This window comes from Ziziphus jujuba, chromosome 7 (assembly GCF_031755915.1).
Source record: "Ziziphus jujuba cultivar Dongzao chromosome 7, ASM3175591v1".
NCBI lineage: Eukaryota > Viridiplantae > Streptophyta > Magnoliopsida > Rosales > Rhamnaceae > Ziziphus > Ziziphus jujuba.
Genome location: NC_083385.1, coordinates 18,457,739 through 18,601,917, shown reverse-complemented (window position 1 = coordinate 18,601,917; position 144,179 = coordinate 18,457,739). Strand labels below are relative to the sequence as shown.

The window sequence follows — 144,179 nt, the reverse complement described above, 5'->3', positions numbered from 1 at the left end:
AGGCTGAAAGGTTGAAAGCATCGAAAGAGGGCAGGACAAAAGTGACCCAGGTGTTTTGGTGGGTCAGCTTTGTCCCCTTCGTTTCGGATAATTTGATTAACGGGATAAGTGTGTCCCGTCCTCCATTTTCCTTCCCAAACACCAGATTGGGACTATAACCCATCCGGTCCTGGCCAGTCCTATGTAACAAACACCCCCTGAGTGACTTACAAATTAAATCAAATTCACTTAGCAACCCTAATTAGTTATAGCAAGAAACCATTAGGATTTTAATTAACTATGAAGTTTTTTTATGTTTTTTACAAGAGGATTGTAAAAATTTGGATTTGTTAGAGTGAAATTTATAACAAATTTAACACAAGTGAATATAATCAATGTAATCCTAATTAAAAGGATCACAAGGAATAAAAGTATCCAGCTAAAAAAAGGACCTAGCAGTAAAAAGGAAGTAAAACCTTCATGATTAAAAAATAATAATAAAAAAAAAAGAAGGAAAAAAAAAAGAAAAGAAAAAACAAAAAGGATTTTTAAGGACCAAAAAGTAGCTAGTTAATAGATGAGAATTATTGCATGTGAAATTAATTTTTTACCAGCGTTTAATATTTATATTTACTGACTAAGTTTTTCATTAGTGAGGAAGACTAGCAATGATATCACATTTCTAAACCTTTATACTTCCAATAAATTAATTGACTTGTGGTCGAAGTCGCAATTGAGCTAGGAAATGTTATGTTTCCTTATCTTTTTTTATTTAGGTTTGAACATTTGATAAGATTATCAATATATATATATATTAATTGACTTGTCAAATTTGAAGAAGTACCAATTTACGATACAATCAGACAAAACTGCCAATAACTTTTTCTAGATTCTCATTTTCCACCTATAATTCTCCTAAGCATTACCTTAATTTTAATTTAGTGTAACCTAACATAGTGTATCAAACATATTAAAGCACATTTTTTTCTCGGGTTTCTTTTTTCAGTCGGTTGGTAATTTTTTTTTTTTTTTTTTTTGGACACCACAATTAGCTCTAGCTCAAACTCTAGTTGGGTGAGCAAATGGAATTAATTACATGTTATCAACTCAACTGTGATCCGGCGATCATCTCAAATTTAGAAAGCTTAAATTCGATCAATTAATATTTTTTAATATCAAACATGAAAATTTTAAATTGAAATTATTATCTGAAAAAATAATAACTTTGTCATTTACTGTCTCATATGAATAAATTAAATTGTGCCAATTAATTATCATCACTTTGTCTTATTTTTCCAAAAGGTGTTATCACATATTTCACAAAATACACTGTTCCATACATAAAATCTTAAAATGATCGCATAAAAAAATAAAATAAAATAAAACCTTTTATAACTATTCAGTTTATTAATTTATTATTATTATTATTAAAATTTTGGAGAAAAGAAGATTTTCAGGGATTTAAACCACATTTTCAATAATTTTTTTTATCAAACCTACGAATAGTCCTCGGTATGTTTGGATTCTCATACATTTCATGACCAATCATTCACATTAATGCTTAATCACATCCATCATCTCTTCTCCAAACTCTCATTCTCATTCCTTTCTTCAACTTCAACTTCAACGATAGGCCTCAACCCTTCCAAGAAAGCAATAACACCCAGCCTGTTCAACCTCCAAGATTTCGCACCCCTCCACGCCTTAGGCACCTCTGCCCGCGGTAAGTCCTTCAACCGATCACCGAATCCGGCGGCCACCGCCCACGCAATCTCAACAGCTTCTACAAGACCAGTAAACACAGTGATTGAAGAATAAGCTGGCTGGAGATCAATCATCAAACCCCTCTTTTTCCTTTCGGATTTATTAATCGGTCTCACTGATGACCGGCCTTTTTCTTTCTGGATGTGTATGAAATTGGAGTCCAAGGTTTGGAAAATAATAGCATTGCTGATCATTTTGGTGGTGGCGGACAACCGAATCGCCTTTAACAAGTCTGAAGATTTTGTTGCCATGGAGGCTGGTGAACTCCCGGAGTTGTGGCCCAATTTGGAGAGTGTAGAATGAGCTACTAGTTCGATTCTTACCCTTAGTTTCTGCCATAGGTGTGCTTCATTGTCTGGATATGGATAGCCTGCTAATATTATCAATACATTTTTATATATGGTAGGTTAATAATAGCCTTAGCTTATTAGCACCAGGTTGGTTTCCTTTCTATGTGTCAAAATCCATCCCAAATTACACACATATAAACAAATTAATCTTCAAAAATAAATAAATAAATATCACATAAAATATATAAATCTAAAAAAATTGCACCTTTTCTCTACCAAAAATCAATATATCTGAAAAGGGTTACAGTTTTTATTTTCCTTCTTTAAACTAGTGGGAGTAAGTAATTAAATATATAAATAAATTAACAAAGAATATTATGGAGTCCTATTCATTGACCTAAATATTCCCATGAATCATTAAAACATGCCAGAACAACCTCAGTTGGTAATTGACCTATGAAATAATTCTAAATTTATAAAACATTATCTAAAATATATATATACATAGATTAAAACAAAAATCATGAGGAAAAGCATTATAAAAATTTCACATGAAGAGTTAAAAAAAGATGAGAGAAGGGTACGAATGGGTTTTTTAAATTGATTACCAGTTAATCCATTCTCATTAATATCTTTGTAGTAACCAAACTTCCTGAAAACAGCGAGAAGAGAGTGAATCAAGTCAGAATCACACGCAGGAGGAAACTGGACACCATACAAGAGTCCTGGCATGGCGAAGGCGAAAGTCCGATGGCCGACGCGGATGACGGCGGAGTCTTTTGCTAAAGGCCATTGGAGATCACCCACCATGCAAACACATATCAGGATGTTAGGTGTCATTTCCATACTTTGTATCATCATCTTCACCGTGAATTGACCTAGTCTAAGAAATCTCGTTTCTTCTTCTTTGTTGTAATCCATTAGTATAATCGCCGCGCATTCGAACTTGAAGAGTTCGGTTACCGATCCCGGCAAAGGACTTGAGATTGCCATCTTGTTGAAAAACCTCACACATCCTGGTTTGGTTTTCACACCACAAAGCAAGGAAGAAAGTTGGGTTTAGTCATTAAAAAAAAATGTAGAAATTTTGCAAGCAAAAACTAGAAGATCTAATTTGATTTTCGCTTGAGTAATTCACGATGATATGTATATAACAAAGCCAAAAAAAAAAAAAAAAAAAACATGTGCACAATTGACTTGAATTGGGAAAGAATTGACGGAAATTAAAAAGTGCATTTAAGTTGAAACGAGACTAAGGTTTAATTGTTTGGATTGAAAGAAAATCAATGGGGGAAATCGAACTTTGATATGTACCAGAAAGATGATCAGAGAGATGATGAATTTGATGGGCGGGCAAAAGAAGCAAAGGTATACATAGGGTGAGAAGGGTAGGATTGGTAATTGCGGTTTGAAGTGTAACGCATGCTTGAAGGACCATACTTTTGACATATATTTTGCCACGTCACTTAGACAAGAGAGAATCTGTGTCAGAGAGTTTCAAAATGATCTCATTAAATGTAATTACCTTTCTACCCCTACTATATGGTGATATTTACGCAAATGCGTTGTATGTTAGAAATTTGGACAAATTCCGAATAGAGTACACTCTACGGGGAAACATAAATAAATTAAAGTGATATGAATATATAAATTTCTTGAATTTGATTAAACAAACATTGAAATGTTAAATTTTCTAATAAGAGGTACCAATATTTTTCTTTAGATTGAAAATAATTTCAAGTGTTACTACTCTTACTCTTAAAAAAAAAAGAAATTGAAATTTGATTAAATAGAATTCATACATATATAAATATATATATATATATATATATACTTGAATTGAAATTTAAATTCAAGATAGTTTAATATTGTTATATAATTTAAGAATTAGCATTATTTTAAAAAAAGTTTATAAAAACCAAAAAAATTAATTCATTTAGCATATTAGCAATGGGTGATCAAACAATATTACATACTTGATAAATTAGTTTAAGGATATTTTATAGATGTGAAAAATTTTAACAATATTTGACATTTCGTTTTTGAAAAATGTTAACTATTTTTTCATTCGTGCTGTCATACTTCGATACTTCATTTAATATGGTGAGCATTGTTGGTCGTTTTGAACCGTAATATTCATGTGGATGACTTTTATTCGATGTTATCTTTCGGAGGGCGGTTCTCGAGACGGAGGAGCGCCCTTTCCATCTAAATCATAAACTTCCATTAATCAAAATAAACATAATTATTTCTAATATGCCAAAAGTACGAACAAGTTTGTACCAATGTCCATAACACACTTTTTTATCCATTTAGTATCCATCAGAAGTTCTTAATTATTAATCATTAGTCTCTTGATCTTCTTATATTAATTTTTCTTTTGGCATAAAATGATGTATGGTCGTTTATAATGCTTCCTCTTTTGAAAAGATGTATGGTGGCTTATAATGTTAAATAAATTAATAATTGCGGACTTAGCATAATCAATTACTCACTCACAGAACCTATTTATACCATTAATGGGACTGACTTATTTTATTATTTTGTAGTACTGCTCTTAGTCATACACTCTCTATAAGACTCCAATTGGCTTTATTGGATTGGAGGACCAACTCTCTTTATAAGCTCATTGATTTACCCATATTTTTCTTAGTATTATTATACTATGAAATTATTAGTATTTTGTGTGTGTTAAAATTAATGGGTAAGTGTAACTTGCAGAGACTATAAAAGGTTTAGAGTAAACAAACAAATATATGCCATATAATATTTTGATATTAGGGTTTTTTTAGAGATCTGAGAGTGATTTGAGAATAGTGTATCCATAGGCACTACTTTACATTGTTTTCTATTTTGCAGGATTAAAGATTTAATTTATCAATGGCTACGTTTGGAGGTTAGTAATTTATGATTTATGGAATTTATTATGTATATTTAGATCCATAAAATTCTAACAATTGATATCACAGCATGGTTAATATGCATAATAAATTTTCCTTTCGATTTGTTTTTGTTGTGTTTTGATTATACTCGGATTGCGACTATATGTTTTATTCAGCCATTCATCTTTGATTGTGTAAATTGATTACATGACGATTATTTTTAATTATTTTCCTCCTTATGGATCTGTGGTTCCAGAACTCAAATACATGATTTACGTTACTTTACATTAATTTTTCTTTTCTTTTCTTTTCTTGATTTGTATACATGTGTAAATTACAAGATTCAAGATTATGTAGTCCGTATATACATGCCCGATTGCCATTTAAAAAAAAAATTGTAAATATCGGGCGTGTATTTGTTTTGCAAAATTTTGGGAAAAAATTGTTTTGGATGAATTCATGACCTGGGTTAACTTTGAAATTGTTTTTCGGTTTGAATGGAGTGAATTAGGCTAATTAATTTGGTGCAAAACCTTGTAAAATCGATTATTTATGAACCTTCCATGGCCGAATGTTTTCTTGCTTGGGTGTTTGCTTTGAGTCAAATTTGAACCAAATTGATTTGTGGAAACTGTTGCCTATGGAAAGACGAACTGAACGCCGTCGGTATCGTCGGAAACGATGGCTGGAACGGCGAGATATAGCCGGGTAAGACTTCGGGTCAAGTGACCTGTTTAGATTGGAACCGAGTCGCCCATGACCCCGTTGGCCGGAGGAGACGAAAGAAACAGCATGCAGTTTTTTATCTGCTAATGTCATCGTGCTGACGTCAGCAGCCGAAATTATAAATAAAAATAAAAATAATAATAATAAAAATAATAATTTTTTTTTTGGATTTATTTATTTGTTTATTTGTTTATTTATTTATCTATTGTTTGATATTAAAAAAAAAAATATATATATATATAGATATATTATTGTTATTTGTTTATTTATTCTATACCAAATTTCTTGAATTAAATTTAAATATCTATGCATGAAAATTTTGATTGTGTTAGCTTTTCCTAAAGAGAGTTTGTGCCTAGTTGGTACAGTAGTGTGGAATTTTAGATACCCATCTGTCGTGAGACTTATTTTATCTGCATTATGTGTACCAATGTAATGTATTTTGGCATAGTAGATGAGATGTTTTATATTTGCCTATTTCATGAAATTGCCAATATGTTATTTTTTCTCCCACTTATTAACCAGGGTCTATACGGGTAACTAGGCTACCTTGTCGGTAGTTTTAGCTACTTTGTATGACGTCTGGAATGGTAGTGGAAGTTGATTAAATGCCATGAATCGTAGGTTCTAAGTTACCCTTTCGGTGATTTAGTTAAATGCATTTGATTGTGGTTATTTGGTTGACTGTCTCTGGCCCGCGAAAAGGTATCTTTAGTACTACAAAGACCCTAGCGATATTGATTTTATGTTTTATGTTGAGGGGCTGTAAAATAGTTATTGTTTTATATATATTAAAATGCTTTGTTGTGTTTACTATTTTCACAGTTAGCAGCACACCGAATGTTCTGCGTATGACTACCATGATGAAATTGGATGGGACAAACTATCAAAAGTGGAAGAAGACTTTAGTTATGAATTTGACATTTATGAAATTGGATTTGGCTTTAGAGATAGATCCACCAGAGATACCAACTGATGAGAGTAGTGCAGCAGATATAAAACTTTATGAGGATTGGAGGCATTCTAATAAGTGCTGCATGATGATTATGGAGAATTATATGGACGAATCAATTGATGCAAGTATTCAAAAGGTCGAAATTGCAAAGGAGCTTCTTGAAGAGATAGGAAAGAAATTTATCAAGTTTGATATGAATGAGAAGCATCATTATTTGGACCTTTTGAATAATACTAAACATGATGGAATTAAAGGAGTAAGGGACTATATTATGTTATTTTCTTCTTATTATAATAAGTTAAAGGACCTTAAGATGGCCATTGGAGAGGAGTTCTTGACCTATTCGATAATGAAGAGTCTTCCATCTCAGTTTAATAATACAAGGTCTAGTTTGAATACTAAGAAAGAAGGATGTAGTTTGGAGGAATTAACTGTTATTCTTGTAAAAGAGGAAGATGATATTAAGCTAAGTAGGTCAAGATCTGTTGCTATAGTTTCACATCAGGTAGATAAGTCCAAGAGGGTTTTCCAAAAGAAAGGACAAGGATTTAAGCCTGGACAATGATTTAAGCCTGGATAAGGATTTACATCTGGACAAGGATTTAACCCAACAAGAAGAAGTTTTCTGGTATGAAGCCAAAAGTGCCTAGGGATGGAGCTCATCACATAGAGGAAAGGAAAGCCTACTTCAATGGAAAGTGTGGCTACTGCAATAAAGTTGCACACAAGAAGATAGATTGTTGGCATTTGAAGGGAAAGCAAGAAAAGAAAGGTAATATTTTAATGATTGAGACCAAGATTATTGATGTGCCTATGAATACTTGGTGGTTTGATACTGGAGCAACAATTCATGTTACTAATTCATGTTACTTATTCATTGCAGGGGATGATAAGGCAAAGGGGGCCAACCAATCTTAAGCAGCATGTTTATATGGGAGATAACTCAAGAGTGAAGGTGGATATCATGGGAACAATCAAGTTGAAGCTTGCCACTGAATATGTTTTAGAATTACAAGAAGTTTCATATGTACCCTCAATTAGGAGGAATTTGTTATCTATTTCACTATTGGATAGTCAAGGTTTTAGTTTTTTGTTTGGGAATAATAAAGTTGAGATGTATAAGAATGATAAAGTTGTTAGTTTTGGTACTTTATGTGGCAATTTATATAGACTTGATTTATTTAGTAATGGTCTCAATTCTTCTATTAATTCTGTTGTTGCCCCTATTATTGCTTCTAAACATCCAAGAGTTAATGATAATTTCTCAATGTTGTGGCATAAGCGTTTGGGACATATTTCTAAGCACAGGATGGAAATGTTAGTAAAGGATGGAATACATACTGATGTATATGGACCTTTCACTCCAACTGCTTTGGGTGGTTATAGGTATTTTATTACCTTTATTGATGATTTTTCTCGTTATGGACATGTTGAGCTTATCCGTGAGAAGTCAGATTCTTTAGTTGCTTTTAAGGTAAAGATAGAGCTTCAAAAGAATAAGAAGATAAAGGCTATGAGGTCTGATAGAGGTGGTAAATTTTATGGCAGATATGATGAGACTGGAAGGAAGTCAGGGCCATTCGCAATTTATTTACGTTAGTGTGGCATTGATGCGCAATATACAATGCCTGGTACACCTCAGCAGAATGGCATAGTTGGGAGGAGAAATCGCATTTTGTTGGACATGGTGCGATCTATGTTGGCAAATTCTAACTTGCCAGATTACTTGTGGGGAGAGGCTTTAAGGACGGCTGCTTATATTTTGAATCAAGTTCCAAGTAAATTCGTTCCTAAGACTCCTTTTGAGTTATGGTCAGGGAGAAAGCCTAATTTACATCATTTTCGAGTATGGGGTTGCAAAACTAAAGTAAGGATTTATAATCCCCAAATTAAGAAGTTGGATCCTAAAACTATGAGTGGGTATTTTGTTGGCTATTGTATAGGATTTAGAGGTTCAAGATTCTTTTGGCCATCTCACACCACGAGAATTGTTGAATCAGACAAGGCTGTTTATTTTGAAGACGATTTTGGGTTTGATGATAGTAATGGTCCAAGGGAGCCTCAATTTAGAGAAGAAAATGTATTCATTCCCAGTGTTGTAGTTTCTGATAGAGATATTATTAATCCAGTAGTTGATGAACCAGTAGTTGATCAGGATGAACCCATCATTGAGGAGCAGAATATCCCAGCTATTGTAGATGCTTATGTGCCTTTGAGAAGGTCACAAAGGACTAGGAGGTCAGGTATTCCTGATGACTATGAGGTTTACTTGCAGGAGCATGATTTTGACATAAGTGATGATTCAAATCCAATCACTTATGAGGAAGCCATAAGCAGTTTACACTCAAATTTTTGGTTGGATGCAATGGAAGATGAAATGAAATCTATGGTATCAAATGGTGTTTGGGATTTGGTTGAGTTACCATTGGGTAGCAAGCTTATAGGGTGCAAATGGGTCTTTAAGACTAAAAGAGACTCTAATGGTCAAGTAGAAAGGTATAAGGCTAGATTTGTAGCTAAAGGGTTTAGCTAGAAGGAAGAAATTGATTACACAAAGACATTCTCTCCTGTATCCACAAAGGATTCTTTTAGAATCATTATGGCAATTGTGGCACATTATGACCTAGAGTTGCATCAGATGGATGTCAGAACTACTTTTCTGAATGGTGATTTATTTGAAGATGTGTATATGGTTCAACCAGTTGGCTTCTAGCAAACAAGGAATGGTAATTTGGTTTGTAAGCTTAAGAAGTCAATTTATGGTCTTAAGCAGGTTTCGAGGCAATGGTATCTTAAGTTTGATGAGGTTGTCATCCAAAATGGGTTGAAGGAGAATATTGTTGATAGATGCATATATATAAAAGTCAGTGGGAACAGTTTTATATTTTTAGTGTTGTATGTTTATGACATACTTCTGACTACTAATGACACTGACCTGTTGGTTGAGACAAAGCAGATATTGTGCCACCATTTTGATATGAAAGATCTTGGAGAGGATTCTTTTGTTTTGACCATCAAGATTGTTCGAGATAGGACTAATCATATGTTGCAATTGTCTCAAAGAGCCTATATTGATAGAATCCTTAAGAGATTTGATATGTATAATTATTCTCCTGGAAGTATACTGGTCACAAAGGGTGAAAGATTTTCTAAGCATCAATGTCCCAAGAATGATAAAGAGAGGATGGCGATGAGGAATGTTCGCTATTCTTCAGCAGTGGATAGTTTGATGTATGCTTAAGTATGTATACAGCCTGATAGAGCTTTTGCTATGGGTGTGCTTGGTAGATTTATGAGCAATCCTGGTTCTATTCATTACCAACAGTTAAGAAGGTCTTTAGGTATCTTCAGAGTACTAAAGATCATATGTTGACATATCGATATACCAACTCCCTAGATGTTGTTGGTTATAGTGATGCAGATTATAAATGCTGTGTGGATGATAAGAAATCTACCACTGGATATATATTTATTATGGCAGGAGGTGCTATATCTTGGCACAGTGCCAAACAGTCAGTGACAGCATCCTCAACTACGGAGGTAGAGTATGTGCAGTGTTATGAGGCTACTCGTCATGCAGTTTGGATTTGGAATTTTATTCGTGACTTGGGAGTGTTGACTCCATTGAGAGGCCTATTATGATATATTTTGACAATACTGCAGCAGTATCTTTCTCCAATAATTTAAAAGGTACCCCTGGTGCGAGGTACATTGATGTTAAGTATTTTGTGGTTAAAGAGAAAGTTGAGGAAGGTCTCATTACTGTAGTTCACACGCCTACTTACAGTATGGTGGCAGATCCACTGACCAAGGCCTTACTTGTAGGCATATTTGAGGAGCATGTGTCCCGTATGGGATTGTTAGGCAGCTGAGACTGCTGTAGGTCAGTGGGAGTTTGTTATATTTTCTGCAATAATATCCATGTTAAGTATTATTTATTATTTTGATACATTGATGTATGTGGATCATTATATATTTATGAGATATTTTATTACACATATTATTGCTCCTTATATTTACAGGCCTGTTGAGACTATTAGTCTATGTATATGTGTATGTTGATCCACAGGTGCCATAGTGAGTCCCTACTACCTAGTTTGGGTATATTGATGTATACTGTCGATACACAATGTGCTCAGATGAAATGATATTTGTGTGTTGGGGGATTGCACATGGTGAGGTAAATCTCTACTACCTAGATGAGTTTATGGCATGCAAAGTGCTCAGTTGAAATGGTATCATATTTTGGGACTGGCTTATTTTATTATTTTGTAGTATGACTCTTGGTCACACCCTCTCTATAAGACTCCAGTTAGCCCATTGGACTAGAGGACCAACTCTCTTTATAAGCCCATTGACTTATCCATATTTTTTCTAGTATTATTATATTATTAAATTATTAATATTTTGTGGTGTTAAAATTACTGGGTAAGTGTGACTTGCAGAGACTATAAAAGGTCTAGGACAAGCAACCAAATATATGCCTGCGGTATTTTGATATTAGGATTTTTTCAGAAATCTGAGAGTGATTTGAGAGTAGTATGTCCATAAGCACTGCTTTACATTGTTTTCTATTTTGCAGGATTAAATATTTAATTTATCAATGGCTGCGTTTGGAGGTTAATAATTTATGATTTATGAAATTTATTATATATATTTAGATCCGTAAAATTCTAACATATAATGCCTGCTCTTTTACTATAAAAGGCAAAATACTTATATAAATATTTTATTCATTTTAAACCTTTGAAGTATATTAAAAGTATATATATATATATATATTTTTGTAATATACAGATTATTATTCTTATATGAAAATAAGTTCCTTAAAACATGATTTAGAAAATTTACAATTTATTACAATATATAAGTTATGCTTATTTATAACTTATCAAAGTTGATACCATTATTTTTTTTATAACTACAGGGAGGTAATTCGTATATAAAATATTACTATAGAGATTAACATCTTACTGTATCATACAATTTCATATACTTATATATATATATATATATATATATATATCTGTCAGGACCCGTCCAGAATTCCTTTCCCGAAATCCTAGACAAGCCCTGATCCCAGGGAAACCCTACCGAACCCTCCAACGGAAAATCCGGCAGAGCCTCCCCTAAGGGATTTACTTACCACAAATTACCTGCACTGAAAACACACTTCTATAAACATCCCCTTATTCCTCCCACGTTACTACAATTTGATTCCACAAATTGCAGCACTTCAAAATAAAACAACAGCAGCAACCCAGTGCATAAATAAAAATTACACGTCCAATACAGTATACAGAGCATTATACAGATAAATGTGGAATTTATAAAATGACAGATAAGGAAACAATACAAGACAGAGAGGAAAAAGGGAAGAAAAACTGCTTGAACCTTCGGCAACGAACTGAGACGTTGGGCTCGCCCCGGACAATCAACGTCTCCAACCTGGACCTAGGGGAATGGAATTTAAGAGGTGAGATGCTAATCATCTCAGTGAGTGACCCTATCTACTATACAATATAATACCACGGTAATACAGTAGATAGATAATAATTAATTGGAAAATAATAATTTCGCTCAAAACCCTTACAATTCTCTCAGTTGGAAATGTTCCCCTTTTAAAACCTTTTCACAAAACCCGATATTCGTACTTCCCGAAAACCAATGAACCAAATAATTTAATAAACAACAAATAAATAAATAAATACCCCAAATATAAATAACTGTAATAAATTATAATAAATAATTTTAGAACACCTTTGGGGTTTAAAACATTATTTGCAATTTACACCGACGCACCACACCATATACCGGTGATGCCCTCCGATACCCAGCGTCCTGAGCACCGACTGGTGGGGGGTTAAAGAGAGAAACCTGCAACGGTCACTTCGGCGTCCCGACAGTACCGCTGCTAAAACCATCAACCCGGCCAAGGAGGGGGGCGGCTGTGCACAACAATAACCTTGCCTGCCCACAGTCCAATAGCAACTCACGGGTGAAGTAATAACCGCACGCTAAACCACATAATAACCGCGTGCTACCACGTGTCCATACACCATACACCAGAACACCAATACTGTATGAGTGCGTCTAAAAATAAACATTAACAACCAACCGTACCGTTTTCCAAAATTACCGTGGGAAGTATACCAAATTTTCACAAAACACCATCCCACATATTTTTATTCAACAACCCGGTACAAAAACATCGATAACAGATAAAACCATACCTTTTCTCGTAATACGAGATTCAACAATTGAAATACCACAGGCATAATTTATAAAATTAAACCACCAACTTAAACAAATATTTTCATAAAATATTTAACCCAATTATGCCCAAAATTTATATAAAATCTAAACACAACGAATTACTGAAAATACTTACTCATGTGTAATAAATATCATTTAATCATAATAAAATAATAATCGAGAATTTTCTCATGACCCCAACATTTCATTTAGCACCAATGGGTAAATATATATATAAAATAATATTTTCCCGATTGTATTTAAAATACACCACATGAGTACAAATTACAGATATCAAATTAACACCACATAAATACAATTAATTACCCCAAAAATATTTTTAAAGGTGGGTCACTCACCTGGAGCACACAATTAACCCATGATCCACCACGGGATCAATTTTACGACTCACCGGTGCTCCTAGAACAAAATTCACAGACAGTCAAATAAATTAATATTTTAATCGGGTAAATAATACCCCGTACCCGGGGCTTAAATGCAAACGTTAACCAAAATAGGCGAATGATATACTGAATCGAAGCTCGTGGGACGAGGATCACAAATCCGGTCTCCATCGACCCCAATTCCGCCGGAGGTGGCCGGAATTTGGTCGGGAAGTTTCGGCCGGTTTTGATCTTGAGGGATCTTTCAAACGGTGGGGATTTTGGGCAAACCAACCCCGGAAATGGACTCAGAGGGGTCGAAAATGGTGGGATAGAGGTATGGGACGGGCTGGGTTGGTCGGAAACGGCGAGAATCGCCGGAAAAATTTTACCTCGCCGCCGCGACTTCGCCGGCCCGATCTAGGCGCGTCCGGCGGCTGCTAGCCGGGAAACTTGGTGGCCGAGGTCGCAAGGTGGCGGGCTTGGACGGTGGCCGGCGCGTGTAGCATTCTGGGGATTGAAATCCGGCGAAACGCCGGTCAAACTGGGAGAGGGAGAGAGTCAAAGGAGAGAGAAAGGGAGAAAAAAATTTCTGCATATTTTGTCTTTCGGGCTCGGGGAAGAAGAAGGAAAAAAGAAAAAAAAAGAAAAAGAAAATAAAAGGGAGGTGTTTTCCCACGTGGGGAAAAGAAAAGAAAAAGAAAAAGAAAAGAAAAGAAAAAGGAAAAGAAAAAGAAAAAGGAAAAAGGAAAAAAAACTAAAAATAATTAAATAAAAAATATTATTATTTAAAATAATAATAAAAATAATTTGATTTTTAAACATGGTTGACATGTAGCATTTCACCATGGTGACACATGGCCATCTTCATTAAGTCACACGTGGCACATCGTTACGCGTGTAAATAATATTAAAATAATATAGTACTTAAAAAACTTTACAGGTCCATAACTTTCAAACCACATGTCCAAATCGGACGTGCCACTAGTCTACGAACTCGTATCGACGAGCACTTCACAACCATGCATGAGTCAAAGCTCAACCTTGCATGAATAAAAAGTCAACTCTGGCACCCCTTGGACAGTTTGAACCTCAACTTGTTTTGCTCATAACTTTCAAACCGTAGCTCCGTTTTCAACGTGCTACTAGTCTACGAACTCATGCCAACGTGTACTCCGTAACGATACCTCAGTCAACCTAGAATTACAACCGGGTCAAAAAGTCAACTTTTGACCCCTTCGGTCAACGGTCAACGGTCAATCTCGGTCAACGTGCAAAAATTTCCGACATGGTTCGTGACGGGGTGTTACATATCTATATATATATATTCATATACTTTTATATATCTATCTATCTATATATATATATATATATTTGATTTTTAAAAAATCCCTTTCCAAATTAAATTTCATTACAATTATATCTTAAATTGGAGAAGAGGAGTCTTTAGCCAAAAACCTAGTTGAACTTAAAAGGTAAGATAACAAAAGACGCTTACAGCCATGTTGTCGAAGGATAACACCTTTTTTTATTATTATTTTGTATTTTAACAATTTACCTAACTACTTTTTTGTTTTGTTTTTTTCCTTTGAAATAACAATTTACCTAACTACTAAAACATACTACATAAATAAAAAATTATTATAACTAAACTATTAAATTTCTGAACAAACTTTTATGTATAAAAGCTACAGATGAGAATATGTTAGAAATTCATGGGAAAAATATTTTGGAAATTTTTCGAATTTTTTATATTGAATTTTGGAAAAAGAAGGTGGAAGTTTTAACAATGTGAAACTCCCAACACCTCACTACAATTTTTTTTTTATACAAAGTTAATGAGAGAGCTGTTATTTATAGGAAATTATATACACATGCATGTTGACAAGTAGCTAGTTTAGGTGCCAACAATTAAGATTACAATTTCAAGCATGTTGACATATGTTATCTGCATATGTAAACTAATTAAGCTACAAGCACATGCGTGAAGATACCTATTACATTAGGTGTAAATGGTTTAGCCATATATTGGCTTGCACATTAGCTTAAAAGGATGACTAATCTACTTGCTGGATGTCATGAAATTTGTATCAACACATCGACACTCCTCCTTAATTCACATTTCTAATAACCCAATCAGTTACCAAGTAATTTAAATTGTGCCTTGGGCAGTGCTTCGGTGAAGATATATGCTAGCTATTCTTCAATTTTGCAATACACCAACTCAATTGCTTTGTCTTCTACTATATCACGTAGAAAATGAAATTTGATCTTGATGTGTATTACTTTCTTATGAAATATAGGATTCTTTGCCATAGCAATTACTAATTTGTTATAAAGGTCTCTGTAACTTGATTCTAAGGTTCTTCCATGTCTTAAGAATTTCGTTTCAGCCAAATTATTTGACTTGTAGTTATTGGTGCTACAATGTATTTGGCTTTAGCTGATGATTGTGCTATACTTTCTTATTTTTGGGATGCCCATAAGAAAATTTCAGAGTCTAATTTGGATGTATACGCACGCATACCTAGAACTACTCTTTGAGTCATCTACTGATCCAACCCAATAGCTATTAGTATAGCCAAACAATTTAGAATTTGCCATGATTTCTACCAAATTCCATAATTTTTCATTCATTGCAGATATCTAAGTATATGCTTTACTACGCCGAAATGTATTTGACTTGGATTATGCTTAAACTTTAAAAGTAGACTTGTAGCATATTTGAGGTATGCTCGAGTAATAGTGAGATATAGTAAACTTCCAATTAAACTTCTGCAAGCCTGCCGCTTGCCTTCTCAAATCCATCTTCTTTACTTAATTTTACATTTGCCACAAATAGTATAGTTATTGACTTGCAATTGTTCATTCTGAACTTTTCCAAATTCCAACATTGTTTTGGTGTACTTTTTTTTTAAGATATGAAAATCTTGTCATTTTGTTAGCTTATTTCAATGTCAAAAAAGTAATGCATCAAATTTAGATCTGTTATTTTAAAGTCTTCATAATATCTTCTTTGAATTCTTGCATCTTCTTCTCATTCTTTCCTGTATTAGATAAGATCATCTACATACAAGGAGATAATGAAGAGTATCTTTACCTTGGGTCATGATGTACAGTGTCAGTTCACTTTACTCCTCCGTACTCCTTATTTGTGAAGTATATGTCTATTTTTCTACACCAAGTTTGCAAAGCTTGTTTTAATCCATACAAAGCTTTCTTCAGTTTGAGAGCTTTGTTTTCTTCTCCACGAATTTCAGACCTCAATGGTTGTTCAACATAGATTTCTTCTTCAAGATAGCCATTCAGAAATGTAGACTTTGCATTAAGTTGATAAATGTACCATTTCTTTTGAGCAGCAAATGCAATGAGCCCATTCGCTACTCTGATTGTGTCTGATCGAGCTATTAGAGCAAATTTTTCATTGTAATCCATATCAAATTGTTATGCATAGCCTTTCACTACAAGTCTTCATTTGTATTTCTAAATTGAACCATCTAGTTTAAGTTTTGGGTTATAAACCCACTTAACTCTACGGACTTCTTTGTCTACAGGTGGTTTCACTAATTCCCGTGTTTGATTTTTTTTTTTTTTAATCATTCTTATATATTTCTTCTTGCATTGCATTCACCCAAACATCTTATTTTGATGCAACCTTAAAACTTTCAAGCTCTAAAATGGTAAAGTTGCAAGCTTCATATTTTACTACACGCCACATTTTTCTTGGTGCCGAATTAGGAGTAAACTCATCATATTGAAGAGTTTGTATGTGAGTGGAAGTCTTTGGCTCTTCTTTTTCTTTCATTTTTTATTGCCTTGAATTGAAAGTTGAGTTTAGATAATAATTGTTTCTTCTCAACTTTTTTTTCATCACAATTCCATACTGCTTTATTTTCAAATTCTACATCCATACTGATATTGACATTTTTATTTTCAAGTTATAAACTCTATAACCTTTTGACTTAAAGCTATAACCAAGAAAAATACCATTTTTTTCTAGTTTTTCATCCAGTTTATTTTTTATTTTTTTTGCAACGTGAACATAGTAAATACAACTAAATACTTTGAAATGTTTTGCTAAAGATTTTCGCCCACTCCATGCCTCAATTGGTGTCTAGTTTTAAACTTCCTTTGTTGGAAATCTATTTAACAGATAGACTATTGTGTGAAGAGTTTAGCCAATAACTTATTTGGAAGGCCTTTGTCTTTCAGCATAGTTCTTGCCATCTCCATCATTGTTTTACTTTTTTTATTTTTTTTATACACTATTTTGTTTAGAAGCATAGTAACTGTCATTTAATGTTCAATACCTTCATCTTCACAAAATTTAGTAAATTGTCTAGATTTATATTCAATATCACAATTGCTCCTTAACATTTTTAATTTATGACCACTTATGCTTTCAGCATAATTTTTGAATTTTTTAAAATCTGCAAACTTGTAATCTTTCTATTATAAAGTATACCAAAGTCTTTCTATTATAACGTATATCAAACTTGTACTGGTTATGTGTTAGAGTTCTCACATGCCACATATAGATGTATGCACCAACTTTAACAAACCTTTAGCTCTCAATGATTTGCCAAAGCTAAATGATTGACAATGTTGTTTTCCAAAAAGACAACTTTTACAAGCATCATCATTTTCTTTTATTGATTGCAAATCTTTAATCATATCTTTTTGAAGCAAAAGACTTAATCCATGAAGGTTTAAGTGACCAAAATGATGGTGCAATAGCCACAAATTATCTTGTTGCACTTTCATAGCTACATCTTTAGTCTACCTCTATTGAATAAGAAAATTCTTCTGCTCCATTTTGACATTGGCTATAATCACATTGTTGTAATAGATTTTGCACGAGTCTCCTTTAAAATATAGAGAATAGCCATTTTGTATCATCTGGCCTCTACTTAGTATATTTTGCTGCAAGTTGGGAACTAAGATAACATTGTGCACAAGTATTTTTCCTTTTTTCTAGACATAGAATATCTTTTTCCAATTATTTCCTCTCGTGCTCTATTTCCCAATCTAGCTTGTGACTTACATGATGTATCAATATTGCAAAAAATACTTACATCAACAGTTATGTGATTACTATAGTCACTATCAATATACGCTTTTTCATTTTTTACTCCTACTGCAGCTTGACAAGCATAAAAAAGAATTCCAACATCTTTTTTATCGTCAGATAAAATTAGCTTTGTAGTTCCCTCTAAAGCAACAATCTTTTTCAATATGACCACATTTCTTGCAATTATTTTATTGTGGTTTATTATGAAACCAACAGTTCTTCTTCAAATGGTTTGGCATTTTACAGATACCACAAGGAGAATAATTTGTATTCTTTTTTTGTACATCAATTTTATAGTTGTCTCCTTTAAAAATTTTTTTAATTTTTTTCCTTCATTTTTTGATTTTTGAGAGGATGCAGTAGATTTAAACTGAAATGTATTCTTAACCAAAGTTTAAAATATTTGATATTTCCTTAAAATTTTCTCAATATTTTTATTTTTTAAAAGGATCGAAATAAAATTTAGGTTCGAAATGGAAATTGATAGAATTTCCATAATATCCATTGAAATTTTCGAAATTTCACCAAAATTTTTATAAAATATCCACATCAAATTCTTAACGATTTAGTTAAAAAGTCTATAATTTCCATGGAAATTTCTAAAATTTTCATGAAATTTCCAATTAAAATTTGAAAATATGCAGGGAGTTTTTAAATTTTTTAAAAAAATTCGTAAATATTATTAATATTTAGTAAAAATTTTTATCAAATTAACTTCATTGATACTTTTTTTACCCTTTAATTGCTTTTTAGACATTTAGTGATATAAGCAAAATAGATAGAATTGAAGTGAATAACATTAATAAGTTCTATTTATTAAATATCGATAAAGAAAAATACAAAGAATGTAGATTAATTTTTTAACCTAGCAAATTTTATTGTCTGGAATATCTGTTTTACAAATATGGGTAAATAGATGATGAAATATATACATGTGAAATAATAATGTTTGGTTGAAAAATAAATAAAAAAATTCCTAACAATTCACAAGTTTTTTTTTTTTAGTTTTTTTTTTATTTTTTATTATTTTTTTAATTTTTGAAGAAATTAGAAGAAATAGTGGCCAAAAGGAATCACCAAATCGAGAAGTTAGATTAAGTCCATTTACTGGTGAACAATATTATACACATGCAATACAAGATGAAGATCATGAGAATAGAGATGCAGATCAATGATTCGGTACTGTTGAAAAAGACTATATACGTAGAGAGAAATATATAATGGAGATGTCATAATAAGAAGAAGATTCAATTTCTATGAATTTTGGATCTACAAGGGTTGGAGGTTATTTTCATAACTCTTATTCAATGGATATTTATGGAATGTTATCAAGTAGCAACTCATGGGTATCATCTCAAGCTTAGCCATCAAAGAGTAGTAGTTATGCACATAGTTAACCAATGCAAGATCTATATGGTTGTCATATTAATAATTATATGCAAAATTATCAAAGAGATAAATCTTTTCATAATTACTTCTCATATTTCAAATCTAAAAATCAAAATGAGGAAGAAATCGATGATTTTCAACCATCCAGAAGTTTTATGTGGTATTAAGATGACATTTATGAACTACAATGTAATTGTAATAATTGTTTTATATATTTTAGTTAATACATAATTTTATCATATATGTATTTTTGACATATTTTTATTAATAATAATTCATCTACTTATTATAAATCAATTCACTAAAAAGAATATAACATCCATTCAATAATTTAGCAAGTTTTATAATCAATTTGATAATTGATGGATTAAATAAGCTAATTCTAAAGTTTCAATAAAAACATTTCCTTTAAAAATAATTTTCCATTATTTTTTTATAATTTGTTATCGATATTCGATATTTTCCGATATTTTCATAGAAATTTTCGTATTTTAAACTCTCGATATTTTCGTCGACATCGATTTTTTGAACCTGTTCTTAACAAAATTTTTATTACTGGCATTTAATCTTTTTCCAAAAGATTGTAAAGAGCCCATCAACTCTATTATTTAAAGTTGAGAAATATCTTTTGATTTTTAATAGCAGTCAATATTGCATCATAGCTTTAGTTCTCCGATCAATTAAATAGAGCAAAATCAGGGAATAAGAACTTTGCTTATTGAAATTTTGGAAAAGTGCAAGTTGTAGTTCTCCGATCAATTAAACAGAGCAAAAACAGTCCAACAACAATTAGATCACATGATTCATAATGATAGATAATCCTTATAATGGTTTGATACTTATTTTACGCTACATTTGGAAACAAAAATAAAATCTTTTTACGCTCTTATTCAGCTTCATTAGTTGAGTAACACAAGCTATGGCTATATACACAATTGGTTATCATAAAAGTTTTCACGCACTATTTTGGCCTCGATTACAGCCGTTTGAATAATATAACGATTCCCTCATTATGATTATTGCAATGCGTTTGACATAGAATCTATAAATATGGAGTGCTCCCTCAGTGTTTAATACCAAGCCCAATAGAGTATTACCAAAAAAAAAAAAGAGAGAAGAGAAAGCCTTAGAGAACCAATATGGAACAAAACCAAATGAGATCGTCCTCAGCTGTAAAAGTACTGACGCCTACCGATATCCACGACAGATTAAGTTTTCCCTCCAAGTTTTTAAAAGACAATTAGAATGAGCTTGTTAAGATTTTGGAAAAGTGCCAACTATAGTTCTCAGATCAATTAAACAGAGCAAAATCAGGGAACCAGAACTTCGCTTATTACAATTTTGGAAAAGTACAAGCTGTAGTTCTCCGATCAATTAAACAGAGCAAAATCAGTCCAACAACAATTAAATCACATGATTCACAACAGAAGATAATCCTTATAATGGTTTGATACTAATTTTACGCTAAATTTAGAAACAAAAATAAAATCTTTTTACCCTCTTATTCAGCTTCATTAGTTGAGTAACACAAGCTACGGCTATATACACAATTTGTTATCATAAAATTTTGCACGCACTCTTTTGGCCTCAATTACAGCCGTTTGAATAATATTACAATTCCCTCATTATGATTATTGCTACGCGTTTGACATTGGATCTATAAATATGGAGTGCTCCCTTAGTGCTTAATGCCAAGTCCTATAGAGTATTACTAAACAAAAAAGAAAAAAGAAAAAGCCTTAGTGAACCAGTATGGAGCAAAACCAAATGACAGCGTCCTCAGCTATAAAAGTACTGACGCCTACCGATATCAACGATAGATTAAGTTTTCCATCCATGTTTTTAAGAGACAATTAGAATGAGCTTAATGCTATTTCGGACAAGTGCCAGCTATAGTTCTCAGATCAATTGAACAGAGTAAAATCAGGGAATCAGAACTTCGCTTATTGCAATTTTGGAAAAGTGCTAGCTGTAGTTCTCCGATCAATTAAACAGAGCAAAATAAGGGAATCAGAACTTCGCTTATTACAATTTTGGAAAAGTGCAAGCTGTAGTTCTCCGATCAATTAAACAAAGCAAAAACAGTCCAACAACAATTAGATCACATGATTCATAACAAATGATAATCCTTATAATGGTTTGATACCTATTTTACGCTAAATTTAGAAACGAAAATAAAATCTTTTTACGTTCTTATTAAAATTCATTAGTTGAGTAACACAAGCTATGGCTATATACACAATTTGTTATCATAAAACTTTTCAAGCACTCTTTAGGCCTCGATTACAGTCGTTTGAATAATATTACGATTCCCTCATTATGATTATTGCTATGCATTTGACATTGAATCTATAAATATGGAGTGCTCCCTCAGTGTTTAATACCAAGCCTTATAGAGTATTCCCAAAAAAAAAAAAGAAAAAAGAGAAAGCCTTAGAGAACCAATATGGAGCAAAACAAAATGACAGCGTCCTCAGCTGTAAAAGTACTGACGCCTGCCGACATCAACGATAGATTAAGTTTTCCATACATGTTTTTAAGAGACAATTAGAATGGGCTTATTGCTATTTTGGACAAGCGCCAGCTATAGTTCTCAGATCAATTAAACAGAGCAAAATCAGGGAATCAGAACTTCGCTTATTGCAATTTTGGAAAAGTGCAAGCTGTACTTCTCCGATCAATTAAACAGAGCAAAATCAGTCCAACAACAATTAGATCACATGATTCACAACAGAAGATAATCCTTATAATGGTTTGATACTTATTTTACGCTAAATTTAGAAACAAAAATAAAATCTTTTTACGTTCTTATTCCGCTTCAATAGATGATTAATACTAGCGATGGCTATATATGCAATTGGTTGTAATAAATTTTTCCACGCACTCTTTTGGCCACGATTACAGCCCTTTGAATAATATTACGATTCCCTCATTATGATTATTGCTATGCATTTGACATTGAATCTATAAATATGGAGCAATCCCTCAGTGTTTAATACCAATCCTTATAGAGTTTTACCAAAAATAAAAGAAAAAAGAGAAAGCCTTAGAGAACCAATATGGAGCAAAACCAAATGACAGCGTCCTCAGCTGTAAAAGTACTGACGCCTACCGACATCAACAATAGATTAAGTTTTCCATCCATGTTTTAAGAGACAATTAGAATGGGCTTATTGCTATTTTGGACAAGCGCCAGCTATAGTTCTCAGATCAATTAAACAGAGCAAAATCAGGGAATCAGAACTTCGCTTATTGCAATTTTGGAAAAGTGCAAGCTGTACTTCTCTCATCAATTAAACAAAGCAAAATCAGTCCAACAACAATTAGATCACACGATTCACAACAGAAGATAATCCTTAAAATGGTTTGATACTTATTTTACGCTAAATTTGGAAACAAAACTAAAATCTTTTTACGTTCTTATTCAGCTTCATTAGTTGAGTAACACAAGCCACAATTGGTTATCATAAAATTTTTAACACACTCTTTTGGCCTCGATTACAGTTGTTTGAATAATACAACGATTCCCTCATTATGATTATTGCCATGCGCTTGACATTGAATCTATAAATATGGAGTGCTCCCTCAGTGTTTAATACCAAGCCCTATAGAGTATTACCAAAAAAAAAAAGAGAAAAGAAAAAGCCTTAGAGAACCAATATGGAACAAAACCAAATGATAGCGTCCTCAGATGTAAAAGTACTGACGCCTACCGATGTCAACGACAGATTAAGTTTTCCATCCAAGTTTTTAAGTGACAATTAGAATGAGCTTATTTCTATTTTGGACAAGTGCAAGCAATAGTTCTCAGATCAATTAAATAGGGCAAAATCAGGGAATCAGAACTTCGCTTATTGTAATTTTGGAAAAGTACAAGCTGTAGTTCTCCGATCAATTAAATAGAGCAAAATCAGTCCAACAACAACTAGATCACATGATTCACAACAAAAGATAATCCTTATAATGGTTTGATACTTATTTTACACTAAATTTAGAAACAAAAATAAAATCTTTTTACGTTCTTATTCAGCTTCATTAGATGATTAATACTAGCGATGGCTATATACGCAATTGGTTATCATAAATTTTTCCACGCACTCTTTTGGCCACGACTACGGCCCTTTGAATAATATTATGATTCCCTCATTACGATTATTACTATGCATTTGACATTGAATCTATAAATATGGAGCAATCCCTCAATTTTTAATACCAATCCCTATAGAGTATTACCAAAAAAAAAAAAAAAAAAGAGAGAAAGCCTTACAGAACCAATATGGAGCAAAACAAAATGATAGCGTCCTAAACTATCAAAGTACTGATGCCTACTGATATCAACGATAGATTAAGTTTTCCATCCAAGCTTTTAAGAAACAATGACAATGAGCTAACTGCTATTTTGGAAAAGTTCAAGCTTTAGTTCTCTGATCAATTAAACAGAGCAAAATCAGGGAATCAGAACTTCGCTTATTACAATTTTGGAAAAGTGCAAGCTGTAGTTCTCCGATCAATTAAACGGAGCAAAATCAGTCCAACAACCATTAGATCACATGATTCATAACAAAAGATAATCCTTATACTGGTTTGATACTTATTTTATGCTAAATTTGGAAACAAAAATAAAATCTTTTTACGTTCTTATTCTGCTTCATTAGTTGAGTAACACAAGCTATGGTTATTGGTCATCATTAAATTTTTCACGCACTCTTTTGGCCTCAATTATAGCCGTTTGAATAATATTAAGATTCCCTCATTATGATTATTGCTATGCGTTTGACATTGAATCTATAAATATGGAGTGCTCCCTCAGTGTTTAATACCAATCCCTATAGAGTATTACCAAAAAAAAAAAAAGAAGAAAGAAAAAGCCTTAGGGGACCAATATGGAGCAAAACCAAATGAGAGCGTCCTCAGATGTAAAAGTACTGACGCGTACTGATATCAACGACAGATTAAGTTTTCCATCCAAGTTTTTAAGAGACAATTAGAATGAGCTTGTTGCTATTTTGGACAAGTGCCAGCTATAGTTCTCAGATCAATTAAACGAAGCAAAATTAGGGAATCAGAACTTCGCTTATTGCAACCTTGGAAAAGTGCAAGCTGTAGTTCTCCGATCAATTAAACAGAGCAAAATCGGTTCAACAACAATTAGATCACATGATTCATAGCAAAAGATAATCCTTATAATGGTTTGACACTTATTTTACGCTAAATTTGGAAACAAAAATAAAATCTTTTTACGCTCTTATTCAGCTTCATTAGTTGAGTAACACAAGCTATGGCTATTTGTTATCATAAAATTTTTCACGCACTATTTTGGCCTCGATTATAGCCGTTTGAATAATATTACGATTCCCTCATTATGATTATTGCTATGCGTTTGATATTGAATCTATAAATATGGAGTTCTCCCTCAGCGTTTAATACCAAGCCCTGTAGAGTGTTACCAAAAAAAAAAAAAGAAAAAAGAAAAAGCCTTAGAGAACCAATATAGAGCAAAACCAAATGATAGCTTCCTCAGCTATAAAAGTACTGACGCCTACCGATATCAACGATAGATTAAGTTTTCCATCCAAGTTTTTAACAAACAATGACAATGAGCTAATTGCTATTTTGGAAAAGTGCAAGCTTTAGTTCTCCGATCAAGTAAACAGAGCAAAATCAGAGAATCAAAACTTCGCTTATTACAATTTTGGAAAAGTGCAAGTTGTAGTTCTCCGATCAATTAAACAGAGCAAAATCAGTCCAACAACAATTAGATCACATGATTCATAACAAAAGATAATCCTTATACTGGTTTGATACTTATTTTACGCTAAATTTGGAAACAAAAATAAAATCTTTTTACGTTCTTATTCTGCTTCATTAGTTGAGTAACACAAGCTATGGCTATTGGTCATCATAAAATTTTTCACGCACTCTTTTGGCCTCAATTATAACCGTTTGAATAATATTAAGATTCCCTCATTATGATTATTGCTATGCGTTTGACATTGAATCTATAAATATGGAGTGCTCCCTCAGTGTTTAATACCAAGCCCTATAGAGTATTACCCAAAAAAAGAAAAAGAAGAAAGAAAAAGCCTTAGAGGACCAATATGGAGCAAAACCAAATGAGAGCATCCTCAGCTGTAAAAGTACTGACGCCTACCGATATCAACGACAGATTAAGTTTTCCATCCAAGTTTTTAAGAGACAATTAGAATGAGCTTGTTGCTATTTTGGACAAGTGCCAACTATAGTTCTCAGATCAATTAAGCGAAGCAAAATTAGGGAATCAGAACTTTGCTTATTGTAACCTTGGAAAAGTGCAAGCTGTAGTTCTCCGATCAATTAAACAGAGCAAAATCGGTTCAACAACAATTAGATCACATGATTCATAGCAAAAGATAATCCTTATAATGGTTTGACACTTATTTTACGCTAAATTTGGAAACAAAAATAAAATCTTTTTATGCTCTTATTCAGCTTCATTAGTTGAGTAACACAAGCTATGGCTATTTGTTATCATAAAATTTTTCACACACTATTTTGGCCTCGATTATAGCCGTTTGAATAATATTACGATTCCCTCATTATGATTATTGCTATGCGTTTGACATTGAATCTATAAATATGGAGTTCTCCCTCACTGTTTAATACCAAGCCCTATAGAGTGTTACCAAAAAAAAAAAAAAAGAAAAAAGAAAAAGCCTTAGAGAACCAATATGGAGCAAAACCAAATGATAGCTTCCTCAGCTGTAAAAGTACTGACGCCTACCGATATCAACGATAGATTAAGTTTTCCATCCAAGTTTTTAACAAACAATGACATTGAGCTAATTGCTATTTTGGAAAAGTGCAAGCTTTAGTTCTCCGATCAAGTAAACAGAGCAAAATCAGAGAATCAAAACTTCGCTTATTGCAATTTTGGAAAAGTGCAAGTTGTAGTTCTCCAATCAATTAAACAGGGCAAAATCAGTCCAACAACAATTAGATCACATGATTCATAACAAGAGATAATCCTTATACTGGTTTGATACTTATTTTACGCTAAATTTGGAAACAAAAATAAAATCTTTTTACGTTCTTATTCAGCTTCATTAGTTGAATAACACAAGCTATGGCTATATACACAATTGGTTATCATAAAATTTTTCACGCACTCTTTTGGCCTCGATTACAGCCCTTTGAATAATATTGGAATTCCCTCATTATGATTATTGCTATGCATTTGCCATTGAATCTATAAATATGGAGTGCTCCTTCAGTGTTTAATACCAAGCCCTATAGAGTATTGCCAAAAAAAAAAAAAAAAGAAAGAAGAAAAAAGATAATGCCTTGGAGAACCAATATGGAGCAAAACCAGATGATAGCGTCCTCAGCTGTAAAAGTATCGACGCCTACCGATATCAACGATAGATTAAGTTTTCCATCCAAGTTTTTAAGAGACAATGAGAATGAGCTTCGTGTATATTTAGTACTAGACCTTAGGGGAGTTGAAATCTCTCGAAGCCTGTCTTTAACCGCAGGGAATGGGGCGAATTCGTCAGGGACCAAGGTCTCCAAGCTGGGAACAAGATAGTTTTTTGGAAACACGCAAGGAATGGAAAATTCTACATTCAGGTTGTTGATCTCATTCCAGTTTATATATAGCAGCCTAATTCAGGCTAGAGGGAGTTATAATATATATTTCTAATTTCATTGTTGCATGCACCACATGCATGCACAATAAAACTTTCTAATAAAGTTGTAGTATTTTAACATTTTATATATTTCTAATGATATTTATTATATATTTATATACATTTTCTAATTGGTAATATTGTTATGATAAGGAACATATATAAATGTTGCAACAATCGTGCGGCACAAACTGTCATGATCAAGCTTGATTATTCCAGCACACATACTTGGAACTCTTTTTTCCCTTTTCTTGAAAAAAAATAATAATAATAAAGTCTCTAGATTTGAAAGCTTTTTGCGGATCTTTTAAATTAATAAACCAAATTTCAAACTTATTTTGTATATCCCATCCCCTTTGAATAACATCCTAATCAAATTTCTAATAAGAACAATATTCGAAACTGTAATTATCAAGCCTAGCTGATAAAAAAACTTTAATTAGTTGAATCATTCCAAAAATTAAAAAAAGATAAAAAAATAAAAACAAAAAAGTCAAATTGGACTGTTAGAAACCACCCTTTCATTTTTTTACCACAATCATTACCTCAAGCATCATCTTACGTACAAATGGCTTTGAACCGTATATACACATACATACGCATATATTTCCAGTTTGAACTCATACGGTCGAAACTACAAATTTTATAATTATTTAGTTCACAAATTACATGGTCATGATCTTGTAATATTTGATACAAAAGTGAAAGAAAATGAATTATTCTCTAATTTCTTTGTTTGCGAAATCTTGATTATAGTGACCTGTAACTTCTCTCTAATTACATATATATAATTACATATATATATATATATAGAGAGAGAGAGAGAGAGAAAGAAAGGGTGCCGTAATTGTAGAGCTTTTGCTGATACAGTTTTAACTAAATCTAATAGCTGTACGACATAACACAACTGGAGATAACAATATGCAGCTGGCATTTCTAAGCTGATGTGGTAGTTATATAACTCCAATCGTGTTTTAATTCAAATTTCAAATAGAATTTAAAAAAAAAAAAAAAAAAAAAAAAAAAAAAAAAAGGCTTTTGCTATCATTATATTTGATAGCTGTACAACCCAGAATTCAAGATTTTCTCATAAATAATTTTTTTTTTTTTTTTTAAATGTAACAGACAAAAGCTTATCTTTGAATTCAATCTATTAAACAGCCTGTAAAAAAATAATAATTATAAAAATAATAACAAAAATAAAAGTTTGAATCAAGAAAGATAACAAAAGTTAAAAGTTTGATACATTTTATAAGCTTTCTATTAATGTTTAAATTAGGTTTCTTAATTAGTTCATAAAACTTACAATTGAAACTCTTAATGACCTACACATTTATTGATCAATTTAAGTCAATAAGAATACTCATATGTTATCATTTGACTATCTTGTTTTTGTTTTTATGTTTTCAGTTTTTTTTTTTTTTTTTTTTTCCACTTGACCTCTTTCTTTTTCTGTGGATGTGGATCTTTTTGATTGTACTTGTTGCAATACATTTTGTATGGTGGTGGGTTCACGAAACAGCCAAACCCTCCCTTGCTGGATTTTACTCAGCCGAATTTAACATTAATACTTATATTTTTATTAGAACATTCACATCATCAACATTATCGATAATATCTAATTTGTTTGTCTGCCAAAATAACTGGTTGATTGTCTGATGAATAAGATGTTTAGATGTGTTAAGTTGCCGTTGTCCAAAAAGTCTTATAGGAAACAAATCCAACGACGTATATAAAATATATTTTCAAACACATCCTCTAAAAGGGTCCATTAAAACGAGGAGAAATTCCCAATTACGTGTCTAACAATGTAAACAACATTTCAATCAACCCAACAATAATTCAACATAGATACAAATATAAATAAAATTTCAAGATATCTTGTCTATTACAAAAGTTTAAGCTGATAAAAAACAAATCCAACAATCCAACAATGTATATCAAACTTATTTTTTAGTAATATGATTGTACGTTTACTTGCATTTGCAAAACTTCTGTTTAAAAAAAAAAAAAAAAAAAAAACCACATTGGTTAAAGTGGGTGGAATCTGACAATCCCTATTTGATTTGCAGTTTCTGTGAGTAAGATTGAGTCCTTGTATGAGCTGTTAAGAAACTAAGCGGTTCTGTTGTCAAAGATACGCATCATCGATATTCTCCAAATTAGTAGACTGTAGTTTACTACCGACGAAACCATTATAAGGATTATCTTTTGTTCTGAATCATGTGATTCAATTGTTGTTGGACTAATTTTGCTCTGTTCAATTGATCAGAGAACTACAGCTTGCACTTTTCCAAAATAGCAATAAGCGAAGTCTCAACTTGAATTTATCCCTTGAGAATTACAACATTGAATGCCAAGTTTAAAATTGAATACCAAAGGATAGACTCCATAACTTGGAAAACTTCAATTAGAGTTCTCCAAAAAAAAAAAAGAAAAGAAAAGAAAAATCAAAAAAAAAAAAAATACCTCCATATTCCTTGTTCTGCGGGTCAATGTACGAATCCGGCAGTACGAAAACTACCCCAGGTAACTCTGTTTAGATCAAAAAGTAAAACAATTGTGCATCATTACCGCATATTATTCTTATTCGTAGTAAAAACATTAAAAATGCCACCAAAGTTTTACCATGAAACTTTTCTGACTCTTCTTCTATCATCACTGCTTGAAATCCTACATAAGTTGTTGTGCTACAAGCATATATTTTCTTTTTTGCCTCTTCAACACGGTAGACATGGAAACGACAATAACAATCTATAATCAGGGCAAAAATCACAAAGGCAAACCACTAACCTTTCAAACCCAAAACCACTCAAAAATACACCAACCTAAAAATCCCCATGAACATACAAGTATTGGCATTGAGAAATTAATAAAATAACAGACTGTAAACAAAATACAATAGAAATGACAATTAAAAGGCATTAAAAATGAAGTTCCTTATTATTACCTGATGTTCAAGCCCTTAGCACAAGTCTCTTTGTACATGGGAACCATCTCTTTAGGAGGAATCTTTTGATCCTTAGGGAAATCCATGACGATTAGACAATGGTTATAATCGCAACCTTCGAAAAGTATCGTATCGGGTCCAATCTCGCCGCTCTGGTTGTTACTGCTATTGTACGCCTATCGGGAGGACAATAGCAATATCGCAGACGACCTAAACATACGAGATTGAAGGAGCTGGACATGAGACTGAATCGGCGAAGCAAGGGGTGATTGTACGAAATCGTGGAGATGAAGAAGAGGCGAAGCCGAGACTGATGAAGAAGCCACCGCGAGAGAGCAATGGAAAGTAAATAAGGTGGTTAGGGTTCGGCGGAGACGAAGTGAGCTAATCGCCATAGCTGGTGGGTTGTGGAGCTGAAACTCAGTTAGAGTTTTACAGAGTAACTCGGACCGAGGAGAGCGTGGTGCTGGTTCAGGGTTTAGGTGTGCGTTTCATTCCTTTTCAGCTTTAAATGAATAGCATGTGATAAGGGCCCACAATACAAGCCCAAATATTTTGATTACTTTGGGCCCCTCTTTAATGTTTGGGCCTACATAACATGGTAGAAAATTTTATATCAAATAAAAAAACAAAATGTGTTTAATATAAGGTGTCACTATTACCTTTCCACGTCTAACTACTTAATTGCAAAATTAAAAAACAAAAATAAATAAAATAAAATATAATAACAAAAAATTAAAACTCTACTAAGATAAAGGAACCAAACGTGGGTTTTATTATCAAAAAGTCCATGGGTTGGGCTTCTCTCCCAGAGTATCAGGCCGCATTTCAGGGAGGAAGAGAGAGAGAAACAGAGAGAAGCTTGGAGAAGAGCTCCGAAAGAGAGCGTTCAAGTAACCAATTATATATACGGGATAAGAAGAATATATTGGTTATTGAACAATATAAGTCTTTATATTAACCAAAATGCCATTTGAGAAGTAAAACTTGGCAAGGAGCCAAGGAATATGCTACTGGTATTTTTCCAATTTTTTGTATTTTTTTTAAATTTATTTTTGTTTTTATGTTATTTGAGGATTAGCATATGCTATGGTAGCTTTGACATACCATGGGGACCAATCTTATGTCCCTTCCGTTTAGGATGCCTCGTGGATGATAGTTGATGTAAGCCCATTTCAGTTTTTGTACTTCAATTTCGTTTTTGCTTAATTTGCAGTTTGACATTTGATTGGTGGAAAGTAAGCCCGTATGTCAATTTAATTGCACCTACCAATACCAGAAATGAGACATCTCTATTTTATTTTTTTAATAAAAATAAAAAATAAAAATAAAATAATTTGAAATGCTTTTGGGAAAAAAATAATTAAGGAAAAAAGTTTCAGGACGATGCTTAAACTTTTCAAAATTATTTGAATTGTAACTTATAGGCATTGTTTGATTATAACTTACAGGCATAATTTAACTTAATTATGTTTAATCTTCTATGAGAAGCAATGATGGCATCATTATTTTTTTCTTCTCTGATAATAATCATTATTTTTTTCATATAAAATAATGATTTTTTCATTATTTCTTCATATAAAAGATTATTAGGTCAAATAAATATTTAATATTGTAAATTTCGTATTAAAAGTAAAATATGTGGAAAATTGTAATTAATCACATTGGTAATTTGATCTCATAAGTTTACCACTGTTTTTCTTCCTTGAAACATAAGTTTGCTACTAATCAATAATCAATGTTAAAATGAGTTTTATGTAGTTTGAAGTGAATAATTTATATTTTTTTTCGATGTGAATATAAGTTGTAAATATCATGATTTTTAATTTAATTATATTAAGTTCAGGTTTCATGAAAATAGTAATTAAGGAAAATATTTTATTAAAGCCTATTCTAAAATCGATGCAAGCGCCTTCATTACCTACTGTTTATTCAATCAATCATTTATTATTCAAATTTTTTCATAAAAAATTATTTTTTTCTAAGAATAAAAAACTAATAAAGATATAATTAATTAATTGTCAATAAAAATCATTAATAGGATTTTTTTTTTTAATAAGTACATTGGAAAACAATTTTTTATTTGATTATGCTTTTGTACAATCTAAATATCAATATTGTTAATTTTTCTCTTACATATATAATAATCTAAATTGATCATTGGAAGTGGTTAGAATTAAACCAAATCCTTTTACTCAAAAAAAAAAAAAAACAATTCTAATAACTTTTAGTGAGATTAATTTTTTTTATTTTTTAAAAAGTTATTATTAAAAAAATGCATAATATTATTGAACACTTTTCCAAATCTAAATAGTTGTGACTATTATGAAATTTAAGTTAATTTTTTTTAAAAAAAAAAGTAATGCAAATAAATTAAACATTATAGAAAAAATAAATAAAAAGAAATTTATATAATATTATTGCTAGCTATTAAAGTTGAAACAATATGAACTATAGCAATCAAAAATTGATGATTTATCAACTAAATAATAAGAGAACTCCATAATTGTTTGTTAATTATTATTATTCTTTTTGATGATGATATTATTATTCTTTTTTCAAAATCATCATCAAAATATTTTGATTTCTAATTTTTTTTTCTATATTTCAAATTTATCCATATATATAAAAATAATAATTTTGTATTTTATATTTGTTTTATATCAATCCATAGCACTAAAAGAAAAAAATATATAAATATAGAAAATCTTAATATAAGTCTTATTTCCTAAAGTGTTTAACTTATCAAATTATGATCATGATTTATTTTAGACAAGTAAAGAAAATGTAATGGTTTAAATTTGTTCAAAAGTCTCCTCCATTTCCATACAAATTGTGAGGATATTTTTCCCAACTAGTAAATTAATTTTCGCATAAAATTTTGAAACAAAAACAAAATTTCAAATTTTTTTTTTTTTTGAGAAAAAAATTTCAAAGTTTAAAAAATAAAAACTGGAAAAAGAATATGAGAAAAAAATATAGACGTTTTATTTTTTGGACGTTAAAAATATAGACGTTTAAAAATTCCAAAATCAACCAACCGACCTATTCTCATTTCCCGGTTCATTCGCCAGCCTCTTTTTCTCTGATTCACCACACTCTTCCTTCCCTCCACCTCTCTCTCTCTCTCTCTCTCTCTCTCTCTCTCTCTCTCTCTCTCCCCTCCTGAATCGCGTAGAGTCAACTCACTTACCATAACTACAAACACCGAGTCGACTCGCCGATTGGAACCGGGGCTCCGCGTAGATGGAGAACCTGATAACGCTGGTGAACAAACTACAGAGGGCGTGCACAGCCCTAGGTGATCATGGCGAGGAGAGCGCATTGCCTACTCTCTGGGACGCCTTGCCTTCAATTGCTGTCGTAGGAGGCCAGGTCCCACCCTCGATCGTCATTTCTCTCTCTTTATCTCAATCTTTTAATCTCTTTCATTTATATCGTATCTTATTTCTCTTTTCTTCCACCACATCTTTCTCTGATCCATGTTTTTGCCATTTTTTGGATTGTCTTTCTTTGAGTTTGATCGTATCTTTTTTGTTTCATATACCTGATTCACTGTCTCCCTGTGTTTTTTCCTCTCTTTATTTTATTTATTTATTTTCATTTCCATTTGTTTTTTCTTTTGGACTGCTTTCCATTTGTTTGGAGTCTGCTTTCCATTTCACACAGGTTCACAGCCTGGTTGTGAACAAAACCTACAAACACAAGTGGCTTTCCATGCTTGACAAACGCAAATTTCTATTCTCTAATCAATTCAGTAACTTGGAGTTTGTCATGCTGCATAACAATTGAAAAAGTCATAGCCTTATTCACCAAAGAAAGAAAGAAAAAGTCAGAGCCTTATAAGCCAACCCTTTCTTCTTCCCCATCTTTGTCCTCTTGAGTAGGCAATTAATCCCTTTCAAATCGGGAAACTTGAACAAAAAAGGCAGAGAGACAAACATTCTACTTAGAACCAATCATAGACTAGGTTCCATAATGGAGAATGTTGAAGATACCCACTTATACACATCGCTTGCCTGCTTGCTTGATATATGGATGCTGATTGCTGAGAAATCTGAGGTTGTCACAGTGAAAACTGGGCTGTTTTCGATCTTGTCAGCTTCAACAAAAGTATGCATTATACACTGGTATACTATGTGGCCTATCATCTGCGTGTAGGATCCATCTTCTCTGGCACTGTTCATCACACATTAAACTAGGAAATTTTGCAAGACATGGCAAAAGGTGGAAATTTTTATCAAATACAAGGAAAGAATGATTAGTGTCACGCGACAATGCAAGGAAGGCTAGGGAAAGTAGACTTGGGACATATATTAGCTAGGAAGAGTCATTTTTTTCAGTAAAGAAAGATTCTTTGCTAGGTATTGTTCCCACTCTTCAGAGTCAATCCTGCCATCTCCTTTTGTATCTGCTTCCGTGAATGTCTGTATAACATACAAGGAAGCACCAACATGTGAAAACCAGAACACTGAAAATGTTTTGGAGCCAAGAGTATAGAGCCATTTCTGTACCCACCATGTCTAGAATCATTCCTACAACATCATCAGATCATATTCTAGCAAAAGAGCCAGCACCATCTTCTTCAACTGCTTACAGTTGCAGAAAGGAAAATTTTATTGTGATTACCAGGATAGTTATGATTTTCATGGGTAATTCTAATAAACTAAAACAGGATAGTTCTTTTAATCGTTGCTTTACCAATACCAGCAAGCTATAAACCAATTACTGAGACGGTGATCAACTGGTAGAGCAGATATATACCATAAACTGAAAGATATTTAAGTCATTGAAGAACCAATTGATAAAAGAACAGTCACAGGGGAAATTTACCTCCTCGCCCTCAATGTAATCAGTCTGCCTTAGAGCATATAATTTTACATGCATCTGCCTCAGATCATATATACCGTTTTTAGTGACTCGATGTATCTGAAAACTTGCCTTAAAAAAATACACTGGAAATCAAAATACTCCCACATGGAAAAGAGAACAAAAGAAGTGGTCAATGTAGATATTAGTACTACAACCAAGACACAAATTTCTTAGATGTAAATTTAATTGCTTAAGGAGTTTTTGAGTAACAACACTCAAGTATTGAACAAATTATCCAAACTAAATGTGCCCATCGATATCAAACATCTGCAAAATTTAGTAGAACAAAAGGTTGTGAAAGTGTATAGATTAATAAGTAGCATAAAGAACAGCAGATCACAGAAGTTCCTTCTTTAAATCCCAAAAGTGAATATCATGGAATCATGACTCTCTAAAAAATCAGTGCAGCATATCCTTTCTCAAATGAGACTTCGCTTATTGCTATTTTAGAAAAGTGCAAGCTGTAGTTTTCCTATCAATTAAACAGAGAAAAATTAGCCCAACAACTATTAGATCACATGATTCAGAACAAAAGATAATCCTTATAATGGTTTCGTCAGCAGTAAACTACAGTGTACTAATTTGGAGAATATCTATGATGCCTATCTTTGACAACAGAACTGCTTAGTTTCTTAATAGCTCATACAAGGACTCAATCTTAACTGCAAATCATATAGGGATTGTCAGATTCCACCCACTTTAACCGATGTGATTTTTATTTTTTATTTTTTTTAAACAGCAGTTTTGAAAATGCAAGTAAACGTACAATCAAATTACTAAAAAAATAAGTTTGATATACATTGTTGGATTTGTTTTTTATCAGCTTAAACTTTTGTAGTATATGACAATTTAAAAAGATATCTTGATATCCTATTTATATTTGTATTTGTGTTGAGTTATTATTGGGTTGATTGAAATGTTGTTTACATTGTTTGGTACGTAATTGGGAATTTCATCTCTTTTTAATGGACCCCTTTAGAGGATGTGGTTGAAAATATATTTTATATACGTCGTTGTAATGTCAAATTCGGCTGAGGAAAATCCAGCAAGGGAGGGTTTGGCTGTTTCGTGAACCCACCACCATACAAAATGTATTGCAACAAGTACAATCAGAAAGACACACATCCACAGAAAAAGAGAGAGGTCAAGTGAGAAACAAAGAAAAAAAATTGTAATAGGAAAAAGATGGTTTCTAAAGCTCACATGATCATGGGAGTTTTAGAAGCAAGAACAACATGATCCTCCAACGAGCCAGATTTTACTACTTGGGTTCTTTCTTTGAGGTACGGCAACCCATTTCATAAGAATTTTGAATTAATCCGTCAAACTAATGGGATGTTGAATTAATCCATCAAACTATGTATCAGTCACCAGACTTCACTTCCCCAGGATTTGTTTGCGTCTTGAATCTTCTTCCTATGCAACTTTCACAAAGTTTGATGTTAAGTTTTTGCTCAGTGTTTAGCTAATAAGCTCTGAGTGGCCCGAACCAAGAAGGAAAATAGAGTTTACCTACTGTTGGAAGTTGGAGGTCACCACTTTCAAATGAAAACAACTTCGACAACAGTCCAACCTAACAGTAAATAAGCGTCCTTTGACCAGAAACAATTTTTTTTTTGTTTAAAGGATAAGGCACCACCTATCTCTTACTTTCTTGTTTCATAATATGTTCTTTTACTATTAATTAGAAAATAGAAGTTTTATTTTTAATTAAAAACAATAATAAATAGAAATCTTGATAAGGTCTTCTTTATTTCAGGTCTTCTTTATTTCAAGTGGTAACAAAATTTGTTATAATTTGAATAAGTAAACCCGCACAACTGGTTTTTAATAAAAATTTAAAATTAATTTTGAAAGCAAAAATTTATAAAACATTTTTTTAGGTCCTAAATTATGAATCATTTTAGTTTCTTTTTTTTTTTTTTTTTTAAATGTTTGTTGAAATAAAATTTGATTAGACGTCGGTTAAGATTTTATGTTGAGAAACATTCTATTTTTCGACTATTGGACTTGGACTTGGATACTGAAACGGCAGCCCACTCGTAACGGCATTTCTATTGTGAGAAACGGACGACCTGTTGGCCAAGCATAATTCCTCGTTGGCTCTGAGTCTCACTTGATTATCCATTTCTTAGCCAAAACATGAGGAGGAAAAAAAAAAAAAAAAGGGAAGGGCATTGAAGTTGTTCCGATCGAGTGTATTAAAATAAGAATCCGACAAAGAGAAAAATAATATGATGGAATTACAATGTTCAAAAGGATACAACCCCACCCTACTGTTCTCTTCCCATGAACCCCCCAAAAAAACCAAAAAAAAAAAAAAAAATTTGCAGACATCATCTTCTGCCCCACTTGAAAGAGCATGACAGGAATTTACAACCACCTAATAACATCAATACTAGCTTTCAACAACAATTTATTGTTCCTTGAATATAAAAATGGCAGCAAATTAGAGGGTGACAAAGACAAGAACTAGCGGTATCTCGCCCCTGCAGACTACAGTTGAGAATGAGTGCAAATTGGTGCCTCATAGGGGCTCTGAATCAGTTTTGAGGTGCTGAGAAGAAAACGGGAAAAAGAAGTTTCCCCAAAATAAATTAGCATTTGAATTCTCAATCTCAATATTCCAATTTCTCTGTGTCATATTGATGACCAATAAAACATAATAACTCCACAGGGCCTTGTAATTTACAGGAACTGTGCATCGGTAAAATCTGACCAAAAATTGCCCGCAAAAAGCAGTTTTATATTGCAATGAATCCACCTTGACAGCAGAAACAAGCAACCACAATGCCAAGAGCAGCTCCAGCAAGGACCTGTGATGGAGGGTGGCCAAGGAGTTCTTTCAGCTTTCTTTGGCTGATAGGATGCCCTTGAAACAAGTCCTCAACTATCTTATTAAGAACCTGTTGCAAGGCAGTAACAAGATGATGAAACCAAATGAAAATCATTATAAAGTCATATACAATTTAGAGAGATAACGAATCCAATTATCTCTGGTTCACAACATATAATGTCCAAACTCAAAACTGATTCCCCGCCCCGATTTCAGTTTGACAATAGCATTACATTATTCAATGCAGTTAAGTATAGGAATTCAGAATTTCAAAATAACCTGAACCTCCAATAAACTGTTTAACTTTAACTGATTGCATAAAAGCTATAACATTTGTTTCTTCGACAACTGAAACATTTATTTTCTGCATATCTCAGATCTTACATGCCAATAAAAGATAATAGAGAAAAGCTTAAACTAAGGTGCCTCTAAATTGACAAAATAGTTAGAACTTAACAAAATGAACAAGCTGGTGCATGCATTGTGGCCTGACAATTGCATCACATTCCTTAGCAGAGGGCTTTATTCAGAGGACACCACACCATTGGATGAGCATATAGTAAGGGTATTTAACTCTTAAGTCGTATTTTAGGCCATAATGGTAGCAAAACACGACCATAGTAACAACAGGTATAAATAATAAATTGTAGGTTGACATCATCCTGAACCACATGCTATGGTTCGTTTAGCTCGCCTATCAAAGGCTTTGATCTCATATTATAACCTTAGCCAGTGAACACTTCAAACACCAAGCAACATATATCACCGTCTAGGATTTAGCTCTAGCAACATATTGTGGTAAAATTCCAATAATTTAATTGCATTAACTGCTGTTTGTGAGGATAATCTTACCAAAGCTTCATTAAGCCTCAATTTTCATGATCTAGTCTCCACCTTAGCAATTTCATGATTTAGAGTTGTTAATTATATGGACTCAAAGCCATATCCCATCCATCCAACATCTGTCTCCTACCTAAGTACGTAGGACTTTGGTCTCAAAAGTTGCACGACTCCTATGGCATTAAAAGATCCATCAACCATTTTACCTTCCTACATATATTCAGTGTTTAACCTTACTCTATCTAGTCAAGAAAAGCAAAGCATAGCCAACTAAAACATAGCCTCCACCATACATCGAGATTGTACAAAGTCATAGAACTTCTTCCAAACCACAGCCCTACCTTAAGGAAGTATATACTTTAAGTAACTTCTTTCAAACCACAACCCTACCTTAAGGAAGTATATGGTACTTTAAGTACCGGAGCATTCAAATGTCCCTTACGCAATCCATAATGGTAAAATCTATTTTCAAGGATTAAACAATGAGTAATCTAGGAAATTTAAACTTGGACATAAAAAATCCTCATAGATAAGAAAAAAGTGTAACAATGAACTTAAATTGTTCCCCCAGGACCTATTAGAGGCATAAAAATTCTTTACTTTAATCCAAAAAGACAAATTCTTTTCAACCAAACAAGCAAACTGGATACCAATAAAAAAAAATTTAAAAAAAATAAAAAATAAAAAAAGGAGCATAATCAATTCATACCACAGCTTGCATCCCAGCATGTCGACGAACACCGATAGCATCATACATAACAATGGGACTGAACCCCAAACATACCCAAAAAAGGGAATCCGCTACACCATGACAGAGCGCCACCGAGGTCGACAGAGCCGTGCACAATGCCGAATGCGACAAGGGCATTCCTCCCGATGAAAATAAAATTCTCAAATCCCATTTTCACTCCACGAAAAAATTCAAAACCACCTTGATCGACTGCGCTAAAGCCCAAGCAAACAACCCGGAAACAAACGTCAGGTTCGCTGCCAATTGAGCCGCAAAAGGACTAATCTTCAACTTGGCATTTGAAGTCACGCTTAATAAAGCTATTCCAAGCCCGCTGTTCTGCAAGTATTTACCACTACCATCGTCTACTTCCCATTCTCTATGAGCTTGTAAAACCGAAACCCATTTCCCGCTTTGGGAAAATACTAGACCCTTGACGCTTTGAAGTACCGGGACCAAAACCAACAGAGGGTTCAAGGGAAGACCCAAAGTATCACGTTTTGGTTTTGGGTCTTCTGAATTTGATGGAGTTCTATGAGAGTAGAATGAGATGGATGAAGTCCTGAGCTTTGTGAAGTTTGTGAACCTGAAGAAGGAAATGTGCGAACAACATAGAGGTTTGATCTGAGGATTTGAGAAGCTGAAATTAAAGGAAAACGTGGGTTTTATTGTTAAAGAGTCCATAGGTTGAGCTTCTCTCCCAGAGTATCAGTCCGCATTTCAGAGAGGGAGAGAGAGAGAAACAGAGAGAAGCTTGGAGAAGAGCTCCGAAACAGAGCGTTCGAGTAACCAATTATATATATGGTATAAGAAGAATATATTGGTTATTGAACAATATAAGTCTTTATATTAACCAAAATGCCATTTTGAGAAGTAAAAGTTGGCAAGGAGTCGAGGAATATGCTACTGGTATTTTTTTTTAATTTATTTTTGTTTTTATGTTATTTGAGGATTAGCATATGCTATGGTAGAAAATATACCATCTCAAACAAGAACATTAAATGGTTGTTTCTTTTCACCAAACATAAAAGTTATTTGTCAAAGTCAAGATTTATTAAGGAGCTCACAAAGTTGCTCAAGAATCCTATTGAGTGATGTCACATATGGTATGATTATTTATTTAATTAGTTAATTTACATTCTAAAAGTTTCAAAAGGTAAATATTTATTAATACAAAAAATATCAATTTTATGGCAGTTTTGCATAGAGAAGGAAGAGATTGCACATGGGACTAGAAAAGTACTCAATGTCTTGGAGACTTTTCAATTCATCAAGAGAATTGTGGAAGGAGACTAGATTGGTCATTACAAGGCAATCATTTTCTCAAAGAAAAAGTTATTTCAGGAAGTAATGCTAGGTTTAAAGTTCTTATTTTAAGAATGACTTTAACTCCGTCAAACCCAAAATTACCTTTTAAGTTTCAAAGAAGACAGTATCCTTTGGTTGTATTATATGACTATTAATAAGAGCCAAAGTCAATCTCTTTCGTATGTCAGACTTTATCTTAAAAAATTAATTTTCAATCATGGACAATTATATGTTATAGTATTCGGAGTTACAAATAGTAGTTTGTGATAAAGATGGAGAACCTATCAATTCAACCACTAATGTGGTCTTTAAAGAAGTTTTTTAAAATTTGAATTAATTATGTTGAATTGAAAGTTTTTGTTTAATATTGTTTTTATGGTTCTTTAAATATGATTTGATTACAATTCTTTTTTACAATTTATTATCAAAATAATGTATGCCAATTATATATGCTGTGCATCGCATGGATATATATCTAGTAATATATAAAAGAATAAGCGTATGCTTCTTTCAAATTCTCTCCAAAAGCACCTTATTTATTTATTTTTATTTATTATTTATTATTTTACCTTTTATGTTTATATCCAAATATATATAAAATCAATATTTGATATAACAATCAAACAATTGATAAAGTGATATATGGTAATAATTTTGAAATAAATTTAAAATAAACAAAATATTTGATTTTATTTTATTTAACAAATAAATCAAATACATAAAATGTATTTGCATATATATAATTTTCTTAATTAAATATATTTTAATTATTTTTACATATACAAATATGGTTATATAGAAATTAATAATGATATTTTTTATTAGAATATAAAAATATAATATCATAAATATATTATAATATATAAAAGAAGAAGCGTATATGCCACGTGTAAGCATATATATAATTTTCTTAATTAAATATATTTTAAATATTTTTACATATACAAATATGGTTATATAGAAATTAATAAAAATATTTTTTATTAGGATATAAAAATATAATATCATAAATATATTATAATATATAAAAGAAAAAATGTATACACCATGTGTCAGCATATGCTTCTTTTAGATTCCTTCCAAAAGCATCTTCTTTATTTTTATTTTATTTATTTATTTATTATTTTACTTTTTATGTTTATACCCAAATATATATAAGATCAATATTTGATATAGCAATTAAACAATGGATAAAGAGATATATGGTAATAATTTTGAAATAAATTTAAAATAAACAAAATACTTAATTTTATTTTATTTACCAAATAAGTTTAATTTTATTTCCTTAATTAAATATATTTTAAATATTTTTACATATATAAATATGATTATATAGAAATTAATAAAGATATTTTTTATTAGGGTATAAAAATATAATATCATAAAGAATTACTGTTAAACATAACAAAATAAGATTTATTTTCAAAATAAATTATTTGGTCTTATTTTCTATATAATATATAAAAAAAAAAATGCATGCGCCACATGTCAACATACGCTTCTTTCAAATTACCCCCAAAAATATCTTCTTTATTTTTTATTTTTTTATTATTTATTATTTATTTATTTATTATTTTACCTTTTACGTTTATACTCAAATATATATAAAATTAATCTTTGATAAACAATCAAACAATTGATAAAGTGATATATGATAATAAGTTTGAAATAAATTTAAAATAAACAAAACACTTTATTTTATTTTATTTACCAAATAAGTCAAATATGTAAAATGTATTTGCATATATATAGTTTTCTTAATCAAATATATTTTAAATATTTTTACATATACAAATATGATTACATAGAAATTAATACAGATATCTTTTTATTATGATATAAAAATATAATTTCATAAATAATTATTGTTAAATATAGCAAACTAAGATTTATTTTTAAATGTATCTCCTTAATTCTAGAATCAAAACATTTCTAAAAAGATAGTTATAATAAAAAAAAGTTTTAAAAAATAATAATCTATATATTAATATTTTTATTGTTTTGTTATATTTATTTTATCGGTAGATAATAAGATTTTATGTACGCTAATTAATAATGAAATAGATCTTCTTATTTGTATAATTTATATATTAATATCTTTATTTATTTATAATATTTATTTAATTGTAAAATAATATATAACTTTACAAGGTAAAATATATGTAACCATTAGTAAATTACCTTACAAAGTAAAAAGTAATAATAATAATAATAATATAAATAAAGATGAGTAAATTATGTTATAATGATTTAATATAAAGAAATTAATTATTTGCAACTAATAAAAAAAATAGGTAGAATAAAAATATATTAAAAAATACATTTATAATCTCTTTATTAATATCTTTATTAGTTTATTATATTCATTTTATTGTAAAATAAAAAGATTTTGTATATGGTAATTAATAATTAGATTCCATATGTGCAATAAATGAAATTTCAATATTATAATATATAGATTTCAATAATGAAATTGATCTCCTTATTTGATTTTAATAAAATATATCTAAGCATAAATAAATTACCTTATAAAGGTATATGGTAAATAATAATGATAATAATAATAACAATAATAAATATAATTATATTATATTATGAGGATTTAATATAGGTAAATTAATTAATTGCAATATCATATATAAATTTCAATATCATAATATAATTAATTATTTAAAATTAATTATGGTGATTTAATATTATAATATATAGATTTCAATAATGAAATTGATCTTCTTATTTAATCTTCTTAAAAGAGGGATGGTGATCATATTTGGTCAATTTTCAAGTTAATTCAAATAATGAAGAAAAAAAAAAGCTTTAATTTAGAATGATGGCTTCATTTTAGGAATTGAGAAAAATTTACATTCATTATTCATAACAATATTTGTATCCTTATCAGGTATGAAGGTCTTCACCTATAAATAGATAATGAAGCAAGTGATCTTTTATTCCCAATCAACCAGACATATAACTATTAAACAATATTTCCTTTTTAATTTCAAGTTTTGTTATATAAAAATTATTTAATTATTTAATTTGATTCAATTTAAATATAATTAATTTTTAAAATCATTTATTGCAGTTATATATACCATGTAACCGTGCATCGCACGATATCAATACTACTAATAATAATAAAATGATTGTGATTCTATTTTGTTTTGGTAATAAAATGAGTGTGATTTAGAGTTCACCTTCTAATTAATGACCTTTACAAATTAGTATCTTTAAATATATATATATATATATATATAATCATTTAAAGATATACTTAATACTTATTAGTCTTTTCAAAGAAAATAATAATAATAAACTATACTAAAACAAAAATTCCAAAATATATCATCAAAATTCACAAAAATGTCATTCCGTGTCTTTTTTTTTTTAAATATTTATATATATATATATCTTATTTTTCTCCATAATATTCCACTTCAACGATGAAACTAAATTAAAATTATGTATATATATAACAATTTCCTTGTTACTTTCATTCACTGCCCAATTCACACAATGACCTCATTGTTTTCATTTCGTTCACACCCAAACAACACATACACAGCGACTCCGTATTTTCCCACTCGTAATCAACCAACGAAGACTCACTTCAGCTTCCTAAAAACAAAAAAAACAAAAAAAACAAAAAAAAAATGAAAAAATGAAAAAAAAAAAAGAAAAAAAAGAAAAAGAAGAGGCAGTTTTTAAGTTTTTAACAATGGAGTCGTACAGATGACAAGTGGTTCTAGTGCCTCACCTTAATGATTTAGAAACCGAAGAAATTTTAAATTAACTCTTACATTTATTTAAGGATTAATGATAAAGACTTTGATATTTTCCCGTAAGAATGTCTCATAAAGAGATAATTGTATATGGTCCTACTTTTTATAATTTTTAAAAAGTCATAAACAATTTTTAAGATTAAAAAGTTATTTATGAAAGTGTTCGTATAATTTTTACTTTAAAAAACATTTCTAATCAAAATTAATAATAAATAATTTTTCAAAAAGCACTTTTAAAAAAATAAAAAATGAAGCAAAAGTAAAAGCATGAGCTATGCCAAATAAAGCTTGTAAATATTTTATCATGGACAACAATAGAGGTTTTGATTTTCTATAATGTCGTCATTGAAGATAAAAGTAAAAAAGTTTTTTTTTTTTTTTTTTACCATTAATAAAAGTAAACAAAGTTAATATATATATTCATGGGAAATGTGAAGTTTTTATAAATTAATTAAACTCCCATGCAATTAAGACAAATTAATTATATGATGTTAACTGCCATAGTTATATGATTAGATTGGAATCCATTTCAATTGAGTTGGATTAGATCTATTTCAATTAGAATGGTTGGACTATACTTTAAAAATTTTACAAATGGTTGGACTTAAAAATTGTTTCGGTCCTTCATATCACATATCACACCAAGCAGTTGAAGTTTTAATCTATATGCCAAAAAAGGTTTAGTTCCATATTTTCAAAATAAATAAATAAATAAATAAAATTCAAGATAAATGAGTTATTATCTTATTATACTGTTTTACATTAAAATTTAGATAAATTTAAAGTGATTAAATTTTTTTATCAAAATTTTGATATTTATAATTTATCAATTTTTAAATAGTTTATCTATCTATGTGTATAAGACAATATTAATTAAACATTATTAAAAAACTGCTACATAATTGGTTACCAAAATTTTGATAAAAAAATTTAATACCTGTAGTAATGCTCTTAAAATTTTTCTTACATAAACTATTAAGCTAATAAAATAAAGTAATAAAACTCAAACCCGTAGATTGCCTATTAACCTATTTTAATTCTTAGCAAATATATATATATATATATATGAATTAAATTGCCTATTCGTTAAAATTTATTTGTCCTGTTATAAAATAATAAAAGTAATTGGTTAACTTTATTTCATATTTGTTTGGGAGCTCCTAAGGAGGGATGGATTAAAATCAATTCTGATGGTAGTATTAAAAAGAGATATCTAGAAATGCTGGCTGTGGTGGTGTGATAAGAGAAGTGGTGGTAACTGGTGAAACTGGTTAACTGGTTTTTGTGCTAAATTGGGGAGTGCAAAGTGTGGCTTTAGCTGAACTTTTTTAGGGTCTTTTTCATGGACTTCAATTGGCTCGGCAGAAAGGTTTCAAGAAAATCATTTGAACTTGATTCAACCGTTGTTGTGGGATGGGTTAAGGGTGATATTATTTCGTTGCATCAATACAGAAGGCTGAGACCATTCATTTTGTCTATTTGGGAGAACCAAAGGAAGAAAAAGTTGAAAGGAATATGTTCATTAAAATTCAAAAAATCAATAACCACATTTGAAAGTTAGCAATTTGATATCTTATTTTATTAAAATACAGCATGACTATGTGTAGCACTAACAATGAAATTACTAAACCTTTCCTATTGTATTGATTAAAGGAGTTCCATTAGTATCAATAAATAAATAAATAAAAATAATAAAAATAATAAAAATAAAAGAGTCCATTTGCTATCCGTTATTCATTAATGCTTAGACAATGATACTTTGATTACTTACAACAATTTTTCAAAATTTCCCCAATTGTCTTGAACTTCCCAATATATTGAGAGAGAAAATTATGAATTTCTTTATTTTTATTCATTTATTTATTTATTTGCTGAAATAGAAAATTATGAATTTGAGCAAGTTGCACTTACAATTGATTAATATGTGATTTATACCTCTTCAACAATAATTCCGTATTATGGACAAAAAAGGAGGAAAAAAATCATCCCCCATTCAAATTTCCCAACTTCAATATCAAAATAATAATAATAATAATAATAAAATGATTATGAATTTTTTTTTTTTTTGTAATAGTATGAGTGTGATTCATTAGTTATAGAGGTTACCGTTTGATATGAGTATCTTTAAAGATATATATATATATATATATATGGAAATTCTATATTAAAGATAGATTTTTATAATATTAACGAAAATTTTTTAAAAATTATCACAAATATTATGAAAAATCATCATTATTATTATAATTACCATAAACAAACTATATATATATATATATATATATAATCATTTACAGATACACCTAATACTTATTAGTCTTTTCAAAAAAATACAAAACTAAAACAAATATTCCAAAATAAATCACCAAAATTCACAAAAATGAAACAGGGGTGTATTCTTCTACTTTTCCATTCCCCTTCAAAAATGAAATTGAATTCTTGAAAAAAATAATAGTAAAATATAAAAATTTCCTTGTTACTTTCATCCAACTTCCCAATTCACACAACCACTTCATAGGTGGTTTCATTTTGTTCACACCCAAACAGATACATTCATAGCTACTCGGAATTTTCCCATTCGTAATCAACCAACGAAGACTCACTTCAACTTCTTCAACTTCCTCTCAGTCTCTCTTTTATAAATTTATTATTCATTTACACCACCACCACCAAAAACCCAAGAATTCACCCCAAAAAATTTATAAAAAAAAAAAAAAAAGAGAGACGGAGGGAGAAAAGCTGTAGCAGTTTAACAATGGAATCGTACGGACGACAAGTGGTCCTGATAACGGGTTGCTCGGAGGGTGGGATAGGGCACTCGCTGGCACGAGCTTTCGCGGCGGAAGACTGTATGGTGGTGGCGACGAGCAGATCTCTGACATCCATGGCGGATCTTCAGGGCGATCCCAGCTTCCTCCTTCAAGAACTCGATGTGACCTCGGAGGAGAGCGTTCATCACGTGCTCTCTCACGTGCTTGAGATGTACGGCCGGGTCGATGTGCTGGTCAACAATGCTGGGGTCCAGGGCATTGGTCCTCTCGCCGAAGTCCCTCTCCTTGCTATGCACCACGCTTTCGATACCAATGTTTTCGGTATTATTCTATTCTTTTAAGGGTTTTGTTTTTGTTTTTTTTCTTTTTATTATTATTATTTTTGTTTTTCGAAAAAAGTCCAATCTTTTGTTTGCCTGCTAAAAACCCATTATTGATTTTTCCTTCATTTTGAGGTAAAATTACCCTATTTTTTTGTTTTTAGAAATTTACTGTGGGATTACCTTTTTATAAATTACCCTTTATAGCAATTTTTTAAAATTGTTTATTTAATTTGTAATTTAAATTTCTCTCTGGTTATATCTCCAATTGTAAAATAATATACAATTTTATAATTCCTGGAAGCTCTATCATAGAATCTATGGCTCAAGGAATGGAGATAAAAAAAAAAAAAAAGTAAAGAAATTGGTTGTTCAGTCTTTTTCTTTGAATAATTGTGACTACTAATCCAATACATCACACTGATGATTTTACATTCATGTCACCTCATTGAATTAGTGGCCCAACCACTGGCTTTCTGGATTTTTGAGGAGACTTAAATTTTATTTTATTTTTTATTTTTTTTGGGCCACTCCTTTCAAAATCTGTCATGTTTTCCCAATTGGCAACTTCACTCGTACCGTAAGTATTTCATCTGTTTTTGCTGTGTAGAGAGAGAGAGAGAGAGGGAGAGAGAGAGTGGGCTTAATCTTATATGTTGGGTCGAAATCGGTGTTTGTATTCACTTCCTAAACTTTCAAATATGGAATTTTCCTATGCATTTTCCCAACCTACTAGAAGTGGGCATGCCCTTGAGAAAATTGAGCAAAAAGCTGAACGAACCAAAATGTCAACTCAATTTGACACATCTCGCTAACTCTTAAACCAAACTCTTTTAGGGAAGCACGTCAAAACTGGTACTGAATATGAATTGATATTGTTAAGTCATTTTCAATTTGACAGAGTCCTTAAAATGTGGAACCTAAACGTTTCTCTCTGGAATACAATGGGCTGCTTAACAACACTTATTCTGGTCGCTTATCTTCCTGTCTTATTTAACTTTTTTTACCTTAACTTTTTGATCCTATTTTGGGCTGGCACTCATGCATCTGCAATATGCTTTGCAATTGTCTTTCACAGCTTTTCTCTGATTCTTTTCTTGTATTTATCATGTCATAAAATTGTTAGGTACCATGAGATTGATTCAAGCTGTTGTTCCTCACATGGTATCGCGGGGAAGGGGAAAGATTGTAAATGTTGGAAGTGTTACTGTTTTGTCACCTGGACCTTGGTGTGGTGCTTACACGGCATCAAAAGCTGCTATCCACTCACTAACTGATACTTTAAGGTTTGTCATCCCTCTCTCACTCTCTGCTTAATGCTTGGTATTTCAACTTTCATTATATAATTCTTATTCATATCTCCGCTAAATCTATAATAGTGAGGAAGGATATGTCAATCATCTACTAGCCTTACCTGTCTGCTTAGAGTTTAAACTATTTGTGTGCTTGGCTGCATCTTTATAAAATTACTGTTCTTTTTTTGGTAATAAGAGGAATAGACAGTATGAACAAACTGCTCATTAAAAATAATAATAATAAATAAATAGAAGAGAAATGGCAACAGTAATCCATAATCCACAGCCTTTTACTTCAATAGGATACCATAAAAAAAAGTCCATTAAGAACTAGTTTCCATAAATGATTAGTTTCTCAAATGTTATTATAAAACCCTTTGTAATATTAATCTGTTTTTAGCAACTCTCAGACTGGTGCACAATTTCTGATTGATGGAACTCCTAGGCTATAGCCGAGAATGCCACCACTAGCCACCAGATTTAGGATCAATAGACTAATTTAACTCAGGAAATAGATGCAGGATGCCTATTATCTCACATCTGAAAGAAATCAAAATTCTCCAATATAATTAACTGTAGCTATGTTCTTTCAAAATTTGTCCCGTTAAACAGATCTGGCCTCTTATTTTTGCTGGATTTTCATCCGCAAATGGCTTTTCCTCAGTATCTTGCTTCTAACTGTCCTTTATTGATGTCTATAGATTGGAACTCAGACCTTTTGGGATCGATGTCATCAATGTTGTACCTGGAGCTGTTAGGTCAAACATAGGAAACTCTGCCCTAAGAGGTTTCAATCAGATGCCTCCATTGAAACTATACAAGGATTTTGAGCCAGCTATTCGTGAGAGAGCCAATTTTTCTCAACAAGGTAAGTCAACCCCTTCAGAAGAGTTTGCAAAAAAGACGGTAGCTGCAGTTCTGAAGAAGAATCCACCGGCATGGTTCTCTTCTGCCTACTTCTCCACCATTATGGCAATCATGTATCATCTGCCAATCTCCATTAGAGATTTTGTCATGAGGAGAGCAATGAAATGTTAAGTTCCCTATATGTATCACGTTTGTATAATTTTGTAGAATGTTGTTATTTTGGCAGGATCATCTTTTCATGCAAGCATGAAGATGCCTGAAGTTTTTGAACCAAAAATATAAATAATGAAGATGCCTAAGTTAAAAGAGTGTAGAGCTTTTTTCCTTTTCCATTTTTTCTCCTGCCCATTGTATTCGTGTTAGTAAAGAGTCTTTTTAAATAAATGTAACATCTAACTCTTCTTCTACAACTACAAAATTACTAGTTACAAAATCATAATGTAAATGCCCATTTATTTATGGATTTGATTTGTGTTGAACAGCAGCTTGGATTTATTTCAGTGTGATTCTATAGACCACAAAACTAACTTATGCATTTGCTAAATACAAAATTAGATGTGGTAATAGCCAACAGGTAATGTTGAAACACTATACTTGCATGGAGGTAGGTTTTTCATTTTTTATTTTTTTTCTCTTGTTTTTTGGGGTTTAATATTGAGGGCATGGAAACCTAAAAAACTAACACAGCGCAAACCCAATGAAGCCTTTTAGAAATCAAGTGACATACATGACCTAGTGATTTATTGAAGAAATGTTCGGTTATCTGTAGATGTGATTAGCTTTGCATATTAAACTATTTCTAATGATCTCCTTATCCATTAAAAGGAAAGTTGATGACATAGTACTTAAAGAAGAAAAGTTTTACTGGGCATTTTAATTTTCATTGTTATACAATTTATGAAAAAGAAAAAGATGGCATAAATATGATAAAAATAAGAGAAATATATTGTCTAAATTCTAAAAGTTTTTATGTTTAGCATAGCAATCTATATTCTAAGCATATATGATACAACTCACCTGGATAAAGGGGGAAAAAGAGGTTTTTTATTTACTTTTTTATTTTTTAATGCCATTTGGTTAAAAGAAATTAGAGGGAAAATGTATATAACACCACAACAACAATAATACTTTTGTCATTGAGAGGATAAGACCAATACATTCAAATTCTAAAGACTACAAAGTTTTCTTGAAAATAAGCAATTATCCCTTCTCCTGTTTATTTTTATTTTTCCTTTTTCTTCAGAAATAGATTCCACGTTTTATTTTTAGTGAATGATATAGGTTCCATGTTCCAAGCAAAAGGGTAATGTAAGGATCTCAATTTTTTCTTAGATTTCCATTTACTTGGGTTCTTTTTGGAACTTAATAAATGATAATTAGAAAAGGAAAAAAATAAATAAATAATTGTTATTTTTTAATTGACAAAAGAAAGTATATACCCAAAATACAGTAGAAGTGATAATGAAATGTTTGAAGAATTTTTAACTTTATATAGAAACAATCAAAGTTTTATTTACTTTAATCTTTTGTTTTTTCTCAGTAAACTCTAAATTTAAAATACTAATGAATTATAAACTTCTACGATGGAAAATCTTCTTTTAATGCTCATTTGATTAGCAGAATACGATTACATGGGATTGAAATTAGGATGGGAATTGAAATTAGATGAAATAAGAATCAATTTAGTCTTGTGTTTGGTGTTAGTTAAACTGAACTTTTTTCTTTACAGGTGTTAGTTAAACTGAACTTTTTTCTTTACAATAATTAATCATAAATACAATGTACCATATAATATATTGAGTTTTTGAATGAAGCAAAATGACATAAATATTATAAGCACTTTATTCAATCATTTTTCTAAAGCTTTATCTAAATAACTTGTCATATTATTAATCTTAACCATCATAATTATATATATTAATCTATACATCCCAAAAAATTTTGCACATAGCCATATAATAAAATATAAAATAAAATAACCCCAACATTTATGCCAGGGTATAAAGAAACAAAGATAAACAAAAAACAACTCGCACAATTCTTTTTCTTCTCCACAAAGAAAGAAAAAATATTTTATTTCAAAAAAAAAAAAAAAAAAAACGAAGAAGAAAAAGAAAGTAAAAGTTAAGGCGAAAATTAAACAAAACAACCAAAAAAAAAAAAAAAAAAAAACTCTAAAGTAAATATAGAAAGCATGAAAAGTGGAAGAAAAAAGAAAGATGGAAAAACAAATAGAAAAAGGCTCTTTTTCAAATGGAAAGGCCTCCTGGATAATTTTAACCTACCATTCGTTGGAGATAACTTTATCCGGTTAATATGGGATAAGTGTGTGAGCCAAGAGTTTTTAATCTTGTCAGCTGCCATGCACGATACATGGTATTAGGATAAAAATCCTAAACCTGCCAACCTTAAGGAAAAACCAAGCCACCCGTGAAACATTTTCAATATCCTTATTTTCATGCGGTTCAATACCCCTTACCATGAGATCTCACCTTGAGGAAAAAAAGGTTTTGCTAGCTTGAACACGGAAAATGAAATGTGTCATAGGAAAATTTTCATCATAGGAGGGCAATACAAATGGTGTCCAACCTCTGAAACAGATATCTCAACAGAACAATTTGGACAACAAAAATGCTGATTTAGCAAGAAGCTGTTTTCTAAAGACAAGGTCACACTCATTCTACAGTCAACCTAAATAATTTAGTTTTATTGAGAAGCATGAATGTTACCATAATAAGCCATTCCTGGGGGCTGAAGTGGCCGAAAGCTAGGAGCTGCTGGGGGCTGCTGTGATTGCTGTGTAATTGATGGCGGTGGCTGAGCTAATGACATTGGCTGTTGCTGACTGAGCTGCAAGGGCTGCTGGCCCAAAGGTACCATCGGACTCACCATATGAGGTGGGGGTTGGGGTGGTCCTGGAGGCAAGTTTGGCATGCTACTACCGTAACCGTATGGAGCCATGACCCCCCCAGATGGCTGTAAATACTGTTGGGAGGTCGGGTTAGAGAGTAAGTGATATTGAGCCTGTGAAGTTGGAGCTTGGTTCTGCACTGTTGGCTGGGGAACCAAAACTGACTGATAGGAATGATTTGGTGGCGCTGGTGCAGTAAGCAGCTGTGCTGACATAAAAACATTAGGATCCGAAACTGGTATAGACTTTTCTGATTTAGACATTGAATCCATGCCCAAACTCATGGCCACAGAAGTGAATGAACTTGACGATGTGGAGGCCTTTATTAGACCCGCATTCTTTGCCTCTTCAGCAGCAAAAGAAGAAAGAACAGAAGACATTATTAACTGTGAAGAGGTAGAAGCTGCAAGCTTGTCTGCAACCTCAGCTGCAATGGCTGCAGCTGACTTCCTATGCATTTGTCCTGCTTTAGCATTTGCATCAGTGGATGAGATGGTTGCAGCTGATGGTTTTATCACATACTCCTCATCATCAAGCCTTTTCCGCATGTTGCTGGCTTCCTCTGCCTGTGCCTGTGCTACCTATAAATATATATACATCAACATAGCAATCAGATCCTTGTTTAGTTTATTTGTAAAAGAACTGCAATTGTACAACAAGCTTATTCCAGATATCAATTATTTGTTTTTTTTACATTTTCTAGCTTCTGCATGTTTCTGGATTGAATGTATAAAACATGAGTATTTTAATCTCAGAAATATCAGACAAAGGAAAACAAGATTATAGGAATAATCTCTTCAGCACATTCAAGCAATATGGAAATTATTTACTTTCACACAGCATGAAGTCTTTTGAGGAAAAGCCAGGCTAAGGGCAAAGGCATAGCCCTGGAAATTAAAGCTTAAACTTCATTGAGCTTGAATTGAAATTTCAACTGCATATGTAAGGCTTTGCAACAATATAAGCTACCAGTGGAAAATGAGAATAATTAACAAAAAGCAAGAATTAACAAAAAGCAGGATTTTATCCCTATAAATTCATTCAATCAATTTCTCAGTAACATCGGGACTCTAACAGGTTAGTCTCTAACGGTTATAACCCATAGAATAGACAGATTTAACAATAGAATTCTTTCGAAAGCAAGTAAAACTGCTCATCATCATAGAGAAAAAAAGAACTCCTGAATGCAAACTCTCCTGTCAGGATTCTTTATTGCTGACTTAAGCAAAGTACTTCCATCATATTTACCGTCAAAGATTAGACTGCTGGTGACTGGTTCTCATCTACTCAAGTGCAACAATGCAGGTGCCATAAAAACCAAGCAATTGGTTGAGGCAATTATTCTCCAGAAAACTCACTGGCAACAAAAGGTATTGAACTTTGACAATCCAATATACTTGTAAAGCAAAAATGTGGTTGCAGATCCAACCAAAACTGTTTTCATTTCTTGAGAATGTATCGTTTGACTTTATCATTAACTTAAGACATATTTTTAAAAGCTTCCAAGACTTATTGACTTCCAACATGAAAAAAAGTATGCATAATGTATGTTTCAAAGACATTTCAACAATTTCTTTCTCCATATTGTTAATAAGGAAGACTGTTTCCTCTAGTCTTTAATGGTGAAGCGGACACTATATAACTACAAAAGAGGCATACAGCATTTCAGCAAGAGAAAAACTAAAAATAAAACAGAAGAAGAAGAAGCATATAGCATCCTAAGTTATGAAACAGATAAATAATTGCCTAACAAAAACAGTTTAACAAAACAGAATTTGCAGCTTCATCAGTCAACAGGAAATAAATGGGGCCAAATAGGATATAATTCTACCTGCATCTGCGTTCGAACACTCTCCAGTTCAGATTCCTAAGTAAACAAATCAAGGAAGTGAGAATATCATCTGTCTCTGCAACAGTAATATCTATGGAAACTAACTGAACATTAAAAAGAAAATAAAGATGAAACTGAGTACCTGTTCATTCAGAGCTTCTCTTAACTGTGACAGAAGAGCTACTCTATTTGCTTCAACCAATTTAAGTTTCTCAATACACTGCTTCAGAACATTTTCTTCCTCCTCCAGTTCCTTGGCTAAAATTTTCCGCTTTGGATCCTTAACTGAAAAAAAATGAAAATAAGCTTTAGAGAACACCATAGTTTAGGAACTTTCATGGACTTGATAGACACTAGTAAAAATATTGGTTAATGAAACAGCTTAAATTAATTTCCATTTCTGCATGTAAAATTCATACCATCAGCACAGGCAACATCAACATCTTTCTCCAACTTCCTTATATGGTGAACTGCAGACTTGCATTTGCTTGTTTCTGCATCTTCGTTGGGTTCACCGAGTAATGTCTGAAATGCTGAAACAATCTTTTCAGCTGTACCTCCAATAGAAGGTTTCTGATTTCCAAAGGAACAATAGATCAATAAGAAGAATATACAATTAAGTTGAATAAAATAATCATTTCTACAGAAACAGAAGTCAGCCAACAAACATAATGAAGTTGAAAGAGAATAAATAGAAAGAAAGCCTTTGTGCTAACCGTTTTTGTAGAACGTGAATCCTTTTTTACAACTTTAACAGAACGTGAGCGTTTTTTACTGCTGAGCTCCAAGGGTGGAGGCACTTCTTCCCCAAGCATTACTTCTTTGAGGCTCTTTGCACGAGACCCAAATACTTTTCTCTCTTCCCATATGTCCACCTAACAATTTTGTAAGCCCCACATAAATTAACGATCCTTTTTTAATTTACAAATTAAAAAGTAAATAAAATAGCATATCAGTTCAGAAATCACCATTAACTTCCATAGTTAAAAAGTGCAATAGAGACTTACCAATCTGGAAACCACATTCTTTCCATGATCATCACCTTTCTCGCGTACATCTTTAAGCGCTGAAGGAAGAACTTTCCAAAACTCAGTAACAAATTCATTTCCTTTGCGCCTGCTGTTCTGAAGGATGTCATTTGCGAGATAAAGGAGGGGAACTTTCTGAACCATCTGTGACTTATGGAACTGTTTCTCCCATGTTGTAACAACCAGTTCAGCTTTGCTTCGGTGAAAGATACACCAATGTGACAAAGCTATATAAAAAGGTTAAGAAACAGCATCGGAAAAAAAGCACAAAGAAAATACCAATTTCAAATAATTTATGTAGCTCAAACTACATGAAAAAAGAATTTAAATTCAACTTTAATTAGGATTAATACACACACTCTAATTGATAGCCCAAGTTTTCGAAAAATGGCAGAAAGCCTAACAATCGATTAAGTTGTAGTTTCAGAGATTCAAACTTACATCAAAAGATTCTTTGATTGAGGAGGCATCATGATGTTTATGAATTCATAAAATGCGCAAAATCAACCACCTTGAAAGACAAGAAATTGTATCTCAAAGAACCATACAAGAACCAAAGGATCCATAGACAACAATACCATTGCAACGTCAACTACACCGATAATCTTCAAAATACCAAGTACTGCAACAAAAGCTGTAACAGTATATTTAAACGAAGGAAGTAATTAGATATAATTAGCTCCAAATGGAGGATTGGAATTTCATTCCAAAACCCCAAATGGCATCAGTGTATCTCATTGAGGATAACTGACAGTAACAATTTATGCAAACTAATAGCAACCAGGGTAGCAAATAAAACAAATAGATCACGTGGAAATCCCCTGGCAACAATAAATTGTATGACTTCATTTTTAGATGTTAAGCTAAGCAATCAATAAAGTATCCAGATGGTCTTTTTCCTTATTGTTAACCCAAACACAATAAACAGCACTCTAGGCTCCAGATTACAAGAATAATACACAAATCCACATAAATACAGACATTGCCAACTGGAAGTACAAAAGATAATGAGCATTGCTTAATAGTTAAACTATCCTCAAATACCAAATCAAATGATAAAATCAAACGATTTTTTTCTTTTATTTTGACAACATAGAATACGAAAGCAAGATGCACGTGAAACTATATAAGCTATCAACTCCATTAAAGAAGAAAATACTCTCCCATTGCCCATAAATAAGTAAAACTTAAGAAAAATTGCAACAACAGAGGATACAAAATAATAGATCATCAGCCGTAAACAGAGACCCAGCTCTCTTTTATTAATCCAAATAGCAGAAAAGAGAAAATTGGTAAAATGAAACTGAGATATTATAAAAAGGAAGAATTTAATAATTATCGACGAATAGCAATATGAAAGCGATCTCAAAGAAAAGCACACAAATTCTTTTGCAAAGAATTGGAAAACTAGTTATGCTAAAGCAAACAAAACAATACTAAAAAATAAATAAATGCAAAAAATTAAAAAATTAAAAAATTAAAATTGAAAGGATACTTTCGATACACTGCTGAGTGCTGTTAAGCTTAGAAAGCTTGTCGGCAAGTATCTGCTCACTGAATGCACTATCCATCCCACACCTCAATAACAAGCCAAAACCATCACCCCCCACAGAAAAAGCATATATATTTAAGAAAAAACCCTAACCCACAAACCCAAATTTGATCAAAGATAAGACCTACTCAAATCCCAAACACTAAAACCCCTTCACAGGAATTCAAAACCCCATTTTAACACAGAAATTTAAAAAAATAAAAATAAAAATAAAAAATAGAATTACAGTAGCAAAAGATACGAACTCAAATTGCCGGCGTCGAATAAGTTTGGGAAAAATGCTCAGGTAAGATTGGATGAGAATTGCACAGTGATTCGCAAACAAAAGGAACCCTTTCTTTTTCCTCGCTCGGAAAACGAACTATAAAGGCGACAGCCACGGCGACGTTTTGCCGCAAATTACAGAATGCAAAAGCTACTCTGAGAGAGAGAGAGAGAGAGAGAGAGAGAGAGAGAGAGAGAGATCACCGAAGGTGGAAAACCGAAGATGGAGTAGAAATCCGGTTATGGAGCTGGGTTGAGAGTGATTGAATTCGCCAAAAACCCTAGGAACGGCGTCGTTTTGTTTGGGGCAGAGAGTGGCCAAAGAGAAACGCTTCGCAACTGTGTTAGAAAAAAAGAGGGAACACAGAGAGAGAGAGAGAGAGAGAGAAGGGGTGGTTTGTGGAGTTAGTTTTTGGGAGTTAATTTGGGGGGCATTTTTGAGGGACAACGAGAGAAAACACTCAGAATTCTGTCTGAAACGGCTTTTCGGGTAGTCAGTACTACTAGTCCCCTCCCAATCCCATTGATGTTTTTTTATTTTCAAAACCAAATTTGACTCTTTTTTTCCTCTTTATTTATTTGTTTAATAAACATAATTTACTTTGTTTTGTATTTTTTTATTATGCATATGGATCTAAATTTTTTCCTTTCCTTTTTTTCTTTTTTTTAAGGTCAAAGCATATAAATGTAAATCTGTATGGATATTAATTATATATATATATATATTAGATAAAGTAAACTTCTTGATAATTGTTTTGTATTGGATGAATTATTTATATTTGTCAAAATTATAAAATTACAAAATTACTTAGTCGTAACAAATCAAATATGTTTGTTGCCCTAATCATATTACATAAAAATCATTTTGAGTATTTTTTCAATAATTTAAATGTTATCCGTATGACAACTCTTGAATCTGTTGACATGACATAAAATACCAACTCTCTTTTGTTTTGTGTCAAAGTTGGAGGGAATGAAATTAGCTTGGCATGCAAAAAATGTTTCAAATCATTGACACATAACTAATTTCACAATTTTTTGGAGGAGAGTATGAGATTCTTTTGGAAAATGAATATGTTTGGGTAAATTTTTAGCAATAAAGATTGTGAGTCCATGAGGGAACTGATTCTCAAAATCTGGGAAAGTTGTGAGGAAACTTGTGGATTCATTGAAAAATTAGTTTTGATTAAGCTCTTAATGGCAGGTTTGTCCTCATTTCTAATGACATTATTCTCTTAATTACACTTAAATCTTGCATTTTCTTTTTGGTAAACAAACACTAAAAACATAAAAATATTTTTTTGGAAACTACTGCACAAACCAAACAGGGTCTAAGGTCCAATTGTGATTTTATGAAAAATATATAAATATATATATATATATATATATATTGTTACTAAAACTAATAATAAAAACATTGTTAGTAACATGAAAAATCAAACTGTTATCTTGTGTTAGCTTTTCAATTATTATTCTTTTGTCAATTTAGTTGAATTATATAATTTTCTCTAATAAATTGGACAAAATTAATCATATTAATTGTTGTCCAAAAGTAAAATAAAATAGTTTCTAAATAAGAGTTATATAAATTATGTCAACCAATTTTATGTATATTTCCCTTCAAGCTAAAACACTTTTATTTATTTTCCCAAATAATAGCTTAGAAGATAATGTTGAGACTTTGAGGTTTTGTATTTAGATGCTAAGTGTAAAAATCGATATATCTCAAGGGGTAAAACGTAATTATACCTAAAATAAAATAATGTTTGTAACTTAGTTTTTCTGTTAAAAAATATATATATTTATATATATATATATATATATATATATTTGATTATTTTCAATTACTTTCTTTTTTCTTTATAATAACTAAACGACATTAGTATATGTGGAGCATCTAAAAGTGAGAATGGTTTCTCAATATCTAATATCAGGTTTGGTAAGGCGTGTTTGGGCTTGTTTCAATATAAGCATTTATTTTCCTGACATTCATTTCTTGTGGTATTTTTATTAATAACTACTTCGTAAAATAAGTAATAGAATGTTTAGTTATTCATAATAGAGAAAACTTTTATATTTATTTTTGGCATTTTTGTATTTTAATTAATGCATTTATTTTTTTGTGAATGTATTTTAATTAATTCATTGAATGCCCTTTTTTTTTTAAAGTTTGAAGCGCTTATTTGAAGAAGTTCATTTTTTATTAAAAAAAAATACTTCCCAATATTTTACTAAACATTTATTTAAGTTTTTTTTTTTTTTTTCCCTATCTTTGCAGTATCTACTTTAGCTCAAAAAGCACTAGCAAAGACACATATCGACCAACTTAAAAAATAAAATTATAAATTGTAATAATAATAATAATAATAATCTATATAATATATAAAAGAAAAATCATATGCGCCACATGTCAACATAAGCTTCTTCCAAATTCTCTCAAAAAGTACTTTTTTATTTTTATTTTATTTATAATTTATTTATTTATTTATTATTTTACCTTTTATATTTATATCCAAATATATATAAAATCAATTTTTAATATAACAATCAAACAATTGATAAAATGATATATGGTAATAATTTTGAAATAAATTTAAAATAAACAAAATATTTGATTTTGTTTTATTTACCAAATAAGTCAAATACATAAAATGTATTTGCATATATATAATTTTCTTAATTAAATATATTTTAAATATTTTTATATGTACAAATATAGTTATATGGAAATTAATAAAGATATCTTTTATTTGGGAATAAAAATATAATATCATAAATAATAATTGTTAAACTAGCAAAATAAGATTTATTTTCAAAATAAATTATTTGATCTTATTTTATTACCAATTAATGTATATTTTTATTATTATATTAGATAAACGACCGAAAAAGACCAAATTTTGATCAATTATATTAGGACCAATGGAGAATATCTTAAAGATCATTAACTAAGAATGCAAGTACTACCCTTTTTAAATTATATATATTTTTATTCTTATTATTATAACATTATATAATATAATATTTTAATATATTATCTATATAATATATAAAATAAGAAGAGTCACTACCACGTGTTATCGTAATATTTTTTTAAATTTGCTCCAAAATTATCAATAAAATAAAATATTATTTTTTTTATTATTATTTATGATCCTATTAAAATATTAATCAACATCAAATTGAATAATTATTTAAAGCATGGTATTTTTTTACCTTCTATAATTGTATCCAATATATAAAATTTATTGTTATAATCATTAAATATATATCTATATATATATATATATATGACCTAGAATATTTCTATATATATAATAGATTTGGATGTGAATTAAAAAAATTGTTTGAAAGAATATGATATTTTTACCTTCTATTGGTTGTACCAAAAAATATATATTTTATTATTATAATATAATATATGTCATAAAGTGCATTTGCATATATATGGTTCCCATAATCAAATATATTTTAAATATTTTTATATATACAAATGTGATTATATGGAAATTAATAAATATATTTTCTTATTTTGGACACAAAAAATTTCATAAATAGTATAATTTTATTTTATCAATGAAAAAATTTGAGATATCTTTTTTAGAATAAAATTGTTAAACATGGAAAATTGATATTTATATTCAAAACAAATTATTTGATTTTATTTTATTTACCAAATAAATTAAATACATTTGGTTATAAATTAGTAAATGTAACCTTCCGGTTATTTAAAATTTCGATATTCAATGTTTTAATAGTTTTTATTCTTTTATATTTCTATTTTAGTTATTAAAGTTATTAAAGTTTTTTTGTTTTATTTGATTTTTGAAAACCAAGAGCTATATGAGAAAACCAAGAGCTGAATGAGAAAAAATGTTTTTGGGGGCTTCAATTGAACCCGGCTGGCTAATGGAAAAAATTGATTAGTTTTACGATTTTTGTTTTTGGTTTTTTTTTTTTTTGTTCATTATTATTTTTTTTTTCTTTTTCTCAGGGAATTACTGAAAGGAATGTTAGTGTGCGTCTCCTCCTCATGTCTCGATTGAAGCCTGAAAGGTAGGAGAGTGATCATGTGTTTAAAATGAGGGTAATTTGGAGAAATAATCTAAGTATTTTATTATTATTTTTTAAAATAATTTTTAAATGTTTAATTGGAAACTTATTTCCCAAAAAAAAAAAAGTTTAATTAAAGACTTGGAGTTGTTAGAAAAATTAAATATCTAATTAGATAAAATAAAATAAAACACTAAAATTATTTTTTTTAAATTGATAAGATGATTTTTATAATCTTATAAAGTAATAATGGTATATATCTTTTTCTTTTTCCCCTCTTTTACTTCCTTTTCGTTTTAGTTTTGGTAGAAAAAGATGGATGCACTCTACATGCTCACGTACCTAATGACATAAATCAAACCAATTGTAGTTGTCATTGAAAAATAAAAAAGAAAAAGAAATAAGAAGTATTTTTAGTTGTTAGTAAGTTTTCTTAAAATTAGTTTTAAATATTTTTTTCTTAAATTTAAATTAGATTTATAAATTAGAATCTATATAATATATAAAAGTAGAATAATCAGTATTACGTATTATTATAATATTTATACAAATGATGACATCATCAAGTGGTCTGGACAATAGGCACAACACTGGACAGTAGGAGGCACTAAGTAGTATAGTAGTAAATAGTAACATCTATGAACCATACTCGACACACTTTATATGCTACCTGAATCATTAATAATTTTGACATTTTCACCTAATTCTTAAATTACTTTTTCACTTCGATTTTAAACCTTTCATATTTCTGTAAAAATTTATGTTTTTAGTTCTTTCAAATTTATCAGTTATATGGTGATAATGGATGGTTTTCTCAAATAAATCTCCTTAATTTTATAATCAAAACACATCTAAAAAGATAGTTATAATAAAAAATATTTTAAAAAATAATAATGTATATTTTAATATTTTTATTGTTTTGTTATATTTATTTTATGTGTAGATAATAAGACTTTATGTACAGTGATTAATGATAAAATAGATCTTCTAATTTATATAATTTATAAATTAGTATATTTATTTATTTGTTGTATTTATTTAATTGTAAAATAATAAATTATTTTACAAGATAAAATATATGTAACAATTGATAAATTACCTTACAAAGTAAAAAGTAAATAATAATAATAATAATAATAATAATAAAGGTAATTAAATTATATTATAAGAATTTAATATAAAAAAATTAATTATTTACAAAGAATAAAAAATATTAAAGATAGATTTATTATCTCTTTATTAATATCTATGTTAGTTTATTATATTTAATTTATTTTAAAATAAAAAGATTTTGTATATGGTAATTTATAATTACATTCCATACATTAATACATACACATAGATAGATGTGCAATAAATGGAATTTCAATATCATAATATATAGATTTCAATAATGAAATTGATCTTAATAAAATATATCTAACCATAAATAAATTATCTTATAAGGTTATAGGATAAATAATAATGATAATAATAATAACAATAATAAATATAATTATATTATATTATGAGATTGAATCTAGGTAAAGTAATAAATTGCAATATTATAATATATAGATTTCAATATCATAATATAATTAATTATTTGAAATTAATAATGATGATTCAATATTGTAATATATAGATTTCAATAATTAAATTGATCTTCTTATTTAATCTTCTTAAAAGAAGAATGGTAACCATACATGGTCAATTTTCAAATTAATTCAAATAATGAAAAAAAAAAAAGCTTTTTAATTTGAAATGATGGCTTAATTTTAGGAATTGAAAAAAATTTACATTCATTGAAAAAAAATATTTGTATCCTTATAAAATTTAAAGGTCTTCACATGTAAATAACTAATGAAGCAAGTGATATTTAACTCCCAATCAATCAAACATATAACTATTGACTAATATTTCCTCTTTAATTTCAATTTTTGTTATAATAAGAATTATATAGTTAATTAATTGGATTCAATTTGAATATAATTAATTTTCAAAATCATCTATTATAGTTAGATATACCGTGCATCGCATGGGATCAATACTAGTAACAATATAATAATAATATTCTAGAATAGCCTTAGATGATTTTTAAATGAAAATTTCTATTTGCAATACCAAAACAATTCGACATAATTACTTTTAAATTTTCAAAATTATCCTTTTTTATATCGTTTAATTTTAAATTATTTAAAAATATATCTGTATGATTTCTCTCTTTCCTTTACTTACCTTGTAACTAAATGGCCAACAGTTGCATGGTGGAACTTCTCTTTCGGACAACCATGAAGGCTATGTTTTTCCCCACAGCTCGAATTTTTTGCACTCATTCAGTTATCAATATATATTTGACCCTCAACAACATCATAAAGCGTTCTAATCTCTGTCCATTTTCTAATTTCATCCTCACTAGTTGATTCAAACTCCAAGAGTGATGTATCACCATAGTTGTCGAAAAGCAGATCCTCCACCGTTGCTAAGCGAGCTTTTTGCTGGTGGCTCTTTTTCCTTTTTTCTTTTTTTCAGCTTTCTTGTTGATATGTTTGGATACCTCATTCGGTGGAAGCGTTTGGCCAGGCTCAGACACCAATGAAAGAAGCTTGAGATTTCTATGACATTGTCCTAAGAATATCTAAGTTGCAAAAAGTGTGTGTTGTTAATGAACGATAGAGTCGTACTGGAAATTAAGAAATCATAACCTTTGAACACCTTGGCCTCCAGTTTTGGCAATTCAAGAAAGTGAAAGAGACATAGAATTTGACCTTCAAACTGAAAAGAATGTAATTTGTTTTAAAAAAGAAAAAAAATGAGTGAAAATAAAAAAGAAGAAGAGGAGGATAATTTAGTAAAATTAATTTTGTTGAGACTTTCTAGAGTTATTTTGAAATCGGAAAAATAATTTTCATTTTTAAAAACATTTTCAGTTTTTTCTTTTTTTTTAAATTACAAAACAAGCTTTTAAATTTTCCTTTCTTTTATATTTTTTTCAAAATTAAAAACCAAAAATGCTAGAACCAAGAAGAAAAGAAATTTCCAAAACAAAATTAACCTTTGACATAGTCAAGTCACCAAAAAAAAAAAAAAAAAAAAAGGTCTATGCAAGAAGGAAAAAAAAAATTAAAAATCCATTCACTGTGCTAGATACATGCCCCATACTTGAAAATAGAATGAAATTATTAATTTAAGAGTTAAATAGACTTTACCTTTTGGATTTTAATGTGTTTGTTACTTTACTATTTTAACTTAAGGTTTTGACACATTACCATTTAAATTACTGTTTTAGTGTCATTTTAATACAATTTGAAACTTTGTTTGAAGAGGCTGATGGAATGCCTTACTGGGGGTGTTCAAAAATACAACTCATTTGATGAAACCGACTAATCAAATTTAATCTAATCCAATTTTATTAGATCAATTGAATGAAATTATATTAGATTGGATTGAAAATTATGAAATCCAATTAGATTGGATCAATTATTGATTTTAGTGTTTAAAAATAATCAATCCAAACAGAATACACCTCACTAGATTATTTCTCTTATAGCAAAGTAATATATTAACATTTTAATATTTATGTTTATTACTGATGTTTAATTTTGTATACTGATACATTTTTAACTAATAAAATTGATTATAATATTTGTTTATCTTGACAAGAAAGCAATAATGGATGTGGAGCTTCGATAAGACATTGAGAAGCTTTGATTTATGACTTTTTGAAGCTTCAAAGCTTGTAAAATGATTTAGATTTTGCTATTTAATGTTTTATGAATAATGAAATTTAGTTTAGAAGATGGATTATGTTATTATAATGTTTTAGAAATTTTTGTGGAAGTTAAATTGTTGGTTGTATTGTAATGTTGCGGAAGTGTTTTTTTCTTTTTTCTTTTTTTGAAACTTGAACTTGGATTATAATTTTTTTTTTGTATTATTGATTATGTTATTATAATATTGAACATTGGATTGAATTGGATAAAAATTAAATCCATTCCAAAATCAATAGAAATAATCAATTTAAATTGATCAAAATTTGATTGAATTGGATTTGATTTTTTCTTATTATTATATTAGATTAGATTGAAAAATCAAAACACATATCTATATTGAATCAAATAAATAACCAATTTAAATTGATCAAAATTTGAATATTCGTTTGATTGAATATTGGTTAAATCCATTGGACGAACACCCCTAGCCCTTACCTTCATTACTCTTGGACAAAGTCAAGGGCATTGGATGAATAATAATAATAATAATAATAATATTGACTTTGGGTTCACAGCATACTCCCTCTTCACCTTCCAGCTCGTATCCTTTAAACTTCCAACACAAACTCCAAACCATAAGAAAGATTAGGAGGAGCTTACAAGATTCCAAGCTTCAACAATGGTTTCATTACCCCTTCCATTTGAGTTTTGTGGGATAACTGATAAGTTGTAGTTGCATACAGTGATACTACGGTAGCTTGAAGAAGTACCAACGTTAATAAAAAAGAAATTAGGGCAGCTTGAAGAAATATTAGCAAGGCAAGTATAATGAAAATGAGACAGATCCTCAATCTTGATGTTTTTCCTCATCTACATCTACATCTTTGTCTCCATTTTTTTCCTTATCTATTTCTTTTCCTCATTCGTTTCACAATAATCATTTATAAGCAAGGAGGTCAATTGTGAAAGAGGAAGCATATTATGAACCCCAAGCCAATTTTTATTTTTTTGATTTTTCTCAAATGCTCCTAATTTTGGTTTCAAACAATGCATATAAGGACTTTGCGTCAACCTCTCTAAACAGTCATTAATTGTACTGAAATAACATTAAAAGAGTAGTTCAAGTGGTAATGCATCAAATTTTTTAGTTCATGTTGTAAAATAATAAGCACGGTAAAGTTCAGGAGATAAAAGTATATTTAACCCTTAATTTAATTTTTTTGCTAGAAAAATAAAATGGCAAAGGAGGTGACCAAACACATTCCCTACTTTTGATCAGCAAAAGTTAAGCACTTTTAAATCATGAAAAAAAAAAAAAAAATCTAACCTTATCAAGTTTGGTCATTAGGCCAGTTAAATCATTTGGAAATGTTATAATCATACATAAATTCAAACTTTTAACTATCCATGGAATTTCTGTATCTGGTTTAAAAATCTCAAATTCTAATCCTAAACCCACAAAACACTTATTTTGAAGCTACAGAGAAACAAAATTGAACATCAAGAAATCCTATATCTTTCAAGGAAATTCAAAAATGATAAAAGGACAAATACACAGGTAACAATTCTACTGCTGAAAACAGATTTCACGAGCACGAAACAAACTCAAAATCTATGCAATGGGTCGCCCTGCAGTATCTTAATGATATCAGAATCACCTACAGCGCGAAGGAAAAAATAATAAATAAATAAATAAAATAAGAAAAAAAAAAATTTCTGCAAGTCATTTAGCTGAAAATTACAGTTAAATTCATAAAAAAATCACAAAACTACGAGGATCAGTAATGCTAAGGCACGAAACACGAAAATACTTGCCACATGCTGTTCTCAAATCAACATTGTCTGTAAAGTCACAAAACACAAATAATAGTTCATACATACTCAAATGTTGATGAAGGATAAACGGAAACTCATTTGCACCATAACAATTTTGTCCCTTCTACCAATCAATCTTACAATACACACATTTCCATGTAAGTTTATATCATCAAAAAGTCAGGCTTGATGTTTTTCATGTATAGAATTATGTGTGAAAATGGCCAAAGAGCTCAAAGCAACAGCAAATGTGAAGCATAAACTACAAAAAATTTTCACAAGGAAGGAATCAGAAGAAGTTGCCTCAAAATCTTTTGCAGATAACTGATAATCTAGAAATTATAGGAAATGATTAATTGATTATTTAATCTCATATTGTTGGAATAAATCATAACTGTACATTCTAATAAGAAATGATTTTTCTCCTCGTCTAAAGCAAAAAACAAGTTCGCATATTTTTCATCAAAAAATATATATATATATATATATATGATAATAATAATAATAAGTATCCACATAAAAGATGTTTTATCTATAATATTCATCATTAATGACAACTAAACTTTTCAATTAAATTGGGTCTTACCTTTAAATACAAATATAAAGGTCATAAAAGTGGATCTTTCGACAACAAAAATAAATAAATAAATAATAAAAATTACTCTTCTTCCCTTTTTTTTTTTTTTTTTTTTTTGGTTGGGAAAAAATTACTCTTCAAATCCACAGAGTGATTATTGCATTTACCATATCATATACTTATTTTTGAACTATTATAACGTCAACTTGATTACAACCACGGTATATTTGATTTTAGCAGGACTTTTTTTTATTTCCAAAAAAAAAAAAAAAAAAAAAAAAAGGCGCCCAATCAAAGTAGCAGGCTCTACCAAGTTGGCGATGGCAAAATATGAAAGGTGGAAATACAAGATTTTTGCAACGGCAAAGTACTCTAGTACCAGCGGCTACAACTCTAAGCAACTCTTAATAGAATTTTGGAGCCAGTGAAGGACCCCATGTGCAATAATACTTGATTGATAAGAATAGACCCAAAGATGCACTGATGAGTCTAAAGCATGTGGCTATAGATCCTACATTTCAAGACTAATATATATCATAAAATCTTCAAATACAAATTAACTTCTAACACTAACAAAATAAAAGTTGCAACTCTGGTTCAATATGAAATCCAACATACAAACCAGAGGTGTGTCGATCCAATCCACCCAATACAACTTAGCCTAAGCCAAAAGCAGTTTTCCTAGAAATCCAAATCCATCAACAAAATCAGGGCCTTTTGGCATGGCTGGTACATTCCCTTCCAACAAGGAAAAAATTGCAGACTTGCAGAATTTGCAAGCATACAATATTTCCTTACCATTATCTAACATACTGACCTACCCATAACAATTTCCATAGAGCAGCAGCCATAGATACTAACATTTTACCTACTGCCTTTTGTTTTTCCCTTGCATTGCAAGTTTTGCTTCCACTTGTTCTTCTGCCAATGGTAAGTAGTAGATCCGTGGAATTGCTTTGGTTTTTCTGAACAGGTCATCCAGAGTGACAATTGGAGGATCAAGCTTCTCTGCCAGTGGAGGTGCAGGTGGAAGAGGAAGCTGCTCTCTTGCTGGGGCAGGGTTAGACAGTTGTGGTGGTGGTGGTGGTGGAAGAGAATGTGGAGGAGGAAGCTGCTGCTGCTGCTTATGTAGACGAGGGGATGGCTGCTGTAAGTTTGGTGGGATTGAAGAAACAGGAGGACCAAGATTGGCAGATGCAACTGGAGTCTGTGGAGTCTGTGGAGTCTGCAGAGTCTGCGGAGTCTCAACCCTGGTCTTTACTTCCTGAGCATCAACAAACTCAGCTACAAGAAGGCGCCCACCGTTTGGCGGCCATTGCAAGTTGTACACAGCATTCCGCGTCTTTATGGCTTCTTCTACCGATGAATACTGCATCTCCACAGAAATTTCACAATCATTAAATCAGTTTCGTTCAACTGGTTCTTTGTTCAACAAAACTAAATACAGGAAGCAGTAATTTTCTAATCTAGGAATAAAAATTAATTTCTTAGAGCACGCATGTAAGCACTGACACAAGGGAGGGAGAAGGATTCTTACAGTTACATAGCAATGAGTTTTGATGTGATCCATCCAGAAATTGGTAACTTTCCCAGTTTTGCCTAAAAGTTCTTGCACAGCTTTCAAGGTAAAGGGGCGTAGAAAACGATCAATCCTGAGGGAATTAGTTGGCGTTTTAGGTGACGGTGGAACTGCAGAATGATGAAGATATATAAAAAGTCAAATCAAACGTTGCTGAATATCTGAAATCCAACAGAATTCACAATAATAACTCACCAACACGTTCCTTTGTTGCATCCTCACTAACTGTTGAGTCAGATCTAGAGAAATTGCGCTTAGGAGCACCTGACTGAAAATTGTCTTTGGGTGTGATAGGTGTAATATTAGAACTTTGTGGTTCAGGAACTTTAAGGCTTTCAGAGTTCCACCTACGCTGCCTCTTTTGAGGCTCACTGTTTCCCCCCAATGCTTGATCTGTGAAAGTACTCTCATAAGCGAAAACAATCACAGGACAACCAAATGTAGTTTACCAAAAAGTTCACTTCCTAACAAGTAGAAAACCAAGTATTTGATCTCATTTCACACTACAGATGGAGTAATTAGGATACAGGTCGAGATAAAGGCATAAAAAGCTTAAATAGCCATATACAATAAACAAGATAGATACTTCTCAAGGTTAGAATGAAGATGGAAAAGGAAGGACAGTGTCTCAAACTTCGTATTTGTCTTTTACCAGTAAAGATTTCTTAACGAAAGCAGCATATGCCTTCATCTATCAAATATGCATCTTGCTAATTCATCAAAAAAAACAAAAAATATGCATGTTGCTATACAACAGACACTCTTTGCAAGTATCACAGACGTGATAAAAAATAGGTTATTCAACAAGGAAGAACGAAAAACATACATACAGATCCATTCCCCTAATACCAAAAGCCACAATAAAAGGGTAAAGATTCTAAAAAGTGCTCCTGTTTGCTGGACTAAAAATGGCTGGGCAGCATGAGAAGTCCAAAATTATGTGTCCCACACTACCAATACCAAAACAGTAAACTCCACACAGCAGCTGTCAACTGTTTTGCAATTCAACAACCATAGTGTTTCTCTTATAATTTATTCCCCATATTATAAATCGGCATTGCCTCCATCCTATTAATTTATATTCAAAATTACCTAATCAGTGAAAATGATTACGACTTCCTAAACCAAAGACTACAGGTAAAACAAGCTTACTGCTGGTTGTTTTTTCACCTTCTGTTCAGATTTCCATAATAAAATAACTCAAATAATCGAAATGCAAAAATTGATAGATAGAACAAACCAAGTAAATGCAATACGCGGAATGCATAGACGGAGAGAGAAAGAAATGAAATACATTAAAATATCTATAATGGCATGCCAAGTATTCTGAATGGTATGCGGAAAAAATACAAATGAACAGAATTAAACCAGTAATGGGAATTTATAATATCCAATGCCCAAAAAGCGAGTGGCATAAAAGAAGCTGGATAATACCAAACAAAGACATTTACTTTGCATTTCGTTACAGCAATTGAGATAAAACAATACAAGTTGCAGGCAATTCTATACTTAAAATAATTTAGGGGCACCGATCTTAGAGAGAAAAAAGCATTTTCAGTTTTAAGGCCTGAGAGTCACACTGACATAACACAATCACATATGCCAGAAGCAGAAGCAGAGGCTATCTGCTGCAGAACTACACATGAACATTGGAGCAAAACTTCAAAACTTGCAAATAAAATCATGTTTAAAATTAAAAGTAGAAACTAATTAAGAAAGAAAAATAAATTTATGGCTGCAAAGCTCACCATTAAACTTCCTTTTCTCAGCAATTGCAGTTGGACGATCCTTATTCTCAACATGATCATCCTTTTTGTCTGCAGGAAAATCATCTCCCACAACATCAACATGACTTTCCTCCTCCTTCGCAGCAGAAACATCAATTTTCTCAATCCTATCTCCCACATCATCAGAATTATACCTAGAATCAATTTGTTTAATTTCTAGCACATCTTCTTCCATCGAATCATCTCCAGAACTTCTGTCTAAATTTAACTTTTCAGAGTATCCCACATCTACACTATCATTTTTCTTGCTCAAATCTGCATTATTATCACTGTCGTCATCCTTCTCCCCAACAGATGCCTTGCTCTCATGTGGCTCTTCAACATCCATTGGATGCGAGTCACCACCAACAGGTACAACAGTACTGGATGATGGTTCCACCATCTCCGGCTTAATAACATCTAATTCTAATTTGACATGATCAGCAATTATATTATCCTTTAGTTCAATCTTTTCATTAATTGACACAGAATCAGTAGAAATAGAATCATATTTTACTTGAGACCCTAAAATAGGGCTGACCTCTGATACCTGGTTGTTCGGAGCAGATACCTGGTTGTTCGGAGCAGACAGGTTGAGCATAACATCCCCGGATGTAGAATTGGAGCACACATTCTCCAGCTGGGGCTTTGAATTTTCACTCTCCAGCTGGGGCTTTGAATCATCACTTTCCAGCAGGGGCTTTGAAGTGTCACTCTCTAGCTGGGGCTTTGAATCCTCATTTGCCACCTGAGGCTTCGAATCCTCATTTTCCACCTGAGGCTTCGAATCCTCATTTGCCAGCTGGGTCTTCAAATCCTCATTCGCCAGCTGGGGCTTTGGATCCCCATTCTCCTCCTGAGTTTCAATTTTCTGCAAATCTTGCTCAGTTTCTGTTACACTGGGTACCACAAACTCAGCAACTGACATACTAGTTTCCACAGTAGTTGAATGAACAACCAGCTTCTCTTCCACTGCTGCAGAATTTTTATCAACCAGAACATACCCCTCCTGGATATTCCCTTGAACCAAGGCTGCTGCACTATCATTAATGTCAACCTGAACAGGAGCAACATCCACTTTTCCAGTCTTCTCACGGCCATCATCCACATTGCCTTCAATAGGAATTGAATTTGTGTCTACAGTTTTCACTGGAGCTACATCCCGAGGATCACCATTAAGACCATTATCCACATCCTTTTGAGCATTCGCTCTTTCAATACGGACTGCTTCATCCAAAAGTTTTACCAAATCCTCCTTCAAACCCTTGGTTGTTAATTTCCTCCTTCTTAGCTCTTCTTTTAACTCTGTAACCTTCCAGTGATCAAGAGGTCGATTGTCCAGAATCTGATATGGTGAAGACATCTTTGCCAATCAAAGTTCACGTACCCTGATTAGAAACAAAATAAATTTTCAGCCACAAAAGTTAAAACATTAAAAAATATATATAAAAAAGAAAAAGGATATCTTCAAAAAGCATTAAAAAAAACATACATCTAGCATAAATACAACATTATATCATTACAAATGATTGAAAAACCAAAAACCATGACAGAACTGCAAATAGAATATATAACAATTAAGAAAAACGTGGCATTAAAAATAAATAGTAGATAACTTTTCAAACCATTTCAACATCAAAGGTCCACTACCAGAGTTTGGAATAAAATGCTACATATTTGTCTTGTTGAAGCCATCATCATGAAATATATAAAGGTAGGCACAAGATTCCAATAACTAAACACACGTTAGCAACAAAATATCCATCTAAGAAAACGGTTAAAACTAAAAAATAATCTTTCTTCCAGCTGAAGAAAAAGAAATGCTAATTTTCTTAATTCTTATATTCTACGTCCACATTATACCAACAGAAAAGAGCCCTGAAATTGATTATTCATCAAAACCCCAGATTACAAAATGCAGAAAGAAAAATTAAACAGGAATTATTTCTATGAAATTCAAAACATCCACTAACAACTCTTGAAATCAACCCCACAAAAAAAAAATGCCAATGGAACAGAAGCAGAAGCCACAACCAAAATCTAACATATGGATTAAATATGAGCAAATTACTCACACTGATGCAGTCGCTTCCCAGCAAATGAAAAACAGCGAAAAGGCCAAGACTTCCTTTGAGGGAGAAAAAAAAGAAACAAGTTGGGAAAAAAAAGCGAAACCCTAATTTTCACAACACAAAACCCACCATTAGAGAAGAAAGCACAGAAAACATCATCATCAACGTCAAGAACAAAACCCAAATACGACAACGCTATAATATCAGAGCTCCTCCAAGAAACCAAAAGTACTCCCCAAAATTCTGCCTCAAAACCTGTTAAATTATGTTCCCTGAAAACAACCAAGATAGGGGAGGGGAAACCAAAAAAAAAAAAAAAAAAAAAAAAGAAGAAAACCAAAAAAAAAAGTCTAATACACAGAAGCAAAATGTGAACCAAATGACAGAGAGAAAAATATGAAAGCGGTAAAATGGAAACCCAGAACGTTAATTTTCTTTTGTTTGGATTTTAGGGTGTGGATTTGGGGGATTTTCTTGGGAAAATTTTTGCAAGTAAGAAAAACAGGGTAATCTAGGGTTTCTCTTATAATGCTTTCATAGTTTTTCGCGTTCGTTATCGAAGAGGAATGAGAGAAGCGAATATGGGGCCACAGAGGCTTTCCTCTAAAATACCCATAGATTTCTTTCTGAAATTCCGAAAATACCCTTTCTTTGGATTCTCTTGGGTTGGGCTTTATGGTCGGAGCCCCACATTTTTATTGGGTTGTCGATTTTTGGTTTTGAGGCTCTAACCCCATCCTCAGTTCGTTGACCCAAAAATATAAATATTATATGAATACATATTACATAATTATATTTTTTGAAGATACCCACAAAAAAAAAAAAAAACAAGTAGCTCCGGATGATAGAGCATCTGTATTTGTGCCTATGAAAGCACGAATTCGAATTATAAAAAAAAAAATTTAAATAGTTTATAAATTAAATAAATTATTAAAAAAAAAAAAAAAAAGAATAACATATCTTTATTTTGAGAAAGTATATTATTCAAATTTAATAATGGTAAGTTTATAATACAGATAACATAAATGCATAACATACATCATATTTCAACTATTAAAACTAAAGAGAAATTTTTTTCATTAGATCAATGATTTAATAAATATAACTTATTGTCATCCATAGATAAGATATTTTCTTTTGCCATTGTTCGTTGTATCTTTCATTTTGTACTGCAAAATATTTATTTAATCTAGATAAAATAACATATCTTTTTGAATTTGCATTGACTATTTCAAGAGGTCTATATTACAAAATTAGGTGAGACGTGTAAATATCCATACATACTTGGAACGACAAATTACAATTTACATTTAAAATATTTATGTATTATGATAACATAATGAGATCTCATTAAAAAACAAACTAGCATAGTATTGAAAATTTCTGAAATAAGATTTATTTTAAATTACTAAAATAAATTACTATCTTACCATTTGTGTTATAGAATAGAATTACCCAAGTTAGGTAATTTTAGTAAAAATTTACGTATCTCATAACATATGAAATAGCAATTTAAGTAATACTACTAATATATTCCCAATTTATAAAGAATAATCAGATTGCAAACAAAAAAAAAAAAAAACTGAATATTATATAATTTTAGTTTATCAAGAACTTTTTGGTATATTTTTAATATCTATAACATATCTCATAATATATGAAATAGCAATTTAAGTAATACTACAATATATTTCCTATTTATAAATAATGATCAGATTAAAAAAAATAATAATAAATATAATATACTTATAATTTATCAAGAATTGTTTGATATATTTTTAATATATATAACTTTTTCATTTATTGTTGATGCCCATAATATGGTAGTTTTACCATGTATCATATATATAAATATATATATATATATATATTTGGTATACTTTATATACTCCCAGAATATATATGTCAATACTCACAACTTTTTCATGTATATTTAATGTATCTGATTTTTATTTTTTTTAATTAGACAAAAACATTTCAATGTTTCAAGAAGGCTCCCATTATAAGTTCACCCATATATTCACGATCACATTGATCTATTTTCAAAAGGAGAAAATAATAATAATAATTAAAATAAATAAATAAGTAAAAAAAAAAAAAAACCAACAACAACAGAGATCGGTTTATCCCATAAAGTTTAGAATAACTTGGAAATCATGAATTAATCATCTGGACCTTGAATTCGATCCTAATTCAAACTCAAAATAATCAACTCACTTAATACATATTAACTTTTTTTTTTTATTAAACTTATTGATTAATTATATAGCAAATTAGAAATGACTTTTTAACCTAAAAGAATAACCAAATTTATTTATGATCCCAAATAAACAAATCATTTTATTTTGGACATAAAAATAATAATGAAAAACAAAAAGGAACAAAGCTTTGCAATTCAAAATTGAACTAGACTCCTATTTTTTACCCTACTAACCTTGATAAACAAACACAACAGAGTAACAATCGACTTGCTTGCAATTGCAAATCAATTTTCATCCTAATAAAACAATCAACAAAAAAAGAGTAGGAAGGGGGGCAAAAAAATAGAGTAAAAAAGAAAGAGAAGAAGAAGAAGAAGAAGAAGAAGAAAGAAAACACAGGCTCCATAAAATAAAACAGGAAAGAAATATATATATATATATATATATATTATTGGAAAGATGGGGAGGGGGTCCTGCTAATGACTCAAATCATTTTCTAAGCGAAAATACATGAAAAGGCCCATATCAAAACTTGACAAAGCTAACCATCTGTTGCTGTTGCGAAGAAGGCTTGCCATTGCTGTTGCTTCTCACCCTGTTCATACGAAATAATATAATGGTGTCTACTCACTTTCTTCACTCTCTTCATCAGTCTCCTGCAACTTCAAATGATTCATGTTCTTTTCGAGCGGTGGAAGCCCATCTTCTGAATCAGAAGAGCCCTCATCTTCATTGTGAGATGAAATCTCTTTTCCTGTAGCAGCTAAAAAGCAATCATATGTTCAGATAGACCTCCAAACACTCTTACGCAAGTAAATATAAAATTATTTCTTCAATGAGAACGGATATCAACTATATTAACAATTTGAGTAAATTAATACCTACATCCCCAGAGTGTTGGAGAAAATAGAGAGACCTCTTGTTCAGAAAATTACACCAACTTTCAATCATATAAATTATTTTCATTAAAATGATAACAGGTGAAATTTATAACAAAAGAAACCACAGGGTTAACTAGGTTGTAATCCTGTCTTTAGTCATTAAAAAACAAGGAAGATAATAATGAAACAAGCAACCATGTTGCAAAGACCAGATCAGGAATTATTACAGGTGAAGTGCAAGATTATCCTTCTCCAATATATCAAACTCAGGTAAAACTTCCAAATGAGATAAAATATCATGTTTTGAGTTTCAATCATAATGATAGTCAATGTAGGGATGTTTAGATGGTGGGGACAAAAAAAAATAAAAAATAAAAAAAATAATAATAATAAATTAAAATTGCAAAATAAATTAGAAAAGTTAAAGCCCACACATTGAAAATAGGATAAGGCTTTTACTTTTGTTTCTGGTTATAAATTTATAGATTTTCCTACAGAAAATGCTTATCCATTTTATGGGAACCATGTTCGAACATACAAATTATAAGGAAATTTTAACAATAGTAATGACCACAAAGAATCAACAACCATTACACACTTCAGCACTCAAACTTCTAGACCAACTAATTATTGGATTTCAAATATTGACTTATAATGTAAAAAAAGAGAGTTTCTTGAAACCAATCAGCCAATACCTTGTACTTCTGTGGGACCCTTTGGCACCTGATTTTGTTGTGAAAGCCAATCATTTTGGACTGAAATAACATCAGCACTATTTTGACATCCAGAGTATGCCTTAAGAAGTTCTCTGCATAGGTCAAAAATGCGAAAGTCAAAACAGTGTAAGAGAAAATGAAACATGTGCTATATTCAGAGGAATATCAACTAAATACAAAACAAAATCCGAATAAATTTTGAGATAAATCTATTTTGTTTTCCAAATGCTTCATTATGCATAAAATTCAGGACAGTCTACTGCTAATAAAATCCTTCCATTATTTTTCAAATATGTAGTGAAACTAATATAGAACAAAAATCAGAGGGACAAACCTTATACAAAAGTGTGTGCAAAACTAAAAAAGAGAAAAAGGAAACAAGACATAATAAAAAAATATTAAAAGATATATTACTGAATGGGATAAAGCCCAAATGCAACAATAACATTCTATGCTAAAAATTTGAGGTCAATATAGTGTAATTCCTTTTTTCATGTTGACCACAATAGTTATGTCATACTCATTAAATTAAAATCAGCGTCATTGAAGTGTTAAAGATTTTGGGTTCTTTTGTCACATCCACTGGCAGAGGGCCAATTGTCTTGTCTCTCATATTATAGCGTAGAGTTCCAGTTAACTATTGGCTTTGTCTACTTTTAATGTAGAAAAGAATGTGTTAAGCTAGCATTACTACAAGACTTCAGTAACTAAACACTCACAGTGCTCTCCAAGGATGGTATTTTCCTTCCATATACAAAAAATTTCCTGTCTCTTTCTTGCAGATAAGAATGGAGTTTCCTTCTCCAATTTAGAATCCAAACATGAAAATATACATCGTTATATGTGCTCATGAGAATTGGATAACTAATCATTTATTTAGGCAGAAAATTTGTGAATAGAACTAGCAGACATCTCCCAAATCAAGCGAATGTAATTCCATCCATTAAAAAGGGTTGTATTTAGAAGGTTAAAAATCTGTCATCTTGTCTTACTGGAACATCAACAGATAACTCCACTGAATTTCAGGATCTTTTTCATGAATAATATTATGATTTATGTCATAAATCAGATACCAGCACGAAAATCAATTCATCTACATGGCTACACCTGTAGAGCCACAGACAAAGTGAACAGATCATATGAAATGGCAAATTAGGTCAAGCTCAAAATCTATACTAAAAGAGGACATTGTTCTTTCATCACCAGACTAGACATTTGATAAATAATGGTCCTTACACATTTGATACATGGATTCAAGTATACTTGATGACTGAACCAAGTTCAAGAAAAATTAAGGCTATTAGTTTATTCAAATGCTACTATCACTGGAAGAAACTGTAAAACAGCTCCAGCAAAGAAAGTTTAAGTGCCCAGTTTGTAATCAGACTTGGAATAACTCATGGCCATACTGAAATCCATCATATAGCTGATTGTGGGTGTAATCAGAGTCCATAAGCTCTCAAAGGTATTCATCTACAAGGTACTTGTACCATTTGCTCCTATGATCAAATTGGTAAGGAAATAAAGTATTTATTCAATACTTGAAAGCAAACCACAATAATTTCTTGGGGCCGTAACCTACAATAATTGTTTACTGATGAACATTAATTTCGCAGTCAAAGGTACCACTCGGTAGTTTGCATTTTCATGATATTACTATTCTTCATAATAATATTATTTAGTAGGATTTACATTTTTTATTATCCTCCATGGGTTTCAACTGGAATAGCTTTAGTATCTTTTATGTAAAAAAGAAATTCATAACCGATGTACATTTACATGTAACAAACAGGTAAATGAAACAAATGAATGAATCAAAATATACCTGTTGAGAGACAGGAAAGCGTGACCCCATTTAAATTTCCCAAGCAGAAGATGTGCAGTTTCCTCTTCCCCACTATAAAATAATAGAAAAGAAACAGATAACTCAACTCCTCTCTTGTAATCCATCTGACATACACAAATCTTGGCCCAAATGGAAAACTAACTAAACAATGTAGCCCTTGGTAAAATAAGCATTCATGGTCCATCTCCATTGTGGTTTATTTGCAGAGTAAAACTAAAAATGACCCTGACTAAACGGAAAGAAATTGAAGGAACAAAAATGGATTTGGTAACTTGACTAAATATATCTACATATATATATATATATATATATGGAAAAAACTAAAAGCTCATGGTAATACATAGGCTAACACAATCATTTGAAAGCTTGCCCACCCCTGGAAAATAGTTTGCAATGGCATCCAGTATATGTTAAAGAGATCGAATTCCACTGTAGACCAGAAACAATTTCTTATTTCTCCGACATTTTATTATTAAAATAGTTAACAACTAAAATGAGAACGGGCACCATGTAAGTAAGATAGAGAAAGTTCAATAAATATTATACACTTCGGCATGGCATTACTGAAAGAAAAGTTTCTTGCCTAGCAAAATAAGTGGAGGATATTTTAATACCATATGAGTAAAGCCGCAGATAAGGCCTCCACACAAGAGAGCTGACATGGCCGACCATAATTCACTGGATTTGCTGCTACCAGCCATGGCACTGCAATATTAGGTGATTTTTCATTCACAGAGTTTCTTTAGTATAAGAAAAGGGAAAATAAAAACATAGCATCCATGCTCAAGCATGGGTACAAATACCATTACCAGTCAAAAACAAGTACAGAGATAGAAACATCAGCTTGGATAAGAAAATCATTCAAGAGTGAAATAGAAGACAATGTATAAATAACATAGTTCTTGGAAATAATTAATAATCAGCTGGAAAAGCAGATGTATTTAAGTTGGATAATTAACAGGGCTTTTATTCATGTATTAAATCAGATAACAAACATGAACTTTAACTTGTTATCAATTTTCAAAGCAAGAGAAACTCAAGGTGATATCTATTATGGTCACCCTTCATTAACAAACACAATTTATTTTTGCTTTTTATATTATTTATTTTTGTTTATTTTATTTAAAACCGGTTGCAAATAGAGTGCATCAGATATAGCTATCATGGAACAGTAACGAACAGAAAAATAACTTCAACATCGGGCAATATAACCAATATGAAAAGTAAAGAAAAATTTTAATTAAGAAAAAATCTTTATATACCTAGCTAGGCTTATGTAAAAACAAACTGGTAACACTCATGACATGAACGTATAAAATATAAAATATTGAATGATAAATCTGAAAATTTGTCTTACTTCTGAAGGTATATGTGCAAAAACACAAGCACATATACTCACAATCATATGCATGTACATTCAAAGTAGATGCAGATGTACTCATACATGCATTAAATAATCATATGAGCAAGCTTTATTGTTGAATAAAATCTTGAGAAAAATATCCAAAAGAACCAAAGGTCATACAGAGTCGAGGAGCAGTACAACGCAGCTTCACAAATGGTACATCATCTAAGCGTGCCCATGAGCAATCCACAACAGCTAATCCTTTTTGCTTCACTAAGTTAGAATCTTCTCTTGAAACACATTGCATCCCAACTGGACTGGGAAAACAGATATAGAATTATTCAAAAAACAATTAATAAAATAATTCATAGTTTCGTATAAACTTGTTTGAGACAAAAGGGATACTGCAAAATAGAACTTCTGCTCCAACAAAGGAATAAATGGTAGTTGCAGCCTAGTAAAAATTTCTAGCAAACTAAGTACAACACTTTTTTACTTGAGTTTGTCTCACAACATAAAATAACTTTACAGCTTAATCAGCTTGGCCACCAGCCCAAGCTCAAAATCAAGGTAAACAAGTGTTCTAGACACTCATCGACTGCATTTGCTAAAGATAAAATTTATGGGTAGAATGGAATATTTTTATTTTCCACTCTTTTTAGTGGAACAGTGTCAAATCCAGGGAATAGCACATGCCATAATGACTGGATAATGGCCCATTATACTGAAAGAGATCACCATGTTACCCAAATTTCACACTCAAGGTCATAGTACCCGAGCCAAAACAAAAGATGCAATATGGACATGTGATACATTAGGATTCAGTTTATTGAGCCTCAAACACGTTTACTGCTGCTGCTTGATATATATTTAAAGCAGAAGTCATAAGTGGCAAGACAAAGGAAGGATCTTTATTATACAAAAACTTGGATAGTAAAAAGGCTGACTAAAATCATTAAGATTCGGCTCTCAAACTAACTTTAACTGACTAAAATCATTAAAATTCGGCTCTCAAACTAACTTTAAATTTCAAAGATAGGTTAATCATTTTACCTTCTAACAAATTATCAAGCTTTCTGACTCAGAGAAAAAATAGCTTTTGACTTTTTATGGTAAAAAATTAAACATTTATAACAAGAAGATTAGTTACAATTTAATTGCTTCATTTGGTTTTAGCAAGTTGAATAGTGTAGAACAAACTTTATATATTATATAATTGTTAAAGTACTCATAATTACAAATTTGGCCTCTTTTTTAGCTGAATTCCATGTCTGAATTTTTAGAAACAGATGCATCTAATCCTACATGCATCAGCACCTGATACTCATATCTAGGTCCATGTATAAATCACCAACAATAAAAGAAATAATTTCCTTACATTCAAATTGAAGTTTAAGGACCTTATAGAATTCCATATTATGCAAAGATGGTAAGTCATTAATATTCAAGAAAAATAAGTTAACATTACAAATTAGTTATTTGAAGCATGAAAATTTGCTTTAATTACCTTAAAACAATGCCTCCAAAACCATTATTCACACGCAACTCCTGCATGATATTGCTCCAATGTCAAGATTGTAAATTGATAACAAAGTGGATAAAAATACGAGCTACAGAAACATTTTAATAATATCCCAAAGAGCATGAACCAGATCATCCATGTTAATTTTGAATCAAACATTGGTAAGATCATTAAACCATCTTGTGCAAAGATATAACTATTTAGTATATTTATGATCAAATGCAGTTGATGGTGACTAAAACATCTAGAAGGTCATGATAGATATCTCCATCTCCATGCATCTCTTTTGGAAGAAGCTCATGGTAATAGTGCTACTAGTGCAACATGGGCAGTACCTTCAAAACATGCAACCATTCAGGAAATTTCTACAGGTCGTCAAATGGCTTGCATGGTAAGATGGAACTAAAATATGAATATGTTTTCTAGGGACCTTAAGTTTCTTGTTAAATAATATTCTTCATATGTTTTTAGGGTCATCAACTAACTTGTATTGAGTGGAGGCCTCCAAAATGTTCTAACTTTAAAACAGAGGTGATCCTTTTTGTATGGAAAAGAGCTACAACTTCCACTGGATTACAACCTTCAAGATCTAAACTTCTAAAAGCCAGTCTCTTAAGCATCAAAACACTTGATCCCCAGAGCAATAAAGTAATTCAACCTGCACCTCCACCACTTCTTGTAACTCACTTTATTATTCATATATAATTATAAAGTTATACAAATATACATGTGCAATATCTTGATGACGTGATACACATAACGGTTTGCATGCAAATTGCAAAATATAACTAGAGGAAATAAGTGAACTACTCCTAACAAAATAAAAGAAAGTGAGGGGAAAAAGTGAACCGGATACTTTCTTTTAACAAGCCAAATCTTGAAAGCTTGCGGCCTGTGCACCTTTTCGCATCACATTGCCCGAAATCCTGAATTGACATAATACCAACAGTTACAAAGCTGAGAATAATCTTTGAACAGAGAAGATTGAGAGATTATATGCCATAGTTTTCAAAAAAAATCCTTGTACATTATAAGTAAACCCAATTTTTAGTGTTACTGCACATTCTAGCCTCTTGGGGTTAAAGAAGAAGGGAAAATGTGCTACATAGCCAGGAAACAGCATCCAAGTGGCAAACAAACTATAAAAGAAGCTAAAAAATTTCTAAAACATAAGTAAACAAAAAATCATAGCCCTGAATAACAGTCAACAATGTTATAGCTGGTCAATCAATTTGTGTCATTTCAAGAAACCATAATAGCAAATCCAAGAGAGTGCTCAATATTCTATGGCAATCATCCATGAATGAGCACCATTGCCAATTCAACTCCATGTTTTCTGAACTAACCCAACAAAACATATTCAGGATAAAAGAAACAACTAAAATACAGGAAAACATGGAAACATACCCACATTGCGAGCTGGATTTTGGGACCTGCTATCTCGTCTTCTGGTGCTGCAAGCAACAAATGCATAAGCCAACAAATTTTTAAAAGTACAATCGGCGATACTATCCAATGAAGTTTGCACGCTTTTACACTTTGGTTCACAAAATAAATTTGTGACATTTAACCCCCTGAACTTGAGTAAACATTGAAATTACAGCATAATTCATTCCAATCAAGAGTTTTAATAATAATTATAAAAACATAAAATGAAACTGCTTATTGGCACTCCTATCCCATGAATATTTTTTCAATTTGATACTTCAAACAATAAATTCAAAATTGTAACAATTAAACCTTAATTATAAGCAAGTAGTGCAATTGGAATAAATTGCACAGACCATTTAGATACAAGAAGTATGTGAGCATAGGTGAATGATTTTGATCAAGTTTAGATTTCCTACTATCAAAATACTATTATTTGCAGTTTATGTGAATTTCAAGTGCATTTTCCATCATCCTTCCAACAGCCACATGTATTTGTCGTTTAACCACAAGACTTATATAATCAAGGACTAAAGAATTTCAAACCCCGCTTACAATTCTCACAGTTGAGGGCTTTAGGCAACAGAGACATCAACCAATTTAGAATCAAAATTCCCACAGCGGCAATATATCAAACATCTTATAAGCCCGATACACAAGCAAACAAACTAAAAATAATAATAATAATTAATTAACTAACCTTGCTCACATGGTAGGGACTCATCGTCACTGAAATAATAAAGAAACAAATCAGACAACATGACAATCACAGAAACCAGGAAATGGGTCTGAAACAAAAACAGGATTACTTTACTTACGGTGGCAGTTGACGATGGCTGCTCCGACTGGATTGCCCACGATGGGATTGATGGTTCTTGAACCGCCTGGGTTTATTGTGACCCATTTCTTTATTCTTCCTTTTTACTGAGACTAAGTAGCAATCCAAGTATGTAATAGAACTCTGCGAATGGCAAATTTGGTTGCGGTTTTAGGCCTTTAGCTCTCCAGGGTTTAGCAGAAGAAAACAGGTCATTCAGAGAGTCATAGCCCACGGCGTGTCGGCCACGAGAGACCACTTAATTGCTTGTTTTTTTTCTTTTGGGAGAAATATTAGTGGAAAATTAATATATATTTTTTCTAATTAATGTTATTAAGATAATAAAAATAGTTGTTTTTTTTCTTTTTAATATCATGGTTGAAAGAAATATTCTTAAAATAATAAATTGAAAAGGATTTAAAAAAAAAAAAATCTCAACGTAGGAAAAAACTTATAAATATAATCTAATTTTTTCTTTATGATGGAAAATTAAAAAAAATAATATAATATACTTTTGGTGAATTGACTCGTTACAAATTAACAAATCATATTAGTAGTGATATTAAAAATTAAATCAATTAAACCAAATTATACAGTCTATTGATACGAGTTTTGGTGCTCCATTTTGAATAAAAGTTTAAATGAACTTCAAAATTTTGGAAATATTTCGTCAGATCACATATTTGGTATTACCAAAAAATACCAATGTGTTAAATAATTTTTTAGATGCCAATTGCTGTAGTAACACAAGAATAGTTGACAAATGAATACAATATCATTTCATGGACATTTGCACAAGAAGATCATAATCCTATCTTTTTCACCTAAAAGAATGTACAGAAGTGTGAGATTTCAGCGCATGGTGCCACAAGCATGAGTTTTATAAACAAACAGCACATGAAATATGGCAAGCACTCAAAACTATCTACATTCTAAAAAACTGCCTCCTGAGATCTAATGCCATTTGCCCATTTTTCATGGTAATTTCATGTAATTCCTAATAAGCAGGAACAACTTCTGGTCAACCTTAAATTGGGTACAATGGATGGATTCTCTCTTAAGCATCATCATCTGTATTCCTCCAAACGAAGCATATATCCCCCTTATGCGAAAAGAAAGACAGAATCTTATGTAAACACATGGTAAATGGGATAAAGGTAATAATAGTTTATGTATGGGTTGTGGGTCATCAGATTTTTGAAAAAAAATATATGTTGCATACACTTGACATCAGATCCTTAACCTTCTGGAATTTTTGTATAGCATACCAAGCATGATGTGTTCAAATTTGTCTGCTAAAAAGCTTCTGCTCAGCCCGGAAAAAAGGTAATATATATACAGTGAATACACGACCAGAGTACAATGCAGTAATATCAAAAATTCATAACCCACAAGAATGCAATCCAGAGAAAAGGTGAAAAGATGAAAACAGTAATAAAAATTTGTTAATTTAGGAAGTGGAGATTCTTTTTTGTGTATTGATGGTTTTATTTGGACATGGAATTCCTTTATTCATATTTTCATTCAGATTGACTAATGCTATCATGTAGGGAATGTGCACATTTATCAAGTTTCATTTGTAGGCATAGGGTTTGTGCAAGTCAGCCTGAATCCACACTGGGAAATAAGGGTTTTAACATTTTAGTAGTGGGGCTAGGTGAAAGCTTCACATTTCAAGGCATTTCAAGATCCTACCTCTCTGCATTTTCTCTCTAAAATACTACCATAGAGAGTTAATAGCACATTGCCTTACAAAGAATTTATATGAATTTAAATCACCTACATATCATCACCAGTCACATCAATTAATTAAGTGTGAATGTCAGTACTATCAATAACCTAATATTAAAAAATCTAACCAAGAAATATTAAAATGTTTTTTGAAAAAAAACATATTCTATTTGACCATTTAATTCATTAAGTAAATATATTTTAAAAACTTCAAAATTGTTATTACTATGTTTTGATTATAATAAGCACAAAAAATATACTTACCATATTTTGATAAATGTAGATTTACATAGATTATCATAAACTAAAACTTTATATATATATATATATATATATAATTAAACTTTTAATTAATTTTTATCAAATTTAAAAATTTTCATTACAAAAAATATTAAATAAATGTTAAGTCTTATTCTTATTTAATATTTTTACCAAACAAATAAACAGTAATTGATTACTTCTTTTAATTATTTTTACCCCATAAATAGTTGTTTCTATTTTAACCGAAATAACTATTTCATATACCAAATATAACTTTTGCAATATAATGTTGTAATCTTCTATACTAAACAATCTTACAACAGAAAGGTTTTGGACCAAAAGTATATATACTCTATCAACACAAAGATATTTCCTACCAAAAAAAAAACAAAGCTTGTGGGGTAAAAAATGTCGATACCACATTGACATAATTTCAAACTAATTAAAGGATGAAAAAAATAACAATAAAAAATAAAAATAAATAAAACACACTTTTTCTTCATCATCTATGCTAGGGTGGAGCCAGAAAACAAATATAGGGGGACAATATTGTAAATAAACTTAAAATATTCGTTTGAACTATATATAGTTTAGGTTTTAAAAAATAATATTTACTATCATACACTGTTATTGATAATTTAAATTTTAGAAACACAAAAAAATACAGGGGGACCACACTGTAACTCAAAAAATTTAATAACACAAATATAGGGGGACCACATTGTAAATAAACTTAAAAATATTCGTTTGAACCGTATATAGTTTAGGTTTTAAAATATAATATTTACTAGCATATGTTATTATTAATAATTTAAATTTTAGTAACACAAAAATATTATTGATTGAACTTTACAATAATTTTGTACAATATTTTTTTTAAAAAACATTTAAATGAGTATTTTTATTTTTGAACATCATACAAATTCTATTTTTTTTTTTATTGATTATGAATAATACAATTAACAATGTTAGAAAACTTATTTATTAGGCAGCTCTAAAAAAGTAAATTCAAATTAGAATATTCCTCAAAAGAAAAAGTAATAAAAAAGAAGCCATTAAATAAATAAACTAGAAATCAAACAAATACAAATCAAGTACCAAAATTTAATAAACAGTAATATTAGAAAAATAAATGCTTGCAAGAAATAATGGTGCATACAGATAAGATAATACCTTTTTCAGGATAAAATAATATGTTGATTAGGGGCCAAATAACTAATTATAGATACTTTTCTTATTTTTTGGAAAAAGTACTATATGCAATTAACAAAATAAAATAAAACGCTTAGGGGACGTGGCCCTAGGCCGGCCACTGATCAATGCAAAAGGTTTAGAACATTCTCCAATATGCATAAGTGCATCAAATCATCTTTCTCACATGTGAGCCTTTAATACTAAATCTAACACCACAATTTGGGTTTCAAATATTTTCATAATTACAATGTAAATATTTATATTGTACTTGAAAATGTAACAAGATATATTCAGGTAGTATACAACAGAAATTATATCTATCTGCCATTAGGCAGAGTCATAGTGACTGAATTCAGTGAGTAGGAAGAGTCTCCATTTGTTGATTTCGAGTGGTATTCCTCGTCACTTGATTTCCTTTCTACGAAAAAACCAGGCTGTCCAGGCTGAGGCGATGTAGCTCCCTCGTTCTCCAACATGTAAACAATGGACGACATTGTTGGTCTGTCTTGGGGGAATTTCTGGACACATAACAAACCCACTTGAATGCATCTCACTACATGAGAATCAATGCATGAACCCTTTAAACCGGAGTGCAAAAGATCCAAGGATTTGCCTTCATTCCATAGCATCCATGCCTGAAACCAAACTCATTGATCATTTATCAAAATTATATATAGAGTCAGACTTAGACTTTCATCATATTGACATGATAGTTCATTTTGTCACCGGAATTTGCTTTGTTAATTCCAAAATTGTTTTGTGAGCTGAGATTTAAAAATGTATAAGTAGTTTATAAGAGTTTAAAGAACTACTAAAATTCTATAGGCTCAAAGTGAATCTATATGGACCTATATCAGACATAAATACATTTATAAATCTCAATTGTTCAAACAATTAAAGGTAAATAAAAGAAATTCTAATAGTTTTACAGTTAGATCTTTGTTTTTTCTTACATGTCCTAGAAGGTTGTGGTGATGATCTGGGTGATTAAACCTTCTATTTCTTTTTCCACTCACAATCTCTAGTAGAAGCACGCCAAAGCTAAAGACATCAGATTTTACAGAAAACTTCCCGTCGATTGCATATTCTGGGGCCATATATCCACTGTGAAAAATATAGTCAATTGTTTTGACATGAGATTCACTATATAATATTATAACACATTTTTTCTAGATGATAAATGTGTTTGATATGAGAGAAAAATGAATAATTTACTGTCTTACTATGTTCCAACAATTCTCCTTGTACTGGCTTCTCTTTTGTCGTCGTCTCCAAAAATCTTTGCTAAGCCAAAGTCTGAAATCTTAGGATTCAGGTTGTTATCCAGTAAAATATTGCTTGCTTTGAGATCCCTATGAATAATTTGAAGTTTTGAATCTCTGTGGAGGTAGAGAAGTCCTCTCGCAATTCCCATGACAATATCAAAATGTTTTTCCCATCCTAGTGTTTTGCTTCTGTCATTATCTGCAAATAATATATTCCAATTCATATAAAGTGGATGTATAGCTACAACTACAACTACAACATTGATTTAATCGTATCGTATATGGGATCTAAGAAGTTTCAAACCGAAGATAAGATGATCCAAACTTCTGTTTGGCATATATTCATAGATTAGCATCCTTTCATCTCCTTGAATATAGCAGCCAAAAAGGGAAACCAGATTCCTATGCTGAAGCTTTGCAATCAATTGGACTTCATTCTTGAACTCTTTAACACCTTGTCCTGAATTCTTAGAAAGCCTTTTTACTGCTATTTCTTGTCCTGTTAGAAGTTTCCCCTGAATAATAATATCCATATAAAATATGTAAATTTCTATTATTTTCTGGCTAGTGTGTATATATATATATATATATATAAATATATATAGTACAATTTAGGGTGAAAACTAGAAATGAGTAGCACCTTGTAAACAGGGCCAAAACCGCCCGCTCCGATCCAATACTCAGGAGAGAAATTGTTTGTAGCAAATTGAATGGTAGCCAAATCATATAAAGGTAGTTCTAGGTCTTCTTCATTGCTTTCCTGTTGTATTAAATCTTAATAATATATAGTTCATCAGCTTGATAGTGTAGTTATTCAGTATCATAACTATTTCAGCTAGTTATATATATATATATATATATTAAAAGAAGGACAAATAAGTTAAACATTATTAATGAAAGAGATTTGCTTACCTCTCCCCTTGCTTTTTTTGTTCCAAAATGCCAAGAGAATTACCAGGACCAAGATGCAGAAAATAATGGTAATCAGTGAAACAATTATGATGATCTTTAGTCGTCTTCTCTTCCATTTCGAAGCATGAATTGATTCTATAAAAAGAAAACAGAGAGATAGGCCTCAATTTTCTTTATAACTAAATTGGGAAATCATCAAAATGGTAAATATTAAACTTAATTACCAAGTACAGAAGCAGGCAGTCTTAAATAGATACCCTCCTCACTGACTTTTCCCTCTTTGGTCTTTTTGTCACCGACTTTGATTCTCAACTCTCTAACATCAACAAGGTTACCAAACCAAATCATACATCCACTGCCTCTTCCAATATCCAAATTAGTATAAGTTGTACAAGAACAATTGCTGAGACAAGTCTGCTTGCACTCCGCCAAGCTCATACTTTTATTGGACCAAAACTCCAAAAAATCAGGAAACTTAATCCCAACAAGCTTCACAAACCCATCTCCACTATCAACCCTGCAATCAAACTCCATCTTCCTCACACACCCACTAGACCAATTCAACATTTTCCATTCTTCTTCCGACCTAGGAACGAAACCTTCCAAACACTCACATAAAGGATCTCTGTTCATCCTGCAAATACCATTAGCTCCACAGAATCCATAATTGTCACAGGGTTCATAAGGAACTGTATAAAGAACAGACCATTGTGTACTCCTATTATACAATACAAGACGATCTGATAAACCAGTAGGATTCACTTTCACTCGAGTTACTGCTGATTTGACATTGGCCTTGAAAGTGTAATACAGCTCATCCTTGTTAGATACAAGAAAGGACTTGAAAAGAGGAAAAACTGGCGCTTTGGGAGTTCCACCAAAATGAACTCCATTCCATGGTCCTGATCGATACTTGATGACCATCTTGGTCGTCGTTGTTGTTTTCATGGAGACGAATAACTGAGGAAGACCCCTGGGGCTCAACCAGTAAATATAGTCACCGGTTGATGGGTCATCATCGGTTTTCCATGATGTTAAGTATCTTTGGGAACCAGTTTCAAAGTTCCAACCGAGCTTCATGCCTGCTAAGAATGTATCAGATGGATAATCAAAGCTCTGCCACAAGTAGTCGGAATTATCATCATCAGATGTGTTGTTGTTGAAGCTATATATATCTTTGTCTCCATCAATGACTACAAGATTTCCCGTATCCAAAAGCCTGACAGATGGGTTTCTTGTTGCTGCAAATGACGTATTGATGGACCAAATGATGCTCTTGGTTCTGTTGTTGAGAAGAGCAAGTTTTCCATTGTTTGTGATGATGAATGTGACATTCGAATCGGTAATCGGGTTGTCCCTGTTAGCTACCCAGACAATAATATCAGGGGTTTTCTTGTACCATAGTCCTACATACCTGTTGTTTGATCTTTTGGGAGAGAAGAAGCCAAGCTCAAAGCTTTGCTCTGCGGATACTAGAGTTTCACCATCACTGATAATTGTTTGTGATGGAGTTATTATGGTACTACTACATGATTTCAAAATCAGCAACTTGAGAAACAACAAAGAACAGAAGATATTGGTGATGAACGACAGAAGACAATTTTCCATCAAGAAATTTTTTTTTTTTTTGGATTCTTAAAGAGAGAGGTTTCTATTAGTTAGCATTTAATAGTAAGAAGAAATGTCTTTCTTCTATATAAATGAGGTTGATATTTTGATGAAGTGGTTAGCCCAATTAAAGTCATATAATATTATGTACGACCATCTAGGGGTTGCAAAATAACTTTGCTTGCATAATTACGAGATTAATCAGAGTTCGGTTCAAGCTCCAAAAGAACTTTGAAATACAGACAAATAAATAAATAAAAACAAAAAATTCGAGTTTAGCTGTCTCAACTAGCTTGAAAATAAATGGATAATTACACTTAAGTACCATTTAAAATTATTTAATTTCTTTTCGGGACTTTAAGATCAATTTTTAAACATTGTTATCCTTATTTTCAAAACCTTTATACATTCGTACAATTGATTAACATTGAAAGAATCCATTAAAAAGGGGTCATGTGTCGGCAAATGTGACCCCAAATATGATTTTTAAAATTTATTTTTCCAAATTTTTTTCAATTTTTACATTTTAAAATTTTTTAAAATAATTGAGAGTTAAAAAAATATTAAATATTCAACAAAAATTCCGAGAGTCCAAAAAAAATCAAATGGTACAAAAATATTCTGAGAGCATGATGCAAATAGCAAATGATAAAAAAAAAAGAAAAAATTAAGAGCGGGATAAAAATACCAACAGGTAAAAAAATTCCATGAGTCCAAAAAAATATAAGATAATAAAAAAATTTTGAGAGCTCAAAAAAAAAAATGGACCGTTTAAAAAATTCTAGGGTTTCAAAAAAATACTAGACGGTAAAAAAATTCTTAGAGCTAAAAAAAAAAAAAATAATAAATGTCCAAAAAAAAAATCTAAAAGTCTGAAAAAATACCAAATCTTTAAAAAAAATTTAAAATCCCAAAAAAATACTAGATGGTAAAAGAATTTCAAAAGCCTAAAAAACTGTCAGATGGTAAAATAATTTTGCGAATCTAAAATAATACCAAATGGTTAAAAAAAAATTAGAAGTTCAAAAAAAATCCTAGAGCCTAAAAAAATATGAGATATTGAAAAAAAAATCTCAAAGTCCAAAAAAAATAAATAATAAATAAGATGGTTAAAAAAATTTTGATTGCTTTAAAAAAAAATATCAAATAATAAAAAAAAATTTCAAAGAGCTAATACAAGATATTTAAAAAGATTCTGGGAGCTCAAAAAGAATACTAGACAGTTAAAAAAAATTATAGTGCTCTAAAAAAAAAAAATATCATATAGTAGAAAATAATTTCAAGAGCTAAAAAGATACCAAATGTTCAAAAAAATATTAGATCGTTAAAAATTTTTTTTGAGTGCCAAAAAAAAATATTAGGTAATAAAAAAATTCCAGGAGCTCAAAAAAAAAAACAATTCTGAGATCCCAAAAAATGTTTGAAATTTTTATCAAGCTTTCAAAATTTTTTTAATCATTTACTATTTTTTTAAGCCCTCATGAGTTTTTATTTTTATGACATGATATTTTTATCATACTTTCAAAATATATTTTACTGTCTAGTAGTTTTTGAGCTATTAATTTTTTTTAAAATATCTAGTATTTTTTGAGCTCTTGAAATTTTTAATATTTGATATTTTCTCAAACGAAGAAAATCTTTTTAACCATCTAATATGTTTTGAATATCTTGTATTATTTTTAAGCTCTCAATATATTTTTACCATCTGATATTTTTCTGGTACTTAAAAGTTTTATTAATGATCTATTTTTTTTTTAAGGCTCTCAAAATTTTTTTTTATTTGATATTTTTTTGAGCTCTCTGAATTTTTTTATTTTACCATTTGGTATTTGTCTCATGCTCTCTAAATTTTTTTTTTACTATCTAATATTTTTTTGGGATCTCGAATTAACATCTAATATTTTCTTGGACTTTCAATTATTTTTTTAATATCTAGTACTTTTTCTTTGGGTACTCAAAAAATTTTTAAACATCTAGTATTTTCTTTGGATTCTAGGACTTTTTTTTTGTAATTTTTTTAAATAGAAAAATTGGAAGAAAATTTGAAAAATAAATTTCCTCACTTGACACATTTTTCTTTCAATTAATGATCGATATTGACTCTTTTCTTTTTTATTACTGAATTGGAATGAGAAATTAGCCAATCTCAAATCGATTTCCAACCGATTGAGGCAGTTTTCAAAGGTACCACCCCAACGAGGAGTATTTTTTTTTTTTTCCTTTTTTTTTTCTTTTTTTTTTGATGTTTTTCAAGAAAGATTGATTTCATTTTATTTTCGTTTATTATTAAAGACATTACCATTAACCCATCCCTCAAAGACGGGTTGAATTTCATTAACACAAAGCTTAAGTTACATCAAATTTAAATGTTCAAAAAAAATTTTTTTTTAAAAAAGTTACATCAAATTTAATTGTGAATATGATTGCAATACATAATAGTAGAATACTATAAAGTCTTGTAATCGATTACGTGTTGACTTGGGGAGAAAATCTTATGAACCTGAGTCTCAGAAGACTTTTATTTCGGATGCACATAATTGGAGAGCTGGCCCTGCGAAATTTCCAAGTCTGCCTATTGTCCTACATGGCAGACTATTTCTGTCCAACCATAATGTCATCTCCCACTATGTTTATATAAACATATTAGTGATAAATTCCGGCCATACACAGAATGTCCAAAATAACCAAATAATCTATGAAAGAAAATTAATTATAATCAAATAAAATATTAAAATATCATATAAATAATATTTTATTGAAATTTTGAAAACAATGTACCTAATCCAAATTTTGAAAACCTTATTTGAAAACCATATTTGTGGTTTAATTAGTTACTATTCCGTCTTTATTATAAATGAATATTTTCAATCATTTTCAATTGTAATTTTGAAAATTGCAGCATAAAATTGTCCATAACTAAAAGTTGATTTTTTCAAATAAAGCTCAATATGTATCTATATGTGAAAGAGATCAACCTTGTCTTTTATTAATAGTCACTGTATATGACAAGGATATTACATTTGTTGAAATTTCAAAAATAATCTTGGATATACAATGGAATTAAAGTTATTTTTGAAATAAAAACTTAAAGCCCATCGTTACTTTCTGAAATAATCTTCGTTTCTAGAATATGATTTGAAAACAAAATATATTATATAAATTTATTAGAAAAGAAAAAAAAAAAACATCTTCATCTATGACAACCTTCTCGATGGTATATATTTCTAACTTATCTTCAAAGCATATAATCTTCCACAGCCTTACGACTTGAATATTCAATGTCTATTGCATTTTGCTATTGTTAATTTGATTGACAAAATCAACTCTTTCATCCATATTTTAAAAGGATATTAATCGCAAAAATTACAACAGTAGTGTGTCATGGAAAATGGAAAATCTTAACATATACTTCATATTTATATACAAAAATTATAACATTGGAACAACAAATCATCAAATATATTAAATGTTAAATATTAAATTATAGATAATAATTATTATTTAAGTAGGAGAATCAATAGCCATCTTCGCTAGGTTAATGGTATGATTTAATAAAATTATAGATAATTATCAATTTTTTAATTTAAATTTATTTGTTCAATTTTCAACTTCCACAAGTTCTGTGATAGTGATGATTTCTTTCGTAAGTTCAATGGTATAATATAAAAAAATATAAATAGTTATTAATTTTTCAGTTCAAATGTTTTGTTCAATTTTCAATTTTTACGAGTTTCGTGAGGGTGATGATTATCATTAATTGCCATTTGGTAAAACTATTAAACTTTAATATATTAAAGTTTTGAAGGGAAAACAGTTCACATTAATGGCTACTTAGCAAAGTACTTTGATCAACTATCCTACTTGAATAATAAGATAAACACAATCAAATTCAAAATCAAAATTAATATCAAAACTAACATCATAACTTAGGTTTTGGATAGCATCAAGATCCGATTTGGTAAACAAAAAAGTGGTAATCTAATTTTCTTATGAAAATGCCAGTTTTTCTATATTTAGATATTTATTTTGAGATGAAAATATATTAGTTCAAAAAATTAGATTCTCACCTATAAAATGTATATAAAAATTATTTACATCTATAAAGTTATTATTTTAAATATATCTGATAAATTAATTTTATGATTTTTTTAAAAAAAATACAAATATGCGCTTAATTTATTACACAAACGAAGTTTAATTATTTATAAGTTTTAATATTTTTATTACTTACCACACATAATAACAAGAAAATTAAATTGGAAAAACTATATATTAAATTTACTTATTTATAAATCTCAACCTTTATATTACTTAATATAACAAGAAGAAAACCATAGGTTTTGGCTTACTTTGCTTTCTAGCTTGCCCGAGAACCTTCGATGTCAGATGGTGAAGAATTAGAACGAAACCCTCCCTCCAAGCATAGGGAGACCTGTTGTTGTTATAAACCGGTTTTTATTGGTAAATCATTGAATACATTCACAAACATTAGTGAATTGCCACAGCAATCCCAATTCCTTGCTGATGTGATGTGTTTTACATCGCACCGATGGAAATCTCTCCAGTCAACATCTTTCTTTTTTTCTTTTTTATGCATTTCTTTATGGGCTTTAGGAAAAGGAGAAGGTGTATACTGCATAATTAATTCGAAGAAACTAAGTTTTAAAAATTAATTTTTTTTCAAATTTTGATATTTTTCATGCATAGTTCAGAAATTGAAATTTAAAATTATATTTATCAATCAATTTATTGAATTTTGATAAAGTTGACTTTTAATATGTTACTAAATATATATTTAACTACTGTTTACATTTTAAATTCTAGCTCTTGATTTGATTCAACTATTGATAAAGAAAATCCTAATATTAAAATCATTAAGTGGTTCGGATTGAACCATTTTGCAAAGCTTTTTTTTATCCAAAAATTCTACTTCATCGTTTAAGGTTTTTTTGTTAAAAAATTAAAATATTTGACAAGAGTTAATAAGTATGTAATAAAAATAAAAAATAGTTTGTTTTAAATTGTTTTAATGAAATCCAAATTTTAAATTTTTCTAAAATAATTTTGTTTTGGATTATGTGAAAACTCTAATGAACATTTAATGCAAATATTTTTTTATTTATAATTAAATATTTATTAGCTTTTTGCTAATATTTTTTTTTAAAAAAAATTATCACCTAAAATTCTAAAAGCAGAAGGTTCACTTTTATCAACTATACTAAAAAGATATAAATATATTATTCATTTCTTAAAAGCTAATTTTCTTTTTAAAAAAATAATTTTCAAAAAAATATAAATGATTGTTCTTCATGTGTCATATATGCGTACGCATGTACTTTTACGCTGTTAGGTTTTCACAATTTCATACAAGTTCTTAGTTTTAATAATAATAAAATTAAAAATTAAAAATTAAATGAAGCCTAAGTACTAAGCACCGCATCGGTATGGACTCACCGGTGATCGCCGAGTGTTATGGGCAAGTTTGGTGTAAAGGATAGGTGAATAAAAAATAGGAATAAAAATAGAAAAGGATTAGATATTCATAAAAAAAAAAGAACAAAAAATAGAAAAGGAATAATAATTTTTATTTATTTTATAAAAAATAGTAAATTAAAATTAATATCTAGTTTTTATAAATATTGTTTTAAAAAAAGTTCTTTGATAAAAATTAATCAGATATTAAATTGTATATTTATTTATATATTTTTACTAAATGATGATCAATCTAAATTTTAATATATGAAAATGTAATAAGATACTTTAAAATTTATTTATATTAAAAAATAGAAATATAAATTTTGAAAATTTAAAAAAAAATTGTTACTTTTTCAAACGTAAGCATATCAATTTCATAAACCAAATATAAGAAGATTAAATTTATAGAATAATTATTCTATTTATACATCTATTAGAATAATTATTCTATTTATACATCTATTTCATAAATCAAATGTATTTTTATTTTGAATACACATATAATTAAAGGACACACATATAATTAAAGGAAACTCAAATAAAGGGAGCTATATTTTGGTTGTTCCATCAAAAAATAGAAAACCTCTCCTATGACTACTGATGTGGCAAGAAATAACATACACAATGTCAAAGAGATTGTATATTTTCAAAAGTCTGTTAAAGAACATGATTCATGGAAACAATTTTTACCAAGATGTTTCTAAAAATAAAAAAATTAAGTAGAAAACAAATTTTAAATTGAATATCTATTAAGTAAAAATTATGTCACATAAATTAGTAATATTCTTAAATTTTATGCTATATAGATAAGCAATCCACAAATCTATTGAAAATGCCATTTAGTTTTTGCATTCTCCCACCTATGATTTCATGACACCTGGAATACTCTCCGCGTCAACAAAACAATAAACATTCCAAACATGTTTTGGGATAAGAAGTTTCAAATCGAGGACATATAAGATGATCAAAGTTTCTCCTTGGCATATACTCATATATCACAATCTTTTCGTTTACCTGAATACAGTGGCCAAAAAGTGAACCAAATTTCTATGCTGAAGCTTTGAAAACAATTGGACTTCATTCTTAAAACTCTTTAAAACCATTTCCTGAATTCTTGAACAGTCTTTTTTCCATTGCTATTTGTTGTCCTGTTATATGGTTCCCTGAGTAATAATATCCATAGTATATAAAATATGTAACTTTCTATTATTTTCTGGTTATTGTTAAATTTACAGTAAGCCAAATGAGTACCACCTTGTAAACAGATTCAAAATATTCTGGAGAGAAATTGTTTGTAGCCAATTGAATAGTGCCAAATCATGTAAAGGTAGTTTTGCATCTTTATCCATTGCTTTCCTCTTCTATTAAATCTAATAATTAATATATTGAGCTCTGCATAAGCTTGATAATGGCATAGTTAAAACAAATAAGTTAAATTATTAATAGAAGAGATCTTGCTTACCTCTCCTTTTGCTTTTTGTCTTACAAATGTAAACAAAAGAATCACTAACACAAAGACACAGAGATAAACGTAATTAGTGAAACAATTACCACGAATATTCTTAGTCTCCTCTTCATTTTTGAAACACAAATGGATTTCCTATGCAGATATCTGCATTTTTTCTAAAATGCAGACAGGATTTAAGAAAAATAAATAAATAAAACATTCGCACTGAGACACATTATACAACTAAAAAAATGTAAAAGAGCCAGAGTTCAACTTTTGAAAGAGGAATTAAAAATATATATATATATATATATATATACTAATAAAACTTGTATAGCAAGTTCAGAAGCAGGCAATCTTAAATAGATATCATCCTAGCTGAGTTTAAGAACTCTCAAGTTTCAACTACTCTCTAACATCAATGAGGTTACCAAACCAGGTCATACATCCACTGCGTCATTCCAATTTCTAGATTAGCGTAAGCAGAACAGAACAGGTTCTGAGGCAAATATGCTTCTAATCCTCCAATATCATACTTTTGTTGGACCAAAATCCGAATGAGTCTGGAAATTTAGCCCCACCAAGCTTCACAAACCCATCTTCACCACCATTCCTGTAATCTAATTCCATACCCACTCGACCAATTCAGAATTTTTCACTCTTTTTCCGACCTCGGAATGAACTTCCAGAAACGCTTCCAAACACTCACAGACAAAGGGTCATTGTTAACCGTGCAAAATTCCATTAGCTCCACATTTTCCATAATCATCACAAGGTTCCTAAGGAACTGAAAGAGGTTGGTAAGCAATATGCATTTTTACATATGAATGGGGTTGGTGATTTGGTGAGGATGGTGGTTAGACAAATTCAAGTCATATTTTGTACGAACATATTGTGGTTTTTATTTAGCAATATTAACTCCTAGTCAACAAGTTTCGAACTTTTTGTAGGATCAAAACACATTGATTGACTTTATTTAGAAAATTTTATGAAAGTGGAATTTGGAAGACTTTACATATCTTGTATACACATAATTAAAGAGTTGGCCAAAAATTCAAAGTTTCTTCCAAATAAGATTGGAATTTGGGCACTTCCTACACTCCAGACTATTTCTGTCTCGTAATTATAGCGTGTTTCTTTACTAATTTGTAAAAAGCTGTTTTTCAGAAACAAAATTTTTTTTTGGCTAAATACATTTAAAACCTATAAACTGTTTTATGTTTTGCAGTTTATTCTTAAAGTACCAAAAAAGAAAAAAACAAAAAAAATCTCATATGGCTTCTAAGAACTATTATTATTATATATATATATATATATATATTTTTGTCATTTTAGTTTAGTTATGCATTTTTTATGAATGAATTTGATGAAATTAACCATATACAACTCATATAATTTTTTATAAAAAAAAAATAATTCTCTATAGTTCTATTTAAAAATTGTATTGTTATGTTTTATTTCATTTTTTATGTGTATATGCCTAATTTTACAATATTCGTTGGACATAATTGTATGATTGGAGTAATGTATATGTGACAAGGAAATTAAAAATTCTGGGGCAATTTTTGATTTTTTTTTTTATTTGGGAGGCAAATTGCAGAGTACATGTAGCAGACTAATAATTAAAAATAATAATTATTCATCTTTTTTATATAACATTTAAAGAAGAAAAAAAAAAAAGGTCCACCCGGAAAATAGAATGACCAAAAATAAATCTACAAGTCGAAAAGCTGTCACAGATGGGGCATGAAGTTTTAATAAGCCCAACTAACACTTGGGACCTAACCCATTGATATCGTAACAACGATCCAAATAGCCATCGGCCCGATCCATAATATGGGAGTTTGATCACCGGGTTCAACCGATCCATCAATTTGTTCCTATTCACACAATCAAAGAATTTTATTTTGGATATTAAAAAAAAAAAAAAAAAAAAGAAAGAAAAATCAAACATTTTTATTTTGTAATATATAATCAGACTTCGTAGCGAGGATTAATTGGAATAGCATACATGCAATTAAAGTATATATATCGGTCTTGAACATGATTTGAATTTAATTGTAAATTATATATTTAGGTATTATTTGTAACACATTGGTTTTTTTTATTATTTAGTTATGTGTTTTTTGTTTACTTTAATTGTTAATTTATTAAATATTTCAAGTAATTACAAATCTATTGGAGATTAAAAAAACACAAACTCTAGACTAAAAACAGTTTTTTATCAGAAAAAAAAAAAAAACTAAAAACAGTTTGAAATGATACATATATTTTTTTCCCCTTCAACTTTACAATTATCCATAATATCTATAAAACTCTATATAACATTAACAATCATTTAAAACCAGTAAATTATATACAATAAAATAAAAAAATTTAAAAAAAGCAATGCATTACCAAACCAACCTTATTTTCGGTTCTATTTTGCTAATTTAGTAATCGCTTGTTTTAGGTGTGAATAAATTAATATAAATTTTATGGGAACGGTTAATTAAAAAATTATGGAAAGAGATACAAGTATGTGACTTTTGAGTTGACCAACGATAGGATACATATAAAATCTTAGGCTAAAATTTCAAATACTCATGCACCTTCATAATTGTTTATTTTTTATTTTTTATTTTTTGGGGTGAATTCATGCACCTTCATAGTTGCATGTATACTTGGTTTTCAATTTTATGATATGTTAGAGTAACTCCAATGGGGAAATACTACAAAATCTCATTCTTAAATTTAGGTACAGCTTTTCTAATACAAACAGCTAACACGCCACGTTTACATAACACTTTATTAAAAGAAATGCTAAAATGACATAAGCAATTTCTTTTTGTTTTTTGATTTTTTTTTTTTAAAAATCACAAATCAAATGTTGAAAAATAACATAAGTCTTTATTTTGTTAACTAATAACCATTATCGGATAAAAATTCCATTGGCTAAAACCCTTTCCAAGAGGACCATCACATGTCAGTAAAATCATTTTTTATTTTTGCCCATTTCCCACATATCTCGGCAACAATTCTTTTCCAAATCCTGAAATTGTCCATACAAATATTCTTCCTTTTCTTTTTTACTCACTTACTCTTTTTCTCTGTCAAATGTTTCTATCACTTTTGGAGCTAAACTTATGTAAAGATTTTTCTCTTAAAGCTCAAATTTGTTTCCAATGTATTTTGATTTTTTTGAGGATTTTTTATATGAATATGCATTAAATTAGTTTATGAAGTGTTATATTTGGATTTAAAGGTCGTTAGACTACATATGATGTAAAATAAATAAATAAATAAATAAAACTCATAGATATGTAAATTTGCTAAACTAGTAAATCTGTAGAAAAATTATGAAGTTCCATCATTTTCTACTGGTTTGTTAATTTTTTATTGTTTTCGTTCAATTTGTCATAGGAAAATATTTGACTTGGAAAAAAAAATGTATATTTTAAGGCTGTTGATGTGTGTAATTGGCATTATTCATACTTGTAAATTTATTCATTTATTTCTGTACTAAAATGAAATATGAGAATATTATAATTGTGGATTTATATAATAAAACATTGGTGAGAAATAATGATGGTTTTAGAAGTATCACAATGATAAAAATAGAATGGTTTTTGTCAGTAAAATTTACATAAAGTTGGAGTTAAAAGATAAGATTTTCAATTTTACTGATTTAGATCGAAATGAATATTTGTTAGAATTAAAATGGATATATAAACGGTGTACTAAGAATTGGATACTACATAAATTACGTAATGTTAGAGATGTGAAATGCTTTTTTTAAGAAGTGAGGAGTGGAGGGATGATGACGATGATGCGAGCTCCATTGTATATTAAGTAATTTCCAAAGTTCAACAATTATCAAGAAATGTTTGTAAAACCGCTTTACTTTGGATAGTGGAAATAATCACTTATGTTTTGCTTGTACTCCAATTGATGTTTGTCCAACATAAATTTCAGAATTTTAACCTATTGAGGCTGTATTTCATGACATTGTAGTTCTTGAAACTCAGTTTAAAGATCAAGTAAATGTCCATAGGTCTTAGACATCATTTAACATCTATGGAGTTGATGTTGGATGTGACATTGTTGAATGGTTTCGTAACCAAGAAAATTATGAACGGTTGTGAGAAGATGATATGGAAATATAGAAATGGATGATGTTAGTATTCGATTGGACGATATTGATCATAATGATATGAAATTTGATCTTGAGTAACGAGAAGATAATAATAATATGCATTATGAAATGAACAATGAAGAAATTCATGATGTTAAGGTTTGTCATGCTACAAGCGATCTATCTTTAGCGAGCCACAAAATTCATTCTCTGAGCATAATTTTATCAAAGTTTATAAGCTACAAGAGTATTGTAGCTAGACAAATATCTTATAACAAAAGTGAGTTACAGAACAAATTGAGTATTCATTGCATGTATGCAAATAAAGAGTTCACGGTGACAATGTCAACTACACAACGATATAAGGTTATATGTTTTGAAAATGCTTGTAAATGGCATATGCATGAAGCTAAATTAAAAAATGAGGAAATCTTTGTCATAAAATATTTGATAATGTACATAGTTGTTTATTAGACATCGTATATTAGGAACATAGGTAGGCATATAGCCAGGTTATTGGGCGATATATCAAATTTAAAATTGAAAGGATTGCACGTTTTAACAAGTCTAAAAAAATTCAACATGACTTTCTATAAAAGTATGAGTTGAAAATAAACTATAGTAAAGAATGTAAGGGTAGAAAATATGCACTTAACGATGTTAGGAGATCTTTCAAGAACAATTTTGCAAAGTTACCTGCCTATTATATGAATTAAAGTAAAAAAAATCCTAGGACACTGACATGTATCAAAACATATGCTTCTAACCATTTTGTATAATCTTTATTTTTTTTATTGCAATTGGAGCAAATATTAGGGGATTTATATCCCATATATGACATTTATTGGTAGTTGATGTGACTTCTTTAAAAGGGAAATACAAAGGATATATGTATATTGCACAAGCCATGAATGACAACTAGCAAATGTATCCTTTAGCTTTTGACATTAGAGATAGAGAGATTGAGTAGGCATATACATGATTTTTCCAAAATCTCAAGAATGCTATTGTGGATTTTTCAGATTTGGTATTTGTGAGGGATAGAAACCCATCTATTAAAAAGTTAATGCGCAAAGTCTTCCTTAATGCATATACCATGGCCTAGACCCAATGGAAATGCTTCGTTTTAGTGATTTTTATTTTACTTCGTTACAGTTATGTAATATAAGTTTATGTATTTCCAAAATATTTTTATCGATATTGGCTATTATCTCAAATAATTGCATTAATTTTTTGAATATGTTAAGAAAAACTATTAAACCTTGTTTGAGGGAATGTTGCTATTTAATACTAGAATATTATATATATATATATATATATATATAGGTAGATCCATATGTGTGCTTAAATATATATTGTACTCCATAGTTATAAAATTATATTGTGATAATGAAATTTTAAATTTACACGTTTGATAGTGGATAATGAAAGTATTATGTAAATTCATTAGAGGAATTACAATATTAGTCAGAAATGGTATTTCAATATTTCATAAATACAATCTTGTCACATCCTTTTACAAACAATTGCTACGATTTACTCACAAAACCTAGAATATAAAAACCCAATATATCCACTAAACTAGGTTTGCAAAGTAGCTAAGTTGCCAAAAATTACCTAATACAAATTTCACAAAAGCTTTATTATCAAACATAACAAAAACAATTACCACATCCACTACATTACCTTTTTCTTTAGGTTATGTTACCACATAACTCATATACTAAGTTCCTTATCATAAACCTATTTAGCATGCTTCTTTTTGACAGAACAACATGTTTTCTTATGTGAAGTTTAAAGATAACCTAGCACTTAGAAGCTCCATGCATTTGAACACAAAAATCCCACAGTCACCAATGAAAAAATTAATTATCACAATAAAACAAAAACATAATTATAACCTTATTCAATAGCTATAAATTTAATCAGTAAACATAACAAAAATATAATTGCAACCATTTTTAATAGCTAAAATTTAATCAGGAAACATGTGAATGTTGGGCTTGTTACCCATTAGTCTTTAATTCACCTTCATCCTAGATATCTCTAAGTTTCAAAATCTACAAATAAATATTAATTGCTCTTCTGAATTCATTTATTTGTAAAACTAATACAATTAATAAATGATAAAGTATGCTTAATTATTAATCAAATTTAAGAGAAAGAAAGCATATTAAGTAGGAAATAAGAAATCTAGAAAAAATTCCTCCAAAGGAGATGGTTTTCTGATTTGAGAAAAAAATTTATGTTAGAAAAAATGTTTATCCATTTGTCAAAAATGATTTTCCAACTGAAAAGAATAGTTTTTCGACCAAAAAATATATATATATATTTCAGCGAGGAGAAAAACTCATGCTACTTCAAAATGGTGAGTGATTCACTCATTCTATTATCTCACCCCTATTATCTTTTTTCTTTTTTCTTTTTGCTAATTCACTCATTCTAATCTTCCTCTACTTCTCCAAATTCCAAAACACATCAAAATGGATAATGACGAATAAGAAAACCAAAATACGGAAAAAGAAAAAAAATATATATACGACATGATTAAAATGTTGAAAAAAAGAAAGATAATGGGATATTAATTATTAAAATTTCGCTTTGAAAGCTTTTCTTGGAGATTTGGGTGGTTGATGAGACCGAGAATAAAGTAAAAAACATTCTAGTTTTGGCCAATGTCATAAAATATTTCCTAATATTTGTTTATGCCAAAAAATATGTACAAAAAGGTTAACGACTACATGCACATTTACTACACATTATTTATTTATTTATTTTCTACCTATTAATTCTTAATTTTATCCTTCACATTTCTATGTGTGTCTATATGTACAGTAGGTGCACGTGTTGTTTAAGCTCTCTGTATAAATAGCAGCAAAGATGATTGGCACAAAAACTATAAAAGAAGACGGATTATCCATAAATGACAAACTGCTTCTGCAGGTGTCCAAAATGCATTTAACATTCCCATAACAAATTTTCCAGTGGTAATTCAAGATTACATGTTAAAGCAAGGGACTTTTGTTTTGATATTTCAAATTATTCAAAACATGCAAGCCTCAAACATGCAAGGGATATATATATATATATATATATATATTTTTTTTAAGAATACGTCAACCCGTTAATTGGCTATTTGAGCATTTAGCTTTTCAATTTTGTTCACTGGTGCCTTTACCCCCTATATATATATATAAAATAGCATTTCTTGTTTTGTTTGATTTGGAGGACAAAGTTGTTTATTGTGTAATTCCAAATTAATTGTATAAATTGATCGATAAATTGTTTCTGCAAGACTTTTGGAAGGAAAATTTCACGAAAAATATGAAACAATTATTATGCAACAAGATTGAATCACTCACAGCAGAATTGAATCACCGAAAAAAAGAAAAAGAAAAAGAAAATCTTTTTCCACATAAAGAAGAAAAAAAAACAAAATTTTAAAAATATCATAGTAAGAGAAAGAGTAAAAGCTACATATATTGCAAAACAATGAGGAATAGAGTGGGTGATTGCCTCTGGGTTAGAGTGCTGGTGAGGATGATGATGGTGCGAGATGACCTATGGGTGGCTCGTGATCGGACGATGAAGGATCACAATTGTCTCTTGTGTGATTCAGGATTGGACAACGATGACATGTGATCGAACAATGATATTGTGAGGAGACGGCATGACATAAGAAGGAGAAGCAATAATGGGATAGTGTGAAAGAGATGGTGTGTGTAGGAGAATGAGAATGAAGGCTTATTTGGATATCTTATGGTTTTCGTTTATCTTAATTTAAGGAAAAAAATCTATTCAAGTTATTTTCTTTTTTAAGGATGTTTTTATCCAAAAATGCAAAAAAAAAAGAAAAAAAAAAGGTTATTTATCAACAAAATAAAAATTCATGTTGTTTTTCAATTTTTGATTTGTGGTTATTCTTGACAAAAAACCGTTCTTTTTTTTTTTTTTAATATTTATTTAACCAACACATGGATTGATTTTGGAAGCCATTTTTGGTGCCAAATATAAAGCATCTTAAAATCCTAAATGGTACTAAATTTTGATATATTTTATTGGAGATGTACTAAAAGATAAAGCCCCTTAGCATCTTAGTTTAGATGCTCTTAAGTTATAAAATGACAAATAAGGAAGTAGTTTAATGAAATTAAAAAAATGCGAAGTGTCCAAGTCCAAGCCTGAAAAATAAAAATGCGAAGTGTCCAAGTCCAAGCCTGCATTGACAGGCTCTTGAAATCCCAGTGTCCAACCCAAAAATCAAGAAAGGAGAAGAAAAATGAAAAATAAAAAGGATTTTTTTGAAAAATAACCATCTCGTAAATCCATTCTTGAAAAGTAGCAAAATTTTTATTATTTTTAAAAAATAACCAACTGTTAACATATCTGGACTAAAGTACCTTTTATTATTATTATTTTTAAAAAATTTTTTTTCTTGCTTTTCCTTTCCCTTTCAAAACTTAGGCTAGGGCTTTTCCTTTCGAAAAACACCATTGCAGTCACCACCAAGAGCCAATCGTCGTCACAGCCGCATCATTGCCATAGCCACCAAGAGCTAGTCATCATCGCAGCTACACCATTATTGTCGCCACCAAGAGTTAGTCGTCGCCGCACCAACACCATTGCCGTTGCCGCATCTGCACCATTGTCGTCATCACCAAAAGCTAGTTGTCGCCATAGCCGCAGGTTGCGTCTGTGCTGGTGCCACTGCAACCACCTATTCATTCTTTCTCTACTTTTATTTTTTTATTTTTTTGGGGCTAGTGGCTGATTATTTATGAACTATTGTAAGATTGGAATTTTGCTGCAGCAGGGTAATTAATCCAAGAAAATTTTATATTTGAAACTCGGTAAAAAAAAAAAAAAAAGATTTAGACATGGCCTTTGAAGATTTGGAAGTAGAAGAGGAGGACCCCTTTCTTAGATTCATTGAATATGCCAGATCTATAATATCCCCTGAAGAAAAAGAAGAAGAAAACCAAGATACGAATCCTAAAATTGGAAATGGAAAAGAGACCAAACGACCCAGTTGAAATTGGATTGCTTCTCGGATCCTTAAGACTTGTACTGCTTATTCTAGTGGTGTTACCCCAGCAATTCTTCTCTCTGATATCACTCAAGTATAGAGCTTTTTTTTTTTTTTTAACACTTAATTTCATATTTTTTCAATGTATTCTCTGGTGTTTGGTTGATGAGAAAATTAAGGGAAAAGAAAAAAAAAATCCAAGGTTTGAACCTTTGTTTTGGTTTTTGGTTATGGAAAATGTTTAAAGGTAAAGATTTTAGATTAGCCAAGTTTTATTTCTACTAACGAGGAATTGGGGATGTGTAGAATGTTGTAGGTGTGGAGTGAGCAACATAGATATGGGATTACTAAGAAGAGGCCTGAATGTATCAACCAGTTGAGGGAGAAACATAGAAGAGCAAAGCTTCCAAACATTCTCATGATTGACTCCATTGGTTGATTCACAATCATGCTATTGATAAAATTGGTTCCTACTTTAGAAACTTATTTCAAACTGAAAAAGGAAATTTCCTATGGTTGAATGTGGATATCCTCCTGAAGAAAAAGAGTAAAATTCCTTTCTTTTTTTGGGGTGTAATGAGGACCTTTTTTCTTATGTAATTAATTTTCATGGTGTGACATCTTCCTAAAGTTTATGTTAATTATCTTGTCATTTGAATAGAAAAACTTGTACAATATCTTGTAGTATATTTGGTTCTGTGTTTGGTGAGCAGCTTTAGGTATATCTTCCTTTTGATTCGTGATGATTTTATAATTTTTTTGTCGATTGTTCCCCTCTCTCTAGTTTTCTTTGCTTTATTTTGATTATTATTTGATGCAGTTTTTGGTGTCCAAGTTGGTGGCATGTTGCATTCCATTTGAACCTAATATAGACCAATCTGTCTTTATGGCCCTCATGTCCATAGCTGGAGGGGGGCCTGATATGCAAGGTTATGATGAAGAGAAAATGATGAAGCTTTGAGCAGAGAGAGGTGGAAGAGTAGGAGGTTGCCATGTAGAATTAGGTAGGAAGAGGAAATGATTTGATTCAGCCGTTGCCAACATTATCCATTGTACTACACATTTTTTAATGATTTTTTTAAAGCAATTAGCTATAAAATTACAACTTAAGTGTATGCAATTTTTGTTGAGTATATTAACTGATTAAGCTTATAAATTATCACCTTCTTATATTTATTGGCCCAAATGCATTTGCTAGTTTGATGTGTATAAGTTATATTTTTTCTGAATTTTGTAAGAATATTTTATATAGTTCTATATTAGTTATGATGATGGGTTTTGATGTTCATTTAACAAAGATAATGGTGAATTTTGATATAAGGATAACTAATTTACTCTTTCGAAAAAGTGGCATTTTTATTAGGATTCATTTTTGCACAATCCTCTTAGGATAACTAATTGGTCTTATAGAAAATGTGCCATATTTATTTATTAGAATTCCATTATGCACAAACATCATACATCTAGCTCAATTACAGCTTTTGTAAAATTTTCCACTTGTCAGAAAAATTTTCCTCCTGTTGGAAACATTTTCCTCCAGTCAGAAATTCCATATGGAGGTCAATTGAAGCTTTTGGATAATTTTCCACCAGGCGGCAAATTTTTCCTCCAAGCAGAAATCGTTTTCCTCCTGTTGGAAAAAATTTCCTCCAAGCGGAAATTGTTGAATAAAATTTACTCTTATCGGAAACTAATCTCCTCCACTTAGAAAATCAATTTGTAATAGATTATTTAAATTAATAGTGGGGTAAAAAAATTGAAAGTGGAGACAAATATTATATAAGATAAAAATGGATTTAACAAAAAATGTATTGACTTTTATAATCAATAACCATTTAAAAGAAAAGAAAAAATGATATATATATTTTTTTCTTTTCAAAATCATTTGGACATTTCATAAAATGAGATATAAATTAAAGATTTAAAATCAACTCCAGAAAACTTCTTTTTATTTAGGATTAAATTCTTAAAAAAAAAAAAATTGCTAATAAATCTTCCACCGTCGAGTAGAAAATATAATATTCAAGATATGAAATAATTATCAAAAGATATTAAACCATAACACTAAATTAAAACTTCGTAATTCGAAGCATAAGACAATGGATTCATACATCTCTACCTATAATGTCCAATACCACCGCATCGGCTACATCTACGTCTAATAACATCTTCATCTTGGGATGGTATGCGTTACATCCTCGGCCTATCGGCTCGCCTACGCGTCCATCTCGGTGGAAGAACAATACGACTTGCCACGTCACTGGAGCATGCCACTGTTTTCCATCTAACACAGGTTAAATTGACTCAGCATAAGCTGCATGATATGCATCCGCGGTGTAGTAATTAGAACACATGCCATAAGGAGCAATTTTGCGTTCTCTATACCACCATCATTTTATACCAATGTTCCATTGTATAAAACCGCAATTACAATATCATCATCTTCTATTTTACTACAAAATTAAATGAATAACGTTAAAATAAATCAATAAATATATACAAATTTGAATAAGACTAAACAAATATATTAACTGTATTAAAAAAGTCGATTATGTTTTTTTTGGGGTCAAATATAGCGTTTTCTTACTGGCGGAAAATTAGCTGAAAACTTGTGAAAACTGACAAAATGGAGGAAAATGGCGGAAGTTCATCTTTTGCGCTAAATTTCATCCGTTTTTACTGTTTTTTCCGATTTTTTAGTTTTACACAATTTTTCCTCCGTTTTCAAACCACATCTCACATAAGTATCTTTAAACTCACATATAACAACTCATAAACTAATTCCTTACATACCCATATTAAATAAAAATCTTAAAAAATACAAAACTAACAAAAAATATAAGAAAAAACAGAAAAAAATACGTACTCATATTTCCTCAGTTTCATCTAATAAAAAAAAAAATTTTTTTTATCTAAAATTAGTTTCAGAAATGAGAAAATATAAAAAAAAGATGGTGATAACAGATGAGATGCAATGAGTATTTGTAGCCTGTTAGATAATATCTTGCATAAAATATGAACGGGTGTTTAGAGAAAGAAAAAAATGATAAAAAAATATATTATGTATTTTTTAATTTTATCAAAAATATTTTTATTCTAACATGGTTAGTTTTAAAAAAAAAAATTTATTATTTTTTAAAAAACAATTTACGAAATGGTTATTTTTCAAAAAATTCCAAATAAAAATGCGAAGTGTACATGTCCAACTCATTGTCCAAGCCCGTCAAAGCCTCTGAAATCTAAAAACTATTGCTGACTTCTCATTCTAAGAAAGGAGAAGAAAAATGAAAAATGAAAAATAAAGAAAAATTAAAAATTAAAATGCGAAATATGAAAAGCCTGCACTGACAGGCTTTGTCCAAGCGTGAAATTCCAGTGTCCAACCCAGAAATCTGAAAAATTAAAATGCGGCGAAATATGAAAAGCCTGCATTGACAGGTTTTTTCCAAGCCTGAAATCCAAGTGTCCAAACCAGAAATCTAAAATGTATTGCCGACATGTCATTCTAAGAAAGGACAATAAAAATGAAAAATAATGAAAAATTATCCTCCTTTTTTTTTTTGGTTAACTCAAAGTCAATATTGACTTTTCTGTTTGGCGGTGTTACCTTTAAATAATATTCCACAAACGACAAGCATTACATTTAATAAAAAAAATATTCTTTTTGTATCATTAAATAAAAAAGATACTTTATATAGCTAGATTTCGAACGTAGATTATAACGATTAATCCTATATTTTTAAGTTTCATAACCCAAAATAATGCTATTTATATATATATATATATATATAAATATATAAATCGTCAATGTACTTACATTCAGATATTCTAGATAGCAACATTTCTACAGGATGTCTCCACTTCTTCTTCTAATCTTCTTCTTATGTTTTTGTTTAAAAAAACAAAATCAGCTCATGATTATATAAGTTATGAATTACGTATCAAATATGAATTAACAAATCGATATTATTTTAATCAATAATGCTACATATGCTATTACGTATCAAGTATGAATTACAAATTAATATTATTTTAATCAACAATGGCACATATGCTAAATTGTTCTTACCAATTATATTTTATTTTATTTTTTGGTAAATCCAATGATATTGTATTTGTTTGCAATGCTATTACGTATCAAATATGATTAACAAATTAATATTATTTTAATCAACAATGGCACATATGCTAAATTGTTCTTACCAATGATATTGTATTTTATTTTTTGGTAAATCCAATGATATTGTATTTGTTTGCAATGTTACATAACAAAACGGCGTGCAGTTGTTTTATTGCATAAAAAAAAATGAATAAAAATTAAATATGGATAAGTAAATTTTTTAAAAAAAGTGAAATTAAATATGAAATCAATAAAAGGTAAATAACACAGCACCAACATCATTAATATTGTATTTCAATTGCCTTGTTAACTTCTGTACAGTGAGGATCATTTAATTTTTATTGCTTTAAATTCTTTTACTATTCTTTTTAGGAGTTCAATTTATTTTTGTTTTACATATAAATCATGTGTGCCTTCTAGACGTTTTATAAATCTATAGCTATAGCTAAAACTATAGCCAGAAAGATTATCCAACCAAAAAAACAAAAAAAAAATCCCATTTTTTTTTTTTTATCACAATATGAGTTTGAAAGTTGAAATATATATATATATATCCAACCAAAAAAAAAAAAATCCCAAATTTTTATCACAATGTGAGTTTGAATGTTGAAATATATATATATATATATATATATGTGTGTGTGTGTGTGTGTGTGTGCATCTAATGTATATAAAAATGAAGCTTGTTTGAAAGACAATTTTGGAGGATGCCTTGAAATATATAAAACATTTTCTAATTTATATTTTAATAATTTAATTTAGAACCTGAATGCTGATTCACAAATTGCGAAGAACGTCATCAATTGTGCGACAAATATGCCTTACAAATGTAATTGGTTGGGCTGATCTGTTCGGCATGTGCCCAATTCCTGGTGAGAAGGGCAAGGCACCTCGAGGGAGTGACAAGCAGATGAAAGTGTAGGTTTGACGTGGATATATTTAAAAGCGAGAAAACAAAAATCTGAAAATATTATATAAAAGTTTTCCTTATTATCATTATTATCATCAATAGTGCTATAAATATTAATATATACGTGTGTGTGTGTGTGTATAGATATAGAGTTTTTCTACGGTTAGGGCCATTTGTATACGGACAAAAAAAAAATCGATATTTTTAAAAAAAAAAAATCCTAAAAAGTGTCGGTTTTTTTCTCACACATATAGGAAAAGCCGATGCTTTTTATGTTTTTTTTTTCCAAAAAAACATTGGTTTTTTCTTTGGTCCATATGCAGAATCATTCTATATATATATATATATATATATATTGATTTCTTCATTTCCTAGGAATCCAAATTGAATGGGACTGTTATAGACTGGATTGCACTATGAAGGTTACAATTAGAGGGAAAAAAAAAAAAATCTAGAGGGAGAGAGGAAGAAATATATATACACATGAGGAAAAGTAGGATGAGATGGAAATTAAAAGTAAGGGTGATCAAGTGAAAAAAAAAAAGAAAAAAAGAAATTAAGTAATTAGAAATTACTTTATTATAGTAAATTAAGCAATAGTTGATACATAATGATTACAGCTATAGCTGGTGTAGACTCCCCTTAGAAATCTTCTAGCTTTGGATAAATTTCATTTCTGATCCTCTAATGTATTTTGTAGGGTTGTAAATAGACTCAAACAGCTCATATGATCAATTCGAATTTAGTTTAATTTTAACCTGTTAGAATTAATTCCTAAAGAAAACGAGTAGAATTTGAACAAGAAATTGAACTCACGAACCAATCTTAAGCAATAATTTAAATTCGTAAATAGTTTGTGAATATTTCAAATTTATCATTTATATATAATTATATAAAAATTATATTATAAATTTAAGCACATTAAATATTTATAATACATAAATAATATTTTTATTTTAAATTTATAAACTTTTTTTTTTAAAATTTAAATTAATTTCATTATAAAATTATTAGAATAAATAAAATTTATTGATTATTAATGTTGAAATTTTTATTTTACAACAACAAAAATTTAAGTTATTAAGCTTTTACAACGTAATGAGTTAAATCGAGCTAAGCTGGAATTTTTCATAAATGAGCCAAGCTTATGCAAGTAACTTCAAAATTTTATAAGCTTGATTAGAGCTTGAACATTCCTAAAATCATATAAGCCAAGTTTGAAAAAAGTATTCAAATACAGGACTTGACTCGACTAAGTTCATTTACACATCTATATATTTTTTTTTCTCGCCTTTGTTACCTTCTATTTCAAGAAGTTACTAATTTTGGATAAGATCATTAAATGCTGATAAAACAAAATCATCCATTTTTAACCCTACATCATAATTGTTTTGCATATATTGTTTTAATTTCTAATTAGCAGTCCTTTCCAGATAATCTTAGAATTCACCATTTAGAAAAATGAAAAAAAGAAAAGAAAAAAAATTACGATTAAAAATAGACGAACTATTGTTATTACATGTATAAAATATACCATTAATGCTATTATAAACATGTATATGTTTATTAACTCTATTTACCAACTAATAGGTCATTTCTTTTTTCTTTTTCTTTTTTTTTTCTTTTTCTTTTTTTTGGTTTTGAAGAAATTTGTGGTTTATTTTTGTAGCTTTTATCGGCTTTCTCTATCTTTTTAATCAATAAAATAATATTATTTATTTACCACAGCAACTAGTAAATGGTGTTTTTTTTTTTAAATCATTAGTTAGTAAATAATTTGATATTTATAGTATTATTTATATAGATGTTCTGGGAAAATATCTAAATATTATTATTATTATTATTATTATTATTTGGGTTACTTAAATTTTAAATCTTACACATGGAAGAGCGTGAAATTGCCACTAGATTAACTTGGACCAAAGAAAAAGAAAAAAGTATTATTCATAAGTTATGTATACAAATATTAATTTTAAAATAAGATGAGTCTAGCCAGCCTAAATATCGGTCCAACAAGAAATCGTATTTTCTTTCATAAAATTCTACAGTAGATATATATATATATATAATTTTATTTAAACTTTTTAATTTTGTCTTAATTACAATTAAATTTTATATTTTTATCAAATAATTTTTACCGTTAAAAATTATAATTGTATTTTTATAGTATTATTCAATTATATAATTTTTAATTTGTTTTGCTTAATTAATTAAAAAGAATTGACAAATAGGTGTATTTTAATAAATATAAAAATTAAAAGTAGATCTGCCTTTTCTTTTCCAAAAGTAGGCAGGCCACACTTTTATGAATCAGATACCATTCACATTAGAGAGTGAGACCACCCGTAAGACCAAATGATATAAAACAGACCATAGTTTTTTACAAAACGTGACAATATATATATATATATATAATTGGTGATTGTGGCATCCAAATCCATGGATGGAGACGGATGGAAAGAGAGAAAGAGAGAAAATTAAGTGGCGAAAGGGAGAGAGAATGAGAGTTATTTTCATTTTTAGTATTTTTTTTTCATCATAAAAGGAAACAGTTTATATAAAAAGCATATATTAATAAAATACATAGTTTCCAATAAATCAATGTGAAGCAGCTCTTTGTGAAATATATAAAAAAAAAAATAGAAATAATAGAAATACCCTAAATACCATTAATTTTAATAGTAAATCGATAATAGCATGGGAGGTTTTTCCAGTTTTTTCAGAAATCTGAAGAAGATATTTTAAATTTTCTTAAACATCCTAGGAGGGGATATAATCATTCATAGTATAAAATTTTTTATTAACTAATTGTGTTAAATTATTATACTTGTATAGAAATATTATATCAAAAATATTAATTAGGGCACACTATTAAAATATCACTACAAAAAAATATTTATTAAAATAAATATAGTGATAAAAATTATAGGTAAATGATGAATATTATGATTACATTAAATATAAATCAAGTCAAGTTATCAGATTTGCACGCAGAGAGAGTTTGGACCAGATGGAAGAAGACAAGCAACTAATCCAAACTGCTCTAAAGTGCATGCTAGCCCACTTCTTGTCTTCTTTGTAAGTCGTACACCAAATCTTGCGGGCTAATAACCCCATTGCCGACAGAATCTTACTAATGTTACTCACATGCAGGAGCACTTCCCTGGATCAAGTGCACCACTGTGCAATGCTCATTCTGAGGACTTGAGAACGTTTTTCATTCCCTCCATATGCCCTGCCTTTCCTTTTCCTATGATGGTTCCAGTTGAGTATCACAATTAAATAAATATATATGTGTACTACAGACATCAAATCAAGAAGCGAAAAGAATGCATGCGCTAGAGTTAATTATAGCTGGGCACAATGATCGAGATCTTGTCCAAATAAAAGATAAGTCTTGCTTAATAATTTGAATATATGAGATTAATTAAAGGCATGAACATCGTCAAGATCTTAATCATTTAGTTTAAACAATAATTGAAATTTAATTTATGCATGATATTTTGGTCAAAATATTGACTAAGACCTTCAGTCTAGCATAGACGTACGATACTAGTGGACCACCCAGGAATTAAACTTCATAAAAAAGCAAGTCTCTAAAAAACTAAATATATACCCAAAAAAAAATTAAAAAAATTAGAGATGTACTAAAATCTCCAACTTTTTGGTGCCAAATATAAAGTTTATGAAATATTAAAAAAATAGAAATATCCTAAATCTATTAATTTTGATAGAAAATCAATAATACCATGGGAGGTTTTTGCAGTTTTTCAAATCTGAAGAAGATATTCTAAATTTTCTTAAACATCCCAGGAGGGGATATAATTATTCCTATTATAAATATTTTTATTAACTAATTGTATTAAATTGTTATTTACCAGTGTTAAATATTATAGATAAATGATGAATATTATAATTATATTAAATATAAATCAAGTCAAGTTATCAGATCGGCACGCAGAGAGAGTTGGTCCAGATGGAAGAAGATAAACAACGAATCCAAAGTGCAGGATAAACCATTTTCGTCTCTATGGTGTGTCTGGAGTGGTACCGGATCACCGTTTCACTGAATATTTTATCCTTATTAACAAGTACTCACATGGAGACATTACCAAAAAAGTACTCACTAAAATAGAAATCGTAGATCGTGGTTTCAAAGTGTCACTATAAAAAATTGAATTTTTTAATAGAACATTTACTGTTAAGGTACCAAAAAAGGGAACAAAAAACCACCAAATTTCGGACTTGGTTAAAAGATCTGATTTGACATCTAAGTGGGACCAAATTTCCAAGAAACAACTGTGATCACTCAAAAAACCACCAAATTTGGGACTTGGTTAAAACATCTGATTTGACATCTAAGTGGGACCAAATTTCCAAGAAACTATGATCACCTTCAAAAGATTCTTACTTGAAAGTCACATCGAAGTGGATCCATAGATCAGGTTAAAGTGGATCCATGCATAGATCATGTTAAAGGGAGCTTTTGTCATCCCTGTATATATTAAACCTACACCTTTTCCTTTTTTCCTTTTTTCTTTATTATGTTTTTGCAATCTTTAATATATATCCATCTTACATCATCTTTTTTCTCTTTTTGTTTTCTTTCGTCATTCCCTCCAGGTTCCTTGCCACTCCTCACCATAAGTTGAGATATGGAGTCGAACAAATTAAATAAATATATATGTGTCTCAACGTGTTAAAGAAGCATATAGCAACTTCATCATACGATCTATTGATGATCTGAGTCTTTAATTACTGAGAGATGCACTCAGCAATATGAAACTGAGTTCATCCTTGTTGTCTTCCTGCCAACGCTCACCAGTGAAAAAACCTTAATAAAATATTTTCAGAAAGTCAGAGCAACAGTCTATCAAAATGACATGGCTGTTCGGATTGCTTTTGGCAGAAATAGAACCACAAACATCATCACGTGACATGGAAAGTTTCATGTAAAGAATATATGTTGAGTTTTTTTTTCAAACAAAGAATTAAACCAATTATTTGATCATTAATAAAGTAATCATCAATCATCGGGAGTTCACTTAAGGAGATTTTGATTTTCCTTCATTTCTGTATCCATCTTACATCATCTTTTTCTCTTTTTTCTATTTTTTTTTCTCACTCCCTCCACATGACTTGCCTTTCCTCACCATAGGTTGAGATATGGAGTCCAACAAATTAAATAAATATATATATGTATTACATACGTGAAAACAAGAAGGGAAAAAATGCATGCACTATGATATATATAAGAGTTAATTATAGGTAGGCATAATGATCAAGATGTTGTCCAAATAAGAGATAAGTCTTTGCTCAATAATTTGAATATATGAGATTAATTAGAGGCATGAATATCATCAAGATTTTAATTGTTTAGTTTAATCAATAATGGAAATATAATTTATGCATGACATCATCAATATATTGACCAAGACCTTCAGTCTAGCATAGACATTCGATACTAGTCGACCACCTAGGAATTAAACTTTATAAAATAGAAGGCTCTAAAAAACTAAATGTATAATAAAAAAAAAAAATGAAGATGTATTAAAATCTCTTTTTTGGTGCCAGATATAAAGCATCTTGGAAATCTTAAATCCCTTCAGCATCTTAGTTTAGAGAAGTTATAAAATGACAAAGTAAGAAAGTAGTCAAGAAAAACTTTTCTGATTGTCTGTGTTCTTTATCCTTAAAAAAGATACTTATATTTCGAGCGTAGATTACGCTCAGATATTCTAAATAAAAACATTTCTTTTGGATGCCTCCACTTCTTCTTCAAATATTCTTCTTATCTTTTTTGGTTAAGAAAAAATAAAAAGTCATCTCATGATTGTATAAGTTATGAATTGCAGTGTAGTTGTTTTATTGCATAAAAAAAAATTAATAAAAATTAAACATGGATAAATAAAATTTTAAAAGATAAGTGAAATTAAATATAAAATCAATAAAAGGTGATTAACTTAGTATCAAAATAATTAATTATTGTATTTCAATTACCTTAATAACTTCTGTAAAGTGAGAGTCATTTAATTTTATTAGCTTAAAATTTTTTTTTTACTATTCTTTTTGTAAATCATTTGTGCCTTCTAGACGTTTTATCAATCTATAGCTATACCTAGAAAGATTATCCCCCCCAAAAAAAAAAAAAAATCCCAAATTTTTATCACATTATGAAGTTGAAAATTGAACTATATATATATATATATGCATGTAATATATATAAAAATGAAGCTTGTTGGAAAGACAATTTTGGAGGATACATTGAAATACATAAAACATTTTCTAATTTATGTTTTATTAATTTAATTTAGAACCTGAATGCTGCCCGCAAATTGGGAAAAAGGTAATCAATTGTGGGACAAATATGCCCTACAACTATAATTTGGTGTGGCTGAATCTGTCTGGTATCTTTCCAATTCATAGGTGGCGACGCACCTGGAGGGGAAGTGAAGAAGCAGATAAAGTATGGGTTTCAGGCGGCTATATTTAAAAGCAAGAAAACCAAAATCTAAACATATTATATAAAAATTTTGCTTATTATTGTTATTATTATTATTACCAATAATGCTAATAATATATATATATATATATATTCATTTGTGAGGAGTCCAAAGAAAAAAATGGAAGCAACTTCGTGCTATGAGAAATTCTTAACGAGCGCAGACGTTTCTGGGAAGCTGGTGGTTCCAAGCAAATGGCTTGAGATTTTAATGCCTCAAGGCGGAGAAGGCATAAACAAAAACAATGTGCATCTTAAGGTTATAGATGGTATGGGAATGTTCTGGGAGTTTTTCATGTCAATAAGAACCACCGGGAACTACAAAAAGCCTGACTTTCATTATAAAGAATGGAGAAGATTTGTGATGAAGAAGGGACTCAGAGTTGGGGACAAGTTCATTATTCAAAGAGAAGAAGACCATTTTAGAGGAACCCGATACAAAATTAGAGTCCAACGAAAAGTGGAAGCTGGTCTTTGGCTTGATGTGGAGACACTGCCTTCAAACCAAGTAAGAGATTTTGTTTTTCTGTTAGGTTTAAGAAAGCAAATCAAGTAATTAAAGCCAATTTTCTTATTGTAGAGAAGAGAGATTCACAATATTTTTTTCTTTTCAGTCTTTTCTTATAAGTTCTATATGATCCATAGATTCTTCGTTTAGTTAGTATAATACTTCAACAAACTATAAATGTTATATTGTTGTCGATCTTTGTAGTTTTTAGCTTCCAATTGTAATGCTGGATTTGTATACTAGTATCTAAAAAATAATTATTTCTCCTCAAAAGGATATTCTGCTGCCCTTTTCCTAGAATTTTTTTTTTATTTTTTTATTTTTTATGTTATCATAAGTGTAAGCAAATTAATTAATTAAAGGCTTGTATAGTTAATTATGTCATTAATTATTTCAGGTAAATAATATAGTGTTTAAGCCAGTATTTCAGGTAAATAAACTTACTTTTGGTAAGTAAAATTTGGCTTAACTATTTAGTCACTTCCTGTCCACTTGAGGGTGTGTGATTCTTCTCGTCCAGGACACTTTGGCCTGTCTGGGCGTTTTCACCATATTTGCTCGCCTACCATCCATATATAGTTGGATTAAGGTTGGCTAATTAAAAAGAAAAAAAAAATGGGTATCTAAACTTGGAAAATTCAAATCAGATTAATGTGAGGAGTTCCAATCCCATGGAATTGTCATATTTTGGTTGGACAATGTTGGAATCTACAGATGCCAAAATATTTTCAAAGTAAAAAGAGCCCTTTTCTCAGCTCTCAAACAGAAAACCTGCTCACTTTTTCTCTACTAATTGTCTTCTCTTTGGATTATATATTACGTTCTTGTAATTTTCCTTAGACGTTCTAGTTTCTACCCCAGTTCTTTTTCTTCATCTGTTTTTTATTTTTTTTTATTTCACACATCCATATTTTTTTATTTTAGTTGAATCAAAATTTTTTAAATTCTTTTACCATTAAAGCATTCAAAACCCTTTAGTTTGAAAATTATTAGTCATAATTGAAATACCACTGATCTCAAAAGCTTAAGTTGATGGAATATGAGTTTTCATTTGATTTACATTTTTCTCTAACTCCCCCTCACCTTTAGGTAGGCTTTCATTTGATTTATATTTTTTTCTAACACTTTCTCTTAAATGTAGGCCCGCTTCTTTTGGGTTTTTTTCTGGATCCTTACATTTATTTTTTTTATTCTGGTTGGGATTGTTGAGTTTTGAATTTAGGACCTCTTGGATTTCTGGCTCTGATACCATATTGAAATACCATTGATCCCAAAAATTTAAACTGATAGAATATGGATTTTCATTTGATTTATATTTTTCTCTAACAGTCATATATTTTAGTTTCAGTAAAATTTATCTTACACAATTATTTATAGTTTAGTTGAAAATTTTCTGGAATTTGTATCAGTTTTAAGTTAGATTTATCTCACACAACTCTTTATTTTTATTATTATTTCTTTTAATTTACGTTAAATACACTAGGCCATACGTCTAAGACGTCTATATTTGTTGATTATTTTTATCGACACATAGATATAGTTTATGAGAAAAGACATATTCTATATTGATAGAGATTAGTTATTTTATTGTTATCTTTAACTTAACTGATCTCTTGTACATACTCTATACAAATATTAGTTTTACTCATTCAATAAAATACATATTTTTCCATCACTTTAATTAATTCCTCCTATGGTATCAAAGCAATAAGCACTAAAATGGATTTTTTTTTTTTTTTTTTTTTTTTTTGGTTTGGATCTGGTCCACACCAAAAACATTTTTTTCTCCTCTCTTTCAATCTTTTTCCTCAAACATGGCTGAGCAAACACTCATCTCACCTGCTTTTTCCTCTTCCATGATTGATGCTCAAACATATGATTTTGCTAATCTAGTTTTCATTAATGTTGCTACAGGCACCAATTCAGCTCACTCCAATTACCTTATTCACATGAAAAACAGCGGAATGCTCTCCTTTATGGTTATGCACTCACAAACTCTGTTTCGTCTCCATCCTTAAACCTGGCCTATATGTTTATTATGTAATATATAACAATAAAAATGGAGTTTTGAATGCTATGTAAGCATGTATATGTTTATTAACTCTATTTATGCTGATGAATCATTTCCAAGTTTTTTTTTTTTTTTTTGGTTTTGAAGAAATTTGAAGTTTGTTTTAGTAGCTTTTATCGACTTGTGCTATCTTTTTAATCAATAAAATAGAAAAATGATGTTTGTCATCAGTAGTGACTATCATTATCCTATTTAGCAGTGGATCCTATATATATATATATATATATCAATAGAAAAATAATATTTGTCACTAGTAGTGATTGTCACCACTCTTCATGGTAGTGGATCTCATGTATATATGTAAGTAAAAATGGCCTACATGGTAGTGAATCCCATGTATATATAAAATCCACATAAATATTGGATCCACTGCCATGTAGGATGGTGATAGTTACCACTGGTTGATACATAGTAGTACTCAATATTATTAGTTATTTATCACATTAACTAGTAAATGGTTTTCTTATTATTTTTTTTCCTGATCATTAATTGGTAAATAATTTGATATTTATAGCATTATTTATAAAGATGTTTTGGGAAAAATTATATATATATTATTATTTTATTATTGGGGTTACTTGAATTTCAAGTCTTACACATGGAAGAGTGTGGAATTGCACTGGATTAACTTGGACCAAAGAAAAAGAAAAAAGTATTATTCATAAGTTATATATGAATATTAATTTTAAAATAAGATGAGTCTAGCCAGCCTATGTATCGATCCAACAAGAAATCAATATGCCATTTAGTAATTTCGTTCATAAAAGTCAGTGGATATATATATATATATATATATAAATTTTATTTAAACTTTTTAATTTTGTTTTAACTACAGTTAAAATTACACCATTAAAAATTATAAGTGTACTTTTATAATTCAATTATATGATTTTTAACTTTTCTTTTGCTTAATTAATTAAAAAACTGACAAATAAATGTGTTTTAATAAATATTAAAAATTAAAAATAGATCTGCTTTTTCTTTTCACACAAAAACTAGGCAGGCCACCCCTTTATGAATCAGACACCGTTCACATTAGAAAGTGAGACCAAGTTCACCGTTGAACGAATTTTGTTCGATGCCAAAAATATATTCTGTTTTTTTTTTTTTTTTTTCCAAATAAAGTTTACTTGTATTATTAAAAATTAACATATTAAATTAAATTAAATTATATTGAATCTACCCGTAACACCAAATGATATAAAACAGACCATCATGAATGTATCACGCCCAGAGAGCGGTGATAGTGACACAAGCAAAAAAAAAAAATGTGGTAAATAGTACTTAGTCAACAAACTTTGATAACTTAATGGAAAAAAAAAAAAAATATATATATATATATATATACACATGGACATAACTGGTGATCACTATGGATGGAGACGGATGGAGACATAGAGAGAAAATTAAGTGGCCAAGGGAGAGAGAATGAGAGTTTTTTATTTTATTTTTTGGGCATAATAAAGGAAACAGTTTATATAAACAGTATATATTAATAAAATATATTGTTTATGAATCAGTTCGTAATGAAATATAAAAAAATAGAAATATCCTAAATCCATTAATTTTAATGGAAAATCAATAATACCATGGGACGTTTTTGTAGTATTTCAAATCCGAAGAAGATATTCTAATTTTTTTTTTTTTTTCCTTCTTTTGGCTAACAGACTTAAACTAAAAGATTACAAAAGGTGTGTACAACAAAAGGTGTCTACAACCTTCTTTTAACAGCAAGAAAAGGAGAAATTTAGGCAAAAATGAACAAGGAATTTTTATATTATAATAAATATTTAAGTCAAGTACAAGGAATCCAAAGTGCAGGATTTATAGGTATGTAAAAGGGGCGCCAGACCCTTTTTTATTTTTTTGATAACAAAGTGGGGATTATATTAACCGAAAAAAGGCGTACAATAAAGGTCAATACACCACAACCTCAAGAAGAAGTCTGTTGACCACCTTCTTGAAGCATTACCTCTCCAGATTCGCTAGAGATCAAAAAAGGAGAAATCTGATCACAAAAGCTATTTAGAAGACCCCATCTGGCAGCTAGGTGAGTCAAACTATTGTTGTTTCTTGAGGTCCAAGCAAAAGTTACAGAATTGAAAACAGGACACAGTTGTAATATTTTCTTGATGAAAACGTGTGCTGACCAATGGAAAGAGTGAGACCTCGGATTGTTAAGACCTTTGTATGACGGAATCTTATCAACGAGGGTTTTTTTTTTTTTTTTTTTTTTTTTTTTTTTTTTTTTCCTCTGGTAATATTATTAACAAGATGGTGCTAACAAGACAGAAGATACACACAAGAAGCATTTTCCTAGGATGGAAACTCTAGATCTTTGTTTCACACGCGCCACTTTACAAAATTGAATTTTTTAATATAACATCTACCTTCTAGATACCAAAAACCCAACCCAACAAAAAACTACCAAATTTCAGATTTGAATTCAACATCTGATTTGACCTCTAAGTCGGGACCAAATGTCCAAGAAAAACCAATAATTAATTTTAAAAGATTCTTCAGCCAAGGTCTCACTCATAGCTAAGGTCTCACCTCATGTTTCATTCTCATCAAATTGTTTTTTCTCTTCTAGTTACACAAAATTTTAGTGTCATGTTTATTTCATTTGCAATGTCTTTAGCGGAAATCATAGGACATGTGGATCCATTTTCTCCATAGCCATTAAAAACAAACAAAAAAAAAAAAAGACCTTTCAATTGATCTATTATAATGATAATATTTATATTTTTATATTGCAAAAATTTATCTCACATGTTGCTAAAGAAATTGCATTACTTTTTATTGTAGGATCATTATTAATTTTTATTAGTTGATATAAAGTATATTTTATTTGTGGAGTTTGATATTTTATTGCTTTAACACTTTCAAGACAACTTTTACAACGTGTTTGTGATCAAGGAAGAAAAAGTCAAAGATGTTGCCGAGATATCACCGACCACCGACAATGATAGAGGGGGGAAGAAGTTTCCGTTAGCAATATCGTTGGAAAGTCGCTGGTGCCATTCAAAGTCGTCGTTGTCGGAAGAAGTCTCTGAGATATCGTCAAAATCAATGGAAAGCTGGTGAAATTTCATGGAATGTCGTCGAAATCAAGTGGGTTTTCAAGTTGGGGTGCAATCGGTCCTGGATTAACAAAAATGAAAATCTAGATTCTAGAAATAGAGGTTTGAATCCAAAGACCAAATCAAACTTTGAACCAAAACACCCATCCTCTCTCTCCCTCTTCTTCGCCACACGAGTCTTTTCAAGTTTCAACAAGTTCTTTCTCTCTCTCTCTCTCTCTCTCTCTCTCTCTCTCTCTTTCTCTCAGCTGTTCGGGACCCTTCTCTTTCTTTGAAAACGTGAAAAAAAGAAGAAAAGAAAGCCAGAACGTGAAAAAAAGAAAAAAGAAAAAAGAAAGCCTAATTAATTTTGTGTGGGAGATATTTTTTTCTCTCTTTGAAAAAGAGAAAATCTCCTTTGTTCTCAGCTCTCTCTCCTCAGCCACATGGCCCACACGGGATTCTATATTTGCTTTTGTGGCAACCGATTTGATTCTTTGTTTTCGTAGGGTTTTGAATTGAAGATTGTTAAATTACAAAAATAAAATTAAAAAAAAGTTACTAGGAAATTTTTACAGATTCTTTTTGGTATAGACTCTTTTTTATATTGATTTTGTATTATGAATTATATTTAATATTATTTATTAATGTTTATAGACTATATTACTATCCTTGTATGCTGATTATTGTATTTTTTATATTATTTTACTATATTAATTATCTCATATGTAAAAATCTGTATTCTAAATTAAATATTTATAGTTTCCATAATTTTGTCGATATTTTCATATAATTCTACCCTCGACATTTCCATCGATACCGATATTTTCATCACTGTTTGTGACAATAGTTTAAAAGTTAAATTAGAAACATGGTCTTGCAAAATTTTTCATCTTTTTGTAGAAGAAGAAAATAATGATTATATATTTTGTGTCACACCAAAAAAATGATATAGCACTAGGACAAGATGTAACACCCCGTCCCAAATTGCACCGGAATCCGTGCACGTTGACCGAGGTTGACCGTTGACCGAGCGGGTCAAAAGTTGATTTTTTCTCCAGTTGGAATTTCGAGTTGACCAGGATACCGTGGCGAAGTGCATGATGCCCCGAGTTCGTAGACTAGTAGCACGTCAAAAACGGAGCTACGGTTTGAAAGTTATGGGCAAAACAAGTTGAAGTGCAAACAGTGCAAAAGGTGCCGGGAGTTGACTTTTTCTTGTTGTGTAATTTTGTGTTGACTCTTGTATGGTTGTAAAGTACTCGTCGATACGAGTTCATAGACTAGCGGCACGCTTGAATCGGACGCTTGGTTAAAACGTTATGAACGTTTGAAATTCACCGGATACCGTATTATTTTATTATATCTGGCTTAAGTGCACAGTGACGCCACGTGTCAGCTTCTGATTGGTCCACGTGGCATGAACAGTGTCACACGGGGGTTTTTATTTGATAAAATTCTCGGGGAAGAGAGACAAAGAGAGAGAGAGTCCGCCGGTCGTCGGAATTTTTCAAATTTTCCGGTCGAATTACTGTACACGCGCCGGCCAGCAAGATTCCCCTCCCCATTTCCGGCAAAACCTCAAATTTTCACGGTGATTGGCCGCCGGACGCGCCCGGATCGGACGTTCGAAAATCGGCAGCGAGTTTTTCCCTCCACCGCCGATTGACCCACTTCCGGCCATTTTCCTGCCACATGCGCCTGACACCCTTCATCCTCTCCTCAAGTCCGGCCGACCCACCAAGTTTCACGGCCATCGAACCACTGACGCGCTGGGATCGGAGCGTTTTCCAGCGAGGGGTCGAAAATCTTCAAACCATGATTTCTCCGCCGTCCGGCCTCCGTTTGCCTCACTGCCGGTCCCGTTGGATTGCTCTCCCCACGATCTTCAATTCTGCAAAAAATCACAGCCAACGGCCACCGCACATGCCGCCACCGGCGACGGTTGCCGGTGACCGCGGCAGCTCGCCGGAAGTTACTGTTCCGGCGAGTACCCAGTTTCCCGGTCGGCTCCAGTCCACTGTGTTCGACCTCCTGAACCCGAATCCGGCATCCGTTTCCGCCAATTCGCGACGGTTTGGGAGAATTGCGGAGCCGAAACCTGAAAAGCTTTCCGGCGAAATTCCAACCCCGTCGGGTACGATCACCGGAAATTAAGACCGAATCTGTGATCATCATCACTCGAGCTTCGATTCGGTATATAATTCATAAATTTTAGATATCGTTTGGTGTTCGCTCCCCGGGTACCCATTTGGGGATTACCCGAATAAAATATTAATATTTGTGGTTTGGTACTGTGGATGTTTAGGTGCACGTGCGAGTAGCGGAGTCGATCCTACGGAGGATCTTGATTGAGATACGTGCTTAAGGTGAATGACCCACCTTCAAATTTATTTTGGGAATTTAATTGGTGAATATTATGTGAGATTTAAATATGGGAATTTAAATTCTATGAGCCAAATAATTATTTGATTTATTGTGGATTTATTGGTGAATTTATTGGATTTAAGAAAATGTGCATTCTATAAAATTATGCCATGTGAAATTATTTCATGGTTTCGAGGATTTTGAAATTCTTGTGGTTTTAATATTAAATTGGGCATGATTTGATTTTCAAATATTTCAAAGAAAATATTTGGTTATGTTGGTGATTTCAATTTTTATAAAATATGCCCATGAAATATTATGAGATTTGATTATTATATTTCGAGAATTATTTATGTTATTGGGAAAATGTGGATATTTGAATTGACGGATTTGGGAGTTGGTGGATTTGAAAATCATGGAATTTATGGTGTTGATTATAAAAAAATTACGGAGGATTTCCGGGTTCAAGCGGATGGACTATACCCGCTATATTTATGCAAAAATGTGAAATTTGTTATATAAATTAAATTTGTGAGTTTTATGATTTTTAGATGCATCGTGCACGTACTGGTGTTCTGTTTATATGTGATATGGTTAGTGTGCACACGGTTGTGATTAGCACGCAGGTGGGTGTGAGTAGCGCGCAGGTGATATTATGAGGTTGTCCTGTGGTTGCCATCGGATGAGGGTAGGCCACCCCCCATGGCCGGGACACCAGGTTAGCAGCGGCGCAGTGGGACGCCACGCTACCGTATGCCGGTTTCTTTCTATAACCTCCTGTCTGGCGGTACCTCGGGACGCTGCGTACTGTTTGCACCACTGGTATATAGTGGGTGCATCAAGTGATTTTAAGAACTGAAGTTTTAAAATAAATATTTTGAAATCGTATTGGAATTTAAAATATAATTATTACTGTTCTGGTATTTATTTGGTTGGGGATCTTAAATTGGTTTAATTTTCTCTTTACTTAATTATTCAATAAATTAATTTCCTTTAAATTAAAATTGTCGGATGCTTGACTTATTATATTCTATTTGATATTTAGTGAATTATTTGATGTCTTGATTTTCAGGGAATACGAACAAAGGATTTTGTGAAAAAGTTTTAAAAGGGGAACTTTTCCAACTGAGATAATTGTAAGGGTTTTGAGAGAAATTATTATTTCCAATTAATTATTATCTATCTACTTATTACCGTGGTATTATATTGTATAGTAGATAGGGTCACTCACTGAGATGATTAGCATCTCACACTCTTAAATTCCGTTCCCCTAGGTCCAGGTTGGAGACGTTGATTGTCCGGGGCGAGCCCAACGTCTCAGTTCGTTGCCGAAGGTTCAAGAAGTATTTCTTCCCTTTTTCCTCTCTATCTTGCATTGATTTTTATCTGTCATTTTATAAATTTCACATTTATCTGTTTAATGCTCTGCATACTGTATTGGACGTGTAGTTGTTCTTTATGCACTGGGTTGCTGCTGTTGTTATTTGAAGTGTTGAAATTTGTGGAATCAATTTGTAGCATTGTGGGAGCAATAAAGGGATGTTTATAGAAGTGTGTTTTCAGTGCAGGTAATTTTTGGTTAGTCCTACCCTTAGGGGAGGTGCTCCGGATTTTCCGTTGGAAGGTTCGGTAGTATTCCCCTGGGATCAGGGCTTGTCTAGGGTTCCGGGGAAGGAATTTTGGACGGGTCCTGACACAAGACTTTTACACCATGTTTGTGACAATGGTTTAAGAGTTAAATTAGAAACATGGTCTTGCAAAATTTTTCATCTTTTTGTAGAAGAAGAAAATAATGATTATATATTTTGTATCACACCAAAAAATGATATAGCACTATGACAAGAATTAGCTATATCACAAAGTACTAAATTAAGACTATGACAACTACATGGTGTACAAAAAGCTCTAGAATTTATATCTAACAATCTCTTCTGTAAGCCTTATTATTTATCTTTCATATTAAACACATTATCATATTATCATCTCACTGTCCTCTCATACCATTTTTATCAAGCTTAAAACTTTTTATTATATTAGTAAGCATATCAAAAAGACATTTTCTTGATGTATCATCCATTTTTAAAAATTTTATAAAATACTTTTCTATTTTGATTGGATTTGTTGAAATATCTACATATCTTAATATAAGAGACACTTGTTCTTGACTTATACCTGTGGTACAATCAAGTATAACTAAAAAGTATTTTGCTTCTTTTATTTTTTTTAATTATAATACCTTTTATTTCTAATCCTAATATATTTATTAACTCATTTTGTATGTTATGGCCAAGATAGTGATTATGAATTTTACTATGTTGAATACGTTTAAGTTGTTCTTGCATTATGGGATCAAATTCTGCAATCATTTCAATTAAACCTAAAAAAATCCCATTGTTATCTTGATAAATCTTTTCATTTGCACAACAAAATGCCAAATTATTTTTTGCAAGATTTTTAATTACAGCAATAATTCTTATTAATACATTCCTCCAATGCTCTTTTTCCTTGTTTATCTTGTCCTGTAAATTTTGAGCAATGGTTTTATTTTTAAGTAATCTTATTTCAACATCAAACCAAATATTCATATTTATAATATGTTCACTGCTTTGTTTCATAACTTTTAAGCTTGGCACTAAGATTTTTCCAATTTCAACATCGTTCATTTACTAATTGAATTGTAATTGATTTTTGGCTAAATAATTTACAACAAAAGCAAAATACTTTTTCTAATTCTTTTGAATATACTACCCATCTCCTATCATGTTTTTCTCCATTTTGTAATTTCAAATGTAATGAACCTTAGAAAAGTGTCTAGAATTTTCATCATTTGGAAAAAAATTAAATTGGTGTCTTTAATTGGACCTTTTCTACTAATAAATCTATTAAATTTGTATTTATGTTTTTCATTGTGCTGGATCATATATATTTTTAACAATATTTCATCAATATTATTAAATTTTTGGTTTTCCTGATCAATTAATTCATCTTCTTCTAAATTATTATTATCTTCTTCATTAATATTAATATTTGTGAATTAGATTTGTAACCATTAGAAAGTTCTTGATAAATTTCTTTTTGTTCTAATAAAGTATTATCTTTTAGCAAAAATTCAATTGTTTTTTTCATTTAAATTTTCAATTGGTTTGTCTCTCTTTTGATTTTTAGTATTAGTAACAAACCTATCAAGTGCACTTTTTTGAGATTGAATAAATTCTTCTATTTTTTTTTTCCATACGTTTTGTATATCCAGAATCATACTTTCTAGCAGACATATTTATATTCAAATAATAGAAAATATAAGTCCTTAATATTTTGTCAAAATAAAAGTGCTTAAAATTAAAAAATAATAAAACCTGATTTATGCCTTGTACTTTCAAATTGATGATACCATAAAGTTTGAAACTATTACTTGCATGGATAGGATAAAAGAACGAACAAATATTAACTTATATTTAGATTGATTAGAATGAGCATCTAGAAGAATAATTGGCCAAAATTAAAAAAACCATATAAGGATTAAAATCTAATCAATTTAGTTGAATAAAAGACCTATAAAAAAAATAAAAACACAAACTAGAGAAATATGAAGTCTATATATATATATGAACAATAAGAATAATTAATAAATAACTACATCATGAATTCATATAAAATAATATCTATCTATCGATATAAATATAAATATATATATATATATATATATTAGGAGAATGAATGTAAATTCATTAAAATAAATAACAATTAATGAGCTTACCTTTTACTTTGGGGTGCTATGGGAAAATTGCAAGTTATGGAGGTTGAGTATCAAAAATTAAACAAATATGAAATATGAATGAATGAGAAGAAAAAAAAGAAAGTTACATATATTCTTTTTTTTTTATTGTTAAAATTTAATTAATTGTAGAAATAGAATACAAAAAATTTTAATTAGACATGATTAATATTTTTTTCCAAAGATAAAAATAATCAAATATAATTATAGTAGTAAATGATCAATTAAAAAGATAACTTAGAATTCTAGCAAAGTCAACTTCTTATGTTTCCAAAATAAATTGATAATTATATTTTATTTATTAAATACATATGTATGTATAAAAAGTTTTAATTAGACTTGAATGGTATTTTTTTCCAAAGATAAAAATAGTCAAAGATGATTATAATAATAAGTGATCAATTGAAAATAATTTAGAATTCTAGCAAAGTAAATTCCTTATGTTTCCCAAATAAATTAATAATTATATCTTATTTAATAAATACATACATACATATATATATATATATTTATATATATATAACATATAGGAAAAATATTTTTTAGGGTATAACCATAAAATGGGGCCTATGCCTTAAGCTGGCCATACCCACAGCATCGGCAAACACCTTTATGTCTATAACTAATAGCAAACTATCAAATTTGCCCCACTATGCAATACTTATTCCGAGTAGGCAAACACCTTAACATCTGTAACTAGTAGAAACCTATCAAATTTGGCCCGCTATGCAACACTTATTCCGAGGATTTGAGAAGGAAGGTTTTGGCCACGAGGAATCAAACATTATTTGATTTTTTTTTATTTTTAGTATTGATCAAAATATCAGTATTAATGAAAATATTGAAAATATAATTTTATGAAAATATCAAGAAAATTACAAAAAATATAAATATTTAACAACAATTAGAATAAAAAATTGTGAAAAAATAGTCGATAAATATTAAAACAAATAAAGCGCTTATTGGCAACCAATTATTGTAAAATTGACTAATTAAAGATGTATAATTTTTTTTAAATAAATTGAAGTATGAAATTTTATCTGAAATTAATGATATGTGTAAAAAATTTATTATTCTTCCATAATAATTGTACTAATTATGATCATGTTAAAGTATTATTATTTTAATTACATGTCACAGTACTTGAACAAACATAATTATAAATTTAAAATCTTAATTAAAAATAGTATTTAAATGCTATCTTTTTTTATTACAATTTGCGGGAGAGAGATTTTTTTTTGTTTTTGCAGCATGTTTGGATAAAGATAAAGTTAGTGGGAATTTAATTTTCTTGAGAAAATGATAACTGTTTTTTGTTTGGATATTTATTATAAGATGAAAAAGTATAGATCCAGGAAATTAGGGTGATGTATTCAATTTAGAGTTTAATGGATTTAAAATGAGTTATAAATTTTAAAAGATTTGATGGATTGTTATGGAATTTCATAGATTTTATAAAGAATTTATAAAAATCCAATGAAATCTTTGAGATTAATGCTAGACTTGATATTGACAATTTTCTTCACAATTTCACTATTAAAATTATTTTAAATTCATTAAAATCCATTTTTTTTTTAAATCAATAACTTTTTGAATACCACTAGATTTTAAAAAAAATTTTACAAAATCCTAATTTAATACATCCAAATTTTAATAGACTTTTATAAAATCCATTAAAATCTGAATTAAATATCATTGGACTTATATGAATTGTTTTAAAATCTAAATCTAATACATCTAAACTTCTAAGTACTTTTAAAATCTATCAAACTATAAATTGAATACATCTCATTTAGTTTCCCACAAATATAGGAAAATATCTAGGAAAGTTGTTTTCATCTATATAGGTGTTATTTTGAGAATCCCATAGAAAATAGTTTTAAAATTTTTTTAAAATACATATTTACCCTTAATTTATTATACAATCTTAAATTTAATTACTTAAAAAATAGTGAATATTGAGAGCAAAACTATATCTACCAATAACCATTAATATATTTGATATTTCTCCTATATTTTAAAAAAAATGTACATTTATTTTTTAATTTCTATAGATAATTATTAACATTATCAATAATTACCTATATATTCTACATTTCCACCTAATTTGAGTGATAGATAAATTTTACCTCTTTATTAATATCAAATATATGTATGGATATTTTTTATTGGCTTTATCCATGTCAAACATGAAGAAATATAAAAGTATCCACGACAACATCAATGTGGCTATTTTTACATCCTTACTTTTGAGCAAGGTTTCAAATATCCAATATTTCTTCCAAATTTTCTCGATATTTTTATTTTTTGAAGGCATCGAAATAAAATTTAGGTTCGAAATGGAAATTGATAGAATTTTCATAATATCCATTGAAATTTTCGGAATTTCACCAAATTTTCATGGAAATTTCCGTAAAATATCAACATCAAATCCTTAACAATTTGATTAAAAAATCTGTAATTTCCATGAGAATTTATGAAATTTTCGTGAAATTTTCATTGAAATTTCAAAAATATCCAGGAAATTTTTTAATTTTTTTTAAAAAATTCATAAATATTATTGATATTAATAAATTTTTTTATCAAATTAACTTCATTGATAATTTTTTTACCTTTTAATTGCTTTTTAGACATTTAGTAATATAAACAAAATAGAATAAATTGAATTGAATAACATTAATAAGTTCTACTTATTCAGTATCAATAAAGTAAAACTATAAAGATTGTAGATTATATTTTTTAACCTGACAAATTTTATTATTGGGAATATCTATTTTACAAATGTGGGTAAATAGATGATGAAATATATACATCTGAAATAATAATATTTGTTTGAAAAGTAAAAAAAAAAATTCCTGACAATTCACAATTTTTTTTTTTAAGAAATTAAAAGAGGTAGTGGCCAAAAGGAATCACCAAGTCGAGAAATTGGATTAAGTCCATTTACTGGTGAACAATATAATACACATGCAACACAAGATAAAGATCATGAGAGTAGTAGATGTAGGTCAAGGATTTGGTACTGTTGGAATAGACTATATACGTAAAGAGAAATTTATAATAGAGATGTCACAACAAGAAGAAGATTCGATTTCTATGAATTTTGCATCTATGAGGATTGGAAGTCATTTTCATAACCCTTATTCAATAGATATTTATGAAATATCATCAAGTATCTACTCATGATTACCATATCAAACTCAACCATCAGAGAATAGTAGTTATACACATAGTCAACCAATAATGCAATATCCATATGGTTGGTATATTAATAATTATATGCAAAATTATTAGGGAGATGCATATTTTCATAACTATTTCTTACATTTCACATTTCAAAATCAAATGAGGAAGAAACCAATAATTTTCAACCACCCAGAAGTTTTATGTGGTATTAAGATGACATTTATGAACTACAATGTAATTATAATAATTGTTTTATATATTTTAGTTAATAAATAATTTTATCATATATGTATTTTTTGACATATTTTTATTAATAATAATTCATCTATGGTCATTAATGCTTATTATAATCAATTTGATAATTGATGGATTAAATAAGCTAATTCTAAAGTTTCAATAAAAATTTTTATTATTTTTTATAATTTTTTATCGATATTCGATATTTTCCAATAGTTTCATGAAAATTTTCATATTTTAAATTTTCAGTATTTCCATCGATATCGATTTTTTAAATCTTGCTTTTGAGAAGGTTTTCGTGAACCTGTTGTTGGTTTGCAAAGAAGAGAAGAGAGAGAGAGAGAGAGAGAGGGATTTTCTTTTGTGGGTTTCGAGAAGGATTATCGGTTTGCAAAGAAGAGGAGAGAGAGGCCAAGAAGGAGAGATGTTTGTGTAGAGAGAGAAAAAGAGACGGATAAAGAGACAAATAGTTAGGCGGAGAAAGAGATTCCACGTCATAGAATTGGATATTAAAAATTAAGAGATTAATACACATAGAATAGAAATCAAATTAGAAAAGAAATGGAAGGAATATGGGCTGGCTTGGTGCTCCAGATACCATTGGATTGAGAATGAAATTATGATTGGGATTGGGATTGGGATTGGGATTGGAATTGGATAAGATAAAACGTAATTCAATTATAGAATGAGATTATTTTATCATATATATATAATTATTATTCAAATAAATATAACTTATCATATAACTTATATATAATATAACTTAAAATTTTTGACTTAAATAAAACAATTTAAATTAGACAAGTTCTTTGTCTAATAAATTTTTAAAAGGTTTATTTAATTAATATATTTTGTCTAATTTTTTTATATAAACTCTTCATTTATTAAATAATAATAAAATACAAAATCACAAAGACAATGTATTTTAAGTTCTTAAGGCCAAATGAAAATAAAAATATTAAAAAAGAAAAAAGAAAAAAGAATTAAATTAAAACAAAAAAAAGAATGAGGTTAAAAAAAAAAAAAAAAAAAAGAGGCTGGTGGAGGGGAAGAATTAAATTAGAAAAAGAAATAAATGGAATAAAAGAAAAGAAAAAAATAATAAAGAATCAAATTAAAAAAATGATAAAATAATAAATAAAGAAATTTAAAAATACAAAAAACTTCATTTTCAAAATTTTCAAACATCAAATCAATATATTGGACTGTTCATCTGGGCAGGACTAAATAATCCCCTACCATATAACTCGTGGCAGCAAATTATTTTGCACTTCCAGATTTGTAATTCCATTGGTAGTTCCTGTGAAGCATGAAATAGAGATTATTTTAACTCAATCCCAATCCCAATCCCATATCTCAAACACGCCCTAAAAGCAGTGATTGTGACACAAGCAAAAAGATATGGTAAATTGAAAAAATATAGGAAACTTGATTGAGCAAATAGTACTTTTTCAACAAACTTCGAAAACTTATTTAAAAATTATATAGATATAATTGGTGGCTGTGGCATCCAAAACGCTGGATGGAGTCGGATGGAAAGAGAGAGAGAGGAAATTAAGTGGAGAAAGGGAGAGAGAATGAGAGTTATTTTTTATTTTTTGTATTTTTCATAATAAAGGAAACAGTTCATATAAAAATATATATATTAATAAAATACATGTTTTTCAATAAATCAATACGAACCAGCTCTTTATCAAGTATAAAAAAAATAAAAATACCCTAAATCCATTATTTTTAATAGATAATCAGTAATGCCATGGGAGGTTTTTGCAGTTTTTCAAATCTTAAGAACATATTTAAAAAAAAAAAAAAAAAATGTTGCCTTGCATTGTATGACTAAACGAATGGGACAGGCTGTTGGATCACATTTGGGCGATTGCATTATGGTAGACTCTGACGAAGAAGGCTTTTGCTTTGGTAAATTTATGCGGATACGTGTCAAACTTGACATTCGACAGCCATTACATAGGGGCATGAGGATTGTTTTGGCTAATCAAGAACCGTTTTGGGTGGAATTTCAATATGAAAAGTTACCAGATTTTTGTTTCCAGTGTGGTTTACTCGGTCTTACCCAAAAGGATTGCACTGCAGCGGTTACGGAACATGGTGAACAGTATGGGGCATGGCTTCGTGCGAATCATTCTGCTAATTTGCTTATGGGAAGGAAATTCATGCAACGAAGGCAACCTCGGCCGAAGGGATCATCAGATGAAAGTTCATTGCATTCAATAGTTCCTTCAAAACCAAATCAAGCGTTTGCATCTTCCGGCCATGATTTACCAGTGTCTCCGCCACACCCATCACTGTCGAAGTAGTTGCCTTCAGCAGCGGTTACAGACATCCAACGTAATGGTCTGGAACTTATACCCATGCAACTGATCCCAGTAACTGCTAATGATGTGGAAAAAATAGATGACATGGATTTTTCTAATTTACATGACGTGAAGCAAAATTATTCATTGGCTGAAATCTCAAATTCAACAGTGGCCGTCTCTTTTCATGAAAAGCAGAAAGGTATCTCTGTTTCCACTTTATCTACTCAATTACATGGATCTATAACAAGGTCCAAAGGTTCTGGTGTCAAGAGAGGTAGACGAAATACTGTGAAACCCATTAGAAGTAACAAAAGGATTAAGTTTTCAACTTTCATGAAAGAAGATATTTCATCTTCTAAAGTGGTGGGGTCTGGCAAACAACCCCATCATGAGTCATAAAAATCTTAAGTTGGAATGTCCGAGATTTGGAGAATTCTCTGACATTCAGAGCATTTGCTCAAATGCTCAAAACACATGACCCCGATATTGCTTTCTTAATGGAAACAAAACTTTATTCTCGTCATTTGGAGGCTTATCGTGTTCGATGCAAGATGGCAAGTTGGTTTGGAGTAGACAAGTTTGGTTTGAGCGGGGGCCTTGCTCTCTTCTGGAAATCTGATGTTAACTTAACTGTTACATCTTTCTCTCAAGGACATATTGATTCTACATCGTATCTTTCCAATAAAAGGGCTTTCCGTTTAACTAGTTTCTATGGGAATCCCGACTCAACCCAACGGAAATTTTCATGGGAATTACTAGAGAAGCTAAGTTACCATTCCAATGACAAATGGTTTATTATGGGTGATTTTAATGAAATTCTGTCACTTTCTGATGAGCAAGGAAGTCCACCACGGCCTGAATACCAAGTTGCTCACTTCAAATCAGCCATTGCCAATTGTTCCTTAGGCCCTGACCATTTGAGGGATACAAATTTACTTGGTCAAATAGAAGAGCCGGAGCTGCTAATGTGAAGGAACATATTGACAGGTGTTTTGCTTCAGTTAATGGCCATATTCTATTCCCTCATGCTATTGTTCAACATATTTCAACTTTGGTGTCGGACCACAATGCTAACTATTTATTTTTAGAAGGTTTTCTTCGCCAAGGTCCAAGGTTTGGTAAACGATTTCATTTTAAGTCAGTTTGGCTAGGGGAAGATGAATGTGAGAAAATTTTTGCAAAGAAGTGGAATTCTTTTGACCATACAAGTGTGGCAACGAAGGACATTGTTAGTGGGATGTCTAGGTGTGCGTCAAAACTGCTGAGCTGGAACAAATATTCCTTTAGTTATATCAAATTACGCCTGAAGGAATGCTATCAATTGTTGGCAGACATCCAGTCCAAGTCTCCTTCTGTGGAGCATGTTCGACATCTTAATCAAGTAGAGAATGAGATTGATTGTTTATTATATAAGGAAGAATCACGATGGAAGCAACGCTCCAGACTTTCCTGGTTGCATGAAGGTGACCGTAATACGAGATATTTTCATAACCATGCGTCTGCACGGTTTCGTAAGAATTACATTAGTGGCATCACAACTGAGAACGGCCATTGGATAACTAATCCACAAACCATCACTAGCAGCTTCTTGCTTTATTACCAAAAGTTATTCACCTCAACAGGTTCTAGAATAGGTGGCAATCTAAGTTATGGTGTCCAAGGGAGAGTAACATCATCTATGAGCTCAATTTTGTGCCAACCTTTTACTGCAGAGGAAATCAAACTTAGCCTTTTCCAAATGCCTCCATCAAAGGCTCCGCGTTTTGATGGCTTACCTGCATGTTTTTACCAACACTACTGGCATTTAGTTGGTGATAAACTGACTGCTGCTAGTCTCCGTGTTCTCAACGATGGTGATGATATGAGAGATATAAATCATATGCTAATAGCTCTAGTTCCAAAAGTAAACAAACCTTTGCAAGTTATAGATTTTCGACCTATAAGCCTTTGTAATGTTATTTACAAAATCATATCTAAAACAATTGTGAATAGACTAAAAACTTTTTTGCCGGACATCATTTTGGAAGAACAAAGTGCATTTGTTCTTGGACATCAAATCACAGATAATATCCTACTGGTTTTTGAGTACATGCATACGATTGAAAGGAAGAAATCGGGTTCTGAAGGTTTAATGCTATTAAATTGGATATGAGCAAGGCATACGATCGTGTCGAATGGGATTTCTTACGGTGGATGATGCAGGAGATGGGCTTTGATCATAACTGGATTAATCTTGTGATGCAGTGTGTTTCTGGCTATCATATTCTCTCCTAATCAACGGCAAAAAAATGTGGCTTTTTCCATCATGGTCGAGGTTTATGTCAAGGAGATCCTCAGTCTCCTTACTTGTTTCTAATCTGTCAGAAGGTTTGGCGAGTTTGCTTTGGGAATCAGTGGATTTAAATAAGCTTAATGGAATTTCTGTTGCTTCTACTGCCCCTACTGTGTCTCACTTGTTCTTTGCTGATGACACAATTCTTTTTACACGGGCAACTCAAAATGACTGCCAATAGATCCTAACTGTCTTGCGTGAATATGAACGAGCATCTAGCCAAACTATGGTTACATGCAGTCCCAATACCTCTCCAACTTTTCGAAATTTTCTTACTCAAACTTTTCAATTACAAGGTAGCAGTGGTCACAAAAAATATCTGGGGATTACCTTCACTTATTGACAAAAAAAAAAAAAGAGGTGCTTCAATCATCAAAACACGTGTTTGGAAGAAATTGGATGGATGGAATGGAAAGTTGTTATCACGTCGTGGGAAGGAAGTCCTTATCAAGGCAGTGGCGTAAGCAATACTAGGTTTCACCATGAGCTGTTTTAAATTGCCTAAAGGATTAATTCACGATCTAACTAGCCTTATGAATCGATTCTGGTGGGGTTCCTATGGAGGAAAAAGGGGGATCCCATGGATCAACTGGCCAGTACTTACTCAGCCTAACGCCTTGGGAGGCTTGGGATTTCGATCCTTAGAGGAGTTTAATTGGGCTCTTTTGGCTAAACAATGTTGGAGGCTTATTCTTTCTCCTCAATTGCTTGTTGCTTGAGTTTTAAAAGCAAAATATTTCTCTACGGTATCTTTTTGGGAAGCAACTATTGGAAGAAATCCATCACATGTTTGGCGAAGTTTGCTATGGGGACGACAAGTGCTAGAGAGTGGTGGAATATGGCGTGTTGGTGACGGAACTTCTATACGTATATATAAAGATCCTTGGTTGTCTCATTCGGGAAGCTCATATGTCTTATCACCACGGTGTCTAGATTCTAATTCCAGTGTTGCATGCTTAATCACGTCTTCTGGAACGTGGAACATGGACCTCATTAATTTAATTTTCTCTGATGAGGAAGCTTCTATTATCCAGAGCATACCAATTGGTGGGGTGGGCTGCTCCGATCGTTTTGCATGGAGATACAGTAAGAACGGTGTGTATACCGTTAAAACAGGGTATTGGGAAGCAAGAAAACTTGGTATTGGCAGTAAGCTTAGTGGTCCGAGCGATGGACATCTTTTGTGTTGGTGGCGTGATCTTTGGAGGCTTCAAGTGCCTAATAAAGTTAAGATGATGCTTTGGCATTCTTGTCATGAGGCAATTCCATGTTTCAATTCTTTAGCCTCTAGACATGTTGCTGATAATGGTACCTGTTTTATCTGTGAATCTGCTGCAGAAACAACTTTACATGCCTTATGGGGTTGTTCGAGAGTGGTTTATATATGGAAGAAATATGATTTCTATGCACAACTAAAAGGGCGACCGTATGATTATTTTGCTGGTTTATGTTACTCTGCCTTTGATCGTTTGTCTAGCTGCCAACGTGAGATTTTTGCATGGACTTCTTGGTGTTTATGGAATAATAGGAATGGTTTATTGCATGGAAATTGCGTTAAATCAAATTCTTCCATTTTGGGTGCAGTAGCTCGTTTAAACTCTGAATATAAGGAAGCACTGGACGGTTCTGCAGTTAGTAGATGTGTAAGAGAAAATCTTCACTGGTCGCCTCCACACTGGGATATTTTGAAAATAAATGTAAATGCTTCCGTCAAAACATGTAATCAGAAGTTGGGAATACGAGTTGTTGTTAGAAATGCTGCTGGTGAACTGATGGGGGCTTTGGCTGAACCCTTCACAAGTTCATGGCCAGCCCTTTATGCAGAGCTTTTGGCAATTCATGATGCATTAATTTTCTGTTTGGAAGCAGGTTTTACCTATGGGGAAATTGAAGTGATTGTCTCCGGGTTGTCTGTTTAGTGAATGAGAGAAGTATTGGGCAACAGTCGGGTCCTTTCTGTTTCTTGGTTGAAAATATAAAAGCACTGCTATTCAATAATGGTTCTCTGGTCTGTTCTTTTAACCCAAGAGAAGCTAATAATGTAGCTCATTCTATTGCGAATTATGCTACTGGGTTACATGTTTTAGAAACCTGGCTTGAAATAGGCCCATGGTGGCTTATTAGTGCTCTTCAGGCTGATTATTGTACTTCATTTTCCTAATTAAAGAAACTATTTCCTATATTCAAAAAAAAAAAAGGAAGATATTTTAAAATTTCTTAAACATCCTAGGAGCGGGATATAACTATTCCTGTTATAAATATTTTTATTAACTAACTGTATTAAATAATTATATTATATTAAAAATATTAATTAGAGTACATTTTTAAAATATTATAACAAAAAAATATTGATTAAATAAATGATGAATATTATAATTATATTAAATATAAAATCAAAAAATGAATGTAAAATGAAAACCAAAAGTAAAAAAAGTGCGTCCTGGAGTAGGACGGATAGAAAGAGGTGCAGAGAGTACAATTTTACGTGTGTAGCGGAGAAAACGGTAAATAGATTAGAGAAAGAATTTTTAAAAATTGCAAAGTAAAAATATATTGAAGGCGTCGTGGTTTGGGGTTGGTCCGTCATTACTTGTTCTGAGGTTTGGATAATTAGCATTTCTTTTTATGTTAAAATTTTCAATGAATTCATATTAAAATTGAATCTTAACTTCAAAAACTCAATTTAATGTTTATACATATATGTTTTTTTCTTCTCCCTTTAGTCAGTAGATAATTGAGAATTGAAACACCTAGCTAATAAACTTTAAGGATAATTTGTTTATATTGGTACAAGATAAATTGAGAAATTTAAGCACTGATTTTCTTATCTATCCTTTTCATTATCTATCATATACCAAACAGAAGAAATGTTACTTCTTTTAAAACCAAACAGCATAAGGAGTTACATTTTATTTTTTATAATATTATATTGTATGCCAATTTCATGTAGTACGCTGTTTTGAAATGAAAACTTAATTTTCTTATGCTGTATGCTATCATCTTGTTTCCTTTATTGTTTTCCTTTTAATATAGCTAAAATGACCACAATATAATAATCAAAAACAAGAAACAGAGGTGGAGCTTAGACATAGCAAGAGAGTGAGAACGGAAAAATCCAACAGTCCGGATTTTCTTACTTATATGTTAGAAAGTGAATCTTAAAACTTCCAAGAGGCTATAAATTCTCCTGACGGGAATTTATGGAAAGAACCTTAGAAAAGTAAGATAGATTCTACCTTGCAAAATCACACTTGTGAATTAGTAGATCTTCCACCAGGTTGTAAACATTTGATTACAAATGGATTTTTAAAAAGAAGATGAAAGTAGATGGAACTAAAAAAAAATACAAGGTAAGGCTCGTAATTAAAAGATACAAGCAACAAGAATGCTTTGATTATTTTGATACTTATTCTCTAGTGACGATAATAAATTCCATAAGGATAGTACTCTAGCGATCGCTGCATTGCGGATCTTGAGGTACATCAAATGGATGTGAAAATGGTATTTCTTAATGGAGATCTAGATGAAGAGATCTACATGGAGCAACCCAAGGGTTTCTTCGCACCAGAAAAAGAAAAGAAAATTTGTAGATTGGTAAAGTCTTTATATGGACTTAAATAAGCTCCGAAACAATGGTATCAAAAATTTGATAATACCATGCTTAGTGATGGGTTTAAAATAAATAAGTGTGACAAGTGTATCTACGTAAAAGATATAGAGAATGGATATGTGATTCTTTGTTTGTATGTAGATGACATACTCATAGTAGGTAATGACAACGATATGATCCGAACTACAAAAGCAATATTGAAATCTAAATTTGATATGAAAGATATGGGGCTTACTGATGTGATTTTAGGAATGAAAATCACAAGGACTTCTAATGGAATCATTATTAGTCAAACGCATTATGTGGATAAAGTATTGGCTAATTTTAGTAAAGATGATACTAGTATAGCCAGAACACCCATAAATATGAGTTTACACTTATCCAAGAATAAAAAAGAGTGTATCTCAAGTGGAGTATAGAAGGGTGATTGGAAGTCTGATATACTTAATGAATTGTACAATACCAGACTTAGCCTACGGTATAAGTAAACTAAGTAGATACACGAGTAATCTGAATGATAATCATTGGAAAGGAATCATTAGAGTATTAAGATACTTACGATGTACTCGTGAATATAGACTGCATTATACAAGATATCCAGCTGTATTAGAAGGATACAGTGATCCTAATTGGATATCAGATATTAAGGATTCAAAATCCATTAGTGGCTATGTATTTACATTAGCGGATATACCCGTAACCTGGAAGTCCTCAAAATAAACAGTAATAGCTCGATCCATGATGGAATATGAGTTTATCATATTAGATAAATGTGGTGAAGAGGTAGAATGGCTATGCCAATTTTTGGAGGACATTCCAAGATGGCCTAAACCTGTGCCAGCAATAAGTGTACATTGTGATAGTCAATCTACGATTGATGGAGCACTGAATGTGATGTATAATGGAAAGTCTAGATACATTTGTCGTAGACATAATTCCATTAGACAATTAATCACAACTAGAGTTATCTCGATAGACTATGTAAAGTCAAAAGATAACGTTGCGGATCCACTAACCAAAGGGTTAAATAGAGAATTAGTTGAGAAATCATCGAGGAGAATGGGATTGAAACCCATGAGTAAAGTCGATATGATGGAAACCCAACCTAGTTGACTGGAGATCTCAAGATCTAGGTTCAATGGGACAAAGCAATTGTAAAGATTGATATGGATCATTGTGAAGGTTAATCCTCTGTCCATTTCTATGATGAAACAATGATATAAGTAGGTTAAGAATTAAGCTTTTAATGATTCCTATAAGTGTATGTTTAGTAATCTTTGCATAGGATGATGATTACATTGTAAAATGAAATCACCTATGTGAGAGAGAAGAGTTGTCATTTCAAAGGAGAATTGTTAAAGACGCAATTCTTTAGAAGCTCTTGCATAACCAGGTAGGTGTTCAGGGCCAAAATGAACACAACAGTGAGAACTGAAGTGTACCAGGAAGGAATCTGTGTGAAATATGTTGTCATTACATAAACGACGAAATGGTTTAAAGATATCGCATTTACCATTAGTCAGTAAAGAAGATATAGTCTCACAAGGAAAGGTTCAAAGAGTAACATCTACATATCTTATGCAGGTTCCAACTGCAGAACTTTACCACCCGAGTCTTGCATAATCCAAGTAGTCAAATCATTCATGTGGGGGATTGTAACGTTTTATATTTATTTGGTTTTGTATTTATTTGGTTTGAACGATTATGAATTAGTGGGCTTTAATTGGGCCATTAATGGCTTGCTTTAATTGTTTTCCGTTTTAGGAGTGTGGAATAAGGAAAAGGAAAAAAGAAGAAAATAGGTTTTTTTTTTTTTGTTTTTTTTTTTTTGTGTTTTTCCAAATAGAATTCTTCTACTCCCTCATGTGTTTTTTTTTTGGCAAAAGAGAGAAAAATTATTTTCCTGCATTTTGTCTAGTAGTGTGGTATAGCAAAGGTGCACCGAAAGTTCGAGAGAAAATCTTGGTGGTACCGAGTCCAATGTTTCAGAATCCGTTATATCCTGGGAGACAACCGTCGAAAAAATATATGCATCGGTAGGACGGAAATTGTCTTAAGAAGACTGTGGTACCACACAGGCCTCAGACTATTTTTCAACTAGCAGATTAAAGCTAAAAACATACAGGTTCTTAATCTTATTTTTGTCAATTTCTTGTATTTGTATTTGCAATTTTATTCCACATACACACACACACACACACACATATATATATATATATATATATATATATATATGTATCCTTTTCATAATATATTTACAACACCAAATACAAGATCCGGTCATTAAGGAGCAAACTTTGTTGCCAAGTAGTAGAGTCCACAAATATTTTTA

The 144,179-nt window shown here is 30.4% G+C and overlaps 7 protein-coding genes and 1 pseudogene across 13 annotated transcripts in view; 1 reads left to right on the top strand and 7 right to left on the bottom strand.

Moving 5' to 3' along the window:
• Positions 1-191, bottom strand: part of LOC125419835 (pentatricopeptide repeat-containing protein At1g11290, chloroplastic) — a 3,725-nt gene extending 3,534 nt beyond the window's left edge. The window contains exon 1 of the mRNA XM_060818731.1: positions 1-191. This exon is cut by the window's left edge and continues 2,403 nt beyond it. The gene's annotated coding sequence lies outside the window, so the exon portion shown is untranslated.
• A 29,015-nt stretch (positions 192-29,206) lies between these two features.
• LOC107423680 (multiple organellar RNA editing factor 1, mitochondrial-like) lies at positions 29,207-33,633 on the bottom strand. Its single transcript, XM_060818891.1, has 4 exons — positions 33,502-33,633; positions 30,310-30,484; positions 29,987-30,085; positions 29,207-29,893 (listed from the first exon to the last, which is right to left on the bottom strand). The coding sequence occupies exons 1-4, from the start codon at positions 33,631-33,633 to the stop codon at positions 29,769-29,771; spliced, it is 531 nt and encodes a 176-aa protein (XP_060674874.1). The 3' UTR covers positions 29,207-29,768.
• A 3,716-nt stretch (positions 33,634-37,349) lies between these two features.
• LOC132804416 (uncharacterized) lies at positions 37,350-40,374 on the bottom strand (annotated as a pseudogene).
• Positions 40,375-47,039: 6,665 nt separating this feature from the next.
• Positions 47,040-50,387, top strand: LOC107425392 (short-chain dehydrogenase PC-15). The gene is made up of 3 exons (XM_060818925.1): positions 47,040-47,765; positions 48,891-49,050; positions 49,761-50,387. The coding sequence occupies exons 1-3, from the start codon at positions 47,429-47,431 to the stop codon at positions 50,095-50,097; spliced, it is 834 nt and encodes a 277-aa protein (XP_060674908.1). The 5' UTR covers positions 47,040-47,428; the 3' UTR covers positions 50,098-50,387.
• Positions 50,388-52,453: 2,066 nt separating this feature from the next.
• Positions 52,454-58,026, bottom strand: LOC107425403 (uncharacterized). 4 transcript variants are annotated; one of them, XM_016035405.4, is made up of 8 exons: positions 57,494-58,026; positions 57,192-57,274; positions 55,676-55,923; positions 55,385-55,543; positions 55,088-55,241; positions 54,811-54,953; positions 54,669-54,704; positions 52,454-53,418 (listed from the first exon to the last, which is right to left on the bottom strand). In XM_016035405.4, the coding sequence occupies exons 2-8, from the start codon at positions 57,265-57,267 to the stop codon at positions 52,633-52,635; spliced, it is 1,602 nt and encodes a 533-aa protein (XP_015890891.3). In that variant the 5' UTR covers positions 57,268-57,274; positions 57,494-58,026; the 3' UTR covers positions 52,454-52,632. The 4 variants fall into 4 exon arrangements, with proteins under 4 accessions (XP_015890891.3, XP_015890892.3, XP_024932341.3 ...); XM_016035406.4 differs by lacking the exon at positions 57,192-57,274 and having other exon boundaries at positions 57,490-58,026; XM_025076573.3 differs by lacking the exons at positions 57,192-57,274; positions 57,494-58,026 and adding an exon at positions 56,913-56,931.
• Positions 58,027-68,103: 10,077 nt separating this feature from the next.
• LOC107425402 (uncharacterized) lies at positions 68,104-73,650 on the bottom strand. The gene is made up of 5 exons (XM_016035404.4): positions 73,070-73,650; positions 70,977-72,382; positions 69,424-69,621; positions 69,187-69,338; positions 68,104-69,018 (listed from the first exon to the last, which is right to left on the bottom strand). Exons 2-5 carry the CDS (start codon positions 72,355-72,357, stop codon positions 68,518-68,520), a joined length of 2,232 nt encoding a protein of 743 aa, XP_015890890.3. The 5' UTR covers positions 72,358-72,382; positions 73,070-73,650; the 3' UTR covers positions 68,104-68,517.
• Positions 73,651-75,672: 2,022 nt separating this feature from the next.
• On the bottom strand, positions 75,673-84,113 carry LOC107425393 (uncharacterized). Of its 3 annotated transcripts, none has more exons than XM_016035397.4 (10): positions 83,824-84,113; positions 83,706-83,734; positions 82,985-83,031; positions 82,438-82,503; positions 81,563-81,603; positions 80,236-80,372; positions 79,325-79,415; positions 78,690-78,761; positions 76,844-76,956; positions 75,673-76,021 (listed from the first exon to the last, which is right to left on the bottom strand). In XM_016035397.4, the coding sequence occupies exons 1-10, from the start codon at positions 83,907-83,909 to the stop codon at positions 75,891-75,893; spliced, it is 813 nt and encodes a 270-aa protein (XP_015890883.2). In that variant the 5' UTR covers positions 83,910-84,113; the 3' UTR covers positions 75,673-75,890. The 3 variants fall into 3 exon arrangements, with proteins under 3 accessions (XP_015890883.2, XP_015890882.2, XP_024932647.1); XM_016035396.4 differs by having other exon boundaries at positions 75,673-76,030; positions 83,824-84,112; XM_025076879.3 differs by lacking the exons at positions 82,438-82,503; positions 82,985-83,031; positions 83,706-83,734; positions 83,824-84,113 and adding an exon at positions 82,063-82,411 and having other exon boundaries at positions 75,673-76,030.
• Positions 84,114-87,209: 3,096 nt separating this feature from the next.
• Positions 87,210-90,862, bottom strand: LOC107425395 (G-type lectin S-receptor-like serine/threonine-protein kinase At4g27290). 2 transcript variants are annotated; one of them, XM_016035398.4, is made up of 7 exons: positions 89,410-90,860; positions 89,186-89,320; positions 88,914-89,047; positions 88,578-88,788; positions 88,232-88,472; positions 87,962-88,112; positions 87,210-87,643 (listed from the first exon to the last, which is right to left on the bottom strand). In XM_016035398.4, the coding sequence occupies exons 1-7, from the start codon at positions 90,791-90,793 to the stop codon at positions 87,326-87,328; spliced, it is 2,574 nt and encodes an 857-aa protein (XP_015890884.3). In that variant the 5' UTR covers positions 90,794-90,860; the 3' UTR covers positions 87,210-87,325. The 2 variants fall into 2 exon arrangements, with proteins under 2 accessions (XP_015890884.3, XP_060674733.1); XM_060818750.1 differs by lacking the exon at positions 87,962-88,112 and having other exon boundaries at positions 87,503-87,643; positions 89,410-90,862.
• Positions 90,863-144,179: the final 53,317 nt, after the last annotated feature.

Bases quoted from the DNA above. Each gene is read 5' to 3' on its own strand.
- LOC107423680 (XM_060818891.1), bottom strand. From the start codon at position 33,633: ATGCGCTCTCCTCGCCATGATCACCTAGGGCTGTGCACGCCCTCTGTA. The intron at 30,086-30,309 runs GGTAATAATAAG...TCCATGTCTACC, and splicing joins TGCTAAGGGCTTGAACATCA to GTGTTGAAGAGGCAAAAAAG. The intron at 29,894-29,986 runs GTAAAACTTTGG...TGATCTAAACAG, and splicing joins AGAGTCAGAAAAGTTTCATG to AGTTACCTGGGGTAGTTTTC.
- LOC107425392 (XM_060818925.1), top strand. From the start codon at position 47,429: ATGGAATCGTACGGACGACAAGTGGTCCTGATAACGGGTTGCTCGGAG. The intron at 47,766-48,890 runs GTATTATTCTAT...TAAAATTGTTAG, and splicing joins TTTCGATACCAATGTTTTCG to GTACCATGAGATTGATTCAA. The intron at 49,051-49,760 runs GTTTGTCATCCC...TGATGTCTATAG, and splicing joins TCACTAACTGATACTTTAAG to ATTGGAACTCAGACCTTTTG.
- LOC107425403 (XM_016035405.4), bottom strand. From the start codon at position 57,267: ATGGATAGTGCATTCAGTGAGCAGATACTTGCCGACAAGCTTTCTAAG. The intron at 55,544-55,675 runs GTAAGTCTCTAT...CAAAATTGTTAG, and splicing joins AGAATGTGGTTTCCAGATTG to GTGGACATATGGGAAGAGAG. The intron at 53,419-54,668 runs GTAGAATTATAT...ATATATTTATAG, and splicing joins GTGTTCGAACGCAGATGCAG to GTAGCACAGGCACAGGCAGA.
- LOC107425402 (XM_016035404.4), bottom strand. From the start codon at position 72,357: ATGTCTTCACCATATCAGATTCTGGACAATCGACCTCTTGATCACTGG. The intron at 69,339-69,423 runs GTGAGTTATTAT...ATCATTCTGCAG, and splicing joins TGCAACAAAGGAACGTGTTG to TTCCACCGTCACCTAAAACG. The intron at 69,019-69,186 runs GTAAGAATCCTT...GTGGAGATGCAG, and splicing joins AAACTCATTGCTATGTAACT to TATTCATCGGTAGAAGAAGC.
- LOC107425393 (XM_016035396.4), bottom strand. From the start codon at position 83,909: ATGGGTCACAATAAACCCAGGCGGTTCAAGAACCATCAATCCCATCGT. The intron at 82,504-82,984 runs GTATGTTTCCAT...ATGTCAATTCAG, and splicing joins AAATCCAGCTCGCAATGTGG to GATTTCGGGCAATGTGATGC. The intron at 76,957-78,689 runs GTATATTTTGAT...TGACCTATGCAG, and splicing joins GCTTTCCTGTCTCTCAACAG to AGAACTTCTTAAGGCATACT.
- LOC107425395 (XM_016035398.4), bottom strand. From the start codon at position 90,793: ATGGAAAATTGTCTTCTGTCGTTCATCACCAATATCTTCTGTTCTTTG. The intron at 89,321-89,409 runs GTAATTAAGTTT...TTCTTTTTATAG, and splicing joins ACTGCCTGCTTCTGTACTTG to AATCAATTCATGCTTCGAAA. The intron at 88,789-88,913 runs GTGCTACTCATT...ATTATTATTCAG, and splicing joins GTTTTGGCCCTGTTTACAAG to GGGAAACTTCTAACAGGACA.